Source organism: Primulina tabacum, chromosome 17 (assembly GCF_025594145.1).
Source record: "Primulina tabacum isolate GXHZ01 chromosome 17, ASM2559414v2, whole genome shotgun sequence".
Taxonomy (NCBI): domain Eukaryota; kingdom Viridiplantae; phylum Streptophyta; class Magnoliopsida; order Lamiales; family Gesneriaceae; genus Primulina; species Primulina tabacum.
In genome coordinates, this window is record NC_134566.1 from 33,471,444 (window position 1) to 33,615,622 (window position 144,179).

The 144,179-nt window shown below is 35.6% G+C and overlaps 8 protein-coding genes, 3 long non-coding RNA genes and 1 other non-coding gene across 21 annotated transcripts in view; 4 read left to right on the forward strand and 8 right to left on the reverse strand.

The window, feature by feature from the left end:
* The window catches only part of LOC142531063 (protein WVD2-like 2), a 4,358-nt gene extending 3,331 nt beyond the window's left edge, over positions 1 to 1,027 (reverse strand). For 2 of the 4 annotated variants that reach the window (XM_075637074.1, XM_075637072.1), the window contains exon 1: positions 851 to 1,027. The gene's annotated coding sequence lies outside the window, so the exon portion shown is untranslated. Of the gene's footprint in view, positions 1 to 818 lie in introns of all 4 variants that reach the window. The other 2 variants (XM_075637075.1, XM_075637073.1) reach the window with 2 other exon arrangements.
* Positions 1,028 to 6,720: 5,693 nt separating this feature from the next.
* LOC142531078 (flowering locus K homology domain-like) lies at positions 6,721 to 23,145 on the reverse strand. 4 transcript variants are annotated; one of them, XM_075637099.1, is made up of 8 exons: positions 22,998 to 23,136; positions 17,742 to 17,877; positions 17,086 to 17,471; positions 10,987 to 11,239; positions 9,336 to 9,484; positions 8,963 to 9,241; positions 8,190 to 8,384; positions 6,721 to 7,156 (listed from the first exon to the last, which is right to left on the reverse strand). In XM_075637099.1, exons 3-8 carry the CDS (start codon positions 17,464 to 17,466, stop codon positions 6,980 to 6,982), a joined length of 1,434 nt encoding a protein of 477 aa, XP_075493214.1. In that variant the 5' UTR covers positions 17,467 to 17,471; positions 17,742 to 17,877; positions 22,998 to 23,136; the 3' UTR covers positions 6,721 to 6,979. The 4 variants fall into 4 exon arrangements, with proteins under 4 accessions (XP_075493214.1, XP_075493213.1, XP_075493212.1 ...); XM_075637098.1 differs by having other exon boundaries at positions 17,086 to 17,476; XM_075637097.1 differs by lacking the exon at positions 17,742 to 17,877 and having other exon boundaries at positions 17,086 to 17,476; positions 22,998 to 23,145.
* A 1,440-nt stretch (positions 23,146 to 24,585) lies between these two features.
* Positions 24,586 to 25,715, forward strand: LOC142532071 (uncharacterized). The gene is made up of 3 exons (XR_012816473.1): positions 24,586 to 24,765; positions 24,844 to 24,892; positions 25,381 to 25,715. It is a non-coding gene; the product is annotated as an uncharacterized LOC142532071 (long non-coding RNA).
* A 464-nt stretch (positions 25,716 to 26,179) lies between these two features.
* LOC142532010 (uncharacterized) lies at positions 26,180 to 33,373 on the reverse strand. Its single transcript, XR_012816445.1, has 3 exons — positions 33,283 to 33,373; positions 32,961 to 33,051; positions 26,180 to 26,659 (listed from the first exon to the last, which is right to left on the reverse strand). It is a non-coding gene; the product is annotated as an uncharacterized LOC142532010 (long non-coding RNA).
* An 8,345-nt stretch (positions 33,374 to 41,718) lies between these two features.
* Positions 41,719 to 54,962, reverse strand: LOC142530388 (uncharacterized). 2 transcript variants are annotated; one of them, XM_075636212.1, is made up of 9 exons: positions 54,877 to 54,962; positions 54,810 to 54,840; positions 54,208 to 54,693; positions 53,138 to 53,235; positions 52,958 to 53,034; positions 44,451 to 44,520; positions 44,119 to 44,209; positions 43,974 to 44,036; positions 41,719 to 42,391 (listed from the first exon to the last, which is right to left on the reverse strand). In XM_075636212.1, the coding sequence occupies exons 1-9, from the start codon at positions 54,903 to 54,905 to the stop codon at positions 41,852 to 41,854; spliced, it is 1,485 nt and encodes a 494-aa protein (XP_075492327.1). In that variant the 5' UTR covers positions 54,906 to 54,962; the 3' UTR covers positions 41,719 to 41,851. The 2 variants fall into 2 exon arrangements, with proteins under 2 accessions (XP_075492327.1, XP_075492326.1); XM_075636211.1 differs by having other exon boundaries at positions 41,720 to 42,391; positions 54,810 to 54,936.
* Positions 44,742 to 47,628, reverse strand: LOC142530389 (uncharacterized). Its single transcript, XR_012816147.1, has 2 exons — positions 46,632 to 47,628; positions 44,742 to 46,468 (listed from the first exon to the last, which is right to left on the reverse strand). It is a non-coding gene; the product is annotated as an uncharacterized LOC142530389 (long non-coding RNA).
* An 11,429-nt stretch (positions 54,963 to 66,391) lies between the features above and the next one.
* Positions 66,392 to 69,825, reverse strand: LOC142530724 (uncharacterized). Its single transcript, XM_075636536.1, has 4 exons — positions 68,701 to 69,825; positions 68,443 to 68,473; positions 66,792 to 67,429; positions 66,392 to 66,703 (listed from the first exon to the last, which is right to left on the reverse strand). Exons 1-4 carry the CDS (start codon positions 69,823 to 69,825, stop codon positions 66,392 to 66,394), a joined length of 2,106 nt encoding a protein of 701 aa, XP_075492651.1.
* Positions 69,826 to 73,818: 3,993 nt separating this feature from the next.
* Positions 73,819 to 77,288, reverse strand: LOC142531393 (protein FAR1-RELATED SEQUENCE 3-like). Its single transcript, XM_075637499.1, has 4 exons — positions 76,227 to 77,288; positions 75,950 to 76,033; positions 75,557 to 75,706; positions 73,819 to 73,928 (listed from the first exon to the last, which is right to left on the reverse strand). Exons 1-4 carry the CDS (start codon positions 76,779 to 76,781, stop codon positions 73,848 to 73,850), a joined length of 870 nt encoding a protein of 289 aa, XP_075493614.1. The 5' UTR covers positions 76,782 to 77,288; the 3' UTR covers positions 73,819 to 73,847.
* A 15,003-nt stretch (positions 77,289 to 92,291) lies between these two features.
* LOC142531216 (mediator of RNA polymerase II transcription subunit 14-like) lies at positions 92,292 to 117,864 on the forward strand. Of its 2 annotated transcripts, XM_075637300.1 has the most exons (9): positions 92,292 to 92,652; positions 95,690 to 96,769; positions 96,961 to 97,044; positions 97,372 to 97,469; positions 108,152 to 108,326; positions 109,510 to 110,389; positions 110,489 to 111,528; positions 115,145 to 116,223; positions 116,739 to 117,864. In XM_075637300.1, the coding sequence occupies exons 1-9, from the start codon at positions 92,443 to 92,445 to the stop codon at positions 117,517 to 117,519; spliced, it is 5,427 nt and encodes a 1,808-aa protein (XP_075493415.1). In that variant the 5' UTR covers positions 92,292 to 92,442; the 3' UTR covers positions 117,520 to 117,864. The 2 variants fall into 2 exon arrangements, with proteins under 2 accessions (XP_075493415.1, XP_075493416.1); XM_075637301.1 differs by lacking the exon at positions 96,961 to 97,044.
* Positions 117,865 to 118,786: 922 nt separating this feature from the next.
* LOC142531608 (sec-independent protein translocase protein TATA, chloroplastic) lies at positions 118,787 to 120,981 on the reverse strand. Its single transcript, XM_075637808.1, has 2 exons — positions 120,612 to 120,981; positions 118,787 to 119,117 (listed from the first exon to the last, which is right to left on the reverse strand). The coding sequence occupies exons 1-2, from the start codon at positions 120,909 to 120,911 to the stop codon at positions 118,998 to 119,000; spliced, it is 420 nt and encodes a 139-aa protein (XP_075493923.1). The 5' UTR covers positions 120,912 to 120,981; the 3' UTR covers positions 118,787 to 118,997.
* A 1,000-nt stretch (positions 120,982 to 121,981) lies between these two features.
* LOC142530285 (putative serine/threonine-protein kinase PBL7) lies at positions 121,982 to 124,820 on the forward strand. 2 transcript variants are annotated; one of them, XM_075636044.1, is made up of 9 exons: positions 121,982 to 122,205; positions 122,371 to 122,516; positions 122,589 to 122,686; positions 122,778 to 122,950; positions 123,042 to 123,671; positions 123,751 to 123,899; positions 124,046 to 124,267; positions 124,339 to 124,488; positions 124,570 to 124,820. In XM_075636044.1, exons 1-9 carry the CDS (start codon positions 122,016 to 122,018, stop codon positions 124,627 to 124,629), a joined length of 1,818 nt encoding a protein of 605 aa, XP_075492159.1. In that variant the 5' UTR covers positions 121,982 to 122,015; the 3' UTR covers positions 124,630 to 124,820. The 2 variants fall into 2 exon arrangements, with proteins under 2 accessions (XP_075492159.1, XP_075492157.1); XM_075636042.1 differs by lacking the exon at positions 124,570 to 124,820 and having other exon boundaries at positions 124,339 to 124,551.
* A 10,433-nt stretch (positions 124,821 to 135,253) lies between these two features.
* LOC142532094 (small nucleolar RNA R71) lies at positions 135,254 to 135,359 on the forward strand. Its single transcript, XR_012816488.1, has one exon. It is a non-coding gene; the product is annotated as a small nucleolar RNA R71 (small nucleolar RNA).
* Positions 135,360 to 144,179: the final 8,820 nt, after the last annotated feature.

The window sequence follows — 144,179 nt, forward strand, 5'->3', positions numbered from 1 at the left end:
TTAGTTCAATCCAATCAACTTTTTCAAATTTATCGATATTATATTATATCACCCTTCTCTGGGCAAAATACATGATCCTAAGTGAAATGAAATTTAAAAAGCAACAAACAATTTTCCCATAAATTTAAATACTTGTGAATAATAGATGACGATCTTAGCATATCATTATTGCAAGACTTTCTCCAAGAGCATTGAGCAAAAGAATTCAGCCCATCATTCAAATTTACATGAATTTTGCAGCTTTTTTTCTTTTTCTTTTCTTTTTTCACAAAAAAAGGCAGATATTACTAATCCAACAAGAGGTAGAAAAATGCAGCAAACTCCTCGCCCCCTTGAAAACCAAAGGTTGTTCATTTCAGTTGAACACCAAGGATTCCCAATTCCAATAAACGAATAAGGAAACAAAACCCAGGAAAAAAGAAAGAAAAGAAAAGAACATAAATCAAATTAAAAATGACCCAATCGCCCAAACTTCCCCCATTTCCAAACCAAGTAAAATCATTAAAAATGAAGACAAAACATTCAAAACTTTCTTATAATGCGCGTCTAAAAAGTAAAAAAAAAATCAAAATTTATGCAAACATATTTCGAAAACACAAGTTCAAGATCACTCTTTCAAAGGCTCTCATTTCACGTAACAGATTACCATGAAATTCAAACAAATTCCAAATAAAACAATATTGCACCCACAGAAACGTATATGCACAAGGAGACAACGAGGTCAACAGCAGCCAACAAATAAAAGATATGGAAAATGCAGATCCAGCAAACCACCGCAAACGAATGCCTAAAAATCAAGAAATCCAGCTAAAACTTACCAGCTAACCCAAAAAAAAAAAAAAACACTTACAAAGGAATTTTTCTTCTCCCTTTCCGATCTGAGCAACAAATTGACCACCACCGCTGACTAAAACAAAAACAAACGTGAGCCCAACTTTTTTCTCTCTCTATTTCCAGGAGATTTTTCTACATATATATATATATATATATATATATATATATATATATTCCCCAAGAATGATTTTGTTCCCACAAATTTCCTTTTCTTTGTTTTGTTTTATTTTTATATTCTCCTCTTTTCTCAGTTGTCTCTCGAAAACGTTAATAAAATTGTGGATATAATTTTGTTTTGAGATTCTTTGGATATTTTATTATACTAGCAAGTAACACGTGCATTGCAGTGCACGTGGTGAATAAACATTGTAATGAGTAAGTGGACATAAAACACTTATATTGAGTGAAATCGAAGAACCATTTTTTATTGAATATTCATAATATGAAAAAGTGTTATCAAATTTTTTCATTATCTTGAATTTTATGGTTTCTCCTTTGGAACATGATGAAATTTGTTTCTTTTTATGTGGTTTTGTAATTTCATTAGTATCTCAAATTAAAATTCAAAATGTTGATTTTATGTTATATAATAAATTATAATGAGCATGATACATAGAACGAATTAAACTGAAACAAATTTTGAAAAAAATATATATCTAAGCACCACGTATAAAGTATAATAAACTAAAAATTAACTCAATTATGGATTTTATAAATGCATAAATCATAATTTATATAAGTGAAGCACAATAATGACAAATAATTATTAATTTAAAATATTTGTGACTAACTCATCAAAATATTATCAAAACTAATGAAATAATAATATTGATCATGAAATATAACCTCTAATATTCAATTTAAATATTATTTAACCTCCAACAAAACTTTTTTACTTTTTGCTTTTAGAATTATATATCATAGATAAATTAATTTTCATATACATTAGTTAATGAATAAAGTTTTAAAAAGTACTTAATTTATATTTTTCATTAAGCCTTCAATTACGAGGTGAATAAATTCTTTAAAAAATATTAACTTTTAAAATTTGTTTTCAATCGTTTTTAGACGGTTGAAAAATTTTCTCATGAATCACGTGAAAAATGCGGAAGGCAGTTCAATATTTCTAATGAAATTTTCAACCGGTTGACAATCTAAACAACAAGATATAGTTCGAAATATAAGGACTTGTGAAAAGTAAAGACATGAGAATTTTATGGATGTTCGGAGAAAAACACTTATACGTCACCCCTTCTTCCTCTGTATGAAGGATTCTATTAAAAGACTTTAGCTTTACAAAACTTTTTGCAACAACCCACTCCAATCAGGACTTATCACACTGCCTGTTTTGGAGTTCTTAGTGATCACTTTACACTTCTGGATTTTTAGAACTCTTAGTTCATCAGACACCACTATTAATCAAATAACTCAAAAGATTATTGATGTAAGTAAACAATTTGTTTTAGTAGCACAAATTTAATCATTGAATGATCAAATAACTTTCTGTTGAGTGCGTGCTTGATGAGCAATACATATATGATCTTTGATTGTGCTCAAACTCTTTAAGTATGCACGGTTGAAGATAATCACACTGTTGAAAGCTTGATGAATATGTATCGCGTTGATGTTTTTCTTACATACTTCCAGCTCTTCTTATATAAGCAGTCATTCTAATGGTCGGAAAGAGATGAGTAACGTTAACATGTAATACTTCCAGCTCTTCTTATTTTTATATGCTTAGTGATTGTATATATATGTTCATTGGACATTTCAAATTATATGTTTTCTATGATCCATTTTTTATTATCAAATAGGTCGTAATATTGAACATTTGAAATCATTTGCTTTTTAAGATTTACAGTTGTATCATAGACAAATTATATGCAATATTTTGTCACTTATTTTGTTGTTGATTTTTTTTTTAAAATTTCATAAATAGTATATATATATATATATATTATATATAAAAATTAAAAATTATAAATCAAAAGATCACATAATACCAAATTTTATGTATTGAATTTATAAATTTTTCTGAGATATAATTTTTTAAAAAATTACTTCTATTATCCATTTTTAAATATCAAATAAAATGATCATAAAATATGTGAAACGATGAAACTAATTGTTCTAAAATTTTGCCTTAAATTTGTATATTATGAGAGTTGATTTTAGAACTGAAGCCAAGATAAGATTTTAGTTCTGATTTTGATTTCACTGCTTTTGAAAAGCATGGTCGAGTTTAACTTTAGACCCTTACGCCTAAATCTTAAATAATCTTAGTAGATGTTTCTAATACTACCAAATTTTGTTTATTAAATTTATAAATTTGTCTGATATATAATTTTTTGAAAAAAAAATTCTATTAAAATCTTTAAATTTCTTATTATAGCTAACTCTCTGAATTTTTCTATGAGATTCATATTTTATGATATTATTAATATATTAACATTCATAATTGTTGATATAAATTCTACTAAATAATTTATTAAACTCTTTAATTTCAATTTTTAGTTAAAAACTCATAAAATATATTAGTATTAAATTTCATATTAATATATTATTATATACTTATCATGTTATAGTATTATTGCATATATAATTATTTTTTCTTATATCTTCTTGTGATATTATAATTTATTATTTAATTAGAAACTACCCTAAAATATAATTACAAAATTGAATTAAAATCATAAAATAACATGTAGATAAAAAATTAAAAGGGTAAAATATTTAAAGGTAGTATAAAGATAGATTATTTGAGAAATTTAATATAGGAGTTACATTATATTTTTGAAGTGATATAAATTACTATAATCAATATATATTGTAGTGATAATTCATTAGCATTTGTTAGACTACTAATTATATATTATGTGGAATAATTAGGCTACTAATTAATTATATATTAGGTGGAATAAATTAAAAAATTTGATATTTCATTTTTACTATTACAACAATTAGAAATTCACATATATATCTTTATTGAATTCCTGGATTTGTATTGATGAGGACTTAAAAGACAAATGTTTTGGTTATAGGTATAGATTAATATTAATAATTAGTTAAAATCTATAAATTAATGAAAGGCTTAAAAGACAAATCCTTAAATTTATATATTATGAGAGTTGATTTTAGAACTGAAGCCAAGAAAAGATTTTAGTTCTGATTTTGGTTTCAATGTTTTTGAAAACCATGGTCGGGTTTAACTTTAGACCATTGCGCCTAAATCTTAAATATTCTTAGTAGATGTTTCCAATACAACCAAATTTTGTTTATTTAATTTATAAATTTGTCTGATATATAATTTTTTTTAAAAAAATTCTACTAAAATCTTTAAATTTCTTATTATAGCTAACTCGTTAAATTTTTCTATGAGATTCGTATTTTATTATATTATTAATATATTAACATTCATAATTATTGATATGAATTCTACTAAATAATTTATTAAACTCTTTGTTACTATAATCAATATAAATTGTACTGATAATTCATTAGCATTTTTTAGACTACTAATTATATATTATGTGGAATAATTAGGCTACTAATTAATTATATATTAAGTCGAATAAATTAAAAAATTTGATATTTCATTTTTACTATTACAACTTAGAAATTCACAAATATATATATATATATATATATATCTTTATTGAATTCTTGGATTTGTATTGATGAGAACTTAAAAGACAAATGTTTTGGTTATAGGAATAGATTAATATTAATAATTAATTAAAATCTACAAATTAATGAAGGGCTGATATTTCATTTTTACTATTACAACAATTAGAAATTCACATATATATCTTTATTGAATTCTTGGATTTGTATTGATGAGGACTTAAAAGACAAATTTCTAAAAGATTGGCTCTTTTATATAGGTAATAATAGAAATAGATTATAGGTATAGATTAATATTAATAATTAAATAAAATCTATACATTAATGAAGGCTTAAAAGATCTATAAATTAATGAAGGACTTAAAAGACAAATCACAATTCTGAAAAGATTGGCTCTTTTATACCAGTAATATAATAAATATATCACTTGAAATTTGAAAATCAAAGACTACGTTGTTAATATAATATAAGAATAAAGAAAAAAGCTTTTAAATATTATTTGAAAATAGTTTACATAATTCAAATGATATTTTATATTAATTTATGTTTTAGAAATATGGGGGAAAATATGCAACCTACTTGATAAACTTGTAATTTGAACCAATGAAAGATTTCTAATACTAATTTTTGTTAGGCAAACTTGTGTGAGATGGTCTCACGAGTCATATTTTGTAATACAGATATCTTATTTGGGTCATCCATGAAAAAATATTACTTTTTATTGTGAATATCGGTAGTGTTGACCCGTCTCACAGATAAAGACTCATGAGACCATCTCACAAGAGACCTACTGTTTTGTTATTAACAAGTACATATTTTTTAGTTTGGAAAATAATAAATGTAAACATTAACTATTTTGTTAAAAAAAATTTATTCTTTTAGTCAATAACTACATTAAATATATGAGACATGACCAATATGATCAAAAATTTATTTATTTTCGAACTACGAAAATGAAAATTTTAAGAAACAATAAATCGAAACGTAGGATCGAGTGCTTGCTGTTTTACCAAAAGTCATAGTTGATAGTAACAGTGTAACTTAAATATTTTAAACCGTACAACTCAATTATCACGTTTCGATTGATCAAACCAGCAAAGATAGTTATTGCATCCAATACAAGATATACACTCGACGAGATATATTTTTAGAAATAATAAATAATATAAAAAAATTGAATAATATAAATATTAACGCGCTAGTGTAGTATATGTAAGGTTATTCGCACAAAAATTTCAAACCAAACATAGTGTTATTTTTCAAAATTATGGAATCACTGTAATTCTTCAGTATAACTTAGTTTTTCTTTTCCAAAAAAAAAAAAGAAGAAACTATATTTGTATTTTAATGCAAATTTAATTAAATAACTGTATAAGTTAGGAGAATGAAATGTAGTACCTAAACCCAAGGGTATAAGATAAATAACGTGAAGATAAATAATATTTTTTAATAATAAAATAAATAGAAAATGGTAGTTATTATAATGTTTGATTTGATTAATTATATTTGATTAATTTGAGATATGATGATATTTATCATTTTGTCTTTTTGAAAATATTAACAATATTACTTTTTAAAGATAATACTGTAATTTCAATTTAATGATTTGATTGATGTAAGATAATTAATTAATTAATAAATAAATAATATGATCAAATAAATATGAAATTGAATAAGATAATAATACGGAGATAAATAATGTCGCACTCCAAACGCACCTTATAATATTTGGATTTTGGTGGTTGAACTATTTTGAATAATAAAACAAAGTAAAAAAAGGTGGAGTGTCTCTGAAATTGATAGATACGCAAGAGAGGAATAATTCCCGTGGCTGCCCATGCTTTCGTGTATACCAGTAGTAAAGTAGTAGTAATTTGAGTGCACTATGAATATTAATCGTAAATTTATAAATCAACGTAGACACATAATTTTTTCACAAATTATTGAATAACAACTATTATTTCATAGTTTACATTTCATTTCAAATAACAATAGTTCAATTTCTTCGATCTTTTCCTTATTTGATTTTTGAATCATTCAATATTTTTTTCATTTTTTTTATTATTACAAAAACGACATTGAAATTAAAAATTTGGAAGTCATGATGTATTTATACAGTATCTTTTAACAGCTCAATTTGAATAATTTACCTTGGCTTAGCCACACGTAAAACTTCACTTGAATTTGAACATAAACTAGGCATTGAGAGTAAGGAAGGTAGCATAGCATGACTCCTGCACAACTTACAAGTAGTGCAGAACGTCGGTCAAAAAACCAATATGATATCTGAGAATAAAAGAATAATGAGATTCTACCGACTGTAAGAAGAGCTCTTCATGGGAATACAATGAAAGTATATCGTTGGCAGTAAACTAATGCCTGCAAGATGGGTGCCTTTTTAACATCATTCAAATCTCTAAGAGGAAAAAAAAGTACAATATTGCAAATTATAGTAGTTTGATGAGGCAAGCTAGTCTGAATGGCTCCAGGTAGACTCACTACAACCAGAACCTCACCAAATTCAGTATCCGTAATTAGTCCCATACACGGAGCTATACCCTCCAGTTTGCCCACCAACGCTAGCATTCGAAGGAGGAGATGTGTATACCGAACCATGAGCAACATAAGAATTTAAGGCCTGATCAGCCGATGATGCGTATTGTGTCTGGGTTGAGCCTGCAGCTTCTGCCATGAAATTCTGCAATGAAATTATTTAACTAGTCAACTCCATTGACCATATTAACACAGTCAAATGTGCAGACTAAGTGACCAGGCAGAAAAAAAACAGCAAAAGCACATAATATGATTTTGCCCAAGTGTGATTGGGACATGATCTGTGCATCACTTCACTATATAACTGGCCCAATGTGAAACCAGCCCAATACAGTATCAGAATAACAAAATAGAATGTTAATGATATTGAAGAAGCTACTAATTCTCCAAAAAACAGAAGCTACTGCGAGGTCCTTCACCTCATCTCACGATATAGCATTTTATTTATCTTAATATGCTATCATGGTAGCTTTTCCCCGGTGGGATTAGGAATATCAGAACAAGCCATTCTCACTAGATACAACCTTTCAAAGGGTCATATCACTTTGAAGAGCCTTCTCCATGACAACAGTCTTCGAATCATTCAAAAATTTTCTAACAGTCAAGGGAACTAAAAGTGCTACTGTTTATGCGAGATGTTTCTATCTTTAAATGCGAAAAAAAGAGTTTTCCAATTTACTTTTGTAACAATTAACAGCTTAGAGGTTTCGGTTCATTTGTTAGGACAGCAATAAACTAGATCTTAAATGTCAACAAAAAGTTAACATCAGACACAAAAAAAAAAAAGAGAGAGAACAAGAAATGCAGCAGCTCCCAAAGGCGGTGACATCATCTACAGTTCTACCTTACCTATAAATACCATTCCCACGTAACTCATGAAGTTCCAACTAAAAACAAATAAACATCTGAACCATACTACACTTGATAAATTCGCCATTTCAGTTTTCTCCCCCAAATAGACAAGCTAGAAAAAATCTTCAAGCTACAAAATTGCAATTCATCGAATACTTAAATATAATGTCAAAAGAGAAAAAGAAAAAAGAAAAGAAATAAAGCAACACCAGAAAAGTCGAGTATGCTACAAACTTGAAAGGCAAGATAACCACAAATATGGAAAGAACAAATAAGGTTTAGAAGGCCGATCCCTAAAGCATGGTTTACAGTGCTACACTGCCTACCTGAATCATCTGCTGAGCTGTTTGGACTTGAGAAGCGGTTCCACTAATCTCAACTGTCATCTCCCCAGGAACACCCCTGGTTTCTTGTATAGTAACTGTGGCTCCACTAACCCGTCGGATATAGCTAATATTTGCACCTTGTGTGCCGATCACAGCATCAGCATAAGCTAATGGAATTTGCATTTGCTGCGTAATCTGCAAACATACCAAGCTCCAAATTATTTATTTAATAGATACACAATCACCTTGGGCATAAGCATTCTCATCCCAGATAGTGAACATTGAGATATACATCTTTGTTGCCTCTGAATCAAGGACTTCACATTAGGATGAAGTGCGTTGAGATTATTGTCGAAGGGAACAATTAAAACACTTGCAAAAGTATTCATGTGCTTAAATTTGAAAGTTGTTGATAGGCAATCCTGATGTATTGGCAACATGGGGGAAAGATAAGGAAAAATCTAGTTTTTTCTAAATAATACCTAGTTAGCCATAACCAAGACACCAGGCACATTCTTAGATTGGCAGGTTCTCTTTTCTCATTTCAGAGCACTTACCTCATTCCAGTGAACACAAGCTAATATCGAAGGAGTAAATTAGAAATGTCTAGCTAAATCATAGATGAGAGAGGATCTGCAAATCATCCCTGGATACAAATTCAAAAATAAAACAAAAAATCGCCATTCAAAGCGCTACAGGCTACAGCTAGGCTTCCAAATTTACTTACCTAAATAGATGGTGATAAAGCCAAATACTAGAAGGAAAATGATAACCTGAGTAATTATTGACTGAGCCGTTTGGGAGGTTGACGAATGTGCTGGCACTAGCGATTCTCTTCCATAGGCAGATACTCCTTGATGAGATTGTTTTTCCGGGGGAGGCGGCATGTTGGAGGGGGTATAATAATTATCAAACTGCCTAGGTGGTGGCATGAAATTAGGGCTGGCTCCATATCCTGGACCTGCAGGAGCATTTTGCTGAAAAGCTTGAGGAGGCGGACCCCAAGAATGGGCAGGAGGCATGTGGTCCATCTGAGAATTAGGCATTTGCATCTAACACCACCAGCAGTTAGCCAGATCCAACAAATATAATATACATTGAACAAAAATTAGTCTTCAATTGGCTTCTACGGAAAAGAAAGCTTACATGCATTTCCAATACATGTATTATGCTTCGATCAACTAAAAATTTTCTCAGATGACTAGCAATCAATTCCATGGCTTTATGTATGCCTGCCGGCTCCCCTACTACCTCTACAATCCTATCATCTTGAAGAGCAAAAAGTGGCAGATCTTCTGCAGATAATAATGCCATATATAGAATGTATAAGATTTCTGACATAGTTAAGCGTTCAACACATTAGATGGTATGGCATATTGCATAAATCTCTATTTGAAAAGGTTGAAATAATCAACAAGCATTGGTGCATATAAAAAAACGAGAGAAATACTACCACCTGTATAACCACATCATTCAACATGCTGGCAGGTTGGATTTCTGCAAATAATTCTTCCCCAAGCTCGGGTTGTCCAAAACTCAGGGTTCTACTGGAGTAATATTATAGTTTAAGCTCATTGAGCCAACATAACAATTAAAAACAGCCTAAAGATGGTTACGACATTTGACATATCATGAATTTCCGAGGTTTAAAAACACTTAAAAAACTTAATCTGATGAACCTGAAGTATTACGAGTTATATTTTGGTCTTCTCTTATTCCAAGACATTTAGAACTAAATTTGATAATACCAAGCAAGTTTTTACAACGAATCAACTCTTTCATGAATTATTTTTCCACTGCATTGCATTTAAGAACAAATCATAAGTCCCAATGAGTTATGAACTCTTACCTCCGCTAATTTTTTACCTTTACTTAAGTGAAGCATTCCACCAAGCTTTCAGTCAAATGCGCGCACTCAATTTGAGTTAAACATCAACAGGTTCCTGAGGCTTTTATTTTCAGGGGAAAGAATATTTTTTTGGCTAATATGAATCTACCAGATGCAATTTGTTAATACATCTATTCCATGAATCACCACCTGGTTTGTTGTCTCCTCACTCCTCCATTTCAGGACTTGGGGAGATATATAATCTCAGGTATGTGGTCAAGTTCAAAGATATGATTAAGAATTAGGTTATTTTAAGCCTCGAAGAAGTAGCAAGTCAACATAACTACAAATTCGCTTAGATTTCCTCTGCTGATGAACCATGAAGCATGGGGGAACGACTTTGTTCAAAAATAGGTTTCGGTATAAACTCAACACTTATTAAGGGTAGTTAGCAAAATAAATTTGGTCAAATATTTTTTTAAAAAAATGACTTTCTCATATGTTTGAAAACACTCAAATACACTTGGAAAGAGTCATTTTTAAAAAATAAAGTTTGCCCAGATTATTCCCTCAAATATCCCAAATTTTATGTGGTGAAATAACAAGAAGGTTAGACTGCACAGATGGAAATCAACCATTTGAAAGTAAAGGCATATGTTTACGCATCTAATCAGTATGAACACAAACAAATTAAGTATCAAACACGAATAACCTGATTCTTTCCGAATTAAAGAAGGCGCAAAAATGCTTTCAAACAAAAGAGGACAAGTACGGAAAATTTGGGTAAATTGGATTGATGATAGAATATCAATGAACCATGAAATTATCATCTAGATATTACTAAAAACTACCTCACAGGCAGGCACATATAGACATAAAGACAATGGTATCAACACAAGAAAAAGAGCTAATTCACAAGCGCAACTCAAATTCACCAAAGCAGGTAATAGACAGTAGCCAAGTGAAAACCTGTTCCAAGGACTCTAACAATACAATTAGATTCTTCTTGAATTGACTTGACTGTTGTGCCTTGTTTTCCAATCAAACTCCCTGCTTGTGCAGCCGGAACGAGCAGTCTTGTTGAGAGTTTGCCTCCTAAACCTGGTGCAGGATGAGAAGGATCATTCTCCATCCCATCCACTAGACGCTTGTGAACCTTGAGAAGACCATCCACGGCAGGAGGAAGAGGGGCCTCTGGTTCTTCCTTAGCAGATATCATAACCTGTCCAAGAAAGGCCGGTATCAGTAACTAACCAACAACAACAAACACTTAGACAGTAAGATTTGAACGAATAATCAGAAACAACAAATACACATCTTAACGTAAATAGTCTACAGCATCCGAACCAATGATGAAAAAATTTATCTAAAAAAAGTTTCAAGTGTTGGCATTGATAAATAATCTCATCAAAATGTATATGACAAAACAAAGAACCACCATTTAACCACCAAAAACTCAATTGTCGGATCGTCATCACTGTAAATTAATTAATTCCAGTATACAAAAATTTGAACCAAAGAAAAGGTAAACAGACTCAGATATACGGCTGGTATTTAAAAAATAAGATAGCATTATGCTGATGAAGTTGAAAAATGAAAATCAAAAGGCTGACCAACAAGATAAATAACCAAAAAGAAAATTGATTGGTAGAAGGATATCTAATGTGGCATGATAGACAAGGAATCTCACGATTTTTTTTATAAGAAACGATATTTTATTAATAATAACATAAGAAAGAGTACATCAGTGGACTAGTGTTCCACTGTCATCATGAAGCACACAATATCAAATTTATCTCAAAATAATGTAGTTTACCGTAAAATAGCAGTAGTAAATAAATAGTTATTGTGATATGATATATTTTTGCTTATATTAGTTATTTCAATAATAATGTTTTGTCATATAATAGCATTAAACAAATATATTTTTCTGAAAAACTAATAGTGCGCCTTTTTTCGATAAGGTCCAAGACCTCTTTGCGCCTTAGTCCGCCTTGAGCCCTTAACAACTATGGCTATATCTGTATGATAGAAGTCTTCAGAAAAGTTTGCTAAGGGAAGGAATCAGGAAATTCCATTGGTTTTTAATGGTGATATGAATTCCATCACCATTAAATTGATTGACAAAACAGAACCACAAGAGAAACCATAAGGAGAAAATAAAAATAGGTTGCTGACAATAGGCCATTGGGCATAAATAATTTTAGCTTGGAATGAGACGCTAAGAATGCCTAAAATGTCACTTCTACAAGCCCAAGAAAATACATGCCAAGGAGTATCAGGCTTTTCGTAAAGGGTAATCTTAGCCTTTCATCACGAGATAAGATTGGTAAAACTGATGGGACAACAAAAAGAAAATCAATTCTACATGCTAACACAGACCCTTTGTGAAAATCTCTCAATGATAAACTCAAAATCATAGTTCACTCTCGAATCTTATCCCAATCAGCCTGTCAAAATCAAGTCTATGATCTTTATATTAGAACATCATTAATGAAAATCTTATAACTACCGAGAATCCTAAGATATAAAATTTTTTCAAGATCACAAATGACCTTTTTCAATTTTGACGTAAAAATCAATGACTTGAATGGTGAGACAAGAAGTCGGCCAAGAGGCACACATAGAAGCAGTTTTTGACTCCACAAGATGTTTTAGGGGTCTACTTGATATTTTTTGAAGATAATGAATTTGAGACAGTTTTCCATCCAGTATTATTTGTGATCTTCAGTTTTATATTGCATTTGGACCCTATATTATTATACAAAACCATGTACTGTATTATTCTTTGTTCAATGAGAGTGAATACCAGAATAAGTAGAACCATAGGGTCATTAGCAGAATGACTAGAATCATATTCTTTCCATCCATTGTTCTTGTTTCAAATGAGTTGAAATAAGCTCCCTATACTGTCAGCGAGATATTTATTTATGTCAAAGCTATAGGTTGGTGTGTGCACAGAGTCTGTAGCAGTATGTTCCTAATAGGGACTTGCATTTTTTTTAATGTTAAAATTTAATGTTCAGCTGCTATTGCATTGCATATAAGAAAAACATTCACTTCCAGGGTTAATATTAATACTAGTGCTTATATTAATATGTATGCTTCTTCCATTTTAATTTATATATTGGTTTCTCATAATTGAGATCAATGCCAGTAATAATTTTTTTTACCATCAAGATGGCCCATAGTGGGAAAATGGAGATTAAGTGGTTATGAGTGATTATCAATTACCACAGGTAAGATTTGTCAATTTTAAAAACAGTTGATCCATCGTATTCATATAAAAAGAAGTATAAGATTATTTTAAAAAAAACAGGGGGTATATGACAGGCGATAAGTAGCAAACTTTTTAAGAGGTCGATCCTTATTGATTGAATAGCAGGAAGCAAGATATATACAGATAACTTTTTAAAATTATTTTGCTATAGACATTTTCTTACATCGTGCAGCTAATTCTTTAACCAATAAGTTATTTATCCTTCGAAAATTTTGGCTGCAAATAAATTAGTTAATTAATCTAAATCAAGAAGGAACTATGGTATCACTTATGTGGTAGATGATGTTGATCACAAACAAGATATTCAGTATATCGGTAAGCTGATATATATGAAGAGCAACAGAAGAGATCAGACACAAAGGTCAATTCCAAAATATGAAATTTGGGAGAAGACTCATCCTTGCAGCATTCAAAGTGACTGAAAAAAACGTGCTTATAACACATGCTTCAAAATTGAAATAAGAAACCCTTCGGCAACTTTAATATTCTTATCATTATCATCAATTTATATAGGGGTTCAGTCAATTGTGCAATTCTGTGTCGACGATAATCCTCGTGGCCACTACATATACGAGGCAGAATAGGAACCTCAATTTAAATCTTTTCCGAAAAATTTGGTGGCGACATACAACCAACACATCATGGTCTGAGAAACTTTTTTAGTTCACTAATGAATAAATCACTTGTTTCAATACTTCAGAATTCTATGCTGCCTTTTACCTAAATAAATGGATTTAACACATGTATAGGGCATAGGTGTCGTCATAGGTTTCTCCTTCAAGTGATGGTTAGGTATTGCTCAGTAACTTATGGGAATCTTGACTTGATATTTTACAAGAAGTATGCGATTGTGATAATTCGTGAAAAAACAAAAACTAAAAACTGTATCGCTTGTTAAGTGCCTAAAGAACTCGAGATTGTAAAACTACTGATTACCTTGGATATCTCTCACCTATCTCACTAAAATATCTCCTTATACATTATACAGTTGTTCAACAGCACGATTATCCGAAGCAGTCACCCAAATTAACATTTTTTTATAAGAAACTATATTTATCATGATAGATTAGAATAAAGTTAAAGATACAAAAAGGCAGACAAGATATCCGGAAGTACGTAAAAGATAAAAAACGATCTTTAAACGAAGAATCAGCCATCCACTTATCCTCTCAAAATCTAATGATATTCCCCCCTTTAGCCACAGTCCTCACTAAAAGATGAAAAGCCGAGTAAATTAGAGAAATAAATTTCCAGGGGCTTCTGAAGGTAACGTTCCTAGCTAAGCCCACATCCTATCCATTATTTTGCAACCCATATTTGCTCTTAATAACATTTTTCCACATCGGCTCCAACTTCACAAAGCATCTCCACAACCATTTACGCAAAAGTGCCTTATTCCTCAAATATATATTTCAAATACCCAACCCCTCTCTCTCTTTCGGTTTGCAGACATGTTCCCACGCGACCAAATGGAGGTGAGAATCTCCATCAGCTCCGTCCCTAAAAAAATCTCTCATCATCATTCCATAACCATCGCCACACCTTTCAGTACTCTAAAAAGAAACACGTGCATTGGCATATCATTCAACACTGCTGAAATCAAAGTTAATCGGCCACCCTTTGATAAAATGCTTTCTTCCAGCTCGCTAGCTTCTTCGACAACTTAAACACGACATATTCCCAAAATTTTGATTCCCTACAAATTTCCCCTAGAGGAACCACTAGATATTTAATAGGCCACTCCTCCCTCCTACATCCAATCTCCGCAGTCAACCCTTCCAATTCGACTTTTGTATTGTTAATACCCAACAATGCACTCCTTTTCAAATTGATCTTTAAACCCGACATTTGACAGAATGAGTTCTAATTTTTCAATAAAACACACAACTTACCGTCCGTCTTAACAAAGAACAAAATATCATCTGCAAATTAAATATGTGATACCTCTACTTTCTCTCTACCAACTTCCAATCCCCGGACCTCGTTCGTTGTCTTAGCCTTATCCACCAATCTACCCAACACATCTATAACGAGATTGAACAGAAAAGGAGAAAGTGGGTCCCCTTGACTCGGACATCTCTCCTCCTTGAATTCGCTCCTCAGCCTACCATTTATAAAGACCGAATAAGAAACAGGCGATACAAATCACTTAATCCACTTTCTCCATCTCTCTCCAAATTTTTTCTGTTGTAAAACGAATTCCAAAAATCTCCAGTCCACATTATCATATGCCTTCTCCAAATCTACCTTAAACACCTATCTTTTCTTCTTAATATATCTCATCTCCTCCAACACTTCACTGGCTATAAGACAACAATCAAGAACATGTCTCCCTTCAATAAAGCCACATTGATTATCTGCTATGGTTTAACTCAAAACTTTTTAAATCTTTTCGATAAGCCTCTCGCAATAATCTTATACAGACTCGTTATCAAACTAATAGGCCTAAAATCCTTAATCTTAACTGCATCTTGTTTCTTCGGGATTACACATATACATGTCTCATCGGTGATACCATTTACAACACCTCCCTCAAAAAATTCATGGAACATTTTCATCATATCTCCTTTGATTGTAACCCAACATTCTTCATAAAATGTCATTGTAAAACCATCTGGACCCAGAGCCTTCGATCCATCACTCTCAAACACTGTGTTTTTTTATCTCCTCTGAATACGGTCTCTCTAACTCCTCTCCAGCCTCACCATTAATAGTACTCCGATCCATTCCTTCAATATTCCACCCCTCCCCATCCGATTTTCTGTAAATATTACTGAAGAAACTTAAAATTGAATCTTCGACCTGACTCTCATACGAAGGTTGTCAAACAAGTTGCAGAGAAACCATGCATAGGGTTTGTCAGAGATACAGGTATTGGGTTGGTTCTTGAGCCTTATAAGCCTTGAAGTATTGAAGTATAACCATAGTTGTTATGGGCGCAAGGCCCACCGAGGCATACATGAGCCACGGATCCTGAGGTGCAAGGCGCAAATCTTACAGAAGCGAGGTGCGCACGGATAAATAAATTTTAAAATATATATATTTAACTTAGAATAAATATATTAAAATATGAAATAATTAAGTCATATTGTCACACAAAACAAAAAGTAATTAATAAGTTCATAATAATTAGTAACATGATTAAAATTCTCGAATCATCCAAATCAAGTTAATCTTCTTCCATCGAATCATCAGTCCCCAGGACTTTCGGACTTGTATTCTTCTTGGTCTTCGTCATTTTCTTGATCAACGTCAATTTCTTCTTACTATTCATTCTAAAGATGTGAAATTGTCTTTTTCTGGTTGTTTTGGATGTAGATGGCCTCACCTCATTCTTCTATTCAGCGATCTCTTCTTCCGATTCCGACATTTAGGTTGCTAGGATTTAGAATTGAGCTTTTTCTTATAAACAAGAAATTAAAAAAAATCACTCAGGCGCGCTTGAACTTCCAAGGCTAGTCCAGGCGAGCGTCTGGGATTGCCTTAGTGAATCGTTGCGCCTGGGGTCCTTACCTGGTGGTGTTTCTTGCCTTGAGGCGAGAGGTGCTCGCTTTTGACAACTATGCATGAAAGCAAAAGTAAATGTCTATCTTACTTTTCAGTGAAAACGCAAGAGGGTCACATTTTTAACCAAATTTATGAGCTTCAACAGACCTTGACTTTTAAGCACAGATATTGGGAAAAATTGCATACAGAAAAAGCAACATGCATTAATACAAATTAGAGCTAAGAATGCACTTAAAGCAAGATAGTAAAATTTTAACCACATTAATAATCAATTTACTTACAGCTCTTTCTCTTGTTCCCGGAGGACCATCAAGAATCTTAATCCGAGCTTTTGTTTCTTCACATGTTTTCTTTATGTACTCTCCCTTACGTCCAATTATGCTACCAACCTTCTGAGCAGGTACTAACATCCTGAAAACAGTCTCCCCAGGCCACCCTGGCCATTTTTCAGCACCTCCTCCAGCTAATGAAACATCTTCACGATCCTGCTTTTCATCAGATTCTATGTTTTCTGGTATAACTTCTATGGATTCATTTTCGTGTCCTTCATTTTCATTTTCATGTAGTTCAAGTACAGGCACAAATTCATGTTCATCTTCACGCTGATAGTCGCTTTCACGTGCATGTTCAACTTCAGAAAAGTTCTGGTCAATTTCAGCCATAAGATCTGTGCTGGAAAGATACATTAAAAATATGTGGGCTCAGCTAAACAATTAATATTTGTTACATCCATCCAAAAGCTATAAATTGCAACCTGAAACTAGCGATTTTCTATATGGAAACTATACAAATGTAATATGGAGTAGCTCCAATGCTCGTGGAATAAAAAATCAACAGTGACCTATGCAACACGACGTATAAAGATCTAATGGCCAAAGAGGTAGACAGCTAGGGAATATCAAACGCCAATTAAGAAAGCAACTTTGTAAACCATTACCTCCAGACTCAGACCCACCCACAATTTCTATTAGGAAAAACAACCAAATGTGCAGTTTGAAGTCAATGCAGTTTCAATGTCTGCATCTCCTCATAAATAGTCCTCACAACCCTAGACTTAATTGAGACCCCTGAGACTGTACAACAAAAATTAGATCAGGATTGCACACACCCAAAGAAAGTAGTAATGCATGCACTAGTAAAAAAAGACATGTAAAACTTTTTTAAACCAGAAGAAAAGCAATGTGGGATGTAGGTGGGTTTACGCAGTAAAATATAATGCAGACAAATCCTTTTAGGAGTATATAATGAGATAACTTGAAACAGATCCTACTCAAAGTTATGAGGAGGATTAAAAGAACATAAATAGCAAATGTGAAAACAACATAATTTTATAGTCAATAAGGTTTTATAGTTTTCTGCAACCACCTAGAGCATGATTTGGATTCAAGAAATTTATGCTAAGTTCAGGTTACATATAGTCACAGAGATCATACGTTGTTCACTGTTACGTGCCTGAGTTTGGGATCGTGTTACGGGTAGTTGGACAGTGAAATCTCCTAGTTCGGAATAGGATTCCTGCCGTTGTGATTTACGACCTTGACAACCTATGATTAATTCAAAAATTGTGGCTCGTGAAAACAAAAGAACCACCCGATCTTGTGAATTAAACTTTTTATTGATATTTTTCTCAATACCTAATTCTTCCCACCAAGTTCCTACATATACTAACGACGCGATCCAAAACAAACTGAAAGAAAATCCTACCAAATCTCAAAAGATATGGTGAAATCTAAAAGATAAGGAAATAGTTAAAACAAGGAAATAATTATCCTTATTAACTAAGGAAAAAATCTTCTTACTACTCAATATTTAACCCTAAATTTTCCATGAGTGAAACGTTGATAGACCTTGGGCTTGTATGTTTCGTTCTCTACATTGTTGCCCACAACCTCTTCTCGGCCCACGTCATCTTTGCGGATGGTGACATTGCCGTCCCCTTGAGATGCAAGTTTGTCCTCAAACTTGAAATAAGGAAAACGGGCTGCGACAGCGGAAACCACTTCCAAAGAAGCCTCAGATGGTGCCAGTCCTTGCTAATAAACTAAAACCTCGTGGCAGCCATTGCGTATGCAAGTATCGAGGAAAATGCGGAAGTACATGGTCTGCATCATGATTGCCTTTGAATTTCTTTAACGATGAAACATGGAAAACTGGATGGATTTTGGATGATTCTGGGAGTTCAAGTTTGTATGAGATTGATTACCGAAAATGTACCATAATAATGAGGGCCGAGTTTCTGATTTTTGGGAGAAGCTAAGGATTTCTTGCGATATGGCAGCAGTTTGAGCAACACCTTGTTCCCCGCGTCGAACTGGAGTTCATGATGAGCAGCATCATATTGTGTTTTCATGGAGTTTTGTGCTCGCAAGAGCTGTTTTTCAATTCCATTAGAACTTGATCTCGAGTTTGTAATTCTCTATCCATAGAATCAATGCGTGAGAGACCAGGGCATTATGACAGCAGATGTGGTGGGGGTGCCCATAGACGGCTTCAAATGGCGTAGTGCGAAGAGAAGAATGAAAACTGGTGTTGTAGCAATACTCAGACCACGACAGCCAACCTACCCATTTCTTTGGATAATCCCCCGTAAAGCAACGCTCCACGATGCGATTGACAACCTCTGTTTGACCATCGGATTGTGGGTGATATGCAGACATAAAGCATAATTGTAAACCACTCGGTCGGAAAAATTCTTTCCAAAAAGAGCTTGTAAAAGTGACATCACGATCAGTAACAATTGTCTTTGGTAGCCCATGCAATTTAAACACGTTATCAAAGAAAAATCGATGAATCTTAATGATCTGCTAGTCGGGACGGCGAAATGAACTGGAAATCTATTCATCTACTGAGAAGTCATGAACAAGTCCTAGCGCGGAAATAGAGATTGCAAGAGTAAATATTCGCCCGCGAAAACTTGATTTTTTTATAAATAAAAAAAATGTGTATCTATTTAATATAGATTCAAATTTAAGTGAAATTCCATTTTGAAGCCTTTTATTCGCGAGGAGCTGAATGAGAAGAAACTCTCACGTCCAGTTCTGCAGTAGAGATGGAATTCCAAAACACCCATCAACTATAACCCCAAAAGAACTAGATTCCGTAAACAATATAGAGGAAGAATGAAGGGAATGGCTTATCGAGGTAATCGTATATGAATCCAAATCTGCCGAATCACTCATGGTATGATTTTCTACATCCTAGATCTTCCCGTTCCGTCATCTGGCTTATGTTCTTCATGTAACATTCAAACCAAATGAATCTACGAAATTACGTCGATACTTCCACATATTATATATTATGGGTAACGTAGGAGACATCTCTATTTTTCCCCCGGGGAATCTTTAGAATTTTTTTTTAGTTAGGGATAGTAATGGAGATACTTATTCTATCTATTTTGATATTGAATATCATATTTTTGAGATTGACAACGACCATTCTTTTATGAGTGAATTAGATAATTCTTTTTATCATTATGTGCACCGCGGTATACAGATGGGAGAGGGCTAAAAAATGAGCATATTTAGATAGGCGATCAACGACAACCAATAACACAATTTTTCCTTGCGACATCAGGAGCCCTTCGACAAAATCCATCGATATATTGGTCCATATATGTTGTGGTATCGGTAGGGGTTGGACTGACCTTGTAGGTTTAAAAAGTTCCACCTTATTGCGTTGACATATGAGACACGTAGCCACAAACTCTTGGATTTGGCGTTTCATTCCTGTCCAAAAGAAATCACGGGAAATTCGATGCAAAGTTTTCTGGAAGCCCTCATGGTAGGCATTGTGGGTACCCGAAATAATAGCGGCGATGGAGGGAGAGATCTCGGGTAAATAAATACATTGGCGATACTATATAAGACCATCTCGGAATTCCCACGACCCTATAGCCTCGCCTTTCTGGATTTTTTGGATAAGTGGTCAAGCTCGGCCGTTTCCCTATGTTTCTCCGTGCTGAAAATAGCTGATTGAGGCAGGAAATAGCTTGTAAACTGCCCTCGTCATCATCACGCCTGGATAGCGCATCCGCCACCATGTTGGAGATGCCTGCTTTGTATTCCACGTGAAAATCAAAACCCATAAGCTTGCTAACCCAATGCTGCTGTGGCGGAGTCGTAATTCACTGCTCTAGTAAAATTTAAAGCTATAATGATCGGTGCGAACCACAAAAGTGTTACCCCAAAAATATGGCCACCAATGGTGCACCGCTTTAGCTAACCCAAGCAACTCCTTTTCATATGCAAGGAGCTTTTTGTGTCGTCGTGATAAGAGTTGGGTAAAGAAAGCAATTGGACGCCCATTTTGATGCAAAACTGCGCCAATCCCAGTATCAGACGTGTCACACTCGACAACAAAGTGTGCTGAAAAATCCGGCAATGCCAAGAACATGGATTGATGTCATCATAGTTTTTTGTTGGTAAAACGCACGAGAAGCCTCGTCGCTCCACTTGAAGGATGTCTTCTTTAATAGCTTGCAAAGGGAGCTGCAATGGTGCCATAATCCTTGACAAAGTTATGATAATAACCGGTGAGCCTCAAAAATCCTCGCAACCCTATGACCGTGTTTGGGACTGGCCATGGTGTAATTGCCAGAATCTTGTCCTCATCAACTTTTACCCCTGCTTGATTGACCACGTGACCTAGATAGGCCGCCTCCTTTTTGGAAAAGATACACTTGGATCGCTTCAAGACAAATAATCGCTGTCGTAATGTCGAAAAAACTGCGCGAACATGACACAAGTGGTCTTCTCACGCTCGTTTCTCTATCGGCAGCTTCAATTTATCGGCCAAGTTGGTGTCCAAGAAGCCGTCTGACCGAACCTGGGAGCACCAAAACTGGAACACCATTAATAGCCCCCAGAATTTGCATGGTTTGCGCTTGTGAGGACCCCGAAATAGCGTGTTTTGTCAGCCCCAAATTGTGTTATTCCTCTGCTTCACCTTGTTCTTCATCGGTCATAAACCATCATGTCGCGTTAGATTGATAATAGATCGGCTGAAATTCAACTTTGCAAGAAAAGTACCAGATACACATGTCAAACACGAAAAAGGGTTGTGTCCTCACACTAGAGATTGAGAACGAATTGCAACATGAAACCAAAGAAGAGAAATCACATTCAAACTTATGAAACATAATGTGGAAATAATGTATTCACCAATGTCTTGCCATCTGATAAAGAATAGGATATGTAAAGAATGGAAGCTTTATTCCTTAAAGTGACGAAGCTCATAACTGGAAAAATAAATGGAATGTGTTCATTGCCTATCATTTCTTGTTACAGTTGACAAATTCCAACACAGCCACAATTAAAAACAAAGAAACACAAAGGTGATGAAATACTATGTAGGATCACGTATCACGGTCACCACAAAGGCACAAACTGCCATCAAAAGACTTCAGTTACATCACTAGATAGAGCGAAAGATCACATTAGCAATCTAATGACATTTAGGTCTTTGAACCAAAAAAATAGTACCTAAATATGATTTGATCAAATGTGAACCTTCTCCTAATCATGGAAAGCCAAAAAGGAAGATACTAAATTTCTTTCATAGACGCGCATATGAAGTTAGATGGCAAAAATAGCAATTAGTGACATGAAATACAGCTAAGTTAAGCTATTAACCCAGTCAATAATCCTAAGTGAGAAACCTCAAATCAACACTTCGACCAATAACTTTTTTATATTCCTAAAGTTATTGCCCCGTGTTTACTGAATGTAAACTAAAAAATGCAAAGAAAATAAATTGTACAAGTGAAGTATGAGAATATTATATGCTAAACGTCATGCAATATATATCATGCTAAACTAAATTCCTCACACAAGGTTGCTGAAAAGAAAAAATTAAATCACGTCTTAAACTTCACTCAAAATGGATAAAAGGATTAAGCGCACACGTGCTAATTAGGCCGTCAAATTTATACGACACTAAAAAAAACCTCTTTCAGTTCCAACTAACTAGTTTTCGCAACGCACACACCAAAAAAAGAATAAGAAAAGAAAGAACAGAGCTGAAATCATATCAAGGTACTACTAATTTTAAATTTTCATCAAGAAAGCAAATTCAACATTGAATAAGGAATTCAACCTAGTAGTAAAAAAAACACACAATTAAAAGAACCAACCAAGCGAAAACTCTAAATACATAAAACACAGCGACCTAGGAATTCAATTGATGAAAAACTTACTCGATTTTCTTGAATTTTATCACTTGGAGATAATCTGTTAGGATTTGGGAAGGGTTTTCTTTTCCTTATTTCCTCCTCGGCGCTCGAAGAGAAAAATCAATTAGACGTGTAAATATTATCATTTATTTTATTTATGTAATATGAAATTACCATATGATCCCCCAAACCACAACTTATGACCAAGTAATCCCTAGGAAATCACTTCTACTGTTTCCAGGGATAATAACTTTCCCCACGGGTTTGGAGCCCCACGAAGAAAGCCCGAAAAGGGGATGAGGATCCCCGATTTTTTCGGGTTTGGATTCGGGTTCGGGGATTTAAAAAAATCCCCGATGTAATTCGGGACGGGTATGGGATTACTATTCCCATCCCCGAAATCCCCGAACCCGCCCCGAAAATAATATCAATAATAAAATAATAGTATTATTAATATTAATAATATAATAATATTATTATTTTTTAAAATATTAATAATCTTATTATTATTAACATCGATATTGATATTAATATTATCTCTAATAATAATAGATAATAATAAGTTTTGATTTGAGAAAATCTTCGAATTCGTCATCGTCTTTCCATATTATTATTTTTGATACGGAGATGGGGACGGGGATGGGAAGTTGATCCCCGAAGTTTCGGGTTTAGAGATTCCCCGAACCCGAAAAAGCGGGGATTGGGACGGGTATGGAGGCGGGGATGGGGATGGCAAACCCGCCCCCGCCCTGGCCCATTGCCATCCCTAACTGTTTCCAGTATTGCGGCCAAAAAAATCGTGCGCTCGACTTTTTGAAATTTATTTGTAACAAACATTTCTTCCGACAAAAAAAAAATTATATATGTCTTGGTTCAAGTTAGTGGAATAAATGATCAAATATTTAATAATCACGAGTTCGATTTCTCTGATCAATATTTGGATACATAAAACATTTCAGTTATACTTTAAAAAAGCAAAGACTTGTGTGAGACGGTCTCACGAGTCGTATTTTGTAAGACAGATATTTTATTTGGGTCATCCATGAAAAATTATTACTTTTTATTGTAAATATCGGTAGAGTTGACCCATATCAAAGATAAAGATTCGTGAGACCGTCTCACAAGAGACCTACTCTTTTAAAAAATCCAGATAAGATTTTAAAAAATTAGTATTTGAGAAATCTCAGAATAATCAAATTAGTATTTGGAAAGTTTAAAATCTTAAAATCACCTAATAAATAAAATTATGCTTTAAAATGTTAAAAATTCCATCTTTTAAAATATCAATTTCCTAGACTTGAAATAAAATATCACATTTTCATAAATTGTCTAAAACGTCACCGGTCTCTTTTTTCGATCCCGCATTGAATATTCGCCTGAAACATAAAACTCAAGAAAATATTTTAACGTGAATCAAATAAACTTGTAATAATTTAAAATAATGCAAATCATAAATCATGCATCGTAAAAATAATGTTAAAATTAAATAAATAATTTGATAACTTAAATAAATGCATGAATTTTCAGTGTATTGATTTTGGATTCTACGATTGTTGGGATTATTACCTATTCAATAGAGGTACAATCAAGCTAAGACAAAAGTTCACGTTGACACAACGAATAGCTGCAGCCATAGAAGTTGTGCTGGTTATCCAGTTTCTTCATTCATGGATTACGCCTGATGTATATTTGAATCATCTGAAAACAAAATATGTTCTGTTGGACCATAATCTAGCTCCATGTGAAGATCAGTACATACAATTTACCATTATTGGCGGCGAATCGAAGATCGGTAGGTCAATATCTGTTTATGAAAACAGTGGCTTCAGTTTGTTTCTTCTTTTAATTTTTTCTTTATTATGCTTTTAAGATGAGATTGGACTTTCGACCAGTGGATCAAAGTAGAATACGGAATCATTGTAAGTTTCTGTTATTAGTTCACTAATCTTCTGTTATGGCCCTTTTTTGTAAGCACGAAAGAATCTTTATCGTGGACATTTTCTTTTGTTCACACTTCCAGATTGAACTGCGAGGCTAAGAATGTTGTTTACGACTTCGGAGTAATATTGCTTGAAATGGTAGTTGGACGAGCTAGTAATTGTATCCATAAATGATATAAATATTTCGAAAGACATTGTAAATTTATATTTTCCTGAAAACCAGGGTGGACACAAAGTTGATATCTTTCATTACCTTAGAGTTAGGAGAAACTATAGAGATAGAACTCTGGAAGTGTGTATCCTATATTAAGGAACATGCTTCAATTTTCAATTCAATGCGAGTGGCATGCAATAAAACCGCGCCCCATGTACTAAAAAAGTCCCACAAACAATTATATATAAGCTATAATGAAGTATCATTCCCAATGCAGAGATGGCTAACTCTTCTGAAAATATAAATTCTGCAGTTATAAGATAGCCTAACAGCAGATGCGATGGGTCGGAAGAGTGTGGTCGACACATTAGTTAGCGAGGAATGTTCGGACGATTCACTGAAGCTATAATGGAGGTTTGTGTGAGGAAGAATGTGACAGGTCTTCTTTTGAAGATGTAGCATGGAACTTGTAGTTTGCAACACAGATTCAACAAGAGTCTGATAACAATCAAGAGACCCCACTTCATGTCCTACTTATATCTATGTATTTGGCTTTGTGAACGAGCTAGTAGATTCGTCATAAAAAAAGTTTATACAACTGCCTTTGAATATTTCCAAATTTTGTTAGTTTAAAAAATTAAAGCTTCATAGGGAGTGACAAATTATTTTTATGTTTCATATTTATATTAATTTGGGTCTTGAGACAAGTGATCCCCACAGAAGTTCCATAACAAGTTATTTTCTTTAACTCGCAGAAGTCATTTTGAGATTTCTACTTTAATGTAATACCGCGAAAATACTTTATTAAAAATATATCTTAATTACTTGAAGATGACTAACACATACTTTCAAATGACAAAAGTGAAACACTTTCATAAGAGAGCAGTATTATTAAACACGCATTAAAAACATTATTAAATTAATCTATGCCTGCAAAATTAATTCCTCAACCATTGGGGTATCTTGTAAGTTCATACAATTCACGCTGTCTCACAACATATATGTATACGATAATTTCCAAAATTCTTGATTTTTTTTAAAAAAAACAATGATCTTATTAAAGTGAAACCCAAGCAATGAAAATAACCTGAAAAATATGGAGTTCCCAATGGTTAATTACATATTGATCTTACCGTCATTAAAAATTTTGTCAGCATTTTGTTCTTCGGGTGAATTAAGTTCTACCCGTTATGGTACAACATTGTTATCCACCATCAAGATAATAAAAAAATGATAACAATCAGAAAATTTAAAGATGTTTGTTCTGAACCGATAATCGTACAGATGAGCAAAAGGGATTTGACATACTTATCTCATATTTTATAATTGTCTAGCTTCAATGTCCAGCAGTCAGAGGGTTATGGCTCTCTTGTGCGCATCCAGACCCTCGACCTCAGCCATTGTTGCTACATAAGGCCCAAGCTTCCTTAACCCTTCTTCTGTCAGCGATTGTACTGTGATGTACTTCAAGAAGGAATCTAACGACACTTCACCATACATCTGTGCATAACCATAAGTTGGAAGAACATGATTGGTATCATTTGCATTGTTTTCCACGCTCTCGGGCGTCCATGGACCCAAAAGTATAGAACCTGCATGGGAGTAGAAGCCACGTAAATTCAATAAGTTATTGTCTAAAAAATGTTGGTGAGATATCAATCTAGAGCGTGGAAATTAGACATTTATGATTACATAATTAAATGATATTTAAGGCTCGTGACACTACCTTTTTTGTGAGTATGTGCGCCATAGACTACCATGAGGAAATAAATTGAAGACCTAAAAGGTGTAGTGCCATGGGCCTTACATGATCAAACTAGAAAAGTATTTGCAACAAATTACTTGAACCAAATAGAGAGAGGTCAGATGCAACAAGTTTGCATACATAAGACGTTTTACAAGATATTGTGCATAAATGAAAGAATTACCGAGATATACTATCTCCAAAAGCAACATAATTATTCAAGTATCCAATAAGTGGAGATAAATCGAGAATGACTGCATATAGTGAAGAAAAGTGAACATACAAATATTATGCAAAATACAACAACAAAAACACACCAACCTTTATTCCACCAAGTGGGGTCGGCTACATGGATTCTCTTACGCCATTTTGCTCTATCTCCTATTATATCATCATCTATATTAAGATAATGCAGATCATACTTAATCGTTATTACCCAAGTTTTTTTTTGTATCATTCTTCGTCAAGTAATATGGGTACTAGCCGTTGTCTCGCATGTTCTATCTGGAGCCTCTATTTGTCGCATTTATACGTATTCATACCATCTAAGGCGTGTCTCTCTCAATTTCTCCTCGATAGGTGCATCCCCAACTTTTTCTAAATACTTGGTTCTTAGTCTATCAATTATTGTGTGTCCGCACATCCACCTTAGCATCCCCATCTCTGCGACTCTAATCTTTAGCTCATGTGCCCGTTACTGCCGTAACATATAATTATAGAAGTTTAGTAAATGCAATAGTCCTAGTGCTCATGCACATGGCTAAAATCCTGCCAAGCAATGCTCAATAAGACTCAAGATTACAGATCTGGTTGTGCTAAAAACATATTGCCATAAGGGTTTGACTTGTCTGAGGAGTGCTTAAAGTAAAACTCGGCCCTTGAGCTTTGTCAATGCACCAATTATACTCAAGGATTGCACCTTGTCATTAACCGCTTTTTCTAAGCATTAACCAGATATAAATGTGACTGCCGGCTGATAAGGTTTTAAAAAGTCGTGTGAGAACCCCAAATTTTTTGGCATGTAATTATTTAATTAAATATAGACATGTATAAGAATTTATCTTCGAGTTATAATAAATTTGAAAATATTAACTAATACATGGTATTGTAAATTTCAAGCCAATAAATACATGAAATTCAAAATTCAGTACAAATCATGTATTAATTTCGAAATAAGGCTGGATATCCACCTAATTGGAAGAAAATATTATATACAAGGCAGAGTTTCTCAACAAAGAATTATCTCAATATTTATGGAATGATTATCTCAAAATTATGGAAGGAGCATCTCCCAATTTTGGAAAGAATATCAATCGAATTATGATAGGATTTTCACATCACCCCTATAAATAGGAGGAACCTCTCATTCGGAATTTACACTAAAATTTTCGAGTTTCCTCTCCAGTTTTTGAAATTTCCTCCCAAAAATTCTGCACGAGTCATCAAAATTCTGTCCAAGTTCAGAAATTTGTTTCGCTTGCTAGGGTGCTCGGAATCCGATCTACACCATTCATATTATGCTTCGATATGTTTTTAATAATATATCCAAAATTCGGACAAATCCAAAGGTTAGCTTTTCATTAATATCCTTCTCAAGAAAACTGCTCAGATTTTAGGCATGAGCATCATACCTATGGTTTTTTGTCCATAAGCAGGTCAAAAAGACTTTCAAACCCGATCTCCACCGTTCATAAACTATGTGACGTACGTATAAACGTAATGTCCATGTTTGATTGCAATCCAACGGTTCATTAAGGCGCACAAAATTTTACAAGGCGGCTGATTTTTCGTAGATGTGCTACTGCGTTTTCGAGATGTCGGTTGCATGATTTTTCTATAGTTTCCGAATTCTTCACGTTTTCTTCTAGTCTAAGATAAGTGGGCTTGTTTTAATTCCTTAATTTCGGTTAGGTGTTTTCTTGATTTCGAAAAATTTGTTCGAGCACCGTTATTTTGTTTCTATGTTTTTTGTGCGATTTTGGTACGTTTACGTGTTGGCACTGTGATGATTCACTGAAAATGTGTGGGAATCCCAACATATAGCCCTTCACGGTGGGATTGAATCGTTTTATGGCCTCGCCCCCTTAGAGGACAAAAAATTAAGGACTGATATCAGTAAACCATAGAAGGTGGAAAAATCGCAGTGCTGTTATGATATGAATATGATGATATGTTATGAAAAGTATGATATGTTTATGTGTCGAAAATTGTGTAAATATTTTTATGTTGTGCTCGAATGTCCCCCGCTTACTGAGTGACGACCATATCACTCAACCCTTACTCCACCATTCCCAGACAAATCTGAAAAAAAGAAATAAAGAAAGAAGAGTCGGACACCAGTTTTGGGGCTGATAGTGGACGCATGAAGAATTTTAATTAAAAATATGTCTTGTGAATATTTAATTCAAGTTATAAACGCTTTCACAGATTTGTACCGTTTTCAGAGTTACTATTGTAAAGACGATTTCATTTTTATGGTACTTATGATATAAACTGGTTTTTGTTTATACTGTGCTACGAGACTTGTTGTTTAGCAATTATGTGATTGAAAAATAACGCCGATGTCGACTAACCCCGGTCTCGGGGCGTGACAAGCCACATTAGAATTTCAAGTACTTTCTGTTGGGATGTTGTCAGTACTTTAATTCAACTTGTTTGACATGTATTTTTTCCCCTTCAATTTATCTAACTTTGGCTCACGCACCTATTTTATTTAATTTTACATTTTCTATATTTTACTCAAGGATAATAATAAGATATTCAAATCTAAAACCAACAAAAAACAAAAAAAAAAAAAAACAAATACGTACACTGGCCAGAAGGCAACGGCCAATGCCCAAGGGCTACCAATCGAATTATTTTTTTCTTAATTTTTAACACATTCATCACCCGTTTATATAGAAGGGAATAATCAAATGAACAAGTTACTAATCACAATAAAATCTTATATAGTATCAACTCATCGCAATCAAAACAATCCCATCACAAATTTATTACCATGAAGATAACATCACATTTGGTCTACCTTTGTAACATGTAACCAATACTTATGCACCCTAGAATGGTAGCAATATAAGTGACAAAGGTACCTTGCAAATGATACAACCAGCAAAAACCAGAAGACATAGAACAAAGGATGAAACGTCTCCTCTTTTTCGTTTTCTTAAAAAGTACTAGAATTTTTTTTTAAACCTCCCTTAGCATCGGCCGAACCACCAAAAATTACATAAAATATTTTTGACATCATTTTAAAATAAATCAACCATCTAACATTTGAAAAGTATAGCTCATACTATAACCTCTCAAAAACCACTCACAAATAAAACGTCGAAAAAATATCTTTAACATAACTCAAAATCATAAATCATAACTAATGCGGAAAACTAGCGTTGGTCCTCGGGTTATGTGCACCTTCAGTCTAGTCAGATCAACCATCAAAACCTCCATTATCATATTCATAATCAATACCACCTGCATCAATCACACCTAGTGAGTCTAAAAACTCAACACGTCATATTCTTGATAACGAATAATACGTAATACAGTTAACATATAACAGTGAAAAATACTTGCACTTAAAATATCATTTTCATGAAGATGCATAAACATAAACATTTTCGTAAACATTTTCATGATGCATAAAAACATTTTCATAAAAACGTTTTCATATAAACATAAACATATCACATAAATATATTCATATTCATATACATATTCGTGTCCATATTCATATTCATATTCATATTCATGTTCATGTTCGTGTTTGTTGAATTCAGATCGTTGATTGTGACTTTCATATACGTGTTAGGCGATGGATCCATCTACATGTAACCACAGTACTGGGCGGCGGGGGACACCAGCAACACTCTCATCGGTCAACTGGGCCCTGGCCTTACGTATTATCATATCATCATATACATATACATATACATATTCGTATCCAAGGAAATACGATCGTCGGGCTCCCACTGAGACCATAACCCTCACGATATCTCCAACATATCATCGTGTTAGTCACAATCCATTCACATCCTTCAACATATTATCATCACTTAATAAAAATCATGCATATAACATTTTTCATTTTAAACCAAGCATGCAACATGTCTTTTAATGTTATTGTTTCGTCATGAAAATCCATAGGCATTTAAAATGAACATTTTAACATTTTAAATCATAAACATATAAAATAATCATTTTACCCTGTAAACATTCATAAACATTAAAAATAATCATACTAGCATATAAAACAGCAAATAGGGCACTGCCATGACGTTTACTAATTTTCCGGTGTAAAAAGACCGTTTTACCCCTGGACGTGACGTTTTACGTTTTTGACGTTTCCTTGATTTTCTTGACTCTAACATGTCCCAAATAATTATTTAAGCTTAAATTAAAATTCCCATAATTTTATGTAGCTTAAAAACGAGACTTTTTAATTAATTCGTATTCGGACGTGTTTGAAGGCGTTTTAATTCCGAAAAATCCCAAACTTTAATATAAAATTCGTAAATTCTAAGTTTAGTCTTTTATATTATTTTAGTCCCCATGAACCACGAATCGACCCCCGTGAGCCGTTGTTCAAGTTTTAAAGCTTAGGAAACCCTAATATGACACATAAACTTCGACCCCGAGCCATCTCTTGATTTTATCGAGTCACCCCCGAGCCATGTTGGTCCAAACCCTGAACAACACCCTAGAGTACCCTACTGGACCTAAGGAACACACGGAAACCACCCCAAACAGAAAATCGAAGCCCTTACACAACTACCCTAAGCTGGCCGAGAGTTACACCTTGACAAGGACTCTTGTTCTAACTTCCAGGACTCTAACCTACCGAGCCACCCCTGAACCATCGTGATGAGCACTCACTTAAGACCCCAAGGAGTCGACCTAACCCAGCCCAGGCCCCCTGGACTGCGCCCACAAGTCTGCAACAAGCACAGAAGTTGCGCCCGTCCATGACTCTTCTCGGGTAGGAGTCCTTGCTGTTAAGGACTCCTCCCAGCCTCTTAGCTCGAGTCCTAGCATGGTTAGGACTCTTCCCTTGACTCCATCACGACCTTGGCTAGCCCCCGGAACCAGCCAACGCCCAGCCTAGCCGTGAAGAACAAAAACCGAGCCCCTTGCTTCCCATGACAGCGAGTTGCTTCCCAGCATGCGTTTGAATCGTGTGTGGTGTTTAGGTGGTGTTTAGGTGTCTGAAATTCATGTAAAACCATACCATAACCTTCCCTAGTCATGGTAGCCTCTTTATGCACACAAACAACACAATTTGGATCAAAAATCCCACTTGAAACTTACATGATACATACAAAAACGAAAATACATAATATGTTACTTGTTTTTCATGTTTTTCATGCATAAAAGAATACTATGATGTGATGATGGTTTTGAAAGGAAGAATAGGCGTGCCTTTGCGTATTAAACGCACGATTTTTCATTGACAAATCGAAGAACGGAGCAAGACCTTGGCTAGACTCTTCCTTGCAAAAAATCTCGATTTTTCTTCTTCAATATCGTGATGTGTGTGAGCCGTGTGTCTTGGGGTGAATTTTCAGAAGTGAGGCGTGTGTTTGTGTAGGGATTGTAGGGTTTTGGGGAGCTAATCATGTGTTATATAGTTTATTTAAATACTAACTAGGCTTTAGGCCTATTAAGCCTCTAAATTAAGCCCATTAGTTTAATTAGGATTTAAATAAAATATTAAAATAATTTTTGGTTACATAATTTTGTGAATTTAATAGCCGGGTTGCTAAAACGTTCGAGTTTTTGTTTGAAAAACCAACACCGATAAAATCTACGTCCCGGCGTATAAAATCACCTCAAAACCCTTATTTTCAAAAATACTAAAAAGACATCATCCATATTTTAAATAATTAAAATCAATTATTTAATAAAAACATTTTCTATTTTTCAGCCATCGGTCTCCGTTCCTCGATCGCAACTCGAATAACCTTTTAAAAATAAATTTTAATGCAACCATGTAGAAAAATATATTTTAAACATGCAAATATGCACAACATAATTAATTTAATGCAATTAAAACAATTAATTAAAATACAAGAGAATTTAATAAATCATATGCATGTGGTTCGCGTGGACCTTTAAATTTTCGGGGCGTTACAAAGGACATGCATAGTAATAACATGCATTCTCGAAGAAACTTTCTCACTTTTCAGCATCTTTCACGTTGATGATCAAATGCTCCGCTGCATACAAGTTAGATAAGCCAATTGCCTGAGTGCCACAAAGACATGTGCAATTTAGACCTGGTATTTATTTGGACTTTAAAAGTATGAAGGCCAAAATGTATAATGTCTTCTAAAACCTGTGGAATTGACGACCTTATCTTTTTTTCCATAATATTTTTTACCTGTCATATTCAAATTTTATAAAGCTAATGATCTAAGAATATTTAAGGACAATTTTGTACAGTAAGAATATATATTTAAAAAGAATCGGGCAAACCTCAGCCATATCGCGTGCAAAAACAGTGAAGCTATGACCTTGTTCTTTTGAAGCAAAGTCTCCCCAGGGAAGGCTTTGGCATTGCTTGTTAATTTCATCCAGGATAGACGTTAGATCCACGTCGTTTCCAGCAACTACAAGAATGACATGGCTGTCAGGACCATTCTCTGCCTGCATATGAAAGCATCATTTTTTGAACATCAGGAAAACATAACAGCGTATCATAGTAAAGATATTAGTTAACAAAAGGATCTATTGTGTAATTAACTTGAAACATCATATCTTGAATTTGCTATGATCATAACATGTTTTTGGTAAATCTCTAACTTATTTGAACATTTTCCTTGGTCAACATATAAACAAAATTATTATGTTTTTCACTAAAAAATAAAAATAACCATAAAATGAGACAGCAAATATTAAGAATACACAAAACCAAAGAATTTTGTATTTTATAAATTTCCAGGCACCTGTGAAAGTAAATCTGTTGTTATGTGAACAGGACGGCATGTTTGTCGACAATGACGAGAACTTCTGATTGTCGTCAACATGAAAGACTACACTGTCGTCAACAATTCAAAAATTTCCAGGACTTGACTAGATCTGAGATAGAGAAATGATTAAACTCTAGGAGCTTTCTTTTCCAACTAGCAACCCTAAATCTAATCTTTTCTCAAACCTCGTCTATAGACTGCTATGTCGTTGAACATTCTTCTATTCCGCTCCAACCAGATTGACCAAAAAAAGCAATGAGCTACCACATTCCAAAATGTATGATATTTCTATCTATTAGCTAATCTCGAGTCCAGAAGAAACATATCATGCGGCGCTCTTGGAAATATCCAATCCATACCCAATTCCTCCATTATTCTGTTCCAAATTCCACTTGAGAACGAGCAATGCAAAATTAGGTGATCTTGATTCTCCTATTCATTCCAGCAAAATGTACACCAGTTCAGACATAATGCACAATTAGGCCATCTTTTTTTGCAAAGAATTGCAAGTAGGCAATTTTCTCAAAGCCACAATCCACGAGAAAACTTGAATCTTTATGAGGGATATGTTCTCCCTAGATATTAGGAAAAAGTAGGAAATTAGGAAAATTACTGGCAAGAAAGAAGAATAATAAAAAGAAAAGACTCTGAAAAGTCCTCAACCAAACCATAAAACAACAATATTGTCACCATTACAGAGAAATGACATATCTTGACTAAAATTGAAAACACGAGAACATCAAGCAATCCAATTCAAAAGACCATAGCAAATTCATGAGCAGCGAAAAGAGATTACATTTACCCCTGAAATCACTAAGCCTCAGCTGCACACAAAAAATAAGCAGTTTATCGACCAATCTTTTCGATTAAAATACCCAGCATCCTGTCCAATTGACAACTCAATCGATCAAACCAATAGAAGTAAGTCCTAAAGAGCCCTTCCATTCACAATTCAAAAACTAGCTTAACGACCATAACAACACAAAAACAACTTAATTAATCAAAGCTCGCGGAGGTAAAGCAACAATTTTGAAATCTGAATTGATAGATATGCAAGAATATTCAGAAAATCAAGAATTTTTGTTCGGAAGAAATAAATTATGGTTTTGGGGACCGATCAGAAACCATACAAGTGTCGATCTAAGTTAGGTAGGTGGTAGACATCATTATTGAGGTTGCTGGCAAAAATGCATTGAGCTCATCTTGGGAGGTTGGAAGAAGCCACAATACGCGTTGAGACTCCCCTCATTCCTATCATCCCTTCATCGAGTTATTGTTCTCATTTTATATTATTTGAGCGCTTAATTTTATAATATTTATGGGGTGTTTGTTCTCATGTATTAAGAGAGTGTGTTTTTTCTTTGGAAACACAATGAGTGGTTGTACACCATAGAATATTGTAGCGGAATTCTTTTAATCTTGCCCGCAAGTTTTACCCTAATAATTTTTTAGGGGTTTTTCATGTAAATTTTGGTGTCTTGTTTATACTTTATTTTCATATTATTATCTAAAGTTGCAACACGTGAGACCAACAAGGGGTATCAAAGCCTTGGTTTAAAATTTATTGAAATTCTGAGTATGCTATGTTGTTTCAGCCTAGACTGATCTTCCACATCAGAAAAGTTTTTAAAGAGTTTTTATTAATGGCAGGCAGGTACGAGATAACAAAGTTAAACGAAAACAATTTTATGCTGTGAAAAATAAAGATACAAGCAATTTTAAGAAAGGAGAATTGCTTGACGGCTATTGGAGATAGACCGATGGAAATGACGGACGATGGAAAGTGGAATGAGATGAATGATAATATTTTTTCCAATTTACAATTGGCTACAGCAGATGAAATACTGTCAAGTATCTCTAAGATAAAAACAACAAAAGTTATCTGAGTTACTCTGACAAAGATGTACGATGTCAAGTCACTACACAACAAAATTTTCTTAAAGAGAATGCTTTATACTCTTTGGATAGCGGAATTCTCATCGATGGCTGACCATATCAACACACTAAATACTCTATTTGCCCAACTCACTTCTATGTGGCATAAAATAGAGGAAAATGAACGTGCAGAGCTTCTACTTCAAAGTATACCAGATTCATACGATCAATTATTATCGACTTAACACACAATATTCTTATGGGATCTCTAAAATTCGACGATGTATTAATTGCGGTTCTCGAAGAAGAAAACCGACACTGCACATAACATCTCAGATAGAATGGTTTGATCATTGTGAACCAGTGTCTTGGGAGGATCTGTATTCATGGGAAATGATCATGCCTTGGAAATCTCTGCGATCAGTACTATAAAAATAAAAATATTTGGTGGCACAATTTGCACCATACAAGAGGTACGACATGTGAAGGGACTAACGAAAAATCTTTTGTCCTTGGGGCAATTTGATGATATTGGGTGCAAGACGCATATCGAGAATGAGATCATGAAAATTGTGAAAGGTGCGTTTGTGGTTATGAAGTAGGAAAAAGTTGTTAAAAATATGTATGTACTTTTGGGAGATACACACAAAGAGACGGAACTAGATGTTGCATCAATTGTTTCAGGGAAAGAATTAATAGTGTTACGGCATAGAAAGCACTGGCATATATCAGAACGAATATTGAAAATTCTCTCAAAACGGAAGCTGACTTACAAAAGTGTCACTATCCTTTTGTGATCATTTTGTTATTAGTAAACAACACAGATTAAAGTTTAGCATTTTCAATGCCAAAAGCAAAAGCATATTGGAGCTGATTCATTCGAATGTTTGGCAAGAACCTGCTGTATTCCTAGGAGGAGCAATATACTTTGTCTCGTTCATTGATGATTTCTCTAGGAGATGTTGGGTGTATCCAATCAAGAAAAAATCAAACGTTTTCTAGATCTTCAAAGATTTCAAATGATTCTGAAAAAAAAAATCAAACGTTTGAGGACTGACAATAGAGGAGAATATACCAGTAACAATTTGGATGCATTTTGTCAGCATGAGAGCATTAAAAGACAGTTTACGATGGCTTACATACCTCAACAAAATGAAGTGGTGGAGCGGATGAACATGACCTTGTTGAACAGAACAAGAGCTATATTGAAAACCGTAGGTTTACATAAGCCTTTTTGGGCGGAAGCAGTTAAAACTGCTTGTTATATATATCATCACTCGTTCTCATTCAGTGGCGATTGATCTCAAAAATTCTATGGAGATGTGGACTGGGAAGCCAACTGATTATTCTCGTTTGCATACATTTATAATTATGCGTACGTTCTGTACAATGATAAAAAAACATCAAAGTTGGATTCGAAATCCAGAAAATGTATCTTCTTGGGTTATGCTGATGGAGTAAAACGGTTTTGTTTGTGGGATCCTGCTATCTACAAGCTTGCCATCAGCAAAGATGTTATCTTGGAGGGAAACAAAATAAAAAGAGAAAAATGCATGCTGAATTCAGAAACTGATAGGATCGATTAAGGAAATTAAGTGTTTAGAAAAAATGTTGAATAAACACTTATGATTTTTGAACTCTTTTCAAATATGTGAATCGGTTCTTTGAGGAACTGATCCTAAAATCTTGTTTGTCGATATAAATCAGTCAACTGATAAAAGTACGGAATAAGATTGAAATATAGATTGCATACTTAGGGTTGATATAGTGTAAAACTGAAATGAACACACAAATTTTTATTGATTTTCTGAAACTTCAAATGCTTTTGCGTCACCTCTTCTATCTCGATGATAGGATTTCACTAAAAGACTTCGATATATTACCACTGACTGTAATAATCCACTTCTGTTGGTCTTACTCACTGCCAAATTGAGATTTTTAGCCTCAACTTTTTTATAGTAATAAACTGAAAATGCTCTAACTGGTAGCTTGAATGATCCTAATAAATATAATGAATGTAGAGCTTGAGTGTGTGATCCGTATATTGAGGAAATACTCGTGAACAATTCACAACTGATTGAAGATTATAGCCTGATTGTTTCGTGTGTGTTCACTCACTTCAGTAACATTATTCAACCGATTCAATCAGCTATATATAGTTTTCGATCTCAACGATCGTATTGAGTGCATAAATGACAAATATCCGTTGAATCGTCATTTAGTCACTTTATCTGACAGTAGTACGACGTGTTCAGACTGTTCTGTTTTGATTCATCTGTTCTGCTTTAGTACGACCCGTCAGTCAGTCTGTTGATACTTCAACTGATGACGTGACCAACTGATTTGAAGTCAACTGATCACCCGATCAGTTCGGCTGGACATTATCAGTTCTAACCGATGTCCTATCACTTACGAATTCTTCAGTTGATAAGTTTTTTCCAGTTCAGCTTGAACGAAGTCTCCAATTACGATTACACGATTGTTCGATCAGTTATATTCTTCTGTTCTCTTAAGGATTAATTTGTCAAACTCTGAAACTTATAATATTCTAATAGAAACTACTATATTTCGGGTGGAAAATAAGACGAAAGAATGTCAAATTTCTTGTGAATCAGTAACATGCACAAAGAACAAGAACATGTTGAGTCTGAGGTTTCCAATGTGAGGCAATTAAATCGAGACAGAAGACCACCAGGTTGACTTTCAGATTATGTCACTGAAAGCAATATTGCATATTGTCTATTATCAGAGGAAGGTGAGCCATCGAGTTTCCACGAGGCTACTAAAAGCTCGGATGTATCCTTGTGGATGATAGCAATGCAAGAAGAGTTGGAGAGATTAGACAAAAATAAAATTTGAGATCTTGTTACACTACCACGAGGGAGAAAAGCCATTGGAAACAGATGGTCTATAAGATCACGCACAGATGGTCTATAAGATCAAGCGTGATGGAAATAACCAAGTTGAGCAGTATCGTTCTAGATTGGTGGTAAAAGGGTATGCTCAAAAAGAAGACGTTGATTTCAATGAGATATTTCTCCTATGGTTCGTCTTACAACTGTCAGATTGGTATTGGTAATGTGTGCGGTGTTTGACCTATATCTAAAACAACTAGATGTGAAAACTGCGTTCTTCATAGAGATCTTAAAGAAAAAATAAAAAGGCAAATAGAACTTGGTTGGCAAGTTGAACAAATCTCTATACGGTCTCAAACAGATATTGAGGTGTTGGTATAAGAGATTTGATTCCTATATCATGAGCCTTTCATACAACAGACTAAATGCAGACCCTTGTACATATTTCAAGAGGTCTGGTCACGATTATATCATTTTATTGTTTCATGTGGACGACATGTTGGTAGCAGGTCCCAAAAAAGATAAGGTCCAAGGATTGAAGGCACTGTTGGCTAGAGAATTTGAAATGAAGGAATTGGGACCATCAAACAAGAGTCCAATGATTCAAGTTCACCGAGACGGAAGTAAAAGAAAGATTTGGCTTTTCCAGAACAATTATGTGAAGAAAGTCTTGGAACGCTTCAACATGCAAGATAGTAAGCCAATTTTGACTCGTCTTCTTGTTAACTTCAAGTTATCCTCTAAGATGCGTCCTAGCAATGAAACAGAGAGGATTGAGATGTCTCGAGTATCATATGCATCAGTAATGGGAAGTTTGATGTTCGTTATGATTTGTACAAGACCAGACATTGCTCAAACAGTGGGAGCGGTTAATCGGTATATGGCGAATCGTGGACGAGAGCATTGGAAAATTGTTAAGAGGATCCTTAGATATATCAAGGTACCTCAAATGCTGTATTATGTTATGGAGCATCGAATTTTACAGGCTATGTCGATTCAGATTATTCAAGTGATCTTGATAAGAGAAAATCTACTACTGGTTATGTGTTTACATTTGCAGAGGGATAAGTAAGCTGGATTTCAAAACTACAAACAATTGTGGCATTATCTACAGTAGAGACATGATACATGGCAGCTACTCAAGCTTACAAGGAGGCAATATGGATTAAAAAGTTATTGGAGGAGATCGGGCACAAACAAGATAAGATTCATTGTTTTGTGACAGTTAAAGTGTCTTGCACATCGCAAGAAATCCAGCCTTTCATTCCAGGACTAAACACATTGGAGTTCGATTTCACTTTGTTCGAGAAGTAGTTGAAGAATGAAGCGTATATATTAAGAAGATACATACAAATGATAACTTAGTTGATGTTCTTGCCAAGCCAGTGAACACTAACAAGTTTGAGTGATGTTAGTGGAGATGTGTTTGATTATCAATCAAATATCTAAGTGGGAGAAACATCGGCAATATGTTAAGTAGGTGGCAGACATCATTTATTGAGGTTGGTAGCAAAAACACGTTGAGATCATCTTAGGAGGTTGGAAGAAGCCACAATACGCGTCCCCTCCCCTCATTTCTATCATTCATTCATCGAGTTTTTTCTCTCATCTTATAGCATTTGAGTGCTTAATTCTATAATATTTGTAAAGTGTTTGTTCTCCATTATTAAGAGAGTATATGTTCTATTTGAAAACACAATGAGTGGTTGTACACATAAAATATTATAGTGAAATTCTTTTCATATTGCCCGTGGTTTTTACCCTTATAATTTTTTAAAGGTTTTTCACGCAAATCTTGGTGTTTAGTTTTATACTTTATTTTCATATTATTATCTCAAACTATAGCATGTGAGATCAACAACAAGTAGTCGGTTTCTCTTTTCTCTCACTTTCCCTCCGCACTATCCAGCTTCTGAGAGTTTGGGATTGTCCACGAACAATTAGTTTACCATTGTTTTTGAAGTAGGTGAGATCGTAGCATGTGATTTTGTCCCACGCCTAACTAATATTTGATTTTCAAATTGGAATAATATATAAAAACGGATATTGGATGAAGTTATTGTGAATTGTCTTGGAGACAACCCTAATATATTGTGAAAAATATTTTTTTTATTCAATTTCGAGAAAACAAGGTGTGTTAATAGGAGAAACATTTTAAAAAGATTTCAAATGAAGCAGATTTGAAAACAAGTGCAACTAAAATTGTTTAAAATTTAGGCATTAAGGATGGACATGTAAAGGTGATAATGATTCTCAAGAACCATAGAACAAAAATCAGAACTAACAAAACATTTTTCATTTTGAAAAATGATAATTGAAAATATTGTATTTTTATTGGGTCAGACTTCAGAGGAATATGTAATTGTACAAATACAATAGTGTTTGCAATAATGTTTTTCTTCATAGCCTTGTGAAGTTGATGATTGTCTGATCATATTAAAAAAAATTATCTTCTTTATTTCCTTTATTTAAATTTCATTTACGAAAAAATAAAAACTATGTTTTAAATTTTTTCATTGGAGGAACGAACATAGTTACTAAAAGTATCTTATTTTGTATATAAAATATAAATATTTCTAAGTAATTACAGGATTGGAAAATAGAGATACAAATTATTGATATCAAAAGAATTATAAATGCCCGAGAAAAACAAAGATAAAAATTATAATTTCATATCATGAGAAAATAGTAAATAAAATTATCAAGTTATGAAAATATATATTATTTGGACCTCACAGCTCCGAATCAAATTTGACGTTTTACTTGGTATTTCCTAATAAATTTTGTCAGTCATGGGGTGGCAAATGAAAATTCACCTACAATTTTTTGAAACTAAAAGCCATCCCGAAAACGTTGGAGGAGGATGTATAACTCAAGAAATAACAAGGCAATTGGAGAAGATTTTGGGCGGCGTATAATTTGGTTTGATGTGATTTGTAGATCGATGCATTATCGAACAAAATTAACGGGTCAAAGGGAGGACGATGAATGCAAGAAAACTGGGAAAGCAAAAACGGGTGGCGACAATCTAACTGAAATTAAATATAATACCACAAGAGTGTTGGAGATTTATCTCACTTCGGAGTTTTTTTAAATTTTGTATTTTTATGTTGATGTTTATGCTTATATACCATATGATACAAATGCATGTACATAAGTATTTGTATTTATTTATGTTATAATTACTCCTTCAGAGAATCAGAAATAGATAAGTTTTTTTCTTTTCCAATTTCTTTAACTTACATAGCCACCACATATGCAACAAATGTTAACCTTATCCAACATAATCAACGTTACGTGCAACAAATATCCACGTAGAGTAATACCTATATAAAAACTAGAAAATCAGACGGTAATTTCTCCCTCTTCTTGAAGACTTTGACCTACATTTTTTATTACAAAATCCCTTCCAGGAGAAGCAGAAACATCGTCTACCGCCACCTGATTCTTCTTTTCCGAACTGCCACTTTCATCACCTGATTCTTTGATAACGACCACGGGAAATCTCAGAGACTTGCTAGGCCAATCCGCGAAGAATGAATTCATCACCATGAACCGAAAAGTTTGCAGCAAATATGTTGCGTCTCTTTTAATATCCGAATATAGCAGTTTCTGCAATAGAGATGGCTCCCTTTTATTATCCAAATGGGTGCTGTCACTTGCCAATCTTTGTTTCTTAGCAAAGCAATCATTTCGATCATGAAAATTTTGATGGAATTTGCCCTGTCTATCAAACTTGTTTGGAAATCTCTCCCTCTTCCCGAATACGTGTTGGTCTTTAACCCTGCCATCCGTCTGTCTTTCAGAATCTGGTAAATAACATGATGGTATTTCTGCAACTTCACAACCTAATTCAGCTTGCTTCTCCAATATCTCCTTGAGTTCCTGAGAGAAATGTTGACAATTGTTTATCATGGAAGGAGAATATCAAACTCAAGAAGACAACAAGAGGGGGTTAGCCAGACGCTCCAAAACTATAGAAAAATCCAAACATGAATTGAATATATTAATAAAAGAACCAGTAGTTAAAATTTGTGATGCCGGTAAGATTGATCCCAAATCAACCAATCATGTTGTTGGACCAAATGTATGTCATTGTACCAAAAGCTATCACTTGTTGTAACTGTGCAACTACAGTCCGACGTCACTTCTTAATCCCCTTCACATAAGTACCATACAAGACAGTAGGTGTGATTTCGCTCCACAACAGACCCCCTACCAACACTTGCTACAATTTGCACTCCTGTATTAATACACTTATCAATGTGCCAAAACCTATCCTCTTGGTGATGGTATAACTCAAATAATTTTAATCTCTAAATCGGCCAAATTGTTGCTTTATAACAAAAGTTCACCACCATTAGTAGAGTCCTCCACTGCCACTATCCGTTCAACAAATACCAGCCACATTACTAGTTGTTACTATCATGTAGGCATACAAGATTGAAGCAAATGTAACACCTGATAGTCCTAAAATCGATCAATTCCCTTATACTGTATCCAATTACTATTCCAGCATCATCTATCTAACTTCCTTATCAAAATGGAGAATAAGACAACAATTCATGCTTAAACAAAATAGTGGCGAATATCACAAACTGATTTATGCAGGAACAGAAATTAAGTTAAGAATTGCGGGAAGTTTTATAAATTACAGTACTATTGATGGTCCATAGTTTCGTGATCAAGGGGGCCGTTAAGATTTCATATTCCACATTAATCTTTTCTAATTGTTTCAAAAGGTGGCACAATCTTTCTTATTGTCTTCCTCCTCTCTCTCTCTTCCAGTTCTGGTTTCAATTGAGCAGACGGGTATGATCATGGTAGCTTTGTAAGTAAAAGGAACCAATTTTGGTGAAGCAGTTCACTTTTTCAACTCCCCGGAAATTGGTTTATGAATGGTGGCTGGTGATTATGGCATTTTCTCATGACATATATTCTTGTTTGTGTTCAGCTAGCGGCCAGGTAATGCTTGCTCCATGTTCTGCAATTGCTGATGGATTCATGGCAAGCAATTGCAAACGGTTTGGATTTGTGAGCCATTTAACGTCGGTATAGAAACAAGCACGGAGACAAAGTAGCGTGAGGCCAACGGTTTGGATTTGTGAGCCATTTAACGTCGGTATAGAAACGAGCACGGAGACAAAGTAGCGTGAGGCCAACGGTTTGGATTTGTGAGCCATTTAACGTCGGTATAGAAACAAGCACGGAGACAAAGTAGCGTGAGGCTACATAGGTAAACCAGCAAAAAGTAGAACATAACTGCTGTCCCAAACCAGAAACACCAGAACCAGGCAAAATCATTCAAAACACGGAAAATCAATAAGCAACAGAAATATTCCATATCCAATTTTATCGTCCGGTCATAAATTATCCCTTTCTACTCAGACGGGAGAGAAGAAATTCACAAAAATATATTGTATGACCCAAAATTATGTCTTTGTTCAATTAAGGCAAGTTTGGATACCTGACGCCGTATCTTGGCAACTGCATCTGTGACCTCAAGCCGCATAGAATTGTCTTTCAACTTCTGCAGTTAACACATCTAAAATAACATGTTTCTCTCTTAAGATAAAACCGGAGCATCAAACAGAGATCGCCTATCAGCATACCTTCTCCATGTTAGCTTTTGACGGGTAATTTTTCTTACGCTGTTCACGCCACTGTTGAATTTCTTGTTCTGTGTAGTTCAACGTGAGAGGCCTGATTTAAAAGACAGTGGCAAAAGAAATTTAATACAATGACACGAAAAAGGCAAAAATAAATAAATAAATAGACTAGCTGCCAAAAATAGGGCCTCGATCCACTTCAATACAGTTAACTGTCTCTATTTTCTTTTGTGCTCTCCCATTCTCCAACTCCGGTCTTACAATTGCCAGAAAACAAGTAGGAAATAACTACTTAATTGCTCGATGACCCAAGGAAAATGAATAAATAAAATTACCTCCCTTTTTCCACTTGAATCTGTTTGCCCGTATCAGAAAGAATAGAGGTGTTTGCTCCATTTTTCGACCCTGTTAAAAAGATAAGGAAAGCACAAAGCATATTTAAATAGACTTGCAAAAGATGAAACTAAATGATATAGTCAAACTCCAGAAGAAACACCAAATTCTGAGAAACCACAAATGCATAAAGTTTATATATTTAAGTAAATAAAAAATGTGTTGATATAGTTAGTCTGCCAAAAAAAATATGCTGGCAGATCAAAGGTTGTGTCGTGAAAGAGAATAAGGGAAAAAAGGAAACATAATTTTATTCATTGATAAAAGGAAAGAATACAAATCAGATTTATAGAATTTTATTCTACCAAACTTCCCTAAATTAATAGATCTAACCTATTTAAAGTTAAAGTTTAAAAACAACAGAAAAAGATAATTCTTATCATATCATAACTACTAAAAAGATAAATACTAATTCAACACTCCCCCTCTATACATGTTGATCATGCCTAGCATGGAGCACTTCTTCAAAGATTGATCGATACAGAGCTTTAGTCAAGATGTCAGCAAGTTGCATTCGAGTCGGGTGTAGATGAGCTCAATTGTTTTCATCTCAAGTTTCTCACTTATAAAATGTCAGTATACTTCAATGTGCTTGGTTCGATAATGATGGACTGGATTTTTGGCTATACGAATAGCTGTCTGATTGTCGCACATCAATTTCACGAGATGATCATCTTCCAACTTCAATTCACTGAGTAGTCTTTTAAGCCATATTCCCTCACAAATTCCATTAGTCAGGGCACAATATTTTGCTTCAGTACTACTGCGAGCCCCAACTGGACTATTTCTTACTCCTACAAGTTACAAGGTTTCCCCAAACAAAGGCCCATTAACCCGCGGTAGAGCGTCTGTCACTTTGGGATGCTGAATCCTGCCCAGTCAGCATCAATGTACACCCTGACATTTCTAACTGAAGATTTTCTGAAGAGTAATCCTTTTCCAGGAGTTCTTTTTAGGTATCTTAGCACCCGATACACCGCTTCCATATGATCTTTAGTCGTATTATTCATGAATTGACTCATCACAATAACCACAAACCCAATATTTGGGCGTGTGTGTGATAAGTAAATCGGTTTGCCAACTAGGCGTCGATATCTTCCCTTGTCAACTGACGGGTAGCCATCATTTACCCATATTTTTTACGTTTGGGTCCATTGGAGTCTCAACCGGTAGACTCCTCAGCATTCATGTTTCTTTCAGGAGGTCTAGTATATACTTTCTTTGAGAAATTGGTATCCCATGAGCTAACCAGGCTACTTCCATTCCCAATAAATATTTTAAAGGTCCGAAATCTTTCATCTCAAATTCCTTTGCAAGAAGAATCTTGACACGACCATTTCTTCATCATTGTTTCCAGTAAGGACAATATCATCAACATAGACAATGATCACAACGATTTTTCCTCCTTCAAAGTGTTTTAACAAACAGAGTATGGTCAGATTGACATTGAGTGTATCCCTCTCCTTTCAGAATAGAGGTGAATTTGCAAAACCATGCTCGAGGAGATTGCTTTAGACCATGTAGTGACTTTCGTAGCTTACACACTTTGTTGAGAGTAGTTTCTGACTCAAAACCTGGTGGAATGTCCGTGTCGATTTCCTCCTCAAGATCCCCGTTAAGAAATACATTCCTCACATCAAGTTGATACACCGGCCAGTCTAGGTTAGCTACAATTGATAAGATTAATCGGATTGTGTTCAGTGACCAGGGCAAATATCTCTTCGTGGTTGATCCGATAAGACTATGTAATCTTTTTGCTACTAGGTGTGCTTTGAATCGTTTAATACTCCCATCAGCTTTATGCTTAACTGTGAAAATCCATTTACATCCAACTGTCCTTTTTCCTTGGGGAAACCCGGCGATCTCCTAAGTGTTATTTTTTTCTAGTGACCATATTTCCATCGTAGGAGCTTTTCATTTTGGGTCTTGGAGAACTTCTTGAATATGAACCTAATCAATCCTGGACACAAATGCTAGATATGTAGGAGATAAATGTTCAAGAGAGACAAATTTACATATCGGATGAAGAGTGCACATTCGAGCCCCTTTTCTTAGTGCAATAGGCAAATCATTTGGATCAATGTGTTCAACATCGTGAGAAATAATTTCAAGTTCAGTAGTACCTTGCTTGTTTGTGCAGGAAAATGGAGGTGGAGAAGCATTATCGGCTTGCTGATTTTGTGCATGATCTTGTTGACTGCTTTATGCGGGAATAGACCTGGAGAGGTATATTGGCAGGGGATGGATCGAGATCAAGTGAGCTGTCGGTTGCAGGATCAGGCTGGATTGGGACTTCGGTCGGCTCTCTGAAGGTTACAGTGGGACTGATAGCCGCCCAATTTGGAGATTCAATGCTACCTCTTTCCCCTTGAAACGAGAAATTGGAATAAAAAGGTTGGTTCTCAAGGAAGGTAACATCCATAGAGGTATAGAACTCCCTAGTGGTTGGAGAATAACATTTATATCCCTTTTGAATTGGAGAATAACCAAGCTCACTATTAGATTGGATTGAGAGAGAAGACTTTTATGAATGGTGAGGGCAGAACTATCAACTGGATTTGAGGCACTTTGTGAAGGGCCCAACATTACTTTCCTGCGGCTTTCTTCTTGACGGACCTTAGAGAAGAATGCTCGGAGGCCGGGCAGAGTTTTAGAGCCAAGAATCTGGCCCCCGACTTCATCGAGGTTGCAGTTGAGGCCCAATAAGAATTTAAACACGTGTTTCTGTTCAACGATGGATTTATATTTCTGCTCATCAGTGGGGCACTTCCATTAATGAATTTCGAACAAATCCAGCTGCTGCCAGTGACGGGTGATCTAAGTAAAATAGGTGGTGAGAGTGTCATCCCCCCTGTCGTAGGTCATGGAGAATACTCTCTATCGCGAAGAGCATCCCTAGACGGGAGAGTATCACGTGCTGCATCCCAGATTTCTTTAGCAGAATGATAGAGGAGAAAGTTTTAGCCAATCTCCGGAGTCATGAAATTAATTAGCCATGACATAACCAAATTGTTCTCAGTCTTCCATGCCTTAAAGTTGTTATCGTTGGCCACACAACTCTTGGATGTGTCCAAGAAAAGTTCATCTTTGCCTCTACCACGTAAGATCATCATCACAGATTGGGACCATTGGAGATAGTTTTGCCCATTTAGTTATGGCATATAATGGGCATGGAAGAGGCGTCGCCCATTCCATGGGTGGCCAGCGCCGATTTGGAGTTGGTTTCAGAAGGGTCAGAAGGTGGAGTAGCCATACCCTATTCTGTCATCGGTTCTGCCTACTCGATGATACCATGTCGTAAAAGAGAATTAGGGCAGAAAGGAAACATAATTTTATTCATTGATAGAAGGAAAGAATACAAATCAGATTTATAGAATATCATTCTACCAAACTTCCTTAAATTAAGAGATCAATCTAATCTATTTAAAGTTTAAAACAACAGTAAAGATAATTCTTATCATATCATAATCATAACTACTAAAAAAGATGAATACTAATTCACAGGTTGCAATAAGCTTTACCATATAACAGTGTTTGACAAGGCAATTATCATACAAATCTTAAACCAAAGCTAATTAGGGTGGTTTGAAATTAAAGTTCTAGTGGTTCCCTGTAAATCATACTTAATATCACCATGTCAAGTTAACATTGGCATTTCTCCTCTTAAAGTTTACTACTTCTATATCCATAGTTCAGGTGCCATAAGGATTGGTGTTTGATGCGCTCAAACCATCTCAATTGCTCCTTTATGATATTATCTTCCACCAATGCCACCTCCTATGTTGCATAGATATGGGGCAGGGAATCGTATCGAATACGAAAAAAAATTATATATATATACACACACACACACACACATATATATATATATAATGTTATATTTCATCAACAAAAATATAAAACACCAAATTGATCTTAAGCAAGTAAAAAAAATCAAGCATCCATGTCGGTCTCATCACCAACACTGGCTTCATCAGTAAATAAGACCGACTCCAAGCAAGTTCATAAAGAGATAAATTGGCAATTTCAAGGATAGCAACACCCTCCACGTCCATGTAATCAAATGCATCCGCTCCAACATCCCACATCTTACTTTCTCCTTCACTATAATGTGGACTCCTCCTATATAAAAGACGAATATTGTAGTCAACATACACCAAATCTTCCGTTATTTGTGGTATTATTTTGTTTCACTTCAGTGTGTGTATAAAATTGTAGGTGCTCCAATTTCTCTCACAAGAAGAAGAAGAAGAAGAAGGCTGCCCAAGTAGCTTTAAAGCTAAACTTTGAAGAGTTGGTGCGGAAGCTACATGGATAACCCACCACTTAGTTGGAGTCTTGGAGTCATCAAACCTTGATCACGCATTGCCTCATTATCTAAAAAATCATCAATGTCTGCGGAAAAAGTGGCAAACTCCTCATTGACACTTACTCATTCTGATGAACATGAGTAATATCTTTCAATTCACTTTTTCTTTTCTCTTGAAACTTCAATGTCCTTATAAGGAAGAAGTCAATTATAAGATTCTTGGAGCCACTCATTGCTATAATATCTATATAAAAAGGTTGAAAATTAAACAAACTAATATTTATAATTTGCTAAAACTTAGTTAAATTTTTTTAGAGTTTCAGCAATGCAGAGGTGTATTGCTTTTATTCCATCGCTCCACCAGAATATCATGAACTTCACAAAACTTTGAATCTCCACTTTGAGGCCCCTTCGAGATAGCAACCCCGATCTTCTCTATCATTTCATTCCACCACTCATATACTAAATGAAGACAAGGTTGATCACATTCTACTTTCCTTAGCATCTCATAAATTGAACTTGTTAAAGAAAGTACATAATCAATCTTTTTACAGAATTGATCATCCAATATCTCGTACTTCACTACTCTAGCTTTCACTATATCATCATCCTCGTACAGATCCCATCTTTCACTAATCAACATGTTTTCAAGAAATTTCTTGATTTGCCTGAACCTTTTGATCATAATGATCGTGGAAGCAAATCAAGTCTCCGCATGTGAGATGTTCAGTGGAAAGGGGGACGTTGTGGAAAAAAGTAATTAAGAGCATCTATGGTCTTCATGACAACGGGTGGGACATGGGTTTGGCGGAGAAAGCGACATTCAGAAGTCCTTGGAATTTATCACTCGTTCTCAACCGGCTTTTCAACAACTGTTTAGAACGGTGCCCAAAGGGTAATATCATTCGTTTTTGGGAGGATGTTTGGGAGGGGGGCCTCATTTAAAGACCGATTTCCATCTTTGTTTCGAATTTGCATTTCAACCAACAAACCTATCTGTAACTTCGTAGATGTTGTCAATAGCAGTGTCAATTCTTCTTTCATTTGGAATGTGAGGTTTAAAAAAGATTTTAACGAGGTTGAGTTAGGTGAGTTCACTAATCTTTTAGGAGTCTTAAAGAGAGTCAGACTGGAGGTGGGTATCGAGGATTTTAGAGTTTGGTTGGGGGAAGGGTTGATTTTTGTTAGATCTTTTTACAACTCTTTCTTCTCGATCTCAAATTTCCCGTTCTTCTCCTATTTTCATAATATCTGGAAAGTACACGTCCCACAAAAGTTCAAATTTTCTCTTGGATCGTGGCCTTGGGGAAACTGCCCACATGCGACTCGGTGCAAAGAAGGTGGCCGGACTGCGTTTTATGCCCGCAATGGTGTTGTTTATGCTAAAAGCAAGAGGAAAATCAAGACCATCTACTTTTGCATTGCTCATTCTCGAGTGGTATTTGGATGTAAGTTTTAAAAGAGCTGGGTTTTCAATGGGCATTTCCGAGGAAGGCACAAGATCTATTTATTATGGAGTCGTGGTGTCCCATAGCGAAAAGATTCTCTAGATTCTGGTATATGATAATTCATTGCATATTTTGTCGATATGGTTGGAAAGAAATAACAGAATATTTGAAGATGTGTCGGAGTCCGTAGACAAAGTCTGAGAGAAAATAAAATTCAGAGTCACCAATTGGACGACAAAGTTGCCAGAGTACAATCATTTATGTATTTCAGACATAGTTAGGGATTGGAAATTTGTATGGACATGAGGTAGTGTGATAGTATCATAGCGTAGTGCTTTAGCGACTTCTCTTGTAACGTTTTCGCGGATTACTCATCTGCGTCTATTGTAAAACATTTCACTATTATAATAAAGTTAGTTTTCTATAAAAAAAAAGTCTCCGCAAGTGAGAGCATCTTCAAGTTCGAGTTATCGCCATTGAAGCATCATTTGATACTTTTGCCATCCTCTTGCTCTCTTCAAAGGCTTCTTTGTTTTGTACAGTGTCGATCGGTGCACAAATATTCTTCAAAGCAAGATTCAGAGTGTGCACAACACAAGGTGTCCACAATATGTATGGGTACTTTGCCTCAACAAGTAACCCAGCGGCTTTGCATACGGGAGCATTATCCATTATCACTAGAACAACATTCTGGTGTCCCACTTCATTTATGGAATTAATCAGCAACTAACTTAGAGATGAAACCTTTATCCTTGTACTCATCTTCACAATTTATTGACTTTAGAAACATAGGACCACATTCACACACAAACATCATATTAATAAGCGATCTTCTTTGTACATCTGTCCGCCCATCACTACAAATACTAACACCTTTTTGTTTCCAAGCAGCTTTTGTTGGCTCCAACAACTTTTCAATATGAGCCTTTTCTTTTTGAAAAAATGTAGTTCTCAATAACTTGTATCCGAGTGGAAGATAACCTAGAATCGTTCGTTGAGTAGCCATACTGAACCTCGCAATTTAAGAGTGGAGCTCATCTCTATCATTCAAGTCAAAACCTTTTTCAAGAAGGTGTTCCTATTCTTTTCTTTGTTGGATCATCACTTCGCGAGAAAAAAGGACTGCTACATAGGATTTTGAAGCCATGTTTGATGATGCAGATGATGAAGGAAATTGAACTTCTTTCGGTTTAGCATTCTTCCTTCTCAATTCAGTGTCATCCACAGGTTGTTGCATATGCTTTATTTGACGTATAGAAACAGCCACACAACTAGCAATTCCAAAGCCTTTGAGTTTGAATAGGTGTGTTTTCACCCTCAAGTACGATCCCTTGCACACTTTAGCACATATGTTACACGACCAAGTAATATTTCCTCCTCCAGCCCCCTTTTCAATCTTGGTTATAAATTTTCACAAAAGAAGAATAATCATCTACATCCTCACATACACTCTCCTTTTGAAAATTTTCCATTACAAATTAGGGCTTACATGCGACGAGCACTTCAGAGGAATCGAGCAGAAAGTCAGAAACAATGCGGCGAGCGGCAAAAAAGAGGCAGGCGACGGACTTAATAGGAGTGAAGAGACGATGAGAGCCGAGCAAATAGTTAAGCAGAATGTTAGAGAGAAAGATCAATTATAAATTTAGGGCTTTAAAAGCCCAAAGCCCAATTCATTTTATTAATTATTTTCCAATTAGTCCTTAAAACTTCAATTTTTTTCAATTAACCCCTAAATCTTTTAAGTATTTGCAATTGTGCCCAAATGTATCCGAGCCGTGTCCAAAACGTATTCGACTACTCAAACCTACAAAAAGTCAACGACTCGGCTTTGCCATATCCGAAACGCATATGTGTGTGTCATATTTGTGTCCGATACTTCAAAAAAATTGGGTATCCGTGCTACTGAGGCCATCTCTAAGCATTTCTTTGATGCGGTGGTTTTTATTCCAATAAATTTATAGCTAGCTGACTTACATTTCATTTCAAAGTCATACTAAATTGTTAACCTATGTAAGCAAAATCATGGATCCCAGTAGCATGGCAAGCAACAAAATATTTCCAATTATCCAACCGTCAAAAGCAGGAGCTTGAGTCGGCAAACATTCAGAGTTAGGTGGTTATGGAGTTCAATATCCAAACCAGTCATCGAACATGACATCATCCAATTATACTACAATTATAAGATTACATGTCCCTAGCTCCTTAAATTCAGTTTCTTCTTGCAACTGAGAATTTGAGTTCAATAGAAATGTAACGGAGCATATAAAATTCTATAATAGGATTAAAATTTTGAAACAAAGGATGATGAGATAGTCAAGTTTACTAGAAACCTCTTGATCATTGACATTAACTGACACTGCAGTGATGAGCATTAAATGTCCATATCTTTATACTGCACAATGTGCATATGATAATGACAATGATTTATCACATCCATTGCTTTTGCCCTAGATGATAAACAATACCACTTAGACATCCATGATAAACATACCACTTAGACATCTTATTTTAGATGTGCATGAGTTACAGGAAGTAATAACTTATTCCTGTGAAACTGATGAAAAGATTGTGACATGGCCCCTGGAAAATCCATAACAATTTACAGGACAAAAGCATTCATCGTTTCACTGTTCGAATTGAAGCCACCCATAAAGTGTCAAACACAGTCCATAGTAGACAACTCTCCCACCTTTTCCTTGATTTTCATTATGAAATTTGGAATTTCCTTTGGAATATTGCTTGTGATGAAACCTCTGCTTCACAAATCTGTAAGACTTTGACATCAGTGAAGTAACAAATCAACTTGTACAGTTGTACTCACTTGCACATACAGAGAGATTTGCAAGGAAAGAGTTAATGTAAGACATACCCTCTCTGTGATGCATCACCTTTAAAATTACCACTAAGGTTCTTCTTGTTTGATCTTTTCCAGTTATTGTTGGCCCCATGGAACTCGCCTGCATTACTCTGCAACAATTAATGAAGCTTCCATCACTTCACCATCTAATAATCCAGTTAGTCCAGAGAAAAGAAGAAACATGGCTAAAAATTTCAGGAATAAGAAAGTTAATTGTTAGGCAAGTAAACAATTTGGTGATTTTAGGTTTCAAAATATAAAAAGACAAGTGTAATTTGTTTTAGAATAGCTTGTTTCATGCATACAGCAGAAGACACTTCAGGTCGTATCACTTTGGTGTTTACAAAGTACGTGAATTCTCATTATTGAAAAAGAGCTGATAAATACAATAAAATGAAGGAACATTAGATTCTATGCATCAGCAAAAAGTGTCAATCTGTCATAACTATGCCAAAAAGACGGTGATAGGAAACCAAAGACCAAAAAAACATTTTCTCTTCAAAGACTTAAAATTAACATAATAAAACTGGTTAAAAAATTCAATTAACTTGCCTACATTTAAACATATACTGAAATATGGCATGTTCGGGATTCTTCATTACGATGGTCACATTAAGAAAGAATATTTCCATCAGATCGGGAACAAGTGTCATGACATTTACACAGTAGCAATCCCCAAGGGTTGGAGAGCAAAATCTTGTACTTGGATTTAAAAATTTCCCAACCAAAATACACCAAGCAGGTGTTTGAGTATGAGCTCGTAAGCATAAATTATGTTTCCAAACACAGTTTCTCATAACATACCCCGTGGAAAGTTGTTCCCACAGCAACCCTGGTATCAAGCAGAATGCTAATTCAGAACAATTTTTTTAATGAGCCTCATTTGATCTCCACACAAACATTTTCCGGGAAACAATATCCAGTTTCCATGCAAAAGTTGAGGAAAAAGAATGACTGGAAAAAATTGTTTTCAGTTTTCACATGTAAAGAGAATCAATAACATAACTCATATTACGTGACAACAATCTCAATGTACCAACTTGACATACAAGTACAACCAAAACGCAACCTCAAGAAGTAACCTGTAATTTTGCAGCACGAGGAGAATTGATATGCAGATTCTGTTGATGTTGAGGGGTACCAAAATCCTTTGCAGCATTAACATTGCCGTGCATTTGTTTTGAGGCGTTCCCATTCATCAACTGCAGCACGTTTTCATTTCCATTCATCATATTTGACGGTGCACTAGTGAAGTTTTGTGGACGGCAACTGGCAATTTGCATTTGCAAAAGCTGGTTCACATTTTGTACTAAATTGGGCACATTGAACTGCCCATTGTGCAAGAGCTGGGGGGAGTTGACGGCATTATGGGCAAAGATGGGATTCAAACTGCTACAACTGAAGTTCTGTGCATGGCCCGGTGGGAAGGGGAAAAGCTGGGTAGGAGCAAAGTAGGCGTTTGGGTTGGTGAAAGGTGGCATAGCAAGTTGTGGGTTGAGCACCCCCATTTGGAATTGAGGCCGAATTTGCATAGGATTAGGACAAAAACTTCCTGGGTTTCCGATAACCTGGTACATAACAAAGAATCAGCAAGAAAAAAAAAAGGAAAAGATAACCTGGTACATAACAAACAATCAGCAAGGAAGGAAAAAAAAAAGATAGTGATGGAAATAGAGATAAAGACCTGTTGGGGCGCGGAAGCATTGTTGCCATTGTTAGGGTTGCCGTTGAAGTTTTGGAGCATGGTGGGTTTAGGGTTGCCGTTGAAGTTTGGAAGCATGGTGGGTTTAGGGTTTTTTGTGTGCGGGCAGGATCTCACAAATTTTTTGTTTCTAATTTCTAATATAATGGGTTTTATTTTATTTTACTCAATAAAATAAATATGCACATATATATATATAATGGTTTTATTTTATTTTATTTTATTTTTTAAAAAGTAGAGAAAAACTTTTATCTTGCTGATTGTTTGTTATGAAAACTAAACTGATGAATATACAGAGCTTGTGAATCAATAAAAAACATGTGCCAAAATTGATTATGTAAAGCAAATAAATGAACATAATTTTCTTCCACGAATGAAATGATTATGCAGAAAGACTTTGATTTATACAATCAAGTTATACAAAGTTGATCCAATTGAAGTCTCGCTCTTAGTTATAACTTATAGCAACAACTCAATCAATTTGACAACTAGTCAAAGATTATTTGCAATCGATCAAACAAACAAGCCTAATTATCCGCTCTAAATTCTAAAATCAATTATCTTCAACTATTGAATAGAGATGGTGTGAAGGTTGACAAAATGTGCATCAAATATTGCTGCAGACTGAGCACTAATGATCCTTGATTATCGATATAACATTGAATCGGTGCTATGGTGCTCAATTTGCTCCAGTAATGAGTTTATTGTGCATTTGTGTGTGAGTAAACAATATTGATTAGAGAAATTTTTGTGCAATGCATCCGTTCTCATCTTTATTTATTGTAACCACCCTCGTACTCATCTTCATCCTCATTCCCGTCAGATATTCAACTTTCATCTCAATCTCATCCCTATCGTAAAAGGTATTATTCATACTATATCAAAATATTATGTTACCACCTACAATTGTATTATACATGTAGAACCCAAAATCAGTACACGTAAAACTCATGCATTTATTTAATTGTTAAATCATTTATTTAAATTTAAAATGATTTTTATTGATGTATGATTTATTAAATTGCATTATTTTAATGTTTATGTGATGCACGTTAAAATAGTTTCTCGAGTTTCATGTTTCAGGCGATCACTCGATGCGGGATCGAGGAAAAGAGACCGGCGACGATTTTTAGCGATTTTAAAATGTTGTAGTTCATTTTAAGTGAGAATTGAGACATTTTAAAAGATTTATTTAGTTTTATCATTTTTAAAAGCCTAATTTAATTATTAGGTGATTTTATGATTTTAAAACTTTTAAAAGGTTTGTCACTTGTACACATTATTTTAAATTAAGAGATTTTATTTAAATTTAAAGAAAAGTTAGTGTTTGATTACCATCTAATTAGTGGTTAATTATTAATTAAGCAAAATTTTCTCCTAATTAACACTAATCACACGCACACACACTTTTACACACACTAAAAATCAGCTATCACTCACACACACTTCATTATTCAGATTTTATTATTTTTGAGAAGAGAAAACCTAGGGTTGCTCCACCATAGAGCAGCCGCCCCCTCCCTTCCAGCAAGATTTCGTTGAGTTTTCTTCAAAGAAAATCGCGCCACGTTCGTCCCGGATCAACCCTCGCTTCCTTCTCGCTTCGGTGTCGTCGTTCGGTAACATTAAAGATTTAAGGCATGCATATTCTGTTTTTCCTGCGTCGATCTAGTCATATTATGTGTTGCGATGTTTTTATGCGAGAAAATCCATGTGTGATGTAAATGATTTGAGCAGAAAAATTGTTTGATCAATCTATGCAACGTTTTTAGATATCAGAATTTCGTTTTTACTGTATTTTGAATTACTGCGATTTTTCGATCGCTTTTCTGGAAAATCTTTCAACATATGAAACGTAGAACTTTTTGATATCTTCTATTTGATATAAAATTCGAAATATTTGGATAAAAATTGAGTGAGTTATGGTGTTTTTCGTGGGACTGCTCAAACTGCGTTTTCTGAAAATTATGCTATTGATGTGTTCTTGAAGTTTTATTGTTGCAGGCTTCGTTGGGGATCGACAGTTGATCGCTGCTGCGTTTAGGTATATTGTTAATGATGTTGGGATGATTATTGTTGATTCGTTTCGCGTCGTTAGCCAATTGGGAAAATGAGTAGTCGTAAAAATCGTTTGATGTCAAAAGACGGGTTCACAGGTTTATTTTGTCACTTGTGATGTGTGGTTGTTTTGAGGGAAATGTATAGGCTTGAGTCCATATTATGGTATCCTAGGACCGGGCCTCGAGGTGTCGATTCATGGTCGGGATGATCGAGTTAGGGGAAACATGCCTTGAGTATATGATTTTCCGTTGGTTTACGTTCACAGAGCCTACACGGATCCTGGCACGGGGTCCGTGCCTTTGTTTCCTTCGAGGTGTCATTTTCTAGAGCTTACATAGACCCCTACACGGACCTAGGCACGGGGTCCGTGCCTTCCCTTTCCTTCACACGCATTTTACAGTACCTACACGGACTCGGAGCCGGACCTGGGCACGGGGTCCGTGTACCTCCTGTTTGGGAATAGTTTAGGTTTCCCTTTGAGATTTGTTTTGGGGTTCTATGTCATGATTTAGTACGATAATTAAACGAGGTCAAGTCACGAGTAATCTAGAATGTCATAAGCTATTTATTTATTTCGATGCTGAGCACGAATATCTACGTCTAAGTTGTTCAAGTTAAGTGTTAAACTCATGTTAGTATGTGCAGCAGTGGCCCCAAGCGAGATCCAATGAATCCCTCAACACCAAGTAAGTATGTTCGACGTGCAAAAAAAATACTTTTAAGTTTTTGAGCAATACTAAATGTCTTGTGACCAATTTATGTATAGGATTGGAAAGCGGTAAAGTATGACCAGGGACCAATCCACCCCGTTAAATTATGAACGGGTTTAGATCAGGATTGGAAAGCGGTAAAGTATGACCAGGGACCAATCCACCCGTTAAATTATGAGCGGGGATATCATGTATGTGGCAGTTGATCTTCCCTGTCAGCCCAGTACTGTGGTTTATTCTGATCAGGCGCATTTATGTACGGGTCACTTGCTTTGAAACATGCCTCTACGCAAAATGATGAAGTTTATGTATATTCAAGTATGTACGAAGTAAGCATGTTTAAGAAAAGTTTTATGTTGTTGGCACGTCTATGTATGTATGTACGTATACTCTATCTTATTTATGCAAGTTCAAGTTCCAGTATGTACGTTCTATTTTAAAAGCTGCATGTGATCTTATTACGTAGTACTCGTTACTTCCAGTTTATACATGTTGAGTCTTTAGACTCACTAGACTTGCTCGATGCAGGTGAGGATGAGTTTGAAGAGACGAGAGGTGGGGACCAGTGAGCTGGCTTGGACTGAGCGGGAGGCTAAACCCGAGGACCGCCATAGTTTAAGTTTTATGAAATGTTCAAAATACTCTGATTATACGTTTTGGTTTATGATCTTTAAACAAGCATTTTCCTTTAGCAATTTCTGTTTGGGATGAACTATTGTTTTATGGACGAAAATTTAAAGTTTATTTTATATTTAAGAAAATTTTTATTTTTCCGCAAATTTTAAAGTAGTTAAAAGTACGGTGGGGCCGAAGAGGGCGGGGGGTGATCGTCGGTGCCATGAGGTTGCACGGACAATGAGCTGCTCCTGGCAGGCTTCTAGGTAGAGGGAACATGAATGAACCGATCCCACACCGGAATGAGAGGGATTCCAAGACTGTTCAATGTAATGGACTGTACAGTTGAAGAGGGTTTAAAAGATTTGATATGTACTACTCATATCAAGAAGGTGCATCTTCTTTTTGGTAGCTCATCATATAAGAACTCCAAAGTTAAGTGTGCTTGACTTGGAGCAATTTTGGGATGGGTGACCTCCTGGGAAGTTTCCTAGGGTGCGTGTGAGTGAGGACATAAGCACGCTGGAAAGACCCGTTTTGGTACAATGAGGACAGTCGCCGAATCTGGGGTGTTACAATACAAGTTATCATCCCTAATGTTGAATGACCATGTTTATGTTCTTGCTTTTTTTCTTTATCTACAATCTTATTCGATGATCATGTTTCTAAAATTAATTGTATATTCTCCATCAGCTTCAATAATAAACTCATTTTCCATCATCAATTGTCTTCAAAATGAACCTAGCTAGAATGTTGAAATGTCAAACATACGGGTAAAATGCGTACGAACCCCTGCTAATTGGCACATAACTTCCTGATTTATTTTAATATTTTCAACGGTCTTCACGTTTTTGAAATATAAGTTCAGGTACCCCATCCCTATTTATAAAAGAAATTTAACGTATATGTAATTATGTAATGACATATATACCCTCTAACAAATCATATAACCCTTCTATTCCCGAGCTTAAATAAAGTGACGGGACCTCATGCATCCTAAGTTTTAGATAAGGTGTTGAGGCCTCATGTCTCCCGGACTAAGATAAGGTGTCGGGCCTCATACCTCCATGACTTAGATAAGGTGTCAGGGCCTCATGTCTCACGAGTTTAGATAAGGTGCCGGTGCCTCGTGTCTTCGTATCTCCATGGTTTAGATAAGATGTCGGGGCATCATGTCTCCTGGACTTAGATAAATGACTTACACTCATATTGAAAATGATAAAATGAATTTTCATTGATAATCAAATGTTGAACACAAGAACTAAACATAATATTTCTTGAAATTAAAATCATATCGGGGCGTCATGCCTCCCGGAATATTTTGGTTGTTTTCCCTGGCTCCAAAGAACTATCTCCATCTCTTCTTCCCCTTGTGGGTGATTTTGGTGAACCTATCTATCGTTTCCTACAGTCTCTATCCACTGGCCACTTCTTCCTGAGCAATAATGATTGTTGGTTGAGGGTCACCAGGGAATGGATTAACCCTGAGCCCATAGTCTCCCTTCCGGAGTGATCTTTCTTAGTTGAGTTTCGAGATAAAACTATACCAACATCTATAGTTCTGATTTTCCATAGACGACGCCAATGATATGCCCAGGTCGATTGGGTGAGCTGGGTAGACAATCTATCGAGCAGAGAGCATACTATTTCTATGAAGATTTTTGATCTGATGGAATGAGACTGGGTGGCATGGTCTGCACTGTGACTGTGAGTACTCTTGACCGGGTAAGAAGAGCTCGGGTGGTCTAACTTGGCCTATATTGTGAGTACTCTAAACCGGATAGGATGAGTTAAAGTGATCTAGCCTGTGTGTACTCTTTACCGGGTAGAATGAACTCAGGTCAGATGATCTGCATACATTCAAAAAAGAAATGTCATTGGGGTACCAGAAGGCTTTCTGGTGGAACTAGTACGACGCTCAAGTCAGCATAGGGTTTTCTAAGTAGAGAGAGAATTTATTGAATACAATATAATGTAATATCTCATGTCTCAAATGAATGAACAAACTTGGGTATTTATAGGAGAGAAGATGAGCTCGATTGCAGCGCCTAGACACTATTCCTAATTATACATCTACCCATGCCCTGCCTTCTGACAGCAGGCATGACGACCTATACTGTCCATGGTCTTGTCATGAGCACTGGTTTGTCGTGTTAATGATTATGAGGTATGGTGACCCATACTTATGGGCCCCGCTCTCGTCTTCTCATGGTCGGTATGAACTGGCAAGAACTGGTGGTTCTTGCCAGTGACCAGATAAGGTGAGCCCGGGCCAGATGATCTGGAAACGTGGGGAGGAACAGACCCCTATATTATCGGTGGACATGATCCAAGATCACTTAATCTTCTCGGGTACCCTGCTTCGCCTAGTAAGAGAAGACTCCAAAGTGTTGCAAGTGTCCGAGATGCCAAGCGCTTCTTTGCATGGCCATACACCTTTAACACCCACGCAGTATTATTTAACCCTTTGTTGCTCAACCAAGAATATGAGCCCAAGCTGGCTTCCACCCGGTCTCCTCTTGACTTCCAGGACCAAATCTGGATTGGTCATGCTTTGGTCCTCCCTTCCTGTCCTAGTCCAAAGATGACTCAGGCCCTTTGTAGGACATCACCATAAAGCATTTAAAATTTTTTCAACCGTATTATTCTTCATGTAAAATAAAATGAAATATGGAGATTCCAAGTCTCATTTCACTCGTAATGTGTCCTTGTATTTGGTGGATGCCTTATAATTTTTCATTTGAACTTTTGGTAATAGTACAGCTAAGTTTGCTGATGTTGATTTTGCAACTTTGATTGTGATAATATTTTGTTGAAGAGTCCAAATGTCTTAGATTTTTATTTCTATGTACTTTGACAATTTTAATTGATGATGACTGATAAGTTTAAAAGAGTTTAATATCCAACTAGAACGTGAATCAGCTAAACAGTTTTAAGAACAAGCTATTGGAAATTTTTCTAGAAGGGAAACAAAGTTCATGATTGACACGGTATATCCTAAAGTTTATGTAACAGAATGGCTTTGGATAATAGTATGTTAAAATTTTCAAGAAATAAGAGAAATCAGGTAACTCGACAGTTTCAGATGTTGTGACTCTCTTTCATGAACACCTACACTAGTTTTTTCACTTATTTGCTTCCATTGTGATTATTCAGTGAAGAATACAACTTTTCGGATGTTATCGTCTTAGATGACAACATCTATACAAACGGAGCATACATAAATACATACATATATAATACACTAGTATGAAGTACGTGTGGTGTATTTTGACATTACTTATATATAAAATGTACAAATATATATATATATATATATATATATATATATATATATATATATATATATATATATAACAATATGCACTGAAACAAACTCAAAAAAATATTTTTCATACCACACACGATACATTAGAGAAAGTAAAAAAAAACCAACAATTTAGATGGAGATGAAATGACATGCATAATATATAGATAATAAAACAAATGTCAATATAAATTTATTGTTCGACTTCAAACATATAATATCATTGCAATATCTCACTAAATATATATCATAAAAATAAATAGTAAGCACAATACAGAAAATAATTGACGACATTACACTTGAAAATAAAAAGGAAATGACAACTAAACAAGTAAATTAATTGAACTGCTCTCTCTTTGTTTTGCACTTACCTGTGTGCAATTCCTTGAGTGATCATAAATGCAATTTTCAATCTTAAGCCTTAGCAATTAACAAATATTCCAAACAACAATTGCAGTAAGGTGAAACAATTGTGAGTATTCAAACAAATAAATGGAGAAATAATGGTTATAAAATCTAATTCGTGATTTACATTAATCTTTAATTTGACATTCATGGCCATTTACCCATTAATCTAAGAATAAATTATGTTTGAAAATTAAAGTTAATAAAAATACAAATAATCTAGAATAAAATTTCAATATATGTTTTATGATATTAAAATTTTAAATATATGTCCCTATGGAGTCTTTCGATTTATGTAGAAGCTTTGAGATTTTGAAAATCGGACAATTAAAGTTAACTAAAATAACTATAAATATATTTAATTTTTCAGGAACAATAATTATATTATAATGAAATGAAAATATAAATTTAATAGTAACAATATGAAATGAATAAATAGCATAAATTAAATAGTAAACACATAGAGTGCAAGGACAAGTTGAGATGCAGAGGTAAATTTAATATTATTCAAATAATTACAATCAATTCGTTTAACTCACATTCACATTAACAATAACAAATAATCATAAATAAAAAAACTTAATGTATATATTCTCCTAATTAACTTATAATCGTTTCATTATAAACCAATCAATTGCCATATTAGTTAAATAAATATTTGCTCCAAATTATTCTATTTATATTTTTTCAACTCAAATTTTCACATATTTATCTGATTCAACTAACTACCAGTTGTTTACATTTAAACAACAAAAATACAAACAATGTTACACAAGATAATCATATTCAACCTCTGCACATAATGATTTTTTTTAGTAATGAAGTTGATAGACTTAATTTAATTGTGGTGATATTAGTCAAAACCAGTAGATCACGATAGTAAAACCATAAGATAGTATAAAAGCAGAAGTTCTCGTATCGCCTTAACAAAACAGTATTCTTCGAGTACTTATCAGCTTAGATAAACAGAAGCAGAACTTGACTTTTTATTGAATCAGAACCTATCGATCATATATTAAATGTTACCGTTACTTTACCAAGTACGAGTATTAAATGCATCATTAATGCTGAACAAACTCATTTAATACGTTTTACCAAATGTGGTATGAAACAAGACTAATTATTCTGAAGCTTTTTTGCAGGAACATTTTTCGGCAATAAAGTTGATTCTATCAGAAGTCAAAGAAGCCGTTTTGTTTATAGACGTTGGATTCAAGACTTCTATAAATACACAAGATCAACGACGTTTATAGGTTACCAAAAACAACGATTACATTATCTAATATACGAACGTCGATTTGAGCACTCAGAACTTCTTATCATCTTCTAGCTCAATATACAGAAAAGCAGCACACGCATCATAATAGTTATCTGATCTTTTGAGATCATATTATGCTGACTGTTTCTTACTCTCTCTACAATCATATTCATGTTACTATATCTTTGAGAAGAGTTTGTAATATGGAAAAGAATCTTTTCCAGAACTTTGTTGTATTTATTTTATTGTGTTGAGAAACTAAGAGTTTCAGTAGGCAAAAGATAAGTCCTGCTGAAGTGGGTGTGTACAAGTGTTGTACTGTAAAAACCAAAGTCTTTTAGTGATAACTTCTGGAAACAGAAGAAGGGGAGACGTAGAAGATTTCATCTTCGAACTTCCATAAACAACCATTGTTCTACTGCCTACTGCTTTATTGTGTTTCACCGTACTCCATCGGATTGTTTCTGCACTTTTTATTGTGATCTGATAGACTTACTCTTGAATAAGATTAGCTATAATCTCTAACAGGAATTTAGCACCCTTTGCAAAAACGACCGTCAAATGAACGAGTTTATTCACCCTCACTCTAAACTCTATATCGATCCCCAACAGAAATCAATTTATTAAAGAAAAATAACAGAGTTGAATGAGCCCAAAATATATTATATTTTTTGTTCAAATTAATTGTTTATTATATTTGTTTAGTTAATGTTTGATTACCTTTTTATCAATATAATTGTCATTATATTTGTGTACGTATTAATTATACAAATGCAAATAAATTGTCATGCCATTTCTCATAATAAGTAAAATTTGATAATATATAATTATGAAGATACTCAAATAAAATAGGAGTTATGAGAGGAATTAAATAATTAATCATTCAATTTATTTTATTTATCATTATAAGTAAAAGAAAAACCTAATGAAAAAATTGATTTGATTTTCTACATATTTCTTTTTCATTTAACAGTTTTACAAAAATATCTTTATAATATAATATAATATAATGTATGTAGATGAAATGTTCATTTCATTCACATTTTTGTAGTTACTTTTGATTCAAAATTAGTAACTTTTTATTAATAATATTTAAATTCAAATTAAATTTTAATTTGCTCGTGCATTTAGAAATAATAATTTGGCAAAATAAATTTTTTAAAATTGATTAAATATAATTTTTCTTTCAGTTCAATTTATTTATTTAATTTAAAAGTAATAATGGTGAATATCACTTTTTATATTTTGTCAATATATTTAATTTAGAAGTCAGATACTTTATCTAGGTCTTTCATGTTTATAAGTTTTTGAATTTTTTTCAATTCAATTACATTATAATTATGTTTAATAATTCATTGAGTTTATTCAAATGATAGTGAAATAGCCCAATAAATAAAATAATTGATTTAATTTAGAATTTAAATGAAAATTCAAGAACTAATATTAAGTAAATTTAATAGTGATTTTTTAATTGCCTCAAACATTTAAGAACCTGAATTTTATTTTTCTAATGTCCGTTTACAATTGAAATTTTTTCCAAAACACTATTACAAGTATATAGAATAAAATAAATGTTTTTCAAAAAAGAGAATGAAATAGAATGTAATGTGTCATAATTAAACATTATAACGAAAGAAAAACAATGTGACATAGTAAAAAACACAAAATCATCACCGTAAAATGTAGCTAATTAGCATTAATTATTAATTAATAGATATAAAAATGTGAGAGTACTACAAATGTCATAATTATGGGTATTTGCTTGTCGTGGTTTGTGATTCCGAGTCCTTCGCTCTACTTTATTAATTTTTGTAGGTTTTGGGCTATAGTTTAATAGCTTGTGGATAATACCTCGAGTTAAATATAAAATTACAATATTTTCAAATTTTAGTGAACATGAGATTATTTAGTTGGCTTGTGTATTGTCAAAATCTGATTTTTAATATTTCATTTAACTTACCCTGAAAACTCCCATCCAATATGATCAAGAAATGTTGACCGTGATTTGTGTTTTTCTACGTGTCTCTCTTGAATGTTTTTCTGAGAACATCTTTCCCTCTCTCAATTCTGAAAATTCTATTTCCATCATGGATTGTAGGAACGTACGATGATATGATCTGGTTTGTTGACTGATTCTGCAATGAAGCTTGTTCTTTCCTGCATCCATGAGGTCTCAACAGTGGAGAGGAGAGAAGCTCTGTTGAGAGATTGTAACTGTTAATTCCAGTAATATGAAGGGAAATTATCTGAATCATTTATTGATCATCACTCCACGTTTGTACACTGGTGTCCCTTTTATACAATGAAGTACAGAAATCGTGTTATCCAATTAACACGGTTATGCCTATGTGTAAATGAACTAATACCAACTAATAAAATGAACACTAACTAACACTCCCCCTCAAGATTGGTGGAGATTTAAAACACCAATTTTTGACAACAAGTAGGTGTGTTGATCTTTTCCCAAGCTCTTGGTAAAAATGTCTGCGAGTTGATTGCTTGTAGAAACATAAGAAGTCTTGAGTAGCTTGGACTAGATTTTTTCCCGTATCAAATGGCAATCAATTTCGATATGTTTCGTACGTTCATGATAAAGTGGGTTACCCGCAATATGCATTGCTGCCATGTTATCACAATACAATGTGGCTGGTTCTGTAATAGACACGCCCATCTCTCGAAGCAATCCAGTGATCCATACAATCTCGCAAGAAGTGGTGGTCATTGCCCTGTACTCAGCCTCTGCGGATGATCTTGAAACAATGCTCTGTTTCTTAGTTTTCCAGGACACTAATGAATCTCCTAGCTTCACACAATAACCAGTGAGAGATCTCCGAGACATAGGACAGGCTGCCCAATCAGAATCACAATATGCTGACAAAGAAAATTCATTATGAGCCGATAATAAGATACCTAAGCCGGGTGTGGATTTCAAGTAGCACACAACTCGAATAACAGCTTCCATGTGGGATTTCTTAGGTGCATGTAAGAATTGACTGAGATTTTGCACCACATAGCAAAGATCGGGTCTAGTGATAGTAAGATATATCAACTTACCCACAAGCCTTTTATAAATACTGGAATCTGACAGCAAGGAATCAACAACATTCAGTGAGGCCTCTTGTTGAATAACCGAATCAAGTTCATGACTTGTAAGCCTAAGATTTTGTTCCATAGGTGTAGCACACGGTTTGGCACCACTCAAACCCATTTATGAAATCAGTTCCAGTGTATACTTCCGTTGACATAAGTAGATTCCTTCATTAGACCTTGCAATCTCAATTCCTAAAAAATATCGCAATGGACCTAAATCTTTGAGATGTATTCTGGAATGAAGAAATAGTTTCAGCTCCTTGATAGAGGAATCATTATCACCAGTTATTATGATGTCATCGACATACACAAGTAACAAGACGATGCTACCAGCATGTTGTTTAATAAACAAGGAATGATCATGTTGTGACTGAACACATCCAGCATCCCTCATAATGCTAGAAAACTTATGATCCCATTGTCTCGAAGCCTGGTTCAGCCCATATAAGGACTTTTTTTAACAAGCAAACCTTGGACTCCCCCTGTCTTCTACAAACCAAGGGCATGTCCATATATACCTCTTCATCTAAATCTTCTTGTAGGAATGCATTCGTCACGTCCATTTGATGTAAGTTCCAACCTCTAATGGCTGCTAAGCTCAACATGCACCGAATAGACACAATCTTGGCTGTGGGTGAGAATGTGTCATGGTAATCAACTCCTTGTTGTTGTGTATATCCCTTTGCCACAAGTCTCGCCTTGAATCTATCCACGGTTCCATCAGGTTTATGCTTAATTTTGTACACCCACTTACATCCTATCGGTTTCTTCTTGGCAGGGAGATTAACGACAACCCATGTATCATTTGCTTCAAGATATGCAAGTTCCAAATCCATAGCCTCTCTCCACCTAGGATCATTGATTGCTTCATGATAGTATTGTGGTTCCTTTTCAGAGGAAATTGAAGCCAAAGAACTTTGATAAGCTAGATGAAATCTGGAATACGTGAGGAATTTTGAAATAGGATAATTGGACTTGGCTAAATGACTATGGGGCAATGTTGGACAAGTATAGTCTTTTGTCAAAATAGGTGGTGTTGTATGTCGAGATGATCGTCGAAGAATTGGAGAAATTGGCTCAGAATCAGCAGGTTGACACGGTAAAGCAACATCATGCTCGGCAATGGGATTATATGGAAAAGATGAACACTGCTGTTCTGATTTAGTAAAAGGAAAGACTTCTTCGTGAAACACCACATCACGAGAAAAAATATTCTGTCATTATGAAGGTTGAGCAACTTATATTCCTTTTGTGTGTTTGAATATCCTAAGAATACACATGGGGAAGCTCTAGCAGACAATTTGTGATGAATAGTCAAGTTGGTAGCATAACACAAACAACCAAACACTCGTAGGTGATTAAATGAAGGAATTTTATGAAATAAGAACTCATGAGGTGTTTTGTTTCTCAAATAGGGAGTAGGTGTGCGGTTGATTAAATATACCGCTATCAAAACACAATCACCACAAAACTTTATTGGAACAGATGATTGAAATCTCAAGGCCCTAGCTATGTTCAAGAAATGTCTATGCTTTCTTTCCACAACACCATTTTGTTGTGGTGTATAGGGACAAGAACTTTGATGTATTATGCCAAGGGATTGAAGCAAAGATGTGCATTCCCGTTTAAAAAAATCAGATGCATTATCGGTGCGAATAACTTTGACCGACATGCTAAATTGATTTCGGATGAGCACAAAGAAATTTTTCAGGATGTGTAGGACATCTAGTTTGGAATGCATCAGAAAAACCCAAGTCCCTCTAGAAAAATCATCAACTATGGTAAGAAAATATCTATGCCCATTGTACGTTTCCGTTTTGAAGGGTCCCCAAATATCCATGTGCAATAATTCAAAAGGGCACGAAGTTTTGGAGGTACTTGTACGTGGAAAACAAAGACGAGTTTGTTTTGATTGTGGACATATAGAGCAATGAGGCATAGAGTCACATGAAGATATAAAAGGCAAGAGTTTCATTCTAGCAACAGATATATGACCCAAACGTTGGTGCCAAAGTGAATTACTTAATGAGGAACAAACTAATGTATCATCAAGTGTCAATGTATTACAATGGAACTTAGAACCAGAGGCAGTAACATGAGATAAGGAAGAAAAACCAGAGTTTGAATTGCCGATATTGTCCAAGTGATAAAGTCAGTTCCACTCTCTACCAATCCCCATTATCTGTCCAGTCTTGAGGACCTGAAAAACACAAAAGTGGGGATAAAATGTAACATAACAGTGATGTTCTTTGGTGAGTTTAGAAACAGAAAGTAGGTTGAAGCGAAAATCGGGAATTTGTAAAACTTTGCTGAGTGTGATTGAATCTGAAAGAACCACAGAACCTGCTCCACTAATAGAAATTTTACTGCCATTTGGCAAGCCAACTGTCCCAGAGGAAGTAGCTATGGATTTAGAGTTTTCAATACCAATGAATCTCCAACCTTATGCTCATTTGCACCGGTATCTATTATCCAAGGAACCTTAGTGGAATGAGACAAAGATAATGAATTCCTCCTGCCTGTACCTGCCATATTTGCCATAGGTTCATGAGGAGTTTCAACATCACACTTTCCAAGCAGCTTTAAAATCTCTGCATACTGAGCCTGACTGAAAATTGGAGTATCTTGAGCCGGTGATGTTGATGTGTTTACTGAGTCACGCTGAACCGCATTCGTTTCAAATTGTGGCCTTCTGTTCTTCATCACTTTCTGAGGAACAAATTTACTTTGAGGCCTGAACATTGTATGACCTGAGGGATATCCATTAAGCCGATAACAAGTAGCTCTAGTGTGACCATTCCAATTGCAATAATCACATTTTAGAAATTCTTTCTGCTGTAATTCTCTTCGATTTTGATTAAAGAAGAATACCGTAGCTGGAGTTTCTACAGAAATTATAGCACGATGAGAATCTTCTTGGGAGATTATTGAGAATGCTTGTCCCACAATCGGTAGAGGAGTCATCATAAGAATTTGGCTTCGGATTTGAGAATAACTCTCATTCAATCCCATCAAAAATTGGAGTAATCGCTGTTGCTGATCATGTTCAATATACTTCCGAGCTGTTGCACATTCACAAGAAGGCAGAGTTACTAAAGAGGAGTATTCATCCAATAATTGCTTTAATCTGCAAAAGAATACTGAGATTGTACTATCTCCCTGTGTGATCCTTCCAATTTCTCGATGCAAAGTGAAGATCCGCGATCCGTTCACTTTATCAAACTGCTCTTTTAAGTCAGACCATACAAAAAATGCTTCAGTAGCATACACAATGCCTCGAAATATATCTTTACAAATCGTATTGTAGATCCAAGACAAAACCAGAGCATTACACCTCTCCCATTGTTGCGCTGTAGGAGATCCAGAGATTGGACGCTTACAGGTGCCATCTATAAAACCAATTTTATTCTTCGCACGCAGCGCAATTAACATCGCGCGACTCCACACGCCATAGTTCTCAGTGCCTATCAATTGATCAGTCACTAGATTCATACCTGGAGTGTCCGAGGGATGAAGAAATAATGGATCGTTGAAATTAGAATTCATAGCCATTTCAAATTGAAATTCCTCTGCACTATTCAACCGTGAAGCCAGCGGAGAGAAAGATTTCCGAATTCAATCTCAATTGAATTCAAAATTGTGCTGAACATTCATCGGCTTTGAATGCTCTGATACCATGTTAATTCCAGTAATATGGAGGGAAATTATCTGAATCATTTATTGATCATCACTCCACGTTTGTACACCGGTGTCCCTTTTATACAATGAAGTACAGAAATCGTGTTATCCAATTAACACGTTTATGCCTATGTGTAAATGAACTAATACCAACTAATAAAATGAACACTAACTAACAGTAACCATGCCTTAATGAGAGGTGCGACCACAGTTGTTGATCTTGGGCGATATTTTCCTGGTGCATCACCAAAACTCTCATGGAAAGATTTGTGAGGTTCCACTTACAATTTGTGAAGATTTTCATAGTTACGAGTTGTTGTTTTCTTGTATCAGCAAGTATAAATGGGTCATTCAGATAAAATTTATTGAAATATAAGCTGTTAAAATTAAATTAGAATTTATTTTGATGCAAAGGAGAGTGATTGGTACTACATGACTATGTTTTGCAGAAGATATATCTTGAAGGATTTCAAATTGTCTTCAGTGTTGCATTAGTTTTTGCTGTGTTTTATTGTATGACAGATGTCTACAGATGGGCTGATTCATTAGGAAAGATGAAGATTGGAGTTTGCTAGTATTTCCCAATGGAGACATGGACACGGTTACAAGCATGGTTTGCAGAAACGATATCGGAACGGCACAGATCGACGAAACGATGCATAACAGAACGTTAAACAGAAAAAAAAGAACGATAAAAAGAAAAAAAGGAATACAGGAGGGGTCATTAAAAAATATATGATCCATTTAAAATTTAATTAAATAAAAGGGATTTTGACTTTTTTAAATCGAGGAAAACGCAGCGGTCTTAAAAATTGGGTCGAGTCCTCGACCCACCTCGGGGTGGAGCTCTTTTTTTTGGGTCGAGCTCGACCCGAAAGTGAAGAGCTCGGGGTCGATCTCTTCACAAATTTTGCGAAGAGCTCGGGGTCGAGCTCAACCCAGGTCTGAAGAGTGGGTCTCTTCGGTCGAGTTGAAGATCTCGACCCACTCTCATGGGTCGAGTTGGTCGATCTAGATACAAAATATCTTTTCAAATAATGTCTCCAAGTGAACATATATATGCGAGATATCTTTTCAAATAATGTACATTACGTAAAGTAGTTTATTATTTGATTTGAAAGCACCATGTAAGTCTTAAATTTAACATTTTCTTGATTTGCATATCACACACATATCTATTCTCAATTTTGTAGCTGAAATTATGCCGTACTCAGAATTATAATGTATGAATATATTGTGTTTTCTTTTGAAGTAATGCATTATATTTCTTTATCTTTTGTATTTTTAATTTCGAAGCTGTTGAAATCTGATAAATATTTGGGCTTTTGGTGTTTTGTTTGAATTTTTTAATTTTGTATAAATCAATATAAGTATTCTAAATCCTTGCGTGGTGTTTTCAAGAATTCTGGAGATTATAAATTTAATGTTTGCGTTGTCCAATTTTTTTTCAAAAGTTTAATTGATTATAGCCCAAAACTTTCTTAATAGTATATTTCAATTTTGAGAAGGTTGTGAAAATTTCGATATATAACAAAGATATGGTTTGTGATTCAATAAGGTGTGAATAAAATTTAAAAAATATAGTTACTATTTTGTTTTCATCAAATAATCTATTTAAATGATATTTATTTGATTTACATATTTTTAAATATATTTTTTTAACATTTTCAATTTATATTAACCTTTAAAAAATATCTGCGCCCTGTTCCGTGAAATGTCATGAGAACTGGAACAGTGATCTCCGTGATGGTCTCCGCGACTGCATTTGCGAACCATGGTTACAAGTAATTCTGAATTCACTATTGCTTAAAGTTTCTGATGGTTGATTTTCTTTTATTAGCATGGCAACAAACCTATTGTTCGGCATGTAAAGTAAGCGAATTTATCCTTGCTATTTGTCACGTAGTCACCGGATAAGAGATACGAGTTGAGAGTCAGACACAAGATTTCGATGTTTGCCTTTTCATTTAGATGTTATCTAAAGTGTATAAATAATGTTCAGATAGATCTTGGGATTTAATGTTCGTATCTATCAGAAGACATGGATTCATTAAGTTGGCTTGCACCAAAGCTTGAAGTGCCACTATTTCGTTGTCCCTGCAAAAAAAATTTTATATAATTAATCCACACAGTTTTTTTAAATAAATAATTAACATGTGCGTTGCATGTTGTGAACAGATGTTGTACAACTAATTTTTGGAAATTGTTTAATGGTCGAAGCTTTTTGCTCATTGGGTGTTGAAGTTTTTTAGGGTGTACGTGAATGAAGACATTAACACGTTGGATGGACCATTGTTGGTACAGTGTGGACAATCGTCAAATTTGGGGCACACTTTATTTGTACATGGACAACTCACAAGTAAGAAGACTCCATCAACGTTTCTACACATTATCTTTTCACCCTCCAAAGCGAGGCATCAGAAGCCATTTACAGCATCCAAAGGTATCTATCTAAAAGATAACCAAGGAAGAGTCTTATACTTCAAGCAAACCTCGAATGTGATGGATGATACTCATCGGGATATTGTGCCTATGCCCAGGGTTACTCGGAAAAGCAAAGTTTAGAGACTTGGCTCATGGAAGTTGTGAGCGAATACTGTTAAATCCGCGGACGAGAGAGCCAAAGATGCCCACCATCAACACTGTATTATGACAATAAGGTAATTATGTTAGTATTGCACACAGTTTATGATGCTGGGATACATGCAGAGATTGATCAGTGAGAATATTGATGAATGGACCTATCTAAGTACACTTCCGATATTCATATCTATCAACAAGTTGATGACATTCTTGTTGTTTGTGGTATTCAAATTTGAGAGGAAAAGCAAGAAGAAAACAAAAGAATATGGCTTGTAGAGGCAAGTGTTGAACACGTTCTCCTTAAGAAGAATTTGCCCCTCACAATGTGCTACTGGCAGGAGCGCGCGGCTGCTCGCAGATCTGTGCGCAGCCGCGCGCCGGGCACTGTTCATCGAACAATTTTTTTTTTCTTTTTTTTGTTTTCGTCCCTTACATGTTTCGACTACTCGTTTTAAGTTCTTTCAACATTTGATGAATTCGTTTCGAGTTTAATTCAGAACCACCGAACTTAATATTCGTTCATTAAGCTTCGTTTTTCGTTTCGAATTTTTCCAAATCAAACACATTGATTTATTTGCTTAATTTTCATTCATTAAGCATCAAAATTTCAACAATTCTTACAGAAGATCTAAATAAATTTAGCCCTGAGTGGAGGAGTTTCAGCTTTGGATGTATGTAGGCATATATTGCTCTATTGGAACCAATCCACCTAAGAAGTTCCCAGAGGAGAATATTTTTTTCCATCCATAGATATATTCTCTACGGCAGGTGAATATAATTCAAGAAATTAACAATATATTATACATCCTGGAAGAGAAAAGAATGATAGAAAATCAAAAGCTTTTCCAGCTTCCACCGTCTTCCCCAACTCACATGTGTTGGAGCCTTCAACTCATAAATTGATAAATATGTAGGAACAATCTAATTGGTTTAGATTGTATCCATTCGTTAGTTAAAATAAATTGATAATGATGATGGGCGTGTCTGTCTTTCTTGGACTCAAAATTTTGTTGCTTCTTTTTCACACGGTGCATATCGAATATTAGATTTTGATTCCTACAACCCCAAAAGAATATTCGATTAATCGAATTAACCTTAACAAAATTTCTAACAAAACATCACTTTTATGCTCTTCATTTCACAAATGTTAATCAACATATGTCTATGCTATAACTATGCTTTTTCATAAGCTATTATGGAATTAGTATAGTCTAGTTTCCAATGGAAGCTAGAACACCATATAAGGTACCCAAATTGTAAGTAGAAAGGGCACCTTATATGTTAGAGTTGCTCACGAATGTAAGCAGTTGATCTTAACATCGAACCTTAAGTATCCCTTTTGAAACTTGAAATTTCACTTCAGTTTCGCCAGTTGAAGTTTTGGTTTCCTGGAGCTGTCAAGCAAAAGGATGGCATTCTTAGTTCAAAACCCCACGCTAGGCATGATTGCAGAAGTACTACCGATTAAAAATATTTTACAAGTAAATCATGCTAATGATCCAAATTAATTTTCATATTTTAACTAAATTAGAACCAGCAACGTACAATTTGCAGTAACATAAAACTGGAACTTGTTTTCTCGGATTCCGGGATAAGATAAAAATGCATGCACTATACCTGAAACATGGATCAGCCAGGCTGCTGAACAAGAAATCTATCACAAGTTCATAAGATTAGTTCACAACATTCTGAGAAACATATCATTGGTGTTAATGGCATAATCAAGTATCAAAATATCATATCCTAAACTGTATCATTCATAAGTAATACCCCTATGAGTCTTGTCAATTTTAAAGGTGAATGATTTACATTTTACAAGATGAGGTGTTTTATTCAACTTTTAGGCTCCATCAAAGGCCTTGGAATGGTATACACACTGCATAAATGAACAATTCCATCTGTGCTCACAGCATCTTCTCATGCTCTAGGGAAAAATTTAATGGTAGCACAAGTGTACAACATATTTCTAAAAGCATTTCATATGTTTGAGACATTAGCACAAACATGTACACACTCAATACAAAATAATTATTCTGAACACATGTTAATAGCTAAACATCTAGTGGTTAAATAACTCCCTTCAGGACAAATAAAGCACAAGACATCCACATCATAAACCAGACAACAAGTTATTCCTTAGTCATCGAAACTTCGGCTGAAGCATCTTTTCCTCCACAGAACAGATGGCAATGCTTATTCATCAATGTAAACTCGTTCATGGTGTTCACCGGTTCATGTAGGCTAACAAATAAATCAAGCTGGCTAGAATATTATTTGTTTCATACTCGAAATAATCGAACTTACCCGAACTCAAACATGTTTGAATATTTTTTCAGGCCAAAATTGAGCAAAATTATTTTGATCAATAGTTTTTGAGCAATTCACGAACTTTAATATTTTAATTTTATATGTAACAAAAATACTACAACCTATGAGAGCTCACTAAAACGAGTACAAATTCGATAACTAACTTCAAATCAATCGATTTCAAATTCAAATTTGAAGTCACGCCGAACTCTAACCCAAAATAATTCATTCTTTTTTCAAGTTCCGCATCGATCTTGAGCTCGAATAAAATAAATGGCTAGTATTTGGTTTCGTTTGATTTGCTTGTGCCCCTACTCCATTCATGGTTTAATTCAAAAAACTTAACTGATTCAGACATTGAGAGATAGGAATATGCACAAACACAAGCATGATATACCAAGCTTGCCCTCGAAGAGTGGTATTCAGACCACTAGCTTGAGATAAGTACTTCTTGGCCTCTCAAGCCTTCTCATGTTTTACATCTCTCTTTTACAAAATTATTTGCCTGTTCAAACCAAGAATAAGCAGCGAGATATATGCTGACGATTCATGTTACTCTTGCAACAAAAAGGAACCAAGAACAGCCAATTTATTGGTAATGAACATGACAACAGGTCAAATAAGATTGCAAGAAAAATATCAAATAGAATGTCTTTTTATAATAATTTACTTGAAATTTCCGAAGGAAAAAATTGCTCCCAAACAAATAACTTACCTTTAGGTTGATAAAAGCAACTCTGTTGGCAGGTGTTAAAAGCTGTTGACTTATGTAAGTCATGGATTTCAGCATTGGCTCCAGTGTGACTCTTGTAACCCTAAACTGCACCTCTGTTTCTCCTGAAGGAGCCTTGCCATAATCTTGAAGCTGCCTTGAGCAAAGAAAAGAGTAGATAACTAACATTCATACATGCAAGAACAATTGCAGCTTTCTTGCTAAATTGCCATACACATGAAAAGAAACTAAAACATATGTTCTCATGATGGAGCAAGATATAATTGAAGCTCTCGACAAAACAAGAAAGACTAATTTCCCCCCTAATGCATCACCGTCATGATAAAACAAGTAACAGCTGAATAAAAAATACATATACGTGAATAAAGCACACACCTTCAAATTAATAACAACCACTTTACTTGATGGATACTTATTCTCCACGGCCCATTTCATGGACTTAAAACAAGTGAGAGCAACCTACAGCAATAAAGAATATAATGGTTATAAATGACCATAATAGTCATGTCCTTTAAGTTCAGTATCCTGTCTTTTCTGCACTGACCAATAAACATACTAAAAGAGTGAAACTTGAAAAAGGGTTAAAAAAGAAAAAAGAAAAAAGAAAAGAAAGAGAAAGAAAACCAACAACCTGCTGTCCATAGTTTCATACCATATTATCAGCAAGGGCACCATCACGGTTGATGACTACAGGTGCCATAGTTGGTTGATTCAAGTCAGCAACATTTACTCCAGCATCATTGAGATTGAAGTGATTTTGTGTAGCATCTTGCCAAGGCCATAATGATGGGATGGTGTCAGAAGTTAATAAAGATGCTTTCTTGCTATCATTTTCTAGAAAACTTCCATTATCCTGAGAGACAGGACGTTTAATTCTGGCTACATTTTTCTTCACCATCGCAATCTTCCTCACACTATCTCTTAGACACTCCATGGCTTCTTTGAAAGTCTCGGTAGCAACAGTTCCTTCCTCTGTAAATTTTAATGCTTCAAGACAAAGACTGTTGAAACGTGATGTTAAAGCGCCTATAGGTTGTACATCCGCTTCTTGTGCATTTAAAAGGACAACTCTTGCATTCTGTGTACACCTCTTTAATATATAATGTGAGGGAGTGGTAGGAACATTTGTTACAGTAAAGACAGTTAATATGTGTCTGCATAGAACCCCTGAATACTCAAACATATGACAGCTACAACATGCATTCATTCCAGAAATATCTAGTGTCACTATATACTCTTTGTGGTCATGTTCATATTTTGCCACCCTAAATCTACTTACAGCACCATTTCCGTCAATCTTATTGGCAGTGTATACAAAAGTTTCAACCAGTTCTTGAAACTTTGCAAAACCTTTTTTGTATAGAATTAAGTGCCTGTTGTTCCATCGGTGACGGTGTCTTTAATACTGGTGTGGTACATATCATATCATAATCTGCCTCTATTTCACTTTCTAATGCTTTTTCCAAAGCCCTTTCATACTGCTTAAAGAACAAAGAAACGGTAGTCTGCTGGTTCACATACCCATAAAAAAGGACCCAACTCCATGATTTGATGAAAGTGCAGGAAAAAAGGAGTTGCGAAAATAAACAGGAGCCGCCCATTGCTTCCTGGCATTATATACAGCTTGAAGCCAATCATATTTCCAAAGATTGTATCTGTCGAGGATAGAACTCCGTGATGTTTCGAATCCTCTCAATCGTCTCACAAAAATTGATGCAGCTATATAACTGTAATGCCCGAGATTTTGATTCTGTTAATCTGAGATTATGGATTATGAGTTGATGTGATTGTAGCCGGGCCATTCCGAGACCAGATTTGGCAAGGCATATGAAAAGCACAAAATTTTGGACCAAGAGTTCGGCGCCCGGGCGGAAGTTTTTGATCGCCCGATCGCCATTGAACAATACAAGAAAGCCAAACATTTCGCGCCCGGGCGGAAGTTTTTGACCGCCCGAGCGCAATTGTATATTATGCGAGGGCCGAACCTTCCTCGCCCGGGCGGATATTTTTGATTGCCCGAGCACGAGACGTGTTGAACAAAAAGGGAAGCCACTTGCTTTACATGCGTGTATATATATACATACAAACTTCATTCCTTCAATCGGCAGAAAGGAGAAAAACGAGAAAGAAAGGAAAAGCTCCAAGTTCAGTACGTAGAGTTGAGAATACGCAGAATCCGTCCGTCTGATTTTGAATCCGACTTCAGTACTGAGTTCCAATCGACGCAGGCTTCAACGGGACGTAAGTTTTACTACGTTTTGATATGTCTTGGAATTGTGATATTGTCATAATCGGATATGATTCATATATGATGTTCTTGATATGTTAGACATCGTATAATCAAAACCGGATTGAAGAACGAATACCATATGAAATTGTTATGAATTTCTGATTTGATATGATCGAAATTGATATCAGATGAGTGTTGGGATTGATATCTGATTGATACTGTAGTGCCGGGTATATTGATATTATTCAGATTTGGATAAGATGAGTTGTTGATTTGTATATACTGATATTATATTGCCGGTATTGCGAGATTGCGCAGATTTGATATTACAATATGTTATTATTGAGATTATAAGTGTATTGATATCGATTATGAGTTGTGATATTATATCTGTGATGTTGGGATTGAGGGGATTATCAAGACTGTATTGTTATGCCGTCGAAACATCAGTGGATTGATTTTGATCAGATTCAGTATTGATAGAGATCATATCATGATATCATTGATATGGATCAGATTATGTTTGATTTGAATATTGATCAGAACATGTCTTGAATTGAGTTATACATTGATACAGTGTATTCGATATTGTTATTGCCAGATTGATTTGACAGACAGTGAGTTCGAGACTTCGACAGAGTCAGATCGACAGAACGAAATGAAAGGTATAAATTGATGTTGATGCGGGATTGCACAACTCGAGTCCGATTCGACTTGAGTTTCCCAAAATCACATACTTCATCTTATTTCATTGATATTTGCAATTGATGTGATTGCTATCTTTGATCTATTGATTTATGTATTGAGTCATAGGCTGGTACGCCTAGTCTTAGATGATTGATCTCGTGACAGAGGTACCCGATAGTGATGGAATCGTCACTGGGCCATTGCACATTGTCATAGAGGTTTGGCAGGATATGCCAGGGCTGATACGCCTAGATGATTGGCCGATATGCCAGGGCGGATGTGCCTAGTCTGTGACGGATAGGTCAAGACACTGGATGTTTGGTTATATCGAAGTGGATAGAATTGGAGTTTCTTCTAACTGATGTTCGATATGGAAAGATCCAAAGTCCGTGAATAAGAACGTACCACCACCCCGTTCGGGAGTGTAGGTGGGTGTATGTTCTTATTCCGATCGGGATCCCTAGATTAGGATAAGTCGAGTCAGAGTCTAGGAATCACGGAGTGTGATTCGGAGTTTGTATTGGTTCATGTTTCTGATTTTGATACAGGTTATGAATATCTGTTTCATGCTGTTATATCTGTTATATGAAATGCATGTATACATGATTTATACTGGGAATGTAATTCTCACCGGAGTTATCCGGCTGTTGTCTTGTTTGTATGTGTGCTTGACAACAGGTGGGACATGATCAAGATCAGGAAGAGGATGAGAGATTATAGTTAGCGTGGAGATCCGGGCCCAGAAGCAGAATATGATTCAGCACTGGATGTATAGTCGTTGAACCTAGTTGAGATAGTGACATGTAGTACATGATTTGTACTTTACTCTTGACATGTATATCAGATAGATTACTGTTACGTTTCCGCATTTATAATTTTAAAAGAAAAAAATTTAGTACCACTTTTCTTAATTGTTATATTTGACATTAATAATGATTAAGACATGAATTAGCGTCCGGGTCCCCACAATAACTCTTCATAAAAGGAAGGACGAGCAACACATGTATGAGCCAACCTTTCTTGTCCTTCTCGTAAGATATTCCTCTTGCAAATGCATTGGTGAGTTTCTGGGAATACCTGATGGACTGCAGCCTTGATAGCCCGATCTTGGTCAGTTGAAATGGAAACAGGAGGTCTGTTATTCATTGCAGAAAGCCAGGCTTTGAAAACCCATGAAAATGATGTAAGAAATATGACACATGTTAAAACAAGTATCGTGTAGGAATTGGCGACGACCATTGCCTACATATTTTGACGAAACTTGCGTACGCAACCTCAATTTTAGAAAATTGAGATGCATACACGTTTATTCTTTTGACATTTAGACTCACGATTTTTCTCGTTGATGGTATGAGATGCCTATAAATAGAGAAGATTGAGGTACCTAAACACACACACCTCATAGAAATATACACCATCTATTGAGAGGGTGGAGTGCTTAGAAGGCTTCAACCGAGAGAAAAAGCAGAGAAATCAGAAAACTTACAAATTTCTCGATGGCTGGAGGTAATTCTCGATCCGCTTCCGCATATTATTTATCATGTTTATATATACGTGAAAACATGATTTTTGAGAAATATTATGACATTTGGTATCAGAGCCGTGATATTTCTGCCTTGAAAATAACTTTTTCTTCAATTCATATATAATGAACTCTTCGGAAATTTGATTCTCAAATTTTGATACGAGATGAGTAAATTTTTTTTGAAATTGGAGATGAGGCCATGAAGGTTTCTGGTTTTTCTAAAAGTCGAATGGTTGAAGATTATGAGTTTAAGTATGAAATGATAATAAATAAGGGCCTTGGATGCATGCTTTGAATGAGATAATAATATTAATCCATCATGCAATGTATAAAGGAGCCCACGTTTTTTTAAATTGATTCAAAAGTGTCGGTGGCCATTTCTCAAATTAATTTTTATTATTATTATTATTAAATAAATAAATAATAATTAATGTGTGATTAGGTTATATGTTTAATTCCGTATACATATAGCATTTGGTTAAATAATTTGTACACATTAAAATAATCCAAGTTCGACGTAATTTCTAATACATGTTTAGAAATTATTTTTGCATGTTAAATATAATGTCAAATATTATGGATAAGTGCTTGATGTGTACATACAAATTTAATCTTATGTTTGCATTTATTTTTTAAGTTTTTAAATGCAAATTGTATTGAAAAATATTTTGGTAAATCAATATTCACATTATGTTCATATTAAATTGTATTGAGTTGTTTATAATTTAAAATGAACATATCAAGTAAGATGTGAATATAATATTTAAAATAAAATATTTCAGATATTCACAAATGAACAAATAATCCTCACTTTATCATTACTCTGATAAAAGAGAAAAACTGATGAGGAGCCCACATTTTCACATAAATGTGATCCTCACTTTATCACTACTCTGATTAAAGAGAAAAAATGATGGGAAACATATTTGTTCATATTAAGTAAAAATGTGAATATAAAGTTATTTAATAAAAAATTTTAGCTTATAAAGATTCACATAAATGTGGATAATTAAGTTGAATAATAATTATAAGGTGACGTAAGAAAACATGATCTGAGGGAGTTCTTCATAGATCGGTTTAAACTGCCTTGACTTGCCACTGGTTTCCATGAAGAATGTTGCTCTAACTAGGAGTTAGGTATTTAAAGGGCCTTAGCACTACCTATCTTTCCTGGGAGCACTCTTGAAAAATGTTGATTATGTTACTAAATAATTATTATATAAAGTATTAAAGTACAGCCAAAATTTTGTCCAGTGAACTGTATACTTTTAAATAATTGAGGAATAGCCACGACATCCTTAATTATGAATAATTATGCATTAAGTGGATTTGGATCACATAATGAACATCAATCGTAATTAATTATATAAACATAATAAATTTTACCCCACATGGATTTTTATTAAATTTATATAACTAATTAGGTTAAAATATCAAATTATATTTTTCTTAATTTACCCATAAGAGTTAAGGAAAATACATTTTGATAGTTTTATCATAAAGTTACAGAAAAATCTTATTGAATAAAAATTTTAGCCCACAGACAAATTTTATGTCACTAGATTTTTAAAACATGAATTACATTGGTAAAATATGATATTGTCTCAAAATTTTATGCATATGATATTTTGTGCAGTTATGCAACCTGCGAGTTTTTCTGATATGAAATATGAAATTCCCGAACTAAAGGGCGATAACTATAAAATATGGAAAGAAAGAATTCTTCTTCAATTTGGGTGGATGAATATTGATTATGCTATACGGAAAGACGAACCATCTGCTATCACTGAAACCAGCATTCCTGATGATGTTGATCTTTATGAAAAATTGGAGCAATCTAATCGACTCTGCGTAATGTTCATAAAGACCAAAATCTCTGCTCGTATGCGTGGTTCTGTTGACCAGCATAATAATGTCAAAGAATTAATGAAGGCTATTGATGAACAATTTCAGTCTTCAGATAAGGCACTTGCCAGTACCCTAATTATGAAATTCTCTTCATTAAGGCTCACCAGTGTGAGAGGTGTGCGAGAGCACATAATGAAAATGCGGGACATAGCGGCTCGGCTAAAGACACTTGAAGTGGAAATGTCTGAAACTTTTCTTATGCACAAATTCTTATGCACTACATTTTATGCACTCTTCCACAGCAATATGGACCATTCAAAATTTCCTACAACACACATAAGGATAAATGGTCAATTAATGAATTAATGACCATGTGTGATCAAGAGGAAGGAAGGCTGTTGATGGAAACAAGTGATAATGTCTTTATGACCACACAAGGAAAGTATAAAAAGCAAGCCAAAGTCAAGGGAAAAGGGAAAGGAATGGAATATTTCCACCCCAACCTGAGATCAAGAAAGAATCCAAGTGTTTTTTCTGTAAAAAGACGGGACACACTAAGAAGGATTGCAATAAATTTAAGGACTGGCTTGAAAAGAAAGGTATTCCTTGAAACGACCTCGATATTTTTTTTTTCATAAATCATAACTTCTAAATACTAAACTAAATAAAATAATTTAACAATTTAAATCTCAAGTGCACGAAATAAAATCCTAAATCATCGGCTAACCAAAAATTCCTAAATCGACATTTGAAAAGATCAGCTAACAATAAAAATAAAGCATAAAAATATCTCTAATAAAAATCATTAGCAAAATCTTTAAATCATGAATCTATCTAGCTAGTGCGGAAAAATAAAGGCCATCGGGTGTGTACTGCTGCACTCGATTGACTCAATCGTCACCACCTCAAAAAAATCATCAAATCCTGCATCATACAAACCTAGTGAGTCTAAAGACTCAACACGTTCTAAACATAGATAACAAATAATACATATACATCCTCATACATTTAAAAATCATATTTTTATTTAAAATAATCTTTTGAATATAAATAAACCATTAAAAATCATTTAAGTATAATTAAATCATAAATAGTAAAATCATTTTAAAATAACTTTGAGCATAAATAAATCATTTTAAAAATAGCTTTAATCATCATCATCATAAATCATATATCATAAAAATCATTTTTATCATAAGCTTTCAATCATATAACATTTTGGGTGAAGTTTGATCCTTGAAAGTGACTAGCTTTTATCCTTTGGTCGACTGCAGTCTTAGCTCCACATGGTCCATGGGGGTGTGCACTAGGCTCCACCGTGGAAATACGATCGTTGGGGTTCCCTCGGGGGCCTTTTCCCATAGACGGGTTCTCTCGGGGGCCTTTTCCCAAACATGGGTTCCCTCTGGGGCCTTTTCCCGTAAATAGGTTCCCTCTGGGCCTTTTCCCCTCACGTTATCCCCACAAAATCATATATCATAAATCATATCTTTTGTCACAATCAATTCACATCCCTCAAAATATTTTTCCTTTTCTTTAAAAATTATAAAATACGACAGCTTTCCAAAAATAACATTTTAAACGGTATAAATTGCACAGATTTAACATAAATCATAAAAATACATATTATCATCAAAATCATCATTTTTAAATCATTTAATATCATTTAACATGCGTTATGATCCTTCGGGACGCTGCCAAGCGTTTACGTATTTTCTTAATTGTAAAATTACCGTTTTGCCCCTGGACGTAAAAATTCTCGAATTTATCTTTTTCTCACTTTTAATGACATGAGATTATTCTAAATAATTATTTAAGTTTAAATGAATTTTCTCATATTTTTATTTGGCTTAAATCGTTGACTTTTAAATTAATCTTTAATTAAGACATATTAACGCGTTTTAATCCCGAATTAAACCACACCTTAATATAAAATTCCCAAATTAAAAACTTAGACTTTTAATAATTATTTAAGCTTAAATTTAATTTTTTTTCATGATTTTATAAAGCTTAAAACTAGGCGTTTCAATTAACTCGTTAATTAGCGTTTCGTGCGGCGATTAAATCCCGAATAAATCCAAAACCCATTATTTTGATCCCAAATTTTTAACATAACCTTTTTATGATTTATTCTACCCTTCCAAGTCATGAGCCACAAACGTGGACCCATGGATTCAATTTTAGTTCTTAAATTCGAAATATTGACCCCTTACCGAACCACCCGAGCCATCTCCCGATTTACTCGAGCCGCGCCCGAGCCACCTTAAGCCAAATCCTAGCCAACCCACCTAGGGACCCTACTGACCAACCCCAGCCCAAATAACCGGCCCCTAGCTCGCCCAAACCCACCTGAAACGTGACCCCGAATTCTGCATGTTTTGAGGGTGAGTCTCCTAGCGCCTCTAGAACTCCTAACCCAACTAGGACACTTCCAGCTGAGCCACCACCGAGCCCACACGACCCTCACCATCCCTGGACCACGACCAGACCCGGCCCAAGCCCTGAACCCCGCGCCCGAGCCACCTTGATCAGAAAACCAGCAGCTGCGCGTCACTTGCTCTCCCTCACGGTTTCTCGTTCTTCCTCGAGCCAGCAGCGTCCCAGCCACTCCAGCCCCTGGCCCGACCCATGCCCATCGCCCTAAGACCCTACTGGACCAGCCTGGCTCGCGCCCAGGCCAGCCGCAAGCCTCCATCCCCCGAATGCCCTGCAGCGCACCACACATGGGGGAGAGTTCCACTTCGCGTGGACTCTTCCCCAGGCCCTAGCTCGAACCCTAGTCGCCCTTGGACCCAACCCATGACCTAACCATGACCCCTACGACCTAACCCCCAGCCCTGGTCGAGCCCCAAGCCCCCATGCATAAGAACCGAGTTCCTTGAGCCCCAACAAGCACACACACTCTTTTAAAAACTCACGGTTCTTTTCTCTCCAATTTCCTACGGTTTCCAGCTTGTTCTCTTGAATAATTTATCATGTTTTGAGTGTAATTCATTCATATTTAATCATATATTGGCAGCGTATCCGTTGGATTCAAAACATTTTTCAAACAAGCATAAAATCGTAAAAACGTTGAAATTCCGTATCGTACCGTAAAATATTCGAACCCAATATTTTTCATGCATAATCAATTAAATCAAGCATATTATGATTTGTATGATCTTAAAAGAGTTTAGGAAACGTGCCTTTGCGTTTATAACGCTCGATTATTCGATCGATGGCGAGGGTGCGACGTTGGACGACCGGACGACGAAGAACACAAGCTTTTCTTTCTTCCTAAATTTTGAAAATCTGAATTGTGTGTGCCAAGGTGTTTCTCGGCTGATTTGGAGGCTGAAATCTCGAGTTTTCAAAACCTAAAACACTTATTTATAATTTAATTAACATATTAATGGGCTTTGGTTTTGGGCTTGCATGATTAAGGGTAATTGGGCCTACTTAAATTAATTAAATTGAGCCCAATAACACTTAATTAATTAAAACATAAAATTTTATAAAATTATTTTCCATAAAATAATATTTTTGATCTTTTAAAACTCCTTGTTTGCCCAAAACCGGCTTCCCGGGAAAAATCGAGCTCGACTTGTAAAATAATTCGAACTCTAACATTTTTTTGGGAAAATTAAATCATTTTTAAATCATATTAGGAGGCCTTGTCATTATTTAAATAAAATTACATATTCTTGTCTTGGTCGTCCCCGGTCTCCTTTTCCCTGCCTATTATCGAATATTCGTGCAAGATCCTTATTTTCATGAAATCATGTCATATAATCATTTAATCATGCAATTTTACATTTAATCATATAGTAAACTTCATGCTAGCATTTAAAAGCAATTAAATAAAACAATTAAGCAATTAAAATATTTTGCATGCATGTGGTTTACGTGGACTGATTTTTCAGACGTTACATTCCTACTTCATTTGTCTGTTATGAATCTAATATGGTTGATATGATTTATAACACATGGTGGATTGATTCTGGTTCTACAATCCATGTTACAAATACCTTGCAGGGTATGCAAAACCTAATGAAGCCAATGGAAAATGATCGGAGCATCTATTCAGGAAACAAGATGTCTTCGCATGTGGAGGCTATTGAGACTTGCTGCCTAATGTTGAATAGTGGTTATATTTTACTGATTTTGAGATTTGTGTGGACTGTATTAAGGGAAAGCAGACCAATAAGTCTAAAAAAGGTGCCAAGAGGAGTACATAAATATTAGAAATCATACATTCAGATATTTGTTGTCCAGATATGGACATGCAAAGTCCGAAATACTTCATCTCCTTCATTGATGATTATTCACGATACATGTATATCTACATGCTTCATAACAAAAACGAAGCACTTGAAGTCTTTAAGGTTTTTTAGGCTGAAGTGGAGAAGCAATGTGGAAAATATATTAAGATCGTGAGAACAGATAGATGTGAAGAATATTACGGTAGATACACTGAGAATGGACAAGCACCTGGTCCGTTTGCGAAGTTTCTCCAAGAACATGAGATTGTTGCCCAATATACTATGCCTGGTTCTCCGGACCAAAATGGCGTAGCTGAGAGGAGAAACCGAACATTATTGGACATAGTGAGGAGCATGTTTAGTAGCTCTAAACTTCCTAAATCGTTGTGGACTGAAGCTCTTAAGATAGCTGTGTATATATTAAACCGAGTTCCAACTAAGGCTGTCCCAAAGACGCCATTTGAGTTATTTAAAGGTTGGAAACCGAGTTTGCAACATATACGCTTTTGGGGTTGTCCTTCTGAAATAAGAGTTTACAACCCACGTGAAAAAAAACTGGACCCAAGAACTATAAGTTGATATTTAATTGGGTATGCCAAAAAATCCAAAGGGTACATATTCTATTGTCCATCTCACAACACTAGAATTGTGGAATCAAGAAATGCAAAATTTCTTGAAAATGACGTGATCAGTGGGAGTGATCATGACATAGTTTTTGAGAATTATCACATTAATACACAACCCTCTTATTCAAATGACAGATTGATTGTTATTCACACCTCTCAAGACCAAATGGGTGTTAGACAACCAGTTACTGAAATTCCACAAATCGCTGATGAAAATCAAGTAGATCAAGTTGTTAATGAAGAACAACAAGAAATTGTTGACCAACCAAACAATCTTAGGAGATATAATAGAATAAGAAGATCAGCAATATCTGGTGATTATGTTGTGTATTTACAAGAATCGAATTTTAACACCGGAGCTGAAAATGATCCTGAAACGTTTTCACAAGCCATGAGTTATAATGAGTAAAAACTATGGTTTAATGCTATGAAAGAATAGATGAATTCTATGGCAGTTAATGGAGTCTGGGATATTGTTCAGTTGCCTGATGGTGTAAAAGCCATTGGATGTAAATGGGTTTTTAAAACAAAGAAAGACTCATTAGGCAACATTGAAAGGTATAAAGCAAGACTGGTTGCTAAAGGATTCACTCAGCAGGAAGGAATCGATTATAAGGAGACTTTTTCTCCTGTATCTAAAAAAGATTCTTTTCGTATCATTCTAGCATTAGTTGCACATTTTGACTTAGATTTGCAACAAATGGATGTGAAAACAGCTTTTCTCAATGGAGAACTAGAGGAAGAGGTTTATATGAAACAACCTGAAGGATTCTTCTCTATTAATGGTGAGCAATTGGTTTGTAAGCTTAAAAAATCTATATATGGATTGAAACAAGCTTCCCGTCAATGGTATTTAAAATTTCATGATGTTATCTCTTCGTTCGGATTCGTTGAGAACCCCATGGATCAATGTATATACCAGAAGGTCAGTGAGAGCAAGATTTGTTTCCTTATTCTATATGTGGATGATATATTACTTGCAACCAATGATAAGGGTATTTTATATGAGGTGAAACAATTCCTTTCTAAAAACTTTGATATGAAGGATATGGGTGATGCATCTTATGTCATTGGCATTAAGATACATAGAGACAGAATTCGAGGTATTCAAGTTCTGTCTCAAGAAACCTATATCAACAAAGTTTTAGAGAGATATCGGATGAAAAATTGTTTACCAAGTATAGCTCCCGTTGTGAAAGGCGATAAATTCAATTTGAGCCAATGCCCAAAGAATGATCTAGAGCGAGAACAAATGGAAAACATTCCTTAGGCTTCTGCTGTCCGAAGCTTGATGTATGCTCAGGTTTGCACTAGACTTGACATTGCATTTGTTGTTGGGATGTCGGGAAGATATCAGAGTAATCCAGGTTTAGACCACTGGACAGCTGCAAAGAAAGTCATGAGGTACCTTCAAGGGACCAAAGATTATATGTTTATGTTCAGACGAAATGAGAATTTGGAAGTAATTGGCTACTCTGATTCAGAATACGTTGGCTGCATTGATTCACGAAAATCCACTTCATGATATATTTTCATGCTAGCTGGTGGAGCTGTATCTTGGAGGAGTGCAAAACAGACATTGACTGCTACTTCCATTATGGAAGCTGAGTTCGTAGCTTGTTTTGAGACAACCTCACATGATGTATGGTTGAAGAGTTTCATTTCGAGGCTTAGAATCATGGATTCTATATCTAGGCCATTAAGAATATATTGTGACAATTCAGCTGCTGTTTTTATGGCTAAAATAACAAAAGTGGTAGTCGAAGCAAGCACATCGACATTAAGTATTTAGCCATACGAGAACGTGTTAAAGATAAGAAGTTACTTATCGAGCACATTAGCACTGAATTGATGATTGCAGATCCTTTAACTAAAGGCATGCCACCATTGAAATTTAAGGATCATACAGAAAGAATGTGACTTGGTTCCTTTATGTAATTTTGTTGTAAAAACAAATTAATGAAACTATGATGAGATATTTTCTCATATTTGTTGTGTACACATTCATTGATTTGAGAAACATCAATAAAGTTGGACATCGAATAAACATATGGTTTATTCATTAAGTTATTTGAGAGATATAATACATTGTGATACATGGAAGATAATAATCGTTTTTAGATGACATACCGCCATGATTCATGTATTTTATTTTCTCATATGGTAAATGAGATATATGTGTCTAGTGGGAGAATGTAAGAAATATGACACATGTTAAAACAAGTATCGTGCAGGAATTGGCGACGGCCATTGCCTACATATTTTGACGAAACTTGCGTATGCAACCTCAACTTTAGAAAATTGAGATGCGTACACGTTTCTTCTTTTAACATTCAGACTCACGATTTTTCTCGTTGATGGTATGAGATGAAATTAAATAGAGAAGATTGAGGTCCCTAAGTACACACACCTCATAAGAAATATACACCACCTATCGAGAGGGTGGAGTGTTTAGAAAACTTCAACCGAGAGGAAAAGCAGAGAAATCAGAAAACTCACAAATTTCTCGATGGCCGGAGGTAATTCTCGATCCGCTTTCACATATTATTTATCATGTTTATATATACGTGAAAACATGATTTTTGAGAAATATTATGACAAATGATGACTCTGACTCATCCAAAAGCAACGCACATCCAAACAATATCATCTGTCCGTGAAGGTTCACGAGCAAGAGGAACTTGAAACTGATTTGGTCTATACATCGTGTCAAATACAACTGCATCACCAAAGTGGCTGTAAGCCTTCCTTGATCGGGCATCAGCCCAGAAAACATTGCTCAATCGATTGTCATTATCAAGCTGTATGGCATAATAGAAACCCGGGTTTTTGGTCTGCATCTTCCTGAAATAGGTAAGAAGATTCTGGGCATCTTGTCCAAAATTTCTTCGGCTAGAACGTCGAATAAAATGCAGTGGCATCACGGGGACACTGTTCGTATTTGCAAGATTACTTTCTGTGGAAGATGCATCACCAACAACAGGATTTGTTTCCGTGCATGGATTTCTTGCAGCTTCATTTGTCTCTACAGAGGCAACGAGATTCGGTTCACAAAACAAATGGTTTTCATCCACGAAAACGATGCCATCATTTTGGCAATCATCTGTTTCTAGCATACTCTTTTTAGTTCCAGTAAATGCTTGCGAAGATGAAGATGATGCACCTTGCTGGGACTCATGGTAGAATGAAGATGGTCCTCGACAAATTTCGCCACTACCCACTTGTCTGGATCCTTTTTCTTTACTAAAACCGTAGCATTGCAGCTAGCTGTCAACATTCTATCGTTTAAATATCTCACTAGAACAGGCAAACTCCCAAGAATCAATCGGGCCATCAGGCTTAGTACGATTGTATTGACCAACATGTGCGCTGAAACCAACTCGCCTAGCATACGCATCATAACAGTTCTTGGCAGATTTTTCTGAATAAAATTCCATTCCGACTTACGGTGTCTCATTCCAACAATCAACATGACAATCAACCTGAGTATTAGATACTTCAGAAGAACTTTCGTTCAATGTTATAACCTGATATTCGTCAGGTTGTCTTCTCTCTCTCTCTAGCTCAACCACTTGGGAATGCATCTTATTGAGCAAATAATCTTAAGACAGATGCTGCAAAAAGAAAAAAGAAAGGAGCATCACAAAACAAATTAAATAACATAGAATTAATAGCTACTGTCTCCAAGAATCATGACCACAATTCAGACAATATTTAAAGTAATCCTGAACATAACAGTGAAACCCATATATTTTTAAATAAACCTCGGTCCCTTTGTCCACTATCATGAAATCGAGCGGAGAGAAGAAACATGTGCGAATCAAAGGTAAAATTTCTCACCTAACCTTCAAAATTTCTCGGATTTGGCAAAGTCTGTTTCAGCCACGAGTTTGCTTGTTTTCTTGGTGGCTTACATCAGAAAAGACAAAGTTTGAGTAGGGATTATATTTTCCTCCAAATTTTAAAAAAATAAAGAAATCAAAATAATATAATTTTTATTGCTTACTTTTAAAATTTAAACTTTTATTTGACCATAATTTTGATGGGTCAGTTAAAAAAGTAGGAGTGAAATAGAAAGTATTTAAAAAATAAGGACTCTGACTTTTTTTTTAAGAAACAAAGAGTTGACTTCTGATTATTACGTTAACTGCCATTAAACTCTTTAACTTAATTAATTCTCCCCTTCTTTTTCTTCTCTGTCGACACACATCTTCCCCTAATTAAAATTTACGAGTTTTTTTCCCCAAATCGAGATATATCGACCCAAAATCAATTTAATCGACTATGATGAGTAGACCCAACAATCAACAATGTTGACCATCAATGGTCGACCAATTGTTGGTCGACCAAAGAGCTTTGGTCGATCAACAATGGTCGACCAAAGCTTTGGTCAAAGACCAAAGCCAAAGACCAAAGCAATTAAGACCAAAGCAATTGGTCGACCAAGCTTTGGTCGACCAATTGCTTTGGTCTACCAAAGCAATTGGTCGACCATTGTTGATGGCAATTGGTCAAATACCAAAGCTTTGGTCGACCATTGTTGATGGTCCATCAACAATGGTCGACCAAAGCTTTGGTAAAAGACCAAAGCCAATTAGATGGTCGATCTAAGTTTGGTCGACTCACGTTTGAGAAATTTTTTTCTTCAATCAGTCAATCGACCAATGAAAATAAAAAATAAATCGAAATAAACGTTAATATTATCATATTATTATTAGTCATTGCGTCGATTTATGCTGAGAATTGTAGTCGGAAAGGAAATGAAAAGGGGGTCGACGGAGAGGATTTAGGTTGAGTCGACTGATGAGAATTAATTACGTGTTTAAAGTAAATGTATATATGTAATCAAATTTAATGATATATTTAGACTTAAAATAAAGGACATTTAAGTAAATTGACTAATGTATCATTTTTTTTTAAATACTTCAGAAGGAGGGTCAGTAAAAAAAGTAGGAGTGAGATAGAAAGTATTTAAAAAATAAGGACTCTGACTTTTTTTTTTAAGAAACAAGGAGTTGACTTTTGAATATTACATTAACTGCAATTAAACTCTTTAATTTTATTAATTCTCCCCTTCTTTTTCTTCTCTGTCGACAAACATCTTCCTCCAATTAAAATTTATGAGTCTTTTTCCCCAAATCAAGATATGTCAACCCAAAGTCAATTTAATCGACCATGATCGACCCACGCTTGGGTCGACCAAAACGTGGTCGAAATTTTCTTTTTCAATCAGTCGATCGACTAACGAAAATAAACAATGAATCGAAATAAACATTAATATTATCAGATTATTATTAGCCATTGCATCGATTTTTGTTGAGAATTGTAGTCGGAAAAGAAATGAAAAGAGGATCGACGGAGAGGATTTAGGTTGAGTCGACTGATGAGAATTAATTACGTGTTTAAAGTAAATGTATATATGTAATCAAATTTAATTATGTATTAACACTTAAAATACAAAAACATTTAAATAAATTGACTTATCGATCCTTTTTTTAAATACTTCGTAATACATTCCCTTTTCCCCAAATTTCCCTAATTTTGATATATGACTTAGTGGCTTTTTCTTGCTCACGGAAATAGAATAAAAACTGGCAAACGTCACCGACGTTCCCATTTCACAACCTGGAAAAACCCTAACTGTGTGCTCCGATGGGAAAATGATTTGACCAGTTAGTTGAAGTTAATTGAGGTTCATAGAGAAATAAATCATGGCGGAGATAGGGCAAGAGACAGTAAATTTCGCCTCGTTGGTTGGACGCGCTGCCGAGGATTCGTACACGTCGCTGAAGGAATTGGTGGATAAATCTAAATCCTCGGAGCTCTCTGACTCCGAGAAGAAGATAATGATCCTCAAATACATCGTTAAAACGCAGCAGCGATTGCTTCGTCTCAATGTCCTCTCCAAGTGGTGCCAACAGGTGGTTCTCACAGTCTCAGTTCTTTATGGGTTTTTTATGCGTTCGTGTTGAAGATAATCAATTTTTTTAAAATAAATTGTAACTGAATTCGTGGACTGGATGTTCTAGTAGGTTTGATGTTCTTTTTTTATTTTTTCCTTTAAAATTGCATTTTATTCTGTTCTGTAAAGATTAGTTATTTATGTGAACTCCAGTTGAAAGTGGAGTTTTTTTTTTTTAATTCTATATATCAAGTATGTTGGTCAGACATGGTATGCTAGATTTTGGTTCTAGTAGTTAATGATACATCTTTAGATTCTATATTTAGCTTTTCAGGTTAAGAATTCAAATTCATGAACATGTACGATAAGTTCAAACGAAAAAAATAAGGGATGCTTCTGACTCATACCTATGTTACTTAGATTGTTGAGTTTTGAATAGTCTTTGGCGTCCGACATCCATGAAGTTTTTCTTCTGTGGGTGTTAACTTGATTTGTGTTTGCACTTTGGATGTCAATTGCTGTAAAACAACTAGCTGTTCACTGTCCCTTTAACCTCTAAGAACAACACTCTGAGAAATGGGCAGTCTTGGTCTTGGGCACTTGTATAATTGAAGAAGGGACGTGCTTTAGAATATAGTGAGTATATGATTTGAAACATTTGATGACTTGCTCTCATAGTTGTCAATCGCGCGTAGTGCAAAGTTTTCCCTTGGCTATAGCGAATAGCGTAGCGAGAACTATTTGAAATTAAAGCGCCACAAATATATAAATATATAGCATATACTAACATCAATTCAACCGTTCATGCTTAAATAACAAATATAAAAGTTCAAAGCATATAAAACCTCAATTCTAAAACTAGAAAAACATAATATAAAATTCATCTTTTATCTTCATCAAGATTGAAACCATCTTCTTCATTGGAAATTGCATAACGCTCGGCATCATTCTCTTCTTCACTTTGTTCATCAAAGTCGAATTCATCCTCATCATCTACAAGATTAAGTGTAGTAGATGTTCCTATTAGCCTTTTCCTTCTAGATTTAGATGTGGTCGCCTTCGAGCTTCCTGTAGGGGTAGATGTGTTCGCCTTTGAGGCCCGCGTATATGTAGCGGTCGCATAGATTTCCTCAATGTATAAGAAAAACAATACAATTCATCAATCGTGATTCATACCTGTTCACACTGAATTTCATCTTAATTTGCTGAAATCATTCAAGTTTAAAGCTGAATTCAAGATTCCCATCTGAATTTTTCTCAGATGCACAATCGATAAGGCAACATGTTACGAGCTCTGTAAAACCAGTTTGCAAATGGTTAACACATCATATGAGCTACTTTTGCTGAAAAATCAGAACAAATAATTAGCATTAAAGACTATATAATTAGAAACTCAGGTTTTTCTTTCATATAAGAAAAAATATGAGCTATACAAAAAAGTTTCATGAAAGGTTCTTCGGAGAAGAATAGTAAAAGATCCATATTATATGTAACGATCAGAATGAAATTTCTTCAAACAAATCCAACTCACTAAATTAAAGATTAAGAATAATATAAACTAATAAAAATTAAAATATTCAGTTTAAATACCAAAAACCTAAGCCCATGCCGAAAAAACCAAAATCAGAAGGAAAAAAAGAACAGAGATCAGAATATTACCAGCGGCGATGTGAGGTAAGTCTGGCGGCCGACAGCCCGATGTCTGGCGAGCCACGAGCAGTAAAAGAGAAGTAGTGGAGAATTGTAGGGTCTACGTATGGGTTGGTTGGGAGAAGTCGAGAAGATTGAATTAGAAGAGGATAAGCAGCGTTGATTTCATATATTATTGAGCCTAAAAATTGTGCAAAATGGGACTAATTGTGCAAAATGGGCCTAAAAATTGTGCATTATTTTTTAAAAAATGTCCTACAGTTTTCTTTTCCTATAGCGACGCTATCGCCTCGAACGCTATCACATTGATAGCGATGATAGCGCTCATTATCTCGAAGTGCAATGTGCGTAGCGCCTTGTAGCCACGGGGCTTCGCTTCACGTCGCCACTCGCAACTTGCTCTTATGAATAAAGGTGAAGAATCGCCTTGGTAAAAGTAAAAGAAGTTAGCAAACTGCAGGCAAGTAATAATGGTAACAAAAAACTTTTAGGTGGGTTGACCTTTGAAGAAATTCATGAGCAATTTTGCTGCACATAAAATATTATAATTATAAAAGGAAAAGATCTTTTTTACTATTAGGAAAAAAAATTGGATTCTAAATATGAATATTTTTCTTTAATTAGCTTTACGAATAATCAAAGAGCACGTCGAAATTCGAACAAAACTCGGGCGATAATAAATTCCAAGCTCAAGACTACTACGTGGCAAGATATCCTGTTCAAAACAGGTTAGTGCCAAGTGGCTTAAATTACTGAATATGATTGATGTAAATATATTTAATATTGAATTGATAGAGAAATAGATAACTGACACTGATAAAAATAAAATAAAAGAAAATGAGATTAATTAAACCAGTTGTTATTAAAAATTCCTTCTAATTATCAATTTGGAATTAGGAGATGGAGAAATTATATTAATCTTAAAGCAAGGCAAGGGAGTTGTTGAAATGGATAAGTCCCACAATGATGGAAACATACATAAGGGATGCCTTTTTGGCCAAAGACATAAAAGTTGTGGCTATTTTTAGAATTTTATATGTAACACACCAAGGAGACTTTGGTGGCTACACAAGGTGCACTTATATCGAAGTACCTGATTTTTCTTGGGATTGTGCTCACTCGGTTCGTAACCTTTACATCTTTTTTGCTTGAAGTCCACTTATTCTTTTACTGATATGAAACTTGAGCAATTAAAAATAAAATCCTTAGTTAGTGGTGACCACTCTTTACTAGCAGTGCTATATGGTCATCTGATCTTAGGTTCTCCGGACTCTTCTTGTGACACATTCTTGAATTGCCATGCCTTTTTTAAAATGTAAATTTGCTTACCGATCTTTTTCTTTTCGATCAGTTCAAAGGTATCTTGAAAAAACTTTTCATGTATTTGTTCCTTCTGTTCAATTCAGATTCCTTTGATACAATATTGTCAACAACTTGCATCAACTCTATCAAGTCATGATACTTGCTTCACTCAAGCTGCTGATTCACTGTTTTTCATGCATGAGGGGCTTCAACAAGCTCGTGCTCCAATTTATGATATACCCTCTGCCACTGAGGTTCTTCTCAGTGGAACTTATCAGCGTTTACCAAAATGTGTAGAAGATATGGGTACTCAGAGCACATTGAACGAGGATCAGCAAGCTCCAGTATTGAAGAAGCTTGATATGCTTGTCCGGTCTAAGTTGTTAGAGATTTCAGTTCCTAAAGAAATTACTAAAGTTAAGGTCTCTGATGGTGTTGCCTTGTTTTGTGTTGATGGTGAATTTAAAGTCCTTGTAACGCTTGGTTATCGGGGGCACTTGTCAATGTGGAGGATTTTACATTTGGAGTTTCTTGTTGGCGAGAGAAGTGGGGTTGTGAAGCTGGAAGAATCACGACGGCATGCCCTTGGAGCTGATTTGGAACGCAGAATGGCTGCAACAGAAAATCCATTCTTGACGTTATATTCGATTCTTCATGAGCTCTGTCTTACTCTTGTTATGGACACTGTTATAAGGCAAGTGCAAGCACTTCGGCAAGGCCGATGGAAAGATGCAATTCGCTTTGAGCTCATATCTGATGGCACTTTTGGACAGGGAGGGAGTGCCACCTCCTCTCAGATTAATTTTGATGGAGAAGCTGATTCGTCTGTTTTACGCACTCCTGGCTTGAAAGTTATATACTGGTTAGATCCTGATAAAAACCCTGGAACATCTGATACTGGAACATGCCCATTCTTCAAAATCGAACCTGGTCCTGATTTGCAGATAAAGTGTCTGCATAGTGTATTTGTGATTGATCCTCTAACTGGCAAGGAGGCAGATTTTTCTCTTGATCAAAGTTGCATTGATGTTGAGATGTTGCTGCTTAGAGCTATTGACTGTAATATATACACTCGTTTGCTTGAGATATTTAAGGAACTAGATAAGGATAACGGGATCAATCAAACTCCAGGGGATGTCCAACTTCAATATCATGTGAATAAAAATCAAATCAACTATGAAAAGGTAATATATTTTTTTCTTCCTTTATTTTTTTACAAGCAAAATATTTTCTGATCGAAATATATCTGTATAATAAGTTGAGTTGTCAATGTTTTTATAATCACTTTTTTGCATGCAATAGGACTCGTATGTTTGGAATTAATTATGACCGAAGGACCATTATTGTTGAAGTGATAAATTCCTGCCATTTAAAGGAACAGAATGAGCTGATGTTTAAACTGTTGAACCTATCTTATCTTAGTGTCACTGGTTTTCAGCACATTTATGTGATATATCTGGTTAGTGCATAAGTTGCTCGACAAATCTATTAGTTTTAATATAAGTTCTCTTGTTTGATAGCTCATACATGTATTATGTATTTTAAAAATATTGATTTGTGTGTTTTGAACAATAGCCAATTTACTTATTGTCATCTATTAAAGATCATGTGAGTTTCCTCTCGCGTATTTTGTGTGTGTGTGTGCTCTATCACGTCGAATTCGGGCAGAAAATTTTCATTTATGGCGACGTTCCTGTTTTTCTGTTTGCTGTGTTATTGATTTTGTGTATCTGACATATCTTTACCGTTATGAATACTGGAACATGATTTTGTCTTTTGTTGACAGCAAAATAAAGCGTCTGATATGCGAATGCATGATGGCACAGAAGTTCTTCGTGTGCGTGCTTATGGTTCTTCATATTTCACTCTTGGAATAAATATAAGGTTTTGTATTTCTGCCCTCGAAGTTATATCATTATATGTGAACTTTTCTCTTTTAGAACATTCTTAACCAAACATCTTTGCCATGTGATATTTTCTTCTTAGAATTTTAGATGTTAATTTCTTACAGACTGTAATCTTATGTTGTCCTTTTCGGTGCATTTTTCCAGTTAATTTATAATTTACTGTGATAGAGATGTAATTTACTGTGATAGAGATTTTCTTGTTGTGTTTGGCTTGGTTTGGAGTTTAATTCAATTCTTGGTTGGTTATTTTACAACTAATTATATTAATATATTCATAAGCTATCAATAATTGTGATTAAGTTGGACGTTGTTAAGAATTTGTTAATTGCGGCGAATTCCAATTTTCTTTTAACCTGAAGTTCACTACTTCACCTTCCAATCTGAAGACTTGTATCATTCACTTTTTTGAGTCAATAAAAAACAAATGAATTATATACACTTCTCCTGTGTTCTCCACTTCTACATGGTATCTGAGCTGTAGGATTCTGAAGAAATTCCTCGGAGGTGCTTCTAAATTTTTATCGTCATGTGCAGTCAGTAAAGTAATCTTTTCAGGTTTATTATTCTGGTTACAACATAGAAAGTTTATTCCAATAAAAAATATCTTGAGTTGATCATTCGATTTCAAGCTATTGATCCTTGTCACACCACCACAACTTTGGATTCAGTTCTTACTTCTCTCATGTCTTTTGATGTCTAGTGCTTTTTGCACTGCAATATGTTCTATGCCATTATATGAGCTGTTGATTGAATCAATCACTAATGGAGAGTAGTATCTTTTCATTGGCTGAACATCATGGAGCCACAATTTGAAGAGCCTTACTGCTGAATAGAGACTTCATCTAGAACAATCAACTTATACATTCCTACGTATCTTAATGCCTGAAAGTTGGATTATTGTCTTTCTACAGTAGAAAATATGTCATTTGGATTTGAAGTTTGGTTTGCGAGTGTGTTGGAGTAATTAAAGATGTTTATGGTCTTTATGATTCATATCGGTCTTCATTCCTATTTTCGCTGTTGAGCATGCCCTTTGTAGTCTTAGAAAAGAACAACGCTGAATGTTTCATTGAATTGATTGAAAATGAAGGAAAATACACTGTACTTTATAGAACACTAAACAAACTAAATCTCTTAATCCAAGGTATAAATCAGATTCTAGTCATCCTAATCCCAAGAATTCAAAGGATTAAAAGTTGAGGTTTCCAAATGGAATAAAGAGGTCTTTGGAGACGTGGGTGTGAAATACACGGAGTTGGTAAACAAAATTAAACAGTTGGATGATATAGAGGCGGGGTAAATTGGTCTGATTTTCTTAATGACGAAAGAAGGGGGTGAGGTGTGAATTGGAAGTAATATCATTTAGAAGGTTACAAATGGAAAGTCAAAAATCTAAAGTGAGATGGTTGAGGGAAGGGAATTAGAATTCCAATTTTTTCATGTCTTACTGAATAATCGAAGGAATAGATCGTGATAGATAAAGTGGAATTGGGGGATGAGTTTGTGGATATGGAGGAGAGCCATATTGAAGAGACCATTATTTGTTTTTACATGAATCTTTTTAAGAAATCAGATGGTGATGGGGGGTGGTTCGACGGGTTGGAGTGTAGGTAGCCTTTAGATAGGCTGGAAGCAGATGAGTTGAAGATCCTGTTTTCTGAGGACAATATTAAAAAAACAGTGTCTGAAATCGATAGATCGAAAGCTCCAGGGCCGGACGAGATTACCTTGGCTTTCTATCAAAACTGTTGTGATATGGTCGAAGAGGATTTAATGAAGGTGTTTGCCGAATTCTTCGAAGGAGGCATTGTTAACGGTATTGCCAATGAAACTTACATTTGTTTGATCCCAAGAAACAAGATGCGGTCAAGGTTAAAGACTTTAGACAAATTACTGTGATAACGAGCATGTATAAGATCTTGGCTAAAGTCTTAACTAACAGGTTGAAGAAACAATTGAGCGATGCAATAGAGGAAAATCAATGTGCATTTATTCAAGCTTGACAGATTCTATACTGTTGTCTTATCGCGGATGAAATATTAGAGGAATGTAGACGGAAAAAGATGAAAGGGTGTGTGCTTAGAGTTGATTTGGAAAAGACATATGATAACATAGACGGGAGATTTTTGGACTTCGTGCTTCAAAAGAAAAGATTTGGTGATGGATGGAGAAAGTGGATTTAGGGTTATGTATCAAATGTCTCTTTTTTGGTTTTTATTAATATTAATATTAACGGAAGGCCACAGAGCAAAATAAAAGGAGAGCGAGGTCTTAGGCAAGGGAGCCATTATCCCCTTTCTTTTTTAATCATGTGATCGATGGATTGGGCGATTGGTAGACAGGGCTAAGGTTGTGAATGAAGTAAGGAGGTTGGAAGTTGGGAGAGATAAATAGAGATCTCTCACATCCAATTTGCGGATGACACTTTGTTTTTTGTCCAATCTAAGGGGCATTTGCGTGGTTTGGTGGAGATACTCAACTTTTTGAGTCAGAAATCGAGATTGAAGATTAACTTGGAAAAAACGTTCTGTTGGGATTAAATTGTTCGGAAGTAGAGATCGAAGTTTTGGATTCAGAGATTGGGTAAAAGAGAAGTGGCCAATTAAATATCTCGGGGGCACCGTTGCCTAGGACCTTGATTTTTGGGAACCCGTGGTTTCCAAGATGTCTAAGAAACTAGCAAGTTGGAAAAAGCGTTCCTATCAAGGTGGGTTGTCTAACATTGATAGCATTAGTGTTGAGTGCGATGCCAACGTACTTTGGTCACGAGATTAGGCATCGTTTCTGCTTCAGTATGGAGTACGGCTGGCTCGAGATATGGTGTGATGGTGTTTGCACCAAAAATTAAATTGGGCTCAATTAATTGCCCAAGCCCAATTATTTAAATTAACAGAGAAAAACAAGATGTCCATCAGTTTGATTAAGTCGGCCAAGCTGGAGAAGAATGTCGACAAAATCGTGGGCAAGATCGTGGATCATGGGAAGAGTGGGGAAACTGCCTATAACTTGGAAGAAAAAGAATTCATCGGCAGAACAACAAAATACACAGACATTCAAAAGACAAATCTGCAAAAACTCTGCAAATTTCAATCTTCATATTTTATGTTCTCCTAGAGTTTTTTTAGGATTTTTAGTTTTCCAGCATCTTCATTCTAGTTTCTTTCGTCAAGTTTATTATAATTTGTAGAATTTGGTGAATTCCTGCTGTTTTTTTATTCAGAATTATGTTGGGATTTATTTCATCATTTTCCAATTTTTTTTATATGAGAACCGATATTTTATTAATAATATGATCCGAAATAAGTACTTCAGTGGACTAGTGGTCCACTTTCAACAGTTACATAATACCAATGTTATATCAATGATATACATAAGCCCAATCTTGCAAAATATCTAAGATCGAGACGTTCATCATGAGTGTCGATCCATGTAGCATATTTGATCTTGACTTTATCCCAGCACTGTTCTCTAGTGTTTTCCTTATCTTCAAAAATTCTTTGATTTCTTTCCAACCATACTCTCCAGCATGTGCCTTGAACCACCACTTGCCAACAAATTCTTCTCCTCGTACCAGTTAGTTATCCTAGGTCCATAGCGAATAAATCCTTCGTTGACTTAGGCATCACCCAAACCAGTCCCAGTTCTTGCAAAGTCTAGTCCACAATCCGATCGTGAACGGGCAATGGATGAGCATATGATCCTGAGTTTCCTTTTCATTTCTGCACAACACACACCAATTTGGGCACATAGCAATTGAGGGCCACCTTTTTTGCATCATCTCCGAGGTCGGCAGCTTACCCTAAATCGTTGTCCACGAGAATACCTGTTTCTTTTTCGGAATCGGAACCTTCCAAATAACATGGAAAAGAGGAAATACGGGGGAGCGACTGAGGGGAAAAAATACTCAAAGAAAGATTTGACTGAGAAAATACCAGAAGAATCCCCACTCCACACACGATAATCATCTACGATTCTACCCCTTCAACCAACCTAGTCCTCTCTAACACACCTAATAACTCGGACAAATGAAAAAGCTCATCTCTCGCAGCCCTTCTAAAATGAAAATCCCATGATTGAGAAGACGTGGAATTGTCAAATTGAACAAAGTGTGATATAGGCAAATTGTGAACCGCTGATAACTGAAATAATGCCGGGAAAAGTTCTTTTAAATCTTTTAAAATAAATCCCCCACCACTTGTCTTCCCAAAATCTAGCCTTGTTACCTGCTCTCACCTTAATCCAAACTAGCTGCTGAAAAATCGGGTATAGTCGGGAAATAAACTTCCATGTGGCACCTGAACGTCACGTTTCTTGCTAAACCCGCATCCCACCCATTCTCTTGTAACACATATTTACTTACAATGATCTTCCACAACGTCCCATTTTCCTCATAAAATCTCCACCACCATCTCCCCAACATAGCCATGTTTCTCAAAATAATATTCCCAACACCCAATACGCCTTGTTTCTTAGGTTTGCACACATGTTCCCACGCAACCAAGTGACTACACACATCTCCATCCGCTCCGTCCCATAAAAAATTCCTTGAAATTTTCTCCATCACTTCGGCTATACCTTTAGGCACCCTAAAAAGAGGCAAGTAATATATCGGGATTGCATTTAAAACCGATGTTATCAAGGTTAATCTTCCCCCTCTTGACAAAAAAGCTTTTTTCCAACTTGCCAATTTTTTTGACATCTTAGACACAATGGGGTCCCATAACGAAGCTTGTAACGGATTTCTACCTAAAGGCACTCCCAAATACTTAATAGACCGCATCTCCTTACAATATCCAATTTGTTGTGCTAACAGTTCAACTTCTTCTTGTTCACAGTGGATACCCAACAAAGCACTCTTCTCCCAATTGATTTTTAATCAAGACATTTCGCAAAAAGATCGCACAACTTGCACCAGAAATCTGATATGGTCCTCATTCCTCACAAAGAAAGTGTATCGTCTGCAAACTAAATATGAGATATCTCTATCCTGTCTCTACAACCTCGATACCCCTTATAAAATTCCCTTCCTTGGCTTTATCTATCAATCTTCCCAACCCGTCCACTACCAAATTGAACAAAAAAGGAGACAACAGATCTCCTTGTCTAAGCCCTTTATACACCTTAAATTTACCCCTTGGCCTCCCGTTAATCATATCAGAAAATGATACATTTGACACACATCATTTGATCCATATTCTCCATTTCCCTCCAAACCCCTTTTTCATCAAAACAAAATCCAAAAAATCCCAATTCACATTGTCACAAGCCTTTTCGAAATCCACCTTCAATACCCATCCTTTCTTCTTCTTTCCCCTTCCTTCTTCAAGTAGTTCATTCGCTATAAGACCACAATCGAGTATTTGTCCTCCCTCAACGAAAGCATTCTGAGATTCGGATATTGTATCTTCTATCACATTCTTAATCCTTGCTGTTAAAACTTTTGCTATTATCTTGTACAAACTTATTGTGAGGCTAATCGGTCTGAAATCTTTCACTTTGATCGATTCATTTTTCTTTCGTATCAAACATATATATGTTTCGTTGGTAACATTATTTATAATTACGCTCTGAAAGAACTAATCGAAAACCTTCATTAAATCACCTTTGACTTTATCCCAACACTCTTGAAAAAATGCCAAAGTAAAGCCGTCGGCCCCCGGGCTCTTACAACCATCACACTGAAAAACTTCTTTCTTGACCTCCTCTTCCGAGAACTGTTTTTCTAACTCTCGACTCAATTCTCCATCAATGGGGCACCACTCCACTCCTTCAATGCCCCAACTTCTCGAGTCTGACGAACTATACAACTCCTTAAAGAATGTCAAAATAATGGAGACAATTTCATCCTCATCGCTCATAACCGATCCGTCATCTTTTTCCAATCTGTTAATGGTAGCTTTACTCCTCCGTTGATTTAAAAGCGAGTGAAAAAATTTTGTGTTGTGATCCCCATCTTTAATCTTTTTGACCTTACTTTTTTTATTATTGTTTTGATTCTTTCGACATAATAACTCTTCTAACAACCATTTGGCTTCTTTCCTTTCATTAGATACTTCTTCCGATCCCCGATTTTCACTCTCTAATTCTTAACTCTGCTAATTTCACCTCTTAACTCTGCTGATTTCATCTCCACCATTCCATAAACCTCTTCATTCCATCCCTCCCATCCTTGTATCTGCTCCTTATTCCACCACGATAGGACCAATTTTTTAAAGCTTTTGTTCCTCAACCACACATTCTCGAACCTAAAAAGCATAGGTCCCCACTTGCTTTTTTCCAAATCCAAGACCACTGGAAAATGATCCAAGGTGATTCTTGGTAAGGTTGTTTGTCTATAAAATGGATAAAATTCAGTCCATCCCACCGTGAACAAGAATCTGTCTAATATGCAGCATATGGGTGAGTCTCTTAAATTCGACCATGTGAACTTTCCATTCAATAAAGGTGGTCGCACAACTCCAATTCCTGTATCAATGTATCAAAACAAAGCATGCTTTAAGTATGTGATCGACTATTCATTTTCTCGCTTAATGATCTTACAACATTAAAATCTCCCCCCAAACACCCATATATCTCCACATAAAACCCTCAATCCGGCCAATTCATCCCAGAAGTTATTTCTCGCTCTTGGTTTACGTGGACCATAGACCGCAGTAAACCACCAATCTTTGTTGTCATCCTTTTGAATATGAACTGAAACCGAAAATTCCCCAATCAAGTTATCCTTTACCGAAATCACCCTTGAATCCCACATAATCAAAATTCCCCCTGACCGACCAGCTGCAGGTACACTAACCCACTCCACAAACCGTGATTTCCATACACTTGCAATAAAACTCCTATCCACCACCTCTCTTTTGATTTTCTGCAACACAACTAAATCTGGCCTTTCTTTGACAAGGACGGCATGCATCAATCCCCTACGCCTAGTTGAACCTCAACCCCTAATGTTCCATGAAAAAACATTCATCGATTCACTTTAGCCATCCTTAGAATCTATCTGTACCGAAACTTATCCCTCTCTACCATCTTTCGTGTCTTCTTTACCATTCGAGAACGCCACTTTCTCTACACCCATCTTAACTAAACACTCATTTTCAGCTGCCCACTCATCCATCAGCATCTCCAGGCCCACATTTCCTCTTTTTTCTTCCGTCCCATGGTGAGGCTAAAAGTTGTTCCCCGACATCCCCGACTCCTCAACCACCGGTTTACTCCCCACCCACCCCTATTCTCTACCCCTCCCACGAACCCCACAGTTGTGACCGACAAAGGAAGAGAATAGAAAGAAGATTGATCAAGATAAGAAGGATCGGGTACATTGCAAACCTTACTCGGAGATGATTCAAAAAAGTCCCCCAAATCTTCGAGTTCCAGTGATTTCTGTGTCGATTTGTCTGAAGTTAGTGAAATATGACTCTCAACTTCACTGGATTCGCAACCTTCGTCTGAAAGATCGTTCGTTACCCCTTTTTTTAGTTGGTCCTCCCATTTTCCGTCATCTCCATCTTGTGTCTCTATGCCTTCCTCGATGAATGTAGTTTTTGGAGCTTCTCCCTCTCTCGAATAAACTGATTCATTATGTGCCTTCAAATGTTCGTACGACAAACAAACTCGAACTTTTTTCTTTTGAGCTTTGCTCCTCCTCTGAATTTGGATGACGTGCCCCTGTGGTCGGTAGATTGTTTTTAGGGCATGTTAGTTTAGGAGATTAGAACTAACGTTCGAATTTAGAATTCATAGTTAAAGTTAGATTTTATTATTTTCATTCAAGTTGGTGCTTTTAGCACTTGACACGCCCTCAACATCCAAATTTTGTGCAAACATATGGAATCCCAATTTTGCGATTCTACATTGAACTTCTCCCCCTGAAGCGAAGAATTGGGGTAAAGGTATAATTTTCAAAGAATGTGGCATCCATGGATGTGTACAAGTACAACTTTTTTAAGGTGGGGGAATCACATTTATAATCTTTCTGGTTTTGAGATTACCCAAGGAAGATGCATTTGACAACACGAGACTCAAGTTTGTTGCGGTTTTGGGAATGGATGTGAATGAATAAGGGGCATCCAAACACTTGAGTGGGATATCATGAACTAGGTGTGAGTTGGGGAAACATTTAAGGAATGTTTGGATAGGGATCTTGAAATTTAGGACTCGTGAGGTAATTCAATTGATGAGATAAGTGGTTGTGAGAATGACATCCCCCAATGGCACTTAGGAACCTTTTTTGCGAACAAGGATCGGGCAACTTCCAAGAGATTACGGTGTTCCTTGCACCTTTTTGTTGGGGTGTATCAACACAACAACTTTGGTGAATAATCCCTTGGGATTGCATGTTTACTCTCAAAACTGAATTGAAATAATCACGTGCTTTATCTGTTAGTAAAATCTTAATTTTGGTATAGAATGGAGTTTGAATCATGGTGTGGAATTTTTTGAAAATATGGGAAGTTTCTGATTTAACTTGCATTAGAAAAGCCCAAGATAGACGCGTGTGATAATCGACAAAAAATATGAACCAACGTGTTTCATTAATATTTGTCACATTGGATGGGCACCAAATATCACTATGTTTTGATGGTTTGTAATGTTGTGGCGTGAAAGTGAAACGTGAAGCTTGAACAATTGGCAAATATCACACTGTAAAGGATTATATTCTTATTATTGAACAAAATAGAAATAATTTGCCAAGGGAAAAAATTCGGATGCCTTAGATGATAGTGCCATAACAAAATATCACTATCCTTATTTGAATTCAAGGTCGAAATAGAATAAGAGATTATAGGTGTGGAAAGATTATTGCTCAGGTTTCTCTTGGGAACATTCATCTTCAGGAGATACAATCCGGCACAAAGGTCAACACTGCCAATCATCTTTCCCGATGCAAATTTCTGTAAAACACAAGAATCGACAAGGAATTTGGTCGTTCATTCGAGGTCGCGTTTGAGTTTATTCATTGATGAGAGATAACAATTAAAATCTGACACAAACAAAACAGATTGTAGAGAAATATCCTAGTTAATTGAAATGAACCATAACCAGCCATTTGTTGAGCATGTACCATTTGCAATGCGTACTATACGTGAATCCTTACAAGGACTGAAATGGGTGACAAATTCCAAATTTCCAACCATGTGGTCAGAGGCACCAGGGTCAACAATCCAACTGTTTGATAATTCATGCTGTGTAATTAAGGCAAACGAAGAATTACCTCGATGTACCACATTCCCAACAAGTGAAGAGGTTGGTGCTAAATTAGTTTGGTTGAACGGTTTCTGGAGTATGTCAAGCTGCTCTTTAGTGAAAGGTTGGGGATCAAGGGATTGATTTTCGGTTACAACAGCATTTGCTCTCCTTTCTTGAGCCGGATTCCCATCACGGGTTTCCCATGGATTTTCCAACAAGTGTCCAGGGCGTGGTTAGGCTTTCGGCATTTTGTACACAAAGAGCGTCCTTGCTTGAATTTCCTGTTTTCGTTAAAAGGCTGTGAAGACTGTACAATATCAGAGTTATCAACATGCGGAAACGATGCCTTATGGGCAGAAGGGCTGATGTGTTCGCAAAGGAAATAGGTGGTTGAGATCCCAACATTAATTTCCTACGGCTTTCTTCATGGCGGACCGCCGAGAACACTGCACAGAGAGTGGACGGTGGTTTGTCCCCAAAATTTGACCACGCACGCCATCTAGCGTGCTATGAAGACCCAATAAAAATTTAAAAACTTAATGTTTTTCATCGTTTGTGCATTTCCACTGGTAGACTTCAAACAGGTCGAGTTGCTGCTAGTGTCGAGTAAGGGTGGTGAAGTAAGCCGTGACAGTGGAATCCCATTGTCGAAGATCTTGGAGGTTGCTTTCAATTCCGAATAGCTCTAAAGTGTTTTCTTTGGAGGAATAAGTGTCACGAGCAACATCGCATATCTCCCTCGCTGTATGATATAAGAGGAAATTTTCACCGATTTCTGTCGTCATTGAGTTGATTAACCCCGACATAATCATATTATTCTCGGAGTTCCAGGCCTTAAAAATCGGATTGGTTGATTCAAGACACGTCGTTGTGTCAGAGATGAAGTCCTCTTTCCCTTTTCCTCGAATGAACATGAGGATGGATTGTGACCATTGTAGGAAGCTTTTCTCCGTTTAATTTGTGGTTGGTTATTGGGATGGAAGAGGTTTCAGCCCCTGCTGGTGTGATGGGTACCACTGAAGATGTAGTCTCAGAATTGGAAGAAGTGGACAGTGAATCCATGCCATTTTTGGTCATGGAGTTTCTCCCGTCTCTGATATCATGTAGTTTTAGGAAAGAAGAATTATTGAGAACGCTGAATGTTTCATTGAATTAATTGAAAATGAAGGAAAGTACACTGTACTATATAGAACTCTACTCAAAATAAATCTCCTAATCTAAGGGATAAATTAGATACTAGTTATCCTAATCCTAAGAATTCAAATACAAACAAATATCGATTTCCTATCTAATTTTAAATTAATTGATAATAATTAAATATTTATTATTCAGCACCCTTATCAGTGTTTTTCCCTAGGTGATGTAAACAACCTTAGAAGGACTACTAATTTATTCAATCTGATTGATACGGTTTTGGTGGTGTTTTCCTTGATAAAAATTAAGGCTCGTGTTCTACCCTTTTGCTTGCAGAAATGGTCGCATTCTTCTTCACTCATCAAAAAATATTATATCACCAAAGGCTTTAATAGAGTGTGAAGAAGCATTGAACCAGGGAAGTATGACTGCAGCAAAAACTTTTATCAACTTGAGAAGCAGTAGTATATTACACTTATTTGCATGCATCGGCAGGTTTTTGGGCCTTGAGGTATTTATTAAACTTTCCTTTTTAAAAATCTTTTCCTTTTCTACATTAGCCGTGCAATATGGAACTTCAAATCACTTGTCAGGAAGTTGCCAAACTTCTCTATTTCTACTGTGACTGGATATGTATTCCCTTTACTTTTTAAAGAACCTGTTGTCTCGTGACTATTCCTTTGTTATGTACCACATACCTCTGATTCTGGAGGTTGTCATTTCTTCACAGTTGTCTTACTTCATGGTTTCCTCTTATTGATGGCTAATGTACTGTATTCATCATTTACACCATCTATTATGCTTTAAGACGTAGTTATCAAAGGCTGCATTTTTGGTTGTCTACGCGCTAGGTGAAACCAGATGTGGCCCATGTGCCTAGGAGAACCCTCGGGCGCAGTCCTTGTAAAAGGCGTGCATAGGCACATCCCTTTGACAAAGGCATATTTTGCGCCTTATGTGCATATTGAGCTCTTCATGGAGTCCATACTGGTTGCTTCTGAATTCTGGTTCAAAAGAGCAGCCTATACTGAATTTGCCCAATCACCCCAAGCCCACTATTCTTTAAATGTTAATTTCATAACCCTAATGTGCGCTGACATTCTTTCTTCTTTGCAACAATAAAATTCCAATTTCTTTGTAAGATCAAAGAGTCTGTTCACCTTCCCCAACTTCATGCCCCTAGTTCTTTGCATGAGATTATGTCAACATTGGTATCAGCCTAAACACTCAATCCCCATTTCAAAATCACTCAAAATCCTCCTACATTATTTTTTAATACTCTGCAAAATATAATTTTATTATTATGCAACATTTTAGTAGAACTTCACATATGTACATTGTAAAAATCATTTATTGTGCGCCTTAGTTTGATAAGGAGCACGTCTCGTCCACTTAAGTTGTAACAACCTTTTATAATATATTAAATCATAGTTTCTGATCAAAAAAAAAATAAAAAAAAATAAGGAGCACGTCTCGTCTTCCACCGAGAGCTCGGGAAACCTGTGCGTCTTATTGCACCTTGGGCCTTACATAACCATTGTTCTAGATATATTATGCTGCAAAATGAAAGGGGAAGCAATCACATAGATGGCCCTTTCACTGTTTGGTATTTTAGAAGGTCAGGAATGTGTTTTGGAGAGTTTATTAATAGATTTTGTAATATGGCTAATTAGCATGTTGATTCCTTCTTGTAGGTATTTGAACATGGTTTTAATTCTGTGAAATTGCCTAGCAGTATATTGGATGGTTCGAATTCATTATTCATGGGATTCCCAGAATGTGGTAGCTCTTACTTCTTGTTAATGCAACTTGACAAGGAATTCAAACCTTGTCTCAAGTTAATAGAAGCGCAGTTGGATTCTACTGGGAAAACTGAGGTATTTGATGACATGAACGATGTTACTCGTGTTAAAAGTTTGGATGTCAGTCGGATGAACATGTGTTTTGATGATCTCAATTTGAGCCTCATTGAGAATGATGTTAATGACAATGGTACTGCTGAACATGGTCTTCTTTCCGCTTCTACGTTGGAAGGCTCCATGCTTAGGTCCAATCATCCGATAACTTTCTCCTCTATTGTTGATGAGGTTTTTGAGCTTGAAAAAGGGTCAAATGGACAAGGCTCTTATTCGACATTTGGTCTACCTCCAGCATCCCATTTGTTATCGGGTATTAAAAACCCTCACGGTATTAAAGATGCAATATCCTCTCCTAACTGGGAAGGAGCATCAATTGCACAAACCAGTGCTACCAATTTTAAGAACTCTATGCAGTCTGGTTCAATAAATTTAATGAGTACAAATTTGGGAAGAAGCCAGGTTGTGAAGAAATTACCAGTCTCGAAGTCTGATCAGGATTTACCTGCTCTCAGGTCTCCGCACTCTTGTGGCTTGGGTGGTTTTTCCCTGGATGAGGACCAGGTGACTGTCTCTGGACACCGGTCAGCTCGCATTTTATCTCCACCTCGGCATTCTTTCCATTCAGTTTCTGTATCAAGTTTCGAATCTAATGAGCACAAAATTTCTGAAAACTTTTTAGTTTCTGGATCCAACTCATGGGTTGCTTCTCCAGTATGTAAGATTCTTACTTTGTTTTACTTTTTTCTTCTTTTGCTTTACTCAGTGGTATGATTGAATTTTACATCAGGTTATATAAATGCTTCTTATTTCTCAGCTTCAATTGTGGAGTCCGCTGTACTTGCAAACTCAAATCAGCAATCCGTTCCTCGACATGAGAAAACACGTAGAAAGCGTACTATATCAGCTATGATGCAATCCTTACCCTCACTTCAGTATCTTGAAGGGTCTAACAAGAGAAGGAAAACCATCGGGCTATCTCATCCCCAGTTGCCTCGAAGAAAGCCTCTCATATCATGTGTCCATCCCTGTAAAACTGAAGGATACAGTTTTGCAAATCTTATAGCGGAAGCACATAAAGGCAATGCACCCCCTAGTGTTTATGTATCAATTCTCCTTTATATAGTCAGGCATTGCTCACTATGCATAAAACATGCCCGATTGACCAGTCAGATGGATGCTTTGGACGCCCCCTATGTTGAAGAAGTGGGTTTGAGGAGCGCATCCTCAAACTTAGGTCTGGGGAGCGCATTCTCAAACTTATGGTTTCGCCTGCCATTTGCCAGAGGTGACACTTGGCAATGCATATGCTTGCGGCTAGGTAAACCTGGAAGCTTGTATTGGGATGTCAAAATTATTGACCCACACTTTAAAAATTTGTGGGAGCTTCAACGAGGCAGTAATAATACTACATGGGGTTATGGCGTTCGAATTGCTAATACATCTGATGTGGATTCTCACATTCGTTATGATTCAGAAGGTGTAGTGTTGAGTTACAATTCTGTAGAGCCTGATAGTGTTAAGAAGTTGGTTGCTGATATACAAAGGCTATCAAATGCTAAAAAATTTTCCCTTGGAATGCGAAAATTACTGGGTGCAAGGACTGATGAGAAATTTGATGAGAGCATTACAAGCATAGAAGGCAAAGCTCCTTCTGGAATGAAAATTTTAATGGAGGGTTCTGACAAGTTTTCAGACATGACAAGAAGAGCATTTAGGATCGAAGCCGTTGGACCAATGAGTTTGTGGTTTAGTTTTGGATCTGGCGTCCTTGCTCGATTTGTTGTGGAATGGGAGTCTAACAAAGAAGGCTGCACGATGCATGTATCTCCTGATCAACATTGGCCTCATACTAAGGTTTGTTTCTATTTTGTTGGATGGCATGTAATTTTACTTTTACCTGCTGTCTTTCTTTTTCTTCTGTAATGCCTGTATATTTCAATGTTTTCGTATACTGCCAGAATTAACTGTTACCAGATTTGAGGGTCCTACTGGCTGTAAAATAAGCACAAGGTAGTGCAATTGTTGGTCTTTCACTGTCTTTTTGTTTTCTTGGACTCTCTAAAGTATGGAGACCCAATAGAAATTACATACCTTAAGTCAATGACAAAGTAATGGAACTGAATAGGAGTAAGAAAAGTAAATGACAGCAGTGTTGTTGAGAGTTCTTTTTTAAGTCGAGACTTTTCGAAGGCTGTAGTGTGGTGATATTGGATATTTGTTTTTAAACGTGTCTTTCAGACACACACTCAGTGTTGTTGACCAAGTAATACGTTGAACTAAAATTTCAACTGGGTATTAATTTTAAATTGTTTGGGTTGATCTTTATTATAACCTTCAATTTTGAAGGTTTCTTAGAGGGTATTTGAAGCTCTGCCAAACAATTTATAAGCTGTATTTAGAAAAAGTTGGGTCATCCCAACTTATTTCATAAGATCTTATTTTAATACCCCACAAAGACCAAAATATCCCTAAAAATTTTAGATTATCCCAGATATAACCTCCTCAAATTATGTTAGTAAAAAATTCTCTCACTGGTAGAAGAAAGTAAACCTCCATCTCTGCACCTCTGCCTCTATATCACTTCCGTCGTCTCCTTCTATTCTTTCTTTCTTTGAAATCGTCTCTTTTTATTCTCTGTTGTGTCCTTTTTTTATGATAACAAAGCAAATTATTATCGAAAGGTTTGAGCATTTGTTGACTTCTGTTCAATGTGTTTGTTAAGAATAATTGTTATTTAAGATTATGACTTGTCACTTATTAATGATAGATATAATTATGACAATTACTTAAGATTATATAACTATATTAGTTACTCTAGTAAAATAATTCATAACAAATAGTTTTTAATAGTTATAACAAAGTAAAGGTAATATAAATTGTTTATTTCAAAAAAATGTTTGATATTTATGATAATATTTTAAAACTTTACACGGATAAAAAATGCTTTAAATGTCAAAAAAGAACTAACTGTTTTATTATCATGTTATGCATATTTTTGGTAATTATGATATTAAAAAGATCTTATAATACCAAACACGTTGTCATCTTTAAGTTGTTTAAATAAATTTGTCACTTATTTTTAAAATAAGACGCCACAACTTATAAACTCTTAAAACCACTTAAAAGATATTGAGCTTATAATCTCTTTAATATAAGTTTAGCCAAACATCTTTTTGGTGTTTTCATGATGGATGGGAGAAGAGATTTTTCGGAAGCACTCTTGGGAGGATTTATGGGAGAAGATCAGATTCAGAGTACCGAGATGGACACTTACCATACCATGTTTCAGCATTTTCTTTTATCCGAGCTAGTTAGGGATTGGTGTTTTATTTGCTTATGAAGATTTGTAGTCTTTATTTAATGAGGTGGATTGTGGATCACTCATCCACTTGCTTTGTAACCTAAATTATAATTATTATAATGAAATGATAGTTTCTGATAAAAAAAAAAATTAGTAGCCAATTAATATATAATAAGGGAGGCTACCGCCACCCCGTGAACAATTATAGCAGTAACAATAAAAACCCATTAATTGTTTCTGGAAGTTTGAAGTATAAAAATCTTTTACGTCTCCCATTTTTCTGTTTCCAAAAAGTATTCACTAAAAAACTTTGGTACTTGCAGTTTTTGTAAACAGCCAATTCAGTAGGACTTAACACTGCCTACTGAAACTCTTAGTAACAGGTATTTTACAAATAAAACAAGCCACTGAACAGAAAGACTCTTTCTGTCGGTTAGAATGACTTACTAAAAATACGATAACAATAATTTTTTTTTATGTAAACTAAAATTTTATTAGAATAAGAGAACAAAGTACAAAAAAGCGGACGAGAAATCCGTAAACAAACCGCAAAGAAAGAAAACTACTACACTTTTGTCAAGAGCTTAGAAATTTCCAATCCCCCACTACGTCTGAGATAAAAAGGTTTTTAAACTCTGGCTACTTTGTCAGCCAACTCGCGACTCTGAATTTAATCTTCTCCTAGACCTCATCCCTAGACTCGGCTAGATATGTGAAAATTCTTTGTTCCGCTCCAACCAAATTGACCAAAATAGGCAATGAACTACAAAATACTAGAAACTCCTAGTTGTCCTCCCGGTAAGTAAACCTAGCTCCAAAAGAAACATGTCATGCGCCTTTCTTGAAAAGGTCCATTCGAAACCCAATTCCTGCAATTATTTTATCCAAAAATGATATAACAATAATGAGTTAAGTTGGATGTGGGCTTTACGGTTTGGGTAGGGGATTCTTCAGGTTCTTTCTATGTTAAATTGTTCTATGAATCTTTCTTCCCAATCAATAACTTTCTTCATTTCCCTTGCTTTCAATCTATTTGGAAAATACCGATCCCACATAAAGTTCAAGTATTCTTGTGGACTGTGGCTCTGGAAAAATTGCCGACTAGTGATATGTTCAAAATAGATGGCCTCATTGTGTACTCTGTCCGAATTGGTGTGCCCTTTACCGGGATGAAGAGGAGACTCAAGATCACATACTTCTGCACTATTCCTTCACGGGTTGTACCTTGTCTAAAGCTCTGAATGAATTGGGTTTCGTGTGGGTTGCTCCGCGATCAGTGCGTGTTATGTTTGTTTTAAATATTGATTGTGATCTTGGCAAGAGAGGTAATACTTTTTGGAATTTGGATCCATTGTATCATTTGGTCCATCTGGTTCGAGCGAAATAGAACGATATTCGACAATATAGCAGAGTCAATTGACGAATGTTGGGAAAATATCAGATTTAGGGCTGGAATTTGGACTAGTAAGCATTCAGATTTTAAGCATTTATCGATTTCAGATTTGGTCAGGGATTTGAATTTTATTTGCTGATGATATGATCAGAGTGTCTTTTATCTTTTACGTACTTGCGGATATCTTGTCCCTTTTTTAAAACTTATCCTAGTTTATCCTGATCAAATATCGTTGCTTATAAAAAAAAGGAATGAATCTGATTGTGTTCACATGAAAGAAAATGTAATGGATGATTTAAAGATGAGAAGGTACAAGGACTAATGGAAAGGGAATGAAGATGAATTTATGAACATAAAGAACATAGTGCTCGATGTTACTTCATAAAAGAAGAAATTTTTTTACTATGTGCATGCTTGGACAAAAGACAGATCGAGTGCTTGATGTTCTTATCTGGTGTGCCTTGTAATAGAAACTAGAGAAGATGAAATATTCTTGAGGGCATTTTTGCAATTGCTAGCATTTTTGTCTCTGTGAATATAATTAGTCGTTATTCAGAGCTTTGACAGGTCCGCATGTGATATTGGGACCGATGTAAATGTTTCTTTAAATATAACCCGTTTGCTCAGATGCTAAGTTAACGAAACTTTTGAGGCTTTCTGAAATGCTTGATCATTTTGTTCGCTCTGTCATATTTAATCCATGTCAACATATCTAATATATCAGTTTGTTTGGCCTTAATTTCTGAACAATGCTAATTAACTTTATTTTTCCACAGTTTCTAGAAGATTTTGTAAATGGTGGGGAAGTTGCCTCTCTTTTGGATTGCATTCGGCTCACTGCTGGACCATTAAATGCTCTTGCTGCTGCTACGAGGCCTGCACGAGCTGCTCCAGTTTCTGGGGTTCCCTCTGTTTCACCATCTACTTCTTCAAAGCAAAGTGGTTATGCGCCTTCTCAGGGTCTGCATAGCAGTTCTAACATAAATACAAATCAATCCTCACCTGGGCTTGGGAGTAATCCTGGTGTACCCACACCATCAGGTCCTGTTGGCACTCAAAACAGCCATGCTGCTGCCATGTTGGCTGCTGCTGCAGCAGCTGCTGCTGGGAGAGGTGGTCCTGGCATTGTTCCTAGTTCGCTTTTACCTATTGATGTTTCCGTTGTTTTGCGAGGCCCATACTGGATCAGGATCATATATCGTAAAAAAATTTCAGTTGATATGCGGTGTTTTGCAGGAGATCAGGTCTGGTTGCAGCCAGCTACACCTCCAAAAGTTGGCCAACCTGTTGGAGGATCACTTCCATGTCCCCAGTTTCGACCTTTTATCATGGAGCATGTTGCTCAGGAACTGAATGGCATAGATTCTAATTTCCCTGGTGCTCAACAGGCACTTGGGATTTTAAATTCAAAAAATCCGCATCCCATTTCTGGTCCGCAGCTTCCAGCTTCCCCTGCAAACAGGACCAATCTCACAAATACTGCTACAATTTCTCGAACAGGAAATGCAATAGCTGCTCTGAACCGCATTGGAAACGCTCTTCCGGGACAATCAAATTTATCTGTGGTTAACCCTTTACGTAGGTCACCTGGTTCTGGTGTACCTGCTCATGTTAGAGGAGAGCTGAATACTGCAATAATTGGACTTGGTGATGATGGAGGCTATGGTGGTGGATGGGTTCCACTTGTGGCACTTAAAAAAGTTCTTAGGGGTATTCTCAAGTATCTTGGAGTCCTGTGGCTGTTTGCACAGTTACCAGACCTTCTGAAAGAGATCCTCGGGTCAATTTTGAAAGATAATGAAGGTGCATTGTTGAATTTGGACCAGGAACAACCAGCCCTACGCTTCTTTGTTGGGTAAGATGACAAGTTAAATATTGTGTCTTTCCAACTGTACATACTACACTTGAACAATTGAACTGTAAAAATTTCTTTTATGTCAAATGCAATCAGAAGCTTCTTGTTTTGGGGAGCATATTTTTGAATAAAATGCTCAACTTGTATGATGTAGTTTTTCTTCATTCTGTTGAAAATACATTTAACATCATCTGATGTTGCTGGTAGTTGACACATTAGTTTTGGGAAACCATTAATTGGTTTGCCACCTATTCCTTTTAGCTCTTGCGAGTAATCCAAGTATTTTCATTCCCATAGGTAACCCAAGGTTTGATCTTAAACGATATGTTTTAGGGGTTAATCTCTGTGCTACCTATGTATTTATTTGTCAGATAATGACACCCACTCAACGCACAAAAGTTAACAGAGAAGAAAATGTTACCTGAAGGCTGAAGCATTATAAAGTTTATTTTCAGTGTTGGTTAAATAAAATTTGAATTCTTGAAGAGGTTTCTGGATTGATAATATTTTTGCAGAGGTTATGTGTTTGCCGTCAGTGTCCATAGAGTTCAACTCCTCCTCCAAGTCATCAGTGTCAAACGGTTTCATCATTCTCAACAACAGCAGCCGAACTCTGTCACTGTGCAAGAGGAATTAACTCAATCTGAAATAGGGGAGATATGCGACTACTTTAGTCGTCGTGTTGCATCGGAGCCATATGATGCTTCTCGGGTAGCTTCATTCATTACTCTTTTGACTCTACCAATATCAGTTTTGAGAGAATTTCTGAAACTCATTGCATGGAAGAAAGGATTGGCTCAAGGGCAAGGAGCTGATGTATCCCCTGCTCAAAAATCTCGAATCGAGCTGTGTCTCGAGAATCATTTGGGACTTAATAGGGACATGAACTCTGCAAATTCATCTTTACCCAAAAGCAATATTATTTATGATAGGGCGCATAACTCTGTCGATTTTGCTTTGACTGTGGTTCTTGATCATGCCCACATACCTCACATAAATGCTGCAGGTGGTGCTGCTTGGTTGCCCTACTGTGTTTCTGTTATATTGAGATATTCTTTCGGTGAGAATCCTTCTGTAAATTTTCTTGGCATGGAGGGAAGCCATGGTGGCCGTGCATGCTGGTTGCAGGTCGGTGAATGGGATAAATGTCGACAGAGAATATCCAGAACCGTGGAATCGATTGGGTCTTCCTCAGGGGATAGTAATCAGGGAAGATTGAGAGTGGTTGCTGATGGTGTACAGAAAGCACTGAATCTATGCCTTCAAGGACTAAGAGACGGCCTTGGAATGTCGTGATTTGTGAACTTAAAAGCCTGTGCTGCTTATTGTTGACAAAGGTGATCTTAAATTTTGGACTCATATACGGACGTGGGTTATTGGTGGATAGCAGATGCGGTGTATTGAGCTTGCTAGCATAGGTGTAGTTATATCCCCCCCCCCCCCCCTCCCCCGCCTTTTGTACAGTTTATAAATTTTTTCGTTGATGATGCACTTCCTGAAGATGCAGGTTTTTATTTGTTTACGTACGATACCACATCAAGGGTAAAACGTGATTCAAAGGTTGGCAAGTTTGACAGTGTCCTGATTTACTTTTTGGTAGTCAATTCATTGTAATTAAATTTGACGAGGCATTTGCAACAATCTTTGATCAGAGTGGTAAAAGGTGTAAGGTGACGGATTTTAGAGTGTTGTGAATGGAAAGAAATTCCCAAGTAATAGATCGATCGGATTTGGGAGAAAAAACAAATAAGTTGCGCAAGGTATCAGTGATTCAGTGTGTGAGCAAAACCTTGAGAAAACGAGTGATAAAAGGGTTCTTGAAGCACGTTACGAGATGAAGATTAAATAATATGTACTACTTGTTAATATTAGTGAAATTTTGTTAAATTATTTAAATGATTTCTAAAATGCTGATAGAAGGGGTATAATATTCTTTTTTGAGTTTGAATGTGCTTTATTATTATTTTTGTTAAACCATGTATCGACACTTTAATAAGTTTGTGTTGATTAACTTAATGTCAACAGTGGTAGCTCTTCTGATGGTGTAAATCAATGGTCTTTGGCGGCTGCTGACGGTGGTTTGAAATAAGAAATTACTTATATTAAAATTTCTGTTATTTACGAATGAGTGTATTTTGTACCACCCATGGGCATGGAAGTGGTAAACAGTTTTGTGATAGTATTTTGTTGATTAACACCGACAACTTCTAAATAAAAAGTATGATCCACAGTTGCTGCAAATAATATGATGATAAATGCTACAATCTAATATGGAAACAGAGGTTATTTTCTCCCTAAAAATTTCAACCAACACTAACTTAAAACAGGACGAACCTAAAAGAACACAATCTACCATATCAATACAGAAAAAGAAAAAACACTTTGTATTCTCACAAAAATATACCATACCAATACAGAAAAAAAAACACGTGTATTCTCGAAAAATTGCGATGTTCGGATGAATAAATGTTTAAAATATTTTTTCTTTACAGCTAAGATAAATAATTTTTGGTTCTACAAATGAGATTAGTATACATATAAATTATATTATGACTTCAGTATCTAAAGTTAAACATCACATTTCGTGCAGTAGAAGATCCAAACCACGTCAAAAGATTTTTTTTAAAAAGAAAAAAATAGGCACATGAAAGAAAGCAAAATAGAAAGTGGGAGTAAGTTCCGCACCAGAGTTCAACATCAAACCCAAAACATGATTGAATAAGAAGTTTCAGCTTTCAAACTACATAAACTTTAAGAACTCTCTTTTTTAGGCTCTATATTTGAGCGCCTTTCTTCTCCTTTTCTTCTTCATTGGCAGTCGCAGCTTCCTCAGTAGGTTGCTCTACAGAAGACTCGCCGTCCTTTTTCAGTTCTGTTTCAAATTCTTTTGCCGCCTACAAGTGTGTCAAGTTAATACCATTCGATTTGTATATACAAATATAGAAACACGAGAATAACTAGGGGGAAGCTAGAATGCAAAACTATCCTTTTTGTTTTAATTATCAAGATACAACGCTTCCAAAGCGGGATCATAGGGTGGCAGCGGGATGGTCCATCCACCCCTCTACGATATTTAAAATTTTATATGCTCAAGTATATTCTTTCTTTTTATGTAAAAATATTAACTTTCAAGTTCTTACATTTGAAAACTAACGTTTTCAGTTTCTTCCTTGCTGGGCCATTGTTATGCTAACTCATGTCTTTAACAAGCAATTGAGGTACATAAATCAGGAAGCAATTGAGACTGGAAACATGATTACACGTGAGACAAAATCAAGCACTTTACAAATCAACTGGTCTTTTTCGGCTCCTACATTGACTAATGTTAGATCATGTGGACCAACTTGAGATCCACATTAAACAGCACGATCCAAAAACACACTTGGTTTAGGTCATTAGGTGTAGGGGTAGTAAAGACGAATCTTCATTAGACAGCAGTGGGCAATGAGGGTTCGTGTAAGTCCGAGCCTGTTGGTATCTTCTACATGAATCTACCTCTCGATCTTGAAGCCAATGCGATTTACTTTTTCTTTTTGGTACAAAAATAGCACATTTAATTGGGACGTAGACAAACTTCTTTAATATCTTTTAGTAACTTGCATGCAATTACAGAATTTCTAATTTATGAGGAAAATAAACATACACACACATTTGGATACCCACTTGATTTTTTTGTCACCTTAGCATCGTGTGGTAGCTTCCAGCACATGTTAAAGTTAAATGTAAGTCATTTTGGACTGAAGTCGAGAACAAATGTAGAAACAAAAGGTAAATTATAATGCACAACTTATACGGATATGCATAAAAGGATTAATGGGCAGCATTATTAAATTACAAACTCAGAATACTTCATAGAAAATCCAGGGAGAGACGATAAGATTAACTAGTGTCAAATTCTCCGAATCAAGTATCCATCACCGTGAATTGACATGATCACATGGTACATAACTGAGGCATCTCCTACACTAATTAGCGCTCAGGAGCCGACAAGGTTCATGACATCTTGTTATGCAGAGTCTACAATTCAATGTTAAAAGCTAAGCTGATTATTAGTTGCAGCTCTTTGCTTTTGAATTTTTCCCATCAAGAAAATACTGTCATTATGAGTAGAGTTTTTAACATTTTTATTCTTTCTTGAAAATAGGGTAAAATGCAATGACTTGGAGAAAAATAAAAAAGAAACATTAAAAAATAAATCAATTAAACAACTTTCAAGACTAAATAATACAACCCAAATATTAAATACTGCTTCAAGAACACTCCTAATTCATTCACAAACAGAAAATCTGAGGTAGAAATTCAAGTAAAAGACTGGGTGAAATGCATTTATTGATTGACTTCACCTAAAATTCCCACTATAATTTTTCTAGTCAATAAAAAAAGCATACCTTTTGGAAACTCTTGATAGTCTTGCCCAGACTGCGGCCCACTTCGGGTAACTGCTTAGGCCCGAAAACAAGCGCGGTAACGCCCGCAATAACAACAAGCTCAGGTACTCCGAGACCGAAAAGGCAATTGCAAGACATCCGTCTACTTCTTTTATCGGAGTACTTTGTTGAAGCCATAGCAAGCCCGACCCGGTTAGTGCTGAAGAAGAATGAGGTGGAAGAAGAGAGATCAGCATCGAACCTTTTTCTGGGTAGAGCAGCAGCTGCTGTCACGGCGGACGCCGAGATACTGGCGGCCATTTTGCTTGGTTGAACTCGGAGGAGATGGGATGGGTGGGGGGTGGGTGGACTTGATTTTTCAACTACAACTAGATCAGATTATTATAATTATTATAATATATACCAACATGAAAATTATACATTAATTTTTTAAATTTAAATTAACCGACATGGCATAGTTTTACAGTTTAATTTGGTACATGGAATTTTACTTGGATGTATTTTGAAGTGAATTAATTCATCCCATTTTCTAGAATTGAATATTTATAGACGACCATATTGTTATAAAGTTTATTCATGTAATTGTCATTTTGTGTTATGTTCACTCCTATATATATATATATATATGATTCACATTAATTAATTAATTAATTATTGTTCTCTATGCTTATTTATTTAAGATAGTATTTGAAAGATGTCTGACTCAATTAAAGCTACATCATTGCTGAAGATAACTTAATTTGAAATTATTAATATATGGAGCAAGTTTAATTCGATCGTCTACTTAAACATACATACATACATATTAGGCCTATTCCCTAGACCATAGATCTTGTACCTTAATGATAGAATATCATGTATGTGTGATTGAAGGCAAAACATTATGTCCATTTAATAAAATTTAAGATGAACATTATATTTTTATTGTTTTAGATTTAGATTTGAAACACTGCGACTCTTATTGTTATTGTTGATGGAATAAAGAAAGAGCGGGTGGAATCATGCATGTATTGTCTATTATTAAACTGATCAAAAGAATCTCTAGTTTTCTTAGCCATCTTTGTCAGCCCAACAAGAAGGATTCATTGATACTTCATTAACCAACAAAATATGGTACATTGTTTTGATCTACAATTCAATAATTATATGCATTGAATTTATCACTTGTGGCTGTCACCGAATTTCTTTCTTGAATATACAGTTGATCATTTGGATCCCAGATCTTCTCTATAATAGGTTTGCTTGTTTAATTTCTTGAATTGTTTGTTAGAAATCACTTATTTCAGTAAGATCGATGTTGGACTTAAACTAAATCAAATTCATGTTCTGACAGTACCTGGAAATATTTTAAAGACACTTCAATATATCCTGAGATTGTTATATATCCATTTGAAAGAAGATATTATGTCCAAGGGAAGTGAGCAGAAACAAAAATTGGTGGTGTTACAGACATGCATAGACGTAAGTTGGAGTGGGATCAAATGGTTGTTGAATGATTTGTCTATGAACCATGGAGATGAACTCATTCTTCTCGGACTTCTTCGCCACATTAATCCTCATTCTCCTCCTCTGAATATAGCAGCTGCAAGATTTTGTGAGTATTCCTTTAAAACACCAACATTCATTTGACGAAGATTTATATCATCAATCCATAATCTAACTTTATCGGTTTCTCAATAAGAATATGTAACCAGTGTTACAAAAATCAAAACATGTTTCTTGCATATATTGATTGATTGTTGTGGTTGAATTTCTGAAGTGGGATACAAGTGTAAAGAAGATCCCGATAAGGTATTAGGATCAACCCGAAAATCCACCGAGGACGAGCTTAGAAGGAAAAAAGATGAATATCGAAAGAACGATGGGATCGTGCAGCTTCAGAAACTATACGAATTAGAGAAGAAGGTAAACTAACCATATCATACATTACACAGCCGGAAAATTATAAGAGAGAAAGAAATAAGATCAAAATTTCAGGTTAAAGTGAGTGTGGAGGTGGAAGCTGGACCATCACGGAAGGTGGCTGCTATACGTGCCATAAAGAAGTTGGGGGCAACATGGGTTATTCTCGACAGGTCTATTTTTAATTTTGCATATATCATTGAATGGGAGATTTCGTTTTCTTCGAAAAAAGGTGTCATGTGTATTTTGATCTGACAACACTAGGGAGATGAAAAAAGACAAGCAATACTTTATGGACCGGCTGTCTTGTGGGATATCGACTATGAAAAGTAACAACACTGTGGTAAAACTTAGAGGTCCTATCGATGAGCGACACGTTTCTTATGATGAAATGATACCATCTTATTCGTGGGAAGAGCTGTATCCTTCCCCTCAGGGTAAGTCGATCGGCCTTTAATGGATTTGGATTGGATACTATACTAACAAAAAGCAGATTGAATTTATTGTAATTTTTTAAATTTACCGCAGAATCTTTCCCATTTAACCCACGCAACGAATTATCATATTGTTGTTATCAAAAGATAGCTTCTACTTCTAGTTTCATGGAGACAAAACAAGATTCCCAAATACCCCTTCAAGCAACATCTCACCATGAAGATTCATCTTTTCGTGGGCATAACAAGTCTCCAAAACCAGTTGAAAACCAACTCCAGAAAATTTCAAATTTGGGAGAAGCATTCTGTATAGACCGGGGAGGTGAGGGGATTGAAAGTAGCCAAATGGAAGAGGAGTTTGAGAATTCCGTATGTTCATCCTGCAAGAATAGACGGCCTAAGATTGGTTTGCAGAGAGACTTTACTTATGCTGAGCTTTACGAAGCTACTGATGCGTTTTCTTCAGAGAATTACCTATCAGAAGGTGGATTTGGTTTTGTTTTTCAAGGAATACTGAAAGACGGGAACAAGATAGCCGTCAAGCAGCACAAAGCTGCCAGTCTTCAGGGAGAAAAAGAGTTCAAGTCTGAAGTTCATGTGCTTAGCCAAGCCAGACATGAAAATCTAGTCATGTTACTCGGTTCTTGTTCCGAAGAAAGCCACAGGCTACTTGTGTATGAATATGTTTGCAATGGTTCACTGGAAAAATGCTTGTCAAATAGTGGTAACTACTTCATGCAAATACTGCTCATTAATAATATATATGGAATGCATATTTAAAGTTTTTTTAAAAAATACTGCAGATGAAAGCTCTCGTACTCTGGATTGGGAGCAGAGAATAAAAATTGCTGTGGGAGCAGCAAAAGGTTTGGAATATCTGCATGCACATAATATTGTCCACAGGGACATGAGACCAAGCAATATTCTCATTACACATGACCATGAAGCACTGGTGAGATTTTACTTAATATTTATTGAGTTCTTAAAATACCATACATTCAACAAACAGGTTGAAGAATAAAATCTATAGCTAGAAAATGCAATCTTTTAATGTTGAAGGAATTATAAAAATAATGTATTTTTAATATTTTTCAACAGTTGGGAGATTTCGGGCTAGCAAAGGCACAACAAGGTGATACATTTCAGTCCTCTGATAGTGGTGTGGTGGGAACTCTGGGCTACGTGGCTCCTGAATATGCAGAAAGTGGGAAAATGTCGACAAAGACTGATGTCTACTCTTTTGGAATGGTGCTACTGCAGCTTATAACTGGACTAAAGACAACTGATGCAATACCAGAAGGAAAAAGTCTTGTTGGTTGGGTAAAATGTCAAATCTCTTGGAGAGATTACACCAAAGTGGTGATATATATTAATTAGCATGTTGAATGCAGGCAAAACCACTTCTGGAAACGAAAAACTATCCGGACTTGATTGATAAAAGGATTGTCGACTCCCACGACGTGCACCAACTATTTTGGATGGTTCGAGTGGCAGAAGACTGTCTGAAAAGAGATCCAAATAAAAGGTGTAAAATGGAACTGGTATGTCACTATCGTGTCTTGGATTTTATTTTTAGGAAAAAAAATGAGAAAATTGGCATTTAATGTTTTTGACTTATGCAGGTAGTTCACAATTTGAGCTGCATCAGAGAAGGCAACACAAACTTTATAAGAGATTTCTGATGTGGAGAACATGTTTGTTCACTTCTAATATTATTATTATGTATTTCCCAATTAATAGGAATTCTTTGTTTCTGATAGTTTTTTATTTCTTTATCCTGAACAAAGTGCACTTTTCAGTCCCAATCTTGGTCCAGTCATTCCCATCCCAACATACCGTATGTTTTCAATACATATGCATTCAGTTTCTTACATTAATTATTATAACAAGAAAGCCAAACAATATTTGGAGATATATAAAATGTATTTTGTTTGGGTTACTTTTATATATCTTTGAATGCTATTTTCACTACATTTTATCATACAATTATACATAATATGTACTTGGATAATTAACAATAAATATTGATGCAGCTAAAATAAATGAGTCGTGTAGACCGGGGACGCAAGATCCGACTGGTTGGTAAACTGGCCCACGTACATGGCTGGTAAACAAGCCCACCTAACTGGTAAACAGATCCATGTAGGCAGTATATACTTAATTATGTGGGACGTCACCTGCGTCACGAACATTCGTCATGGGGCACCGGGACGGTTCTCGGCGTAGACACTACTGACGCTTAAGTCAATAAGCATTTCAAATAAATCTTTGAAAACTAAAGAGCTTGAACAAAAATGAGAGCATCCCCTTGCATTGTGCGAGTGTTCCTCTATTTATATACTTTTAAGAGTGTCTAATGGGCTGAGGCTTTCGCAAGCATAATCCATATTCAGGGCCTCAATAGTGCTAACCCAACAAATAATCAATTGAATTAGGCTAATTCAATTGATTTTATTAACCCAAAATAATTGGGCTTATATCCATCATAGGCCCCTCACTCTCGAGCAACTTCAGGTAAATGGAGGTGATCGAGAGTATAAATTACATATGGAAATCAATCAGTCAAAGATCGAGATTTTTATGCAGGTTTTGGGGAATGATTTTATTTCCCTTTTCGCAGTCAAATCGATATTTCTTTATGATACATATATTTATACTTTTTTTGGAATGATTTTATTTCCTTTGCTTTGAGATGGAAATATATGTTTCCAACAGTTTAATTATAAATATGAGTAGACGTGAAATTAAAAAAAAAAGACTAAAAAAATTGCAAAAAGAAATGTGAGTGAACCGAAATTGCAAACATGAGTAAGCATTGCCTTTTCTATCTCTTTATTACTTTTTTTATTGTTTTGTGACTTTTCATGTTTGCATTGTCTTTTTCGTCTCTTTGATATTGTATCTTGTATTATGACTTTTCATACTTGTTCTACTGTACTTTTGATAATCATTTTCCCTTCTTTCATGGTTTGATTGAAATAAGATGGCTTCTCCTCTGTGTTTTTTTTATTTTGTTGTTTGGGATTTGAATTGGTGTCTGGCGGAATGAGGGAGATGAAAGAATTGCTCGATTTCATCTGTTGATGTGGCATATTTCTGGCTACTTGGCGGATATGGAGACGAGTCGTTCACTGTTGGAAGGGGGATGATTGTTTTTGTTAGTTCAAAGGGGCGGTGGATCGTCGATGTTTACTCTAATTGGGTTTGGAGGCAGCACTATGAAAATCTTCTTGTTCTTGGCAGTGGAAATGGTGGTGATGGTCAATCTGCATTCTTCAGGCGACCCCGGCAAAAAATTGGCCAATCGGTTGTCTTGTCCATTCAAAGTGCGAGATCCTTGTGCATAAGCGGGGAGTGAGATACTTTTTCTCCGTGTAGGAGGGCGATGTGTACAACCACCTGATTCATCTTCCTTGCATGTTTCATCCTTGTGCCTTGTCATCTTGCAGGGGTCATGGGAAGATGAATTGTAGTCTGGATTTGTCTCACCAACATCAATGTGTGGAAGGTGCGTGAATATCTAGGCCATTACTTCGGATGCTGCCCAAGTGGTTGTCTCTTCCATCATGGCTTTCAGTGCTTCATGAGTGATAAGTATCTCTGACTGCGGAGGATTAAGAGGCGGGTGTCCCTCACCCATAATGTTGCAAGAGGTATGTGAACGAGTTTGCATACTCGAGTGATGAAGATTGGTTGGTAAATGAGCCCACAAGGCTGGTAAACAGATCCACGCATGCTGTATATACTTAACTTTGTAGGGTGTCACCTGCGTCACGAACACTCGTCATGGGGTTCTGGGAAGGTTCCTCGTGTAGACACTCTGACGCTTATGTCAGTAAGCATTTTAAAGAAATCTCTGAAAATTAAAGAGCTTGAGCAAAAATAAGAGCCTCCCCTTGAATTGTATGAGAGTTTCTCTATCTATAAACTTTTAGGAGTATCTAATGGGCTTGAGCTTTCGCAAGCATAATCCATATTTCGGGCATCAATAATGCTAACCCAACAAATAATCAATTGAATTAGGCTATTTCAAATGATTTTATGAATCCAACAAATAATTGAGTTTATACCCATCAAATATCCTATTGAAATCTAAATTTTAGTGTTTGGCCAATTTATTTTGGTGACCAATGATGACAAGATCTGATAATTGAGAATTTAAGCTGTTAGTTGATAAGTTAAAGTCGTTTTAACTTTTGAGGGACATCGATCAGTTAAATAACGAAAAATTTAGTCGTGAATTGTGGGAGAAATGCAACATAACTGTATTCATTTGCACCTATAAATATCCATCTCTCATTTCTGTTAAATCACACGAAAAGTGTCATGACGCTCGTTATATTCAAAGAATTTTCATTCAAGTTCTGTCCAAACTCAAGTAAGGATTATGTTCAAATTCCTGCTATTTTCAAGCAACCGCACCTAGTTTTCTTTCACATTTGACCTAAAAACTGTAAGAGGGCTTATGCTTTAAAATATATGTATGTGTTTGAAAATTCGATCGACATGATATATTTATTCAAATTGATATATGATTTCTTTCCTACTTTTCGCTTCAATATAATTGTTATATTTGAAATCATGTTTCATACTATTTGAAGGCGCTGTTATGATTTGCATTTGAAATGATAATTGAATTTCCGATATTTGATTTTTTTATGAACCTGATGTAGTGGAATATAATAATCGATACCATGGTCTCGCCCCTTAAAGGATTAAAAATTAGAGACTAAACGGTAAACTATGAAAAATAATATGACTTTCAGTGCCATTTGTTTTGTTCAGCTTTGATTTTGACATGCTATTCTTCGAATAGTATAAATATATGTATATTTGTTATTGATTATGATTGATCGGCCCTCATCTACCGAGTATTTCCTAAAATACTCACCCTTCCCAAATAAGAACGAGGATCAACTCGACGATGTGGAAAATGAGATGTTTTCGGGATGATGATAATTACCAAAGTTAGATTTCAATTTACAAAGTTAGATTTCAATTTACTTTATATTGACTGAAATTCACTTCCGCACCTTTTGTATTCAAATTTCATATAATTGTGAAGACTATGTTTATCATTTATGAAAAATACTGGTTTGGTTGTACATTGTACTACGAGGGTTTATTGTTTTACGATCGTGTGATTGTGAAACAACATCGGAGGTCTCCCGACCCCGGCCACAGGGCGTGAAATTTAAGTGATATAAGAGCTCACCATGTTTATAGTCCGATTGGGATAACCACCATTTTCATAATCCAGACGGTATTGAATTGCTAAAAATTGTTGAAATTTTTGGCAAGATACATTAAACTGACGCCTTAGCACCATTTCAGCCCAAATCGCACAGAACAAGCACACTAGCACCATTAGAAGGAGCCTCGGTGCCGAAAATTCGTAGCATCGGCGCCTCATCGGCGCCTTCTTGGCACCTCAGCGCCTAAACTTCGGCCAAAATTTTTGGAATGTTGTAAAATCAATAACTTTGCCTAAGAAACTCGGAATTCGATTCAAAAAATGTTCTAGAAACCTTTTGATGTAAGCTTAGCATCTATGTCAAAATTTCCAAACTTTACATTTTTGAAAATTTCTCAAAAAATTGCATTCGACCTATTATTTTCCCGATACTGCTTATTTGTTACTATTTCCTGATTACTATTTACATTGTTATCATTTTGGCATATTATGAGTATTTCCTCTTGTTTTATTTCAAGAAATGGCTCATGCTCCCTTTCAACCACGTACTCGTGCTCAAGACGTTATCCGTATGAAGGAACTCGCCCTCGACAATCAAGACAAATTGATCAAACTCTTAAGGTCTAGGCTAGCCAAAGGTCGACGTGAGAAAGAGATGATGGTTGCAAACAAGGTCGAATTAAAAGAACGATTGAATAATATTTTTCACCCGTTGGAGTTGGTTATGGGTGATAATCATTGTATATGAGATGACATTGACATTGGCCGTCATTCAGAGAAGAAACTTCGTGACGATATCTAGCATTACATCTCTCAATTGAGTGAGGCAAACTAGTAGCATGGAAAGAACAAAAAGATGTTAGAGGCTACTCAAGGTGCCATCATAAAACTCTATGAGGTAAACTGCCACCTGACCAAACGAACCGATGCCCTTTTGATTGAGAGGAATCAGAATTTGACAAAGCATAGGCAGTATGACCGACGATTTCGGTTATGAATAAATCTAGCAAACAGACTATATCAAGTTATAGTAAATGAAATATGAGTCCAGATATCGATCCCATATAGACTAATATTTAATTACTATATTTTTTGTCACTTAACTTAAGCTAGACAAAATAAACAAAAACAGATGATGCATGAATTATTAATCTAAACTATTAAATAAAATAATTGCAACTAAAAACGATGGATTCAAAGATCAAGGAAGGATTCAACTTGAAATAAAGAACGAAGACAAACAACGATACCAAACTCTACTATGTTGACGTGTGTTAAAATTTCACTTAATTATTTAATTCTTGACAATCACGGTGAAATCCTCAATTTATTTATTATAAGATTCTTCGAGTTAATAAACCTATTTAAATCTAGCAGTCCAATTATTTCTAATTGAATTTAATTAGATCTAAATGCATTAAATCTTTGTGGAATTTCAGTTTTCACCTAAAACCGCACATTGAAACCGAATACTATTTCTAATCAGTTTAATAATGTGTTGATGACATCTTTGTTGTTATATTTAATCAATCATCTTTCAATTCGTGATTAATATCAAGAAATATTAAACATCAATCAATAATTAAAATCGAGAAAAATAATATCCTGAAAATAAACAAAGTATTGTTTGGTCATATTGTGGTCTTATTCTATAGAAATTTATTTTATAAAATTAAAAAACAAAGAGAAGACATAATGTTTGAATTCATAAGAATAAAATCTAGGAAGAAATAAGAAAATCTCAGCGTGGTTTGCGTGATTTCCCCTTTGAAGTTGTCTTCATTCTCTCTCTCAAATTCTAACAGTTACCGTCTTCCTCCAAGTCTCTCTTCCTCTATACTGCTATCTTCTACGTAAAGTCTTTTGTTCTCTCTTTCTCTGCTTCCTCACTTCCCTGCTCTCTCCCTTCTCTGCTCTCTGTTGCTGCTCACGTACGTCAGTTTTTATCTTTCTTAATGGGCCTAATCCTCCAAATCTTTGAAGCTCATGTCAAATTCAAAAATTGCAAATAAGATTGTAGATATTTTATTTTTCAAATGTGAGGCTTCCTTTCTATCAAGATCTGTACATATTTTCTTCCAAAACTTCAATATTTTCAAGGAATAAATATATTTTATTCCATTTCTTTTGGTATTTTGTTGCTTTTGAAGTCTTGTAAAATCATCTTATCTATCAAATTAGGCTTTTTTTCTCTTTTATTCAAATCTATGAATATTAATTCAAATAAGCACATAATTAGGATTTTTTTTCTCTTTTATTCGAATCTGTGAATATTAATTCAAATAAGCACATAATTATGGATAACAATTATAGATAAACACAAATATTAAAAATTAAATCCCTAAAATCTCTATGACTTTGGTTTATCAATTCTCCCACACTTAGCCTTAGTTCGTCCTTGAACAAATCAGAGAATAAAAATATAACTGAGGAATGTTCAATGATTCACCACAAAAATGACATAATCAACACTTTTCAACCTACCAAATTCTGCCACACTTAATCAAAGTATCACACTTCAAAAATCAAAAAATTCACTTTCGTTGCAACTTCAAAACTCAAGCATTCATTAGAAAAGATCAATATAATGAGACATGTGTAGTGTGGAAGTCAAAACTCATATTCCTCAAAGGTGTTTTAGTTCAGTGCGAGTATCGTTCCACTGAAAACTGTATTTTAAATTATTATTATCAGTTATCAAATCTTTAGCAACGAAATTGGATTGGAATTTTTTATTACTACTATGCTCAAATAAACATGCAAATAAAAATGTTCAAGAATTAAATAATGAGATCTAATATCTAGAATGGTTGATTAAAATTCAATGAGACGTGAATTTGTTGGGAATTTCAGTTCACCTACCCCTCGTTCATTTATAATTCGTTCGATAGTGATTTACGCTTCCGACAGGATTTCCTATTCGATTGAACACGTCCTCTCGAGCTATGCCAAACTAATTCAACTCAGTGAAGTAATTAAATGTCTTTAATTATTTATCAAGAGTGAATCGCTTATCGATCTATGAAATCCCCTAGTTTTCGTCCGAATGAACTATGACTATCGGCGCGTGTCCAATTTCATATATCTATGTAAATTGTAGATCCACGGAATATGCTACTCGTTCCTAACACAAGCTATTCTATCGAACTCACTGGCAATATAAAAACGTTGTTAAAGTTAGCTATGCTCTAACAACACAATGCAAAACAGTAGCACATTCAAGAATAAAGCAACAATCGAAATATAAATTTACTAATCAAAGTTTGGAGTAGGATCCCCTTAAATCCCAACAAATATTTTATTTAGCTACTCGAATTCATAATAAAAATAAACACAACAATGTTTAAAAGATAAAAACTAAATTAGAAATACTAGATTTGACAAAAAATGAAAAAACGATGCCCGGAAATCTTCGACTCTTCAACTCCAAGTGCGAAATCCTCTCCAAGGCTTCTGGTGGCTGCTGAATAATGATGAATGATGTCTGAATAAGTTCCAAATCGTCCAAAAAATCAGCCTCCTCTCGAAATTTTGGAAAAAAGATCGGCAGCAAATCTTTCCAAAATTCAAACGCGAATGTCCGCCCGGGCGGATAGCTTGCGCAGATCTTGAATTTCAATTTCTCTCTGACGCGCCCGGGCGGACATAAGTTTCCGCTCGGGCGGATGACTCTCGCAAAAAATCCTTTTCTCACGCCTTGGAGGCGCCCGGGTGGATGTGAATGTGCGCCCGGGCGGATGGCTTTCGAATTTTTTCTTTAATTTTCAGTTTATGCACGAATCACCTGCATTTTCACCAACTAAACGCATGAGCAACAAGAAAACATAAATTATGCTAAAATAATACAAAATGCATGTAATCTAAATAATAAATGCAACACAACGGGACATAATACGATATGAAAAACAAGTAAAATCCATCCATATCAACCCCTCAATACTAGCATTTTGCTCGCCCTCGAGCAAAACAGGTGGCAAGACAAAATGAAACATGACACAAAGTAGCTTGACAGTGAATTCATAGTCATCAATTAGCCTCAGCGAAACTCAATATATTCCCTCGTCGATCAATGCAAAATCACAACTCTTCGCACTTTCTTTTGGTCTAGACATTGTTTCAAATAAAACCTGAACGTGTATGTGTGTGTCGTTAGTCCTAGCATCATAAATGACAGAGGGATCCATTCTCAACAATTTTCAGAGATTTAAATCAGTATGTTAGTGTAAATTTTATTCTCCTTTATTCCTCTGCACTCAGTAACCACCAGCAGTAGTTTTTTTTTTGTTTTTTTGACTGAATTGGAATACAGTAATAAAAGAACTATATTAGAACATTTCATCTCAGATTCAAATCCACGTGTTTTACATTTTTAGCCAGGAATAGGATCTCATTTCTTTATTTGGCTCCTCAGCACCTTACATCTCCAACTTTAGCCAGGAATAGGATTTCATTCCTTTATTCGGCTCCCCCACACCTTACATCTCCATCGTTCTCTTTTTTAACGCTACTGATAGATACCTCGATTCAAGAGAATATCGTCAAGTTCAATTTACACCTTCAAACATATTCGTTCCCCACTTTAGTTTTAAATTTTCACCATATTATCATGCATGCTTCTAGTTCTAACATTCGTACAAAGAGGATTCAGCATTTTAAATGAAACTTCATGTCTTTACCACAACATGTGCTAAAGGAGTGTGATTATACGACAGACAGGGCATGTCTCATCACCTCTTAATTATCCTTAGCTAACAAGTACTACTTCTAACACTGTCGGCTGACACACACCAATGCAAAAACGACTAAAACTAAATGCCCACAAATAAAATGAACAAAGCACTAAAAATGAACACACAAAACAACACCCATCCACCCCCCAATACTAAAGTCGAGCAGTGTCCCCAATGAAACAGACGATAGAAAAAGAGACATATAGTGCGTAACAAAATAGATGCAATATGACCTAAACATGCAATAGAAATCGAAATAAATAAAAGGACTGAAACAAAATGCAAGAAATAAAAAGAAGGGACAGAAGTGACTCCCCTCTCAATGATCATCCTCCTCGTGCGCCTCCGGGGGAATAAGTTCATTCTTTTCATTAGTGATCACTGCATCAAGGAGTTTGATAGTTTCTGCTTTTACTACCTCTTGCATCTTTGGATTCAATCTTCTCTGGGGTTGCACAAGAGGTGAGTACTTGTCTTCCATCAAGATCTTGTGCATGCAGACTGATGGATTGATCCCTTCGATATCCGCCACCTTCCACGCAAATGCACTCTTGTGCGCTAGATAGACGTATTTCAGATGTGGAGGTAATGGCTTGAGCTCCAGAGCCGGTGGCTCCTCCAGGCTTGACTTTTGAGGGATCAAGTCTCGTCGATCCCCCAAGTCCTCTAATCTCATCCTTATTGGCCTCTTCCATGGCTGGTTGACATTGAGGTATGCCACTATTTCGACTTTCTCTACATCCAATTCATCTTCTCTCAATTCAGTAGTGAGAGTCACTTCCAAAGGATCTCTAAATAGCATCCTGCACATAGTCAGACATAAGAGAATCAAAAGCATCAATTCTATAACAACTATCAGAATGCAGTGTATGCTTAAGTGCATTAAAAACATTAAAAGTAATCTCCTATTCTCTCACTCTCAATCTCAACTTCCCTTCTTGAACATCAATCAGAGCCTTGCCAGTTGCAAGGAATGGTCTCCCCAAAATCAAGGGCATCTCCATGTCAAGTACCACAAACTCCGCAGGAAAAATAAATTTGTCTACTTTCACTAGTACATCCTCAATAACTCCTCGTGGATACTTGACAGATTTGTCAGCTAGTTGTAAAGACATCCTCGTTGGCTTAGGTTCTCCCAATTCAAGTTTCCTAAACACAGACAACGGAATAAGATTAATACTTGCCCCAAGATCACAAAAAGCTTTATGAAAAACAACATCACCAATTATGCAAGGAATAGAAAAAATCCCTGGATCTTTTAGTTTCGGTGGGATCTTGTTTTGTACCAATGCAGAACAATTCTCAGTCAAGTTTATCATCATGTGATCCTCCAATTTCCTCTTATTAGCTACTATGTCTTTCAAAAATTTAGCATAACTAGGCATTTGCATTAAAGCATCGGCAAAAGGAATATTGATATGCAATTTTTTAAATACCTCAAGAAACTTACCGAATTGTGCATCAAGTTTTGCTTTTTTCAATGTTGCAGGAAAAAGAGGAGGTATAACAATTTTAGATTGTGCAGTGGGTGCTGGTGTAGAGTTAGAAGACTTACCTTTGGATGTCTCAGTCTGTTCATCCGGTACTTGACTATTTTCTTTTTCTCTAGACTCTAAAATTTTTCCACTCTTCAACTCGATGGCCTTCACTTGCTCTTTTGGATTGGTCTCTGTGTTACTTGGCAAGGTGCCCGGCTCTCTACTTGCTATCATCTTCACTAACTGCCCAATCTGATTCTCCAACCCCTTTATTGATGCATCTTGGTTTTGGAGTCTAGTTTCGGTAGATGAGATGAACTTAGACATCATTTGCTCCAAATTAGATTTTTCTTCTCTAGGAGGGCCAGATCTGTACATCGGCTGTTTCCCATATTTTTGCCCTCCTTGTGGTCTATTTTGACTGTTTTGACCACCCCATGGGAAGTTGGGATGTTGCCTCCATCCAGAATTATATGTGCTTGAGTACGGGTCATTCCTTGGAGGGTTTTGGACTCCCACTAGATTCACTGGCCCCTTCTTGCACATAAAAGGACCACTGTCTTGACAGTCCTTAATATAGTGTTTACCTCCGCATTTTTCACAAAATATCTCTTGAAGACGCATAGCTGTGACACCCATATTCAAGCCGTCCAATTTCCTGTTCAAAACATCAAGCTGTGCAGTAATAGCAGAAAGATTAGTTACCTGGTGGACTCCTACACTTCTCCGCTGGTTGTTCCTTTCAGATTAAGGATGATAGCTGCTAACATCCATCTCCTCCAACAATTCATATTCTTCCTCAGCAGTTTTTCTCAACAGGTTCCCACAAGCAGCAGCATCTATCATAGTACGATTAGGAGTAAGCAAGTCATAATAAAAGCTTTGAACGACTATCCCTAGTGGCAGTTCGTGATGAGGACATATTTGTAATAGATCTTTGAAGCGCTCCCATGCCTCATATAAAGATTCCTGCTCGAATTGATCAAATGTGGTGATGTCTGCCCGCAGCTTCATGGTCTTAGATGGAGGAAAGTATTTGATGAGAAACGCCTTCGCCATATCCTCCCATGTGGTGATTGAACCTACAGGCAAACAATTTAACAATGCTTTAGCTTTATCACGTAAGGAGAAAAGAAATAAACGCAATCTAACAGCATCATCAGAAACTCCATTAAATTTAAAAGTATCGCAAATTTCAAGAAAATCTGCGATGTGCGTGTTTGGGTCATCTACTGTGTCACGCCTCGAAACTCGGGATTGACACCGACGTTGTTTAACAATCACACAATCGAAACAACAAGTCTTTCGTATCACAGTATAAACCAAACCAGTTTATATATCATAATTTAAATGTAACAACTGTCTTTACAATAACGAAATCCAACGAAAAAGTGATCAATGCGGAAGCGTCTTACAATTCGTTTAAATCAGAATATTCGAAATAAAATCTACTACTATTCTTGCGAATCACCAACCCCAAAACTGTTCGGACTCTTCATCATCGACCTGTTCTTCGGACTTATCTGGTACAGATTGTAAGGGGGGTGAGTATTTTGGGAAATACTCAGCAAGCGGAGGAATATCAAGCACAATAAAACAACATGCATAGATTTCGAACATAAAACATGAGTTGCATACATACTTCATAACACATGCATAACTTTTACCAGCCACTGTGATTTATCTAACTTTCTATGGTTTACTGACGTCAGTCCCTAATTTTTACTCCTCTAAGGGGACGAGATCCCCCACCGCGTAAGGATACGTCATGGTTGGGATTCCCACCCATATACAGTCGACTCCTCACAGTGCTTAAAACAGTATGACAATTCGACACAAGAAAAGAAGTAGGAAAGGACATGTACTCGACTGTATTTTCAAAAACCGAAAAATTCACATATGCATAAAATTCGAAAATTTGAGTTTTAAAAACAGCCCACTTACTGTATATATTGATGCTCAAAACATAGGCGTTTGGCTTCGGGAATTGAGTCGCTTCTCGTTCTTGCTCGGACGGTGCTTCGGCTTCGACTTTTGGGCTAACTTCGGGACGATTTTTGGGCAGAGTTTGGCTAGGTGAGCTGCTGGAAATTCTCGAAATTTCAGAGAGGATTTTCGAATTTGTGGAGTGGAGAATGATTAGGGGTGGTGGCCTATTTATAGGGGAGGAGGATTGAGCTAAATATGGTGGCTAAATCATGCAAAAATTGCTTCAAATCTTGCAATATTTGACTCCAAATTTCCTTGCCCCTTTTCGAAAATTCAGCTACCTAAGTGGTGAGATTATTCCTTGATCTCAATATCCTTCATAATTTCGAAAATATGGTGGCTAGGGTAAGGAATTTTTTTGTGCAAAAGTTTGATGATTTCTTCCACTTTTCCTTGTAAGTTACCATGCATCCATGTCTCACAATATCTAGGCATATACTCTGTTATAATTTCGAAAATATCATGCCTAATTCTTTAGATCTTGTAGGATATCTCAATATTGTGAATCCCCTTCCCAAATTTCTATTTTGCAAGTCTTGGTTTAAAAATTATTGACTTGATAAATAATAACATTTCTAATACAAAGATTTTTAATATATTTTCCCACTTCATACCATAATTCAAGATCCTAAGCTCTTAAATTTTCTTACACATGGTTAATTAAAAGTTAAAAAAAATCGGTTCTCACATACTGCAGATCCTTCAAACTGGATTGTATTCTGAATCATCTGAATTATAGATGGCTTGATTTCGAAGTGATTTGCTTGCACAATAGGCCTCACAATGCTGGGGCGTGCACCATCCAAAGAAGGCTGGGCATACTCTAGCATTCGTATGCGGCGTGGCATCTCAACATGTCTATATTCATGGTGTTCCTCCTCATGCTCGTGCTCGTGCCTCTCCATCAGTTCCTTCAGTCTCTGGTGTTGTCTTCTCCTGCGGAAAGTTCTTTCAATTTCAGGGTCGAACTGCTCGAGCTCCACGTCGAGTGACTTTGGCATGCACTAGAAGACATATCTGTAATAGGATATGGAGTGTTAACTTAATAAAGATGAAACAATGCTAAAGAAAATAACTAAAAATAAAATTGTGAATTAACAGTCCCCGGAAACAGCGCCAAAAACTTGATCGAGCAAAACTTACACTGTGGAATCCTCAATAAAAATATGGTTTTGTATGCTCGAAAATGAATCGCAAGTGCACGATGTCAAGTAATAGTATAATGTAAGTGAGTACAAGTATCGTTCCACTGAAGACTGTATTTTACAATTACTATTTTCAGTTATCAAACCTTTAGCAACGAAATTGGATTGAAATTTTTTGTTACTACTATGCTCAAATAAACATACAAATAAAAATGTTCAAGAATTAAATAATGAGATTTAATATCTAGAATGATTGATTAAAATTCAATTAGACGTGAATTTTTTGGGAATTTCAGTTCACCTACCCCTCGTTCATTTATTAATTCGTTCGATATGATTTACGCTTTCGACGGGATTTCCTATTCGATTGAACACGCCCTCTCGAGCTATGCCAAACTAATTCTACTCAGTGAAGTAATTAAATGTCTTTAATTATTTATCAAGAATGAATCGCTTATCGATCTATGAAATCCCCTAGTTTTCGTCCGAATGAACTATGACTATCGGCGCGTGTCCAATTTCATATATCTATGTAAATTGTAGATCCACGGACTATGCTACTCGTTCCTATCACAAGATATTCTCTCGAACTCACTCGTAATATAAAAACGTTGTTAAAGTTAGCTACGCTCTAACAACACAATGCAAAACAGTAGCACATTCAAGAATAAAGCAACAATCGAAATATAAATTTACTAAATCAAAGTTTGGGGTAGGATCCCCTTAAATGCCAAAAAATATTTTATATAGCTACTCGAATTCATAATAAAAATAAACACAAAAATGTTTAAAAGATAAAAACTAAATTAGAAATACTAGATTTGACGAAAAACGAAAAGACAATGCCTGGAAATCTTCAACTCTTCAACTCCAAGCACGAAATCCTCTCCAAGGCTTCTGGTGGCTGCTGAATAATGATGAATGATGTCTGAATAAGTTCCAAATCGTCCAAAAAATCAGCCTCATCTCGAATTTTGGAAAAAAGATCGGCATCAAATCTTTCCAAAATTCAAACGCGCCCGGGCGAACATTAGTTTTCGCCCGGGCGGATAGCTTGCGCAGATCTTGAATTTCAATTTCTCTCTGACGCGCCCGGGCGGACATAAGTTTCCGCTCGGGCGGATGACTCTCGCAAAAAATCCTTCTCTCACGCCTTAGAGGCGCCCGGGCGGATGTGAATGTGCGCCCGGGCGGATGGCTTTCGAATTTTTTCTTTAATTTTCAGTTTATGCACGACTCACCTGCATTTTCACCAACTAAACGCATGAGCAACAAGAAAACATAAATTATGCTAAAATAATACAAAATGCATGTAATTTAAATGATAGATGCAACACAACGGGACATAATACGATATGAAAAACAAGTAAAATCCACCCGTATCACTCACGGCTACAATAAAGGTAGGGAGATTCAAAATCAGATAAAATAAACAATTTAATCATACAACGACCTTCTTCATCTCTTATCTTCCTCCCCTTATTGAATGTCATCATCTTCCATCTAACTTTTTCATCTTCCTATACTACAAATCATCATTTAACTTTAATCCATCGGCTTATTATTATATGTCATCCTTTATACTTTTGTATCTTCCTCATACTTTCGTTCATGTTCCCCCATATTTTTTCCTTCCTTCAGCTTGCTTTTTTTTCACAACAGTCCAGCTTTTATCATTTCCCAACTTTCTTTTTTTTTTCATCTTCCTTCAGCTTTTTTTCTTCTTCATTTTTTTTCAATCCTCAACAACATTCTCTTTTATTTCTTTTCAATCACCACACCATACAACATTCTTTCCTCCTCATTTCTTTTATAATTATATTTTTTCATCAAGCCATTTCCCTTTCTTCATGATTTTTCTCAAACTCCTCCAATTTTTTTTATCTATTGTCAACACATGAGAATAAAGAAAATTTTAAGGCGCTAAAGAAGTTTATTTCAATCAAAATTAAGGTAGAAGAATAGTGTATGAGTTAAAATTGGGTAGTTGATGTGGGATTTCGAAAGAATACGAATGAGGGCTAATTGTATGTATTTGACACACTCCATTCGAATTTTTTTATAGGCTCAAAATGGGATACTAGGGATATGAATGATGCATTGTTTAGGCTTGAAAGACTCAAACGGTCCAATGATCGCCTAAATCATCCCTAAGTCAATTTCCTCATTATTTTCGCCTCGAAAGATAATAAAAAAATGTTGTAGATTGTTTCTTTTTTTCTTTTTTTTTTTTCATGAGCTCATCTCTTGCCAATTCACAATTAATTCATATAAGTATGACTTAAAGTGCATATATGATGTCTCAAAATATGATAAAAAAACTACTTCATGTTCAAATCCTTCAGCTACAACTACAGTTTATCTCAATCAATTCTATGTGTGATTCATTCTTCTTGAGTGATCAAAAATGCAGAAAGTCAATTAGTGTGTCATGTAATCACAAGTGCGATTTCTCAAAGAAAAACCATAAAAAATTTCATGCTCGAGGATTAACATTGAAGCACATGCTAAGTGTTGTGACGTGAAACAAAACAACTAATCCCTTCACACTTTAAAGAGCGACAATGTTCTCAATGTCATGCTATGATAAAATAAAAACAAGAAAAGAATAAATAGCAAAAACACTTCCCTGACACTGTTGTAACTTTGAATAACCATTGAGGAAGATGATTTTAGAAATACTCGAGTAATAATACTTTATCTTGACAAGTCCTCGTGCAAAATTCATTGTCTATAGCTTAACTATGGAGAAACTGCCATCAAATAGCGGTTTCTGCCCATAGTAAGTATCACATAATATTACATATGGGTTTTGATTATGTGTGCCCTCAAGCTTGGTATGATATTGACATTGTAAGATCGTCACTCCAGCAACACTCATAATAAATTGATTATTAGGGGAAAAACGATCTAATCCAGGATGAAGCTCGTAGAGGATGTAATATTCTGGAGTTTGCGTTGATGGAAATAAAGGATATGCTGGTGGAATATATGTTAAGACCATAAATGAGTTCAATTCATTCGCCTTCTATTCCTCTGTGTCCTTCAACTTCACTTTTGGCTCATATTCGCATATGGATTGTTAAAAAATTTGGGGACTAGTTTAGCAATAAGTGAGAATTGATTGGTTTTAATGATAAGAATTTTCGATGATTTAGGCTTGCAGGAATATTTAGAACCTTGGGATATCTTAGTTATAAGGTTATAAAGAATGTTAATCAAGGGTATTATGGGATGAATCAATATTAAGCTTGAAAATCTAAGAATTTGTAGTTGTGTTTGAGATTTTAAGATTGAAATTTGATAGGTTGATGAACATTTTGGGTACAAAATAAGGAAATTAATGTACGATAAGTATGGTCATCCATCTTTTAATTTTGAGAATTGTAAGAAAAATTGAAATTCGAGATTATAATAGTAACATCACTAAGTGATTATGGGTTTTTTTAAGTTGAAGTTCGCAAATAAGGATTTAGAAGGAAAATTTAATTGGGATCAAGGAGATGTAAGGACATTCTAGAACTTAAGTTTTATCAGAGTAGCGCAGCGGAAGCGTAGATTTTTGGGATATTCGAACTAAGTCTAAACTTTTGATTATCAAGGATAAGCGATTTCGAGGACGAAATTCAATTTAAGGGGGGAAGATTGTAACGCCCCGAAAATTTTAAGGTCTACGCGAACCACATGCATACAAGTTGCTAAATTCTTTTTGTATTTCAATTAATTGTTTTAATTGCATAGATTAATTATGTTGTGCCTATTGACATGTTTAAAATATATTTTTCTACATGGTTGCAAAAAATGTATTTTTAAGTGTTATTCAAGTTGCGATCGAGGAACGGAGACCGATGGCTGAAAAATAGAAAATGTTTTTATTAAATAATTGTTTATAATTATTTAAAATATGATTGATATTTTTTCATATTTTTGAAAATAATGGGATTTTGAGGTGATTTTATACGCCAAGACGTAAATTTTATCGGTATTGGATTGTCAACAAAAATACGAACTTTTTGGCAATCCGGTTAACAAATTCACAAACTTATTTAAGAAAAATTATTTTAAATATTTTTAATTAAGCACTAATGAGATATTGGGCCTAATTAATTTTCTTAATGGGTCTAAACCTTTGTTAGTGTTTTAATTATTATTTAAACCAAAAATCCTATCGCATAACCCACAATATCACACGCCCCACTTCCCTTAAAATTTACAAATTCTCTCCCAACTCATATACACGGCACACACAAGCCAATTCAAGAGAAAGTTCGAAAGTTGCAAGGGCTTCAAGCCGTCGTTTTCTCGTCATCGTTCTTCGATTTGTCATAGTAAAAAATTGTGCATTTAAAACGCAAAGGTACGCATATTTCTTTCCTTCAAACATCTATCAAACCATAGTATTTAATTTAATTGAATTTTGCACGAAAAACAAGTGCATCATGAAACAATTTCGCTTTCAGAGTACATGTGAATTTTTGAGGCATGAAATTGTTGCAAAATTATGTTAAATATGTTGTTAAGGGCCTGCCATGATTAGGTAAGGTTTATGGGTTGTTTTTATATGGTTCATAAGAGTCCTAGGCCACCGAATACGCTGCAAAAAAGGGATAGAACACGAGCTGGGAACAAAATTCTATCATGGTGTTTGTAGGGCTCGGTTGTTAGGGCTTGGTTGCTTGGCTGGAGTTCGGCTGGGGCCAAGCCTGGGCTATGCTCATGTGTGGGTCAAGGAAAGAGTCCTAGCCACGTTAGGACTTGAGACCAGGGCTGGGGAGGAGTCCTAGCAAGCTAGGACTCCCACCCGAGAAACTTCAAGGGGCGCGCTGATGTATGCTGTTTTGCAGGGTTCAGGGGGCTCGGCCAGGGGCTTTGGGCTGGGCTAGGTTAGATCCTTAGGGTCCTAAGAGGGTGCACAAGGGTCTGGGCAGGGGCTGGTGCGGCTTGGGTGGTTGCTGGCTCGAGAGGAAAGGAGAGAACCATGAGAAGCAAGGGTTATGCGCGAGGTTGCTGTCAAGGTTCAGTGGATCACTGCTTGGGTCCAGAGCTTGGGCTAGTCTAGGCAGGGTCTAGGTGTGGTCCAGGGTTGATTAGGGTCAGTTTTGGTCGATGGTTAACCAGCTGGAAGGGTCCTAGTTGGGTTAGGAGTCCTAGAAGTGCATGGTGACACACGCACACACATGTAGAAACGTGGGTCAAGTTTCAGCAGGGTTTGAGCTGAGTTAGGTTCATGTTCTATGGGCCAGGGCTGATCAATACGGTGCCTAGGTGGGTTGGCTCGGGTTTGTCTCGAGGTGGCTCGACCATGGCTCGAGTAAATTGGGAGATGGCTCGGGTGGTTCGATAAGGTGTCAAATTCGAAAATTAAAAAGCTAAAATTGGATCCATAGGTCCACGGGGGTGGTTCATGGCTCACAAGGGTAGAATAAATAATAAAAATGTTATGCTTAAAATTAGGGATCAAAATAATACGTTTTGGATTTATCCGGGATTTAATAGCCGCACGAAACGTTAATTAAAGAATTAATTGAAACGCCAAGTTTTATGCGGAATAAAATTATGAAAAATTATATTTAAGCTCAAATAATTATTATAAGTCTAATTTTTTAATTTGAGAATTTTATATTAAGGTTTGGTTTAATTCGAGATTAAAACGCAGTAATATGTTTTATTTAAAGAATAAATTAAAAGTCCTCGATTTAAGATAAAAATATGAGAAAATTCCTGTAAGCTTAAATAATTATTTGGAACATGTTAAAGTCAATAGAGTTAAGAAAATGTCAAAAACGTGAAATTTTACATTTAGGGGTAAAACGGTAATTTTACACCCGAAAATTAATAAACGTCATGGCAGTTCTCAGAATGCTGGTTTATATGCTAATATGTTTATTTTAAATGTTTAAGGATTTTTATATGTTAAAATATTTATTTCAAAGGTTTACGAATTTTTATGATGTAACGATAACGTTAAAAGATATGTTGCATGCTTGGTTTTAAAGTAAAACGTTATATACATGTTTATATTTTATCAAGTGATGAGAATATGAAACGTTGAAGGAAGTGAAGTAATTGTGACTAATACAATGATATGTTGGAGATATCGTGAGGGTGACCTAGTGGGAGCCCGACGATCGTATTTCCGTGGATACGAATATGTATACAATGATATGTTAATACGTAAGGTCAAGGCTCAATTGACCTGTGAGAGTGTTGCTGATGTCCCTGCCGCCCAGTACTGTGGTTACATGTAGATGGATCCATCGCCCAACACGTAGACGTAGATGAACACGAAAGTCACAATTAACGATCTGAATTCAACGAAAAGGAAAAAAGAATACGTATATGTTGAAGATAATATGTATATGAATATGTTGAAGATGATATGAAAATGTTTACGAAAAAGTTTATGAAAATGTTTATGTTTGAAGTCTATGCATATCATGAAAATGTTATTTTTACGTAAAAGTATTTTCACTTTTGCTTGTGGATTTATACGTATTATTTGATATCAAGAATATGATGTGTTGAGTCTTTTGACTCTCTAGGTGTGATTGATGCAGGTGAGTGTGATAATATTGTTGAGGGAGGCTTGGATGGTTGACTTTGCTAGACTGAAGGTGCACATAACCCGAGAACCGACGCTAGTTTTCCAAACTAGTTATGATTTATGATTTTAACTGATGTTAAAGATATTTTTAC

What these genes read in the sequence shown, in the direction of transcription:
- LOC142531078 (XM_075637097.1), bottom strand. Translation starts at nt 17,466, where the DNA reads ATGGCTGAAATTGACCAGAACTTTTCTGAAGTTGAACATGCACGTGAA. An exon ending in CGGGAACAAGAGAAAGAGCT is followed by an intron (nt 11,240 to 17,085) that starts GTAAGTAAATTG and finishes TTTCTTGGACAG; the next exon opens with GTTATGATATCTGCTAAGGA. An exon ending in TACATGTATTGGAAATGCAT is followed by an intron (nt 9,242 to 9,335) that starts GTAAGCTTTCTT and finishes TGGTGGTGTTAG; the next exon opens with ATGCAAATGCCTAATTCTCA.
- LOC142530388 (XM_075636211.1), bottom strand. Translation starts at nt 54,905, where the DNA reads ATGCTTCCAAACTTCAACGGCAACCCTAAACCCACCATGCTCCAAAAC. An exon ending in ATGCTTCCGCGCCCCAACAG is followed by an intron (nt 54,694 to 54,809) that starts GTCTTTATCTCT and finishes GTTATGTACCAG; the next exon opens with GTTATCGGAAACCCAGGAAG. An exon ending in GGTGATGCATCACAGAGAGG is followed by an intron (nt 53,035 to 53,137) that starts GTATGTCTTACA and finishes AAAGTCTTACAG; the next exon opens with ATTTGTGAAGCAGAGGTTTC.
- LOC142530724 (XM_075636536.1), bottom strand. Translation starts at nt 69,825, where the DNA reads ATGGCTATGAATTCTAATTTCAACGATCCATTATTTCTTCATCCCTCG. An exon ending in ATAAGGTTGGAGATTCATTG is followed by an intron (nt 68,474 to 68,700) that starts GTATTGAAAACT and finishes TGTGTTTTTCAG; the next exon opens with GTCCTCAAGACTGGACAGAT. An exon ending in AAGAAGATTTAGATGAAGAG is followed by an intron (nt 66,704 to 66,791) that starts GTATATATGGAC and finishes GGGCTGAACCAG; the next exon opens with GCTTCGAGACAATGGGATCA.
- LOC142531393 (XM_075637499.1), bottom strand. Translation starts at nt 76,781, where the DNA reads ATGAATGCATGTTGTAGCTGTCATATGTTTGAGTATTCAGGGGTTCTA. An exon ending in GTGCCCTTGCTGATAATATG is followed by an intron (nt 76,034 to 76,226) that starts GTATGAAACTAT and finishes TTATTGCTGTAG; the next exon opens with GTTGCTCTCACTTGTTTTAA. An exon ending in TTGCTTTTATCAACCTAAAG is followed by an intron (nt 73,929 to 75,556) that starts GTAAGTTATTTG and finishes TTTGCTTGACAG; the next exon opens with CTCCAGGAAACCAAAACTTC.
- LOC142531216 (XM_075637300.1), top strand. Translation starts at nt 92,443, where the DNA reads ATGGCGGAGATAGGGCAAGAGACAGTAAATTTCGCCTCGTTGGTTGGA. An exon ending in ATCAAATCAACTATGAAAAG is followed by an intron (nt 96,770 to 96,960) that starts GTAATATATTTT and finishes TGCCATTTAAAG; the next exon opens with GAACAGAATGAGCTGATGTT. An exon ending in GCAGGTTTTTGGGCCTTGAG is followed by an intron (nt 108,327 to 109,509) that starts GTATTTATTAAA and finishes TCCTTCTTGTAG; the next exon opens with GTATTTGAACATGGTTTTAA.
- LOC142531608 (XM_075637808.1), bottom strand. Translation starts at nt 120,911, where the DNA reads ATGGCCGCCAGTATCTCGGCGTCCGCCGTGACAGCAGCTGCTGCTCTA. An exon ending in CTATCAAGAGTTTCCAAAAG is followed by an intron (nt 119,118 to 120,611) that starts GTATGCTTTTTT and finishes ACACACTTGTAG; the next exon opens with GCGGCAAAAGAATTTGAAAC.
- LOC142530285 (XM_075636042.1), top strand. Translation starts at nt 122,016, where the DNA reads ATGTCCAAGGGAAGTGAGCAGAAACAAAAATTGGTGGTGTTACAGACA. An exon ending in AAAATGCTTGTCAAATAGTG is followed by an intron (nt 123,672 to 123,750) that starts GTAACTACTTCA and finishes AAAATACTGCAG; the next exon opens with ATGAAAGCTCTCGTACTCTG. An exon ending in GAAAAAGTCTTGTTGGTTGG is followed by an intron (nt 124,268 to 124,338) that starts GTAAAATGTCAA and finishes TGTTGAATGCAG; the next exon opens with GCAAAACCACTTCTGGAAAC.